Source organism: Typopeltis vanoorti, chromosome 18 (genome assembly GCF_054136105.1).
Source record: "Typopeltis vanoorti isolate ZY-2024b chromosome 18, IOZ_Tvanoo_1.0, whole genome shotgun sequence".
Taxonomy (NCBI): Eukaryota; Metazoa; Arthropoda; class Arachnida; order Uropygi; family Thelyphonidae; genus Typopeltis; species Typopeltis vanoorti.
In genome coordinates, this window is record NC_143566.1 from 90,997,913 (window position 1) to 91,142,091 (window position 144,179).

Consider the following 144,179-nt stretch of genomic DNA (forward strand, 5'->3'; position numbering starts at 1 on the left):
GTTGAATATCTTTATGATAGATAAATTTCAGTGCCTTGTGTATGACTACCATCCTGCTGCTTATTTGGAGGCAATGAAGTGAAAAAGGTTCAGGGTTGAACGTTGAAGGGTTTCTGGATAAAGTAATTTTTAATCCATGCATTGTACTAATACTGAAGGTTTACAACCTTTCATGAGAAGAATTCACACAAACAAATAAATATACTAGATTTCAGGTATCACAAATCATGTTCAATAGACTGATCAAAATAAATAAATAAATTGCAAAAACGGCATCAATTTCTTTATTTAAGCCAAAGCAACTTTGTACATAAGCATAGCAATGTATGCTAGTGCTATCCCAACTACTCTTGCTCCATTTTAGCCTACAAACTTATTCATTAGACTCTGAAAGAGAAAAAAAATGAATATATATATATATATATATATATATATATATATATATATAGTATATATATATATATATATTAAGCAACAGTATATTAAAAAGGACAGATATATTTAATATACTGTTGCTTAATATGTATATTAAGCAACAGTATATTAAAAAGCACAGATTCCACCTATTCTTCTATAAAGAGAAATTTTAATAGCTTAATCATAATAAATGACAAAGCAAGAACCAATCTGTAAAGACTTTATATGCTCCAACTTTTTATCTGTTGGGAATATAACTAGTCCATGAGAGGGAGGAAAAAAAAAAAAAAAAAAAGGATATATAGCAACATAATCTAACTGGCACTACCTCCTGACATTATCCAAAAGCAAAAAAAAATGTTGGCATTACAACATGAGGTTGCCTTCAATATCTATTGACTAGTTTACTTTCATCAATAAGCTTGAGTTCTTTTTAGTTTATAAGTTGTCAAATATTTTGATATTTACTTGCTTCTTGGAATTTCTTATATTTTACATACTTATCCTCTGCTGAAAAGCCAATGCCCATGGAACTTAAGCTTTCACTATAATGGCCAATACTCACAATAGATCCATATTATTAAGAAAAGAGGCAAAAAACTTTTGTGAGCATTGGGCATTATGGTGTTGTTTGGAAAAAGGCAAAGGAATAATCACATTTATGATTATTATGTGACATCTCCAGGGAGTCCAAAGGCTCATCGATGGAGAGTGTGCCAACAGTATTGAACGATTGGTCCCCTTCCAACTACTAACCGTGCTCAGACTTGCTTAACTTTTTGCATGAGCCATTAGTAACAGAGGCTCTATCAATCGACCAACCTCTGCTGGCTTTTTAGCTAGACTATATTCCATAAATGAGAAAGATAAAAAAAAAATGCTGCCTCACAAAATATACTAGTACTCCTGTTAAAATTTTTAAGAGAGAGAGAGAGTAAGCCAGAATGTTGTTGTATTTTTTTAATTCAGCAATTTAAATAGGACTTGATTTTGCTGGAATTCAATATCAATACCCCTGCCCAATCTTGATACTACATCCTCCAAATTTCACCAGAGGAACAATTCCCAACCTATGGTTTTAAAAATGTTATTATTACTTTAAAATATACAATTAGCCAATAAATAATAACTATAACAATAAATCATGGGCTTACTGCAACAAAAAAACCTATTAAATCGACATATGTATATATTGGGAAAAATGCTTTTTAAGTGTGTTTTGCTGTGAAGAGAGGGGGGAAAAAGGCAGGAAATCACAAGAAATTATTTGCAAATGCATTTCAGTATTACTTGTAAATTAAAGATGCCAAGAAAAGAAATTATATTCTTGGTTTAATCCATTTAATCCATTATCCGAGTGTAAGCAAACAATGTTTGCGTGTGAAGTATCATCATGATTAGGCTACTTGTATATAAACGCTAATGAACTTCAACATCAATTGCCTTAGTATCACATAATGTAAAGCACACACCTTTTCAGATGTGTATAATGCTATGCATTATGAGAAGGGCCACTACAAAATGGTTTCCACTGTGGAACCAGACTTAAAAGAGATACGAAGACTGAAGTAATGCAGAAGTTATATACAGAGTGATCAAAATTAAAGTATCTCTGTTTAAGGTTTTAAGGCCTTGTGGAGTGCCACCCAGTGATCCAAATGCTGTGAAACTTTGCAGGAATATATTGCGCATCATGGGGAAGAGATATCTGAGGGGAAGGGGGGGGGAGTTCCAAAAGCAACACTACAAGGCAGTGTTGTGTGATGTACCTAATGCAGATGTAGTAATTTTTCTGTGTGTGTAATAAGAAGGTGAAAAGTGACACAAGTATAAAAACACATTTTTATTCACTTTCATTATGCATTCACTGGATGTATACTGTTCAATATGCTTCCCTTTCTGGTATGCTGAAACCGCATCCTTTGCACAATGTGTTCAACAGCAGATGCAGCTGGTTAGGACTGATGTGCACATGCTACATTAAGTTATCTTTCAGCTGACAAGTTATCAGGATGAGATCACAATAAAACCCTGTTGTTGAAAAATCTCCAGAGCCAGAAGTCACAGGGGTTAGATCAGGTGAACAAGGTGGCCATGCAAGGCTGATCACTTAGTTTCCATGAAATGTTCTCAAAGAACCTCCTATATGGATAGACTGGTAGTTTCATGCAGGATGGAGGGGTCCCCTCCTGCATGAAAATAACCGAATCCATGCAAAGGCACTGATGTAGCCATGGTACAACAAAATTGTTTATCACATCGCAATACCTCTCAGCTCACAGGACCTAACTGGAGAAAGTCCTCAAAGAAGAATGGTCCAATGATAAATGAAGCTGTAAATCCAAACATCAGACAATAATTCTGGGTGAATGCAAAGGAATTCGTCGGACTGCATGTGAGGTTTTGAGTAGCCCATATCCAGAAATTGTGCCATGCAGTGCCCAACTCCTGTGTCAAGGTTATTTTGAATGGGTAGTAATGCAGAATTTTCCAGATAGTTGTGTAAGGCACATCTATGTGCCAAGACATATAGATGAACTGAATGGCTTGTGACCTCTGCCAGGTCTAACTTCCAATGATCCTATTTCTTCAAAACAACTAATCATTTGTCTTAGAGCATGTGGAGATAGTGGACATCATTTGCATTGGTTCAGGTGACAAAATTCAACAGCATTGATTTTGTTTAGGTAGTACAGCTTCACAAGCTGTACTACCTAAACAATGGTACTAACCTTGGTACTAACAAGGTTAGTACCATCACTGTGGACAGTATAAACAATCAGAATGAAGGAGAAAAATCCAATGTCCATCTTTCTAATCCTTCCTGGTACCTGCCGAGTTGTATGATATGTAAATTACATGCACTAGGTGTTTACAATGCACCTGCTGGTGAATTTTGGAACTACTGTATTTGTCCATGTATAAGACGATACTTTTTTCTAAAATTCTTAGGCCAAAAATTGGAGGGCGTCTTATACAAGGGGGGGGGGGGTACTGGTTGAGAGACCCACGGTTGCTGCAATGAAACTGCCGGTACCTTGTCTCCACGAATAGGCTTCCGCCAATCACTAGCCTTTATTAACTCTGTTGATTGACGTCATTAATGGCTGATTCTGAATAAACCAATCAGAACTCTGAAACCATTCATACGTCTACAACTCGTTAGAGGGGTAATTTAATGCATTAACAATATTTTGAGCACCAGCCCATAAAAATGTTCGAAAATAAAAAATGATTGTCATATTCTTCAAAATTAGAATTAAAAGTCATCAATTACACAAAAGAATATGGAAATAAAGCTTCAGAGAGACAGTTCGGACCTCCTCCCACTGAGTGTGAGACAGTGGAGAAAACAGGAAGAACTACTCAAGATGCTAAAAAAGAAGAGGAAGAGGGCCTTAAGAGGAAAACCCACAAAATGGCCAAACTTGAAGCAGAAGCTTAAGACTTGGATTATGGAGCAGTGCCAGAGTGGGATGTGTGTGTCAACCAAGCTTATTCGATATGAGGTAAAAAGGTTTGCAAGAGAAATGAACATTGTTGATTTCACAGGAAAGGCAAAATGGTGCTTCAACTTCATGAGGAGAAAAGGGTTGGCCATGAGAACATGAACCAAGTTAGCCCAGAAAATGCATCTTAGTATGTATCTTAAAAATATTACCTAATTACTAAATATACAGAGGGTCCTCAAGTTACGTCAGCGATCTGTTCCTACGGACCGACGTAAGGCGATTTTCGATGCAAGTCGGAATTACCACAGCCTAAGTTACTTACCTAACCTAAAACACCTAAAGTCATACATATATATCAAGAAACAGAACTAGGCCATAGGAAAACGAAAGGGAGAGCATAATTACTGTATAATACAAAAAAAAGTTCAAGGATGTGAACTTTATCCTTGATAATAGTCCCGACTGTGGTATGACTTAAGTTCAACGTGTGGCCAATGTTCATTGGCGTTTCTCCCTTTTTTGCCCTTTTAATAATGTCTAATTTCACTTCTAATGTAATGGCTTTCCTTTTCTTCAAGACACAAAATTCATCGGAAGAGTCTGCCTTATGTTTGGGAGCCATATTGAGGGGTAAAAAGTCACAAACACAAAAGTGAGAGAGCAGATGTAAACAAAGCACGCGGTACCCAAAGAGTGTATATGCTGGGACCCAAGCGACGCCACCTCTCCCAAATAAACAGCGCGTAATGGCATATTCTTCCGCTGATCTCACAAACAAGTTTGGCCACGTTTGAATTTTACATTGCGCTGCTTCAAGTCGAAATTTATTTTTTAAATTATTTATGGGATTACTGCCGTAAAGTGGAAATGACGCATGTCGAGGACTCCCTGTACTTTGAATATTTAAAAAAATATCAAATGTGTTCTGTTTAATGTTTAAAATATTGATTTCTTAATTTTTGGGTTAGAAAAAGTAGAGTTCGTCTTATACACAGAAAAATACAGTATTTTCTCTCTCTCAGATATCACTTCTGCATGACACACACAATGTATTCCTGCAAAGTTCTGAATTGAAGTATCTCCTTATAAGAACTGGCTTAAAGGGGGGAAGCAAGAATGCTTTTCATCTTCCCTGTTATCTGTAGAGGACAGTGTAGGGATAAGGTGTGCTCTGATCATGGCAGGAGGATAACAGCAACAGCCGAGCCTCAGTTAGGACTTCATTGGCTACAGCATTGCCATCCATTACCCTTCAAGGGTATTATTAATCACAGCCAGCAATTGAAGTATCTATACAGTCTATATTATATTATATATATAGTCAAAAGGTGTCACACATTATTATTAAAATGCTCTGCATTAGAGATAGGTGATGAAAGTTTTTCAATTGGTTATACTATAAATTAAAGATTCCAAGAAATTATATTCTTGGTTTAATCCATTATCCAAGTGTAAGCAAACACTGTTTGCACATAACATATCTTCATGACTAGGCTACTTGTATATCGAGTATATATACATATACTCTATGTACAAATAGAGTGTGTGCTTTGCATTGTGGGATACTAAGGCAAATGATGTGAAGTTATTAGCCTCTATATTGAGTTAGCTGGTCTCATACAGAGGTGGAGGGTTTAGTTCACCTGTAAACTCTGGTTTTTCATCCCCCAGAACAGGCAAACCATCGCGTGAACACACAAACACATGGATCTACGGTATCATATAATTATAATCATATAATCATAAAATACATATTTAATCCCTCATGTCCAACCAGTCCTAAGGGATGGGGAAGGAAAGGGGGAACCCATATGAAATAAATAAGCCTCTATATACAAGTAACCGAATCGTGAAGATGCTTCGCAAGTAAGCATTGTTTCCTTACACTTGGATAATGGATTTAACCAAGCCCATAATTTCTTGGCACCTTTATAGTATAAACAAGTGAAAAATCTTTCAACATCGGTATTTCTTGATTTTGAAAGTTTCGGAATTGGCAGTTACATTTTTTTTTTTTTTTTCATATAATACATTTAGGCTTTTGGCAGATGAAAGAAACACTAATGCCACTTAATTTCCTTTATTGATAATATATTGTTGTAACCATGTTTATATTAAAACTTATACTTAAATAAATTTTTTTTTCTGACTTGGTTTATTATTTTTTTTCAATTTCCTCACCTTTTTATACACTTGGAAGTGTATAAAAAGGTGAGGAATCTATAGCTGTTTTTGAGATAACTACATGTGCCACAATAAAAAAATTAAATTTATTATGCTTACATTTCTGCAGGTTTTAAGATTGGTAAAGACTTAACTAGACTTTGAATTCTATAGGAATAATTGTAACAAACTGTTTTTTTTTTTTCATAATAGTTATAGATTTTTGAATACAATTTCTTTTTTTTTTTTTTTTTTTAAATCACATCTTACAGGTTTATTGGATGGCCTTTGCCAAAAGTATGAATTTCTTTAAAATCAAATAAATGATCATGTACTTAGTTCTGTTGTTTCAGGCTTGCATTTTTGGTATCGAAAACATTTCACTACTTGACTTTCTGTATTTTTACTTTTATTCTTTGTTATATATTTTGATAAATCAGCTATTCTTGAAAAATATCATACACTCTATAAGGAAAGCATTTTGTATACTTTACTTTTCTTGATCTGACTATTATAAAAATATATTAGCCAATGTTGAACTGTATATGGGTATATATTACATTGCCATTTCAGTGACAGTGTACACGCTGTCAGCTTCCATTTATCTATATCCACTTTCCAAAATAATTGTGCTCTGTTGTGTCCAAATTGGTATTTTCAACCAAATATAAAAACAGGACAGCAACATTTTGATTGTGATTCTGAACTACTGCAGTATCAGAATATAAACAAAGATATTAGATTAAGTGACACTGTACATGCTGTCAGCTTCCATTTATCTATATCCACTTTCAAAAATAATTGTGCTCAGTGGTGTCCAAATTGGTATTTTCAACCAATCCTGTTTTCAACAAATCCAGTGTCATTTCATTTCAACAAAAACTTTGTTGAAATAACATGGAAGTTGAGAATGAAACAGCATTCATTCTCAACTTCCATGGATGCTCTCGCATCCTTTCCACATCCTCCATAAAATGAAAAACTACATCTACTGAAATTCTGTATAACCCTTTCAGAAGTTTATAAGTCTCAATCATATCACTCCTCTTTCTCCAGTTTGCTAGTGTCTGGCCTATAAATTCTCAATCTATTTTCATAATCTACATTCCACAATCCTGATATCATTTTTGACACTCTTCTTTGCACTCTCTTCATTGTATCAGAATCATCATGGAAACCAGGAGTCCAGACAACACACAATAGTCCAAGTGAGTTCTTATCAAGGCTTTGTAAAGAGGTAAAATGACTTCCTTATCTTTATATGTCAAGGTTTGTTTCAGCATTGCCATTATTCTCTGAGTTGTATTTACAATTTTTTCTATGTGATCCTTGAACTTTCTCTACTAAAACTCCAAGATCATTAGCCTCATCAGTTTAATCAATATAATACAACACTGAATATCTAATCACACCAAAAGTGCATGATTTTACATTTACTAACATTGAAATGACATCCGTTTTCACATGTCCACAATTCCAGCCTATTCAAATCATTCTGCAAGTACTGCATATCAGCAGCACTCCCAATTACCCTACCTATCTTTGCATCTTCAGCTATTTGCTGAAGATGCAGAGGCTATTCTTCTGATTCCTCCAAAGACTACGTTGTCCTTGAAATTCAACAAAATATCTTCGATTCTGAAGAAGCATCTATTAGTTGCGTTACCTTATAATCTTTCATCATTTTGTATAGTTTACTTAACAAGATTTGGTGAATTACCGTATCATAAGCAGCAGTTAAGTCTATTAAAACTACCCCTGTTATTTTCCGTATCTCAAAACTATCCTCAATATATTGTGTTAGTTAAAGAACTTGTGATGTACAACTTTTCCCAGCTCAAAAGCCAGTTTGTTCAAAGATTAGGAGTAGATCAATTATCCTCAGTTTTTTGAGGATCATTCGCTCAAGAATCTTATGGTTCTTGAGAGCAGATGCCAAACCTGGAGCTTGTTCTTGAGAGCAGATGCCAGAACTGGAGGGCAGCAGATACCAAACCTGGCTGGCCGAGTGGCCAGCCAGGTTTGGCATCTGCTCTCCAGTCAAAAGGCTGTGGGTTCGAATCCCACCGTGGGCATGGATGTTTGCGATTTTATGTAATAATAATAGTGGTAGTGGAGTGCGGCAGATGGCGTTGGTGTAGTTTGTTGTTACTTGGTGGATAGTAGGGGGGGCCCCCCTCCCTCGACGAGTTTTTGGACTCACTGGAGGTGTCACATAATAATAATAATATTGTTGGGAGAGATGGTGGTGGGAAAGTTTGTGAATGTATCTGCCTGTGTGAGTGGTTTTCTGTATACAGTTGAAGGAGGGGTTACCATTCAGAAGGCAAGTCACTAAGGTGTCTAGAAATGGTAAACTATTGTTATTTTCCATTTCCATCATAAACTGGATACCTGGATGTAGACTATTGAAATGACAGACGAAAGAATCTAATGTGTCTGGGCCATGAGGCCAAACAGAGAACACATCATTTACATTTCTTAGCTAGATAGAAGGTTTGAAGGGGCTGAGTCTATGGCTTGTTCTTCAAAGTTTTCCCATTCAAAAAAAACTGGCAAGTGGGGGACAGAGGGAGCCTCCTACAATGTTCATAGAGGGTGCACCACCTAGATAGGACTTTAGTCATCATAGCCATGTGTTTCATTGAATATTGAATTGCCTTTGTGTGTGTGTGTGTGTGTGGGTTATTACAAGTGTATTTGTACTCCCTGAAGATAGTGACAGATGAAATATTGGAAGCATTAAAATTAGTTTTTAATTCTTTCTTAGTGCTATTAATACTCCATTAAACCTCCAACATGATGTCAGTCATCTCTAATGCACAAATATACTCTGTTGTATAAATTTGATAACAGGAAAAAAAAATCCATTGGGTAGGGGGAAGACAAAGACCTCCTGAATGTAAATTTACTGCAGTTAATCACACAATTATCAAAAACTAATTTTTGTATCCATGTAATATCAATACATATCAATAACTTGGATATATAACAGATAAGAGTGAAGATGGTGCATAATCTTGTCATGCATAATGATTTAAAATCAGATTTCATATGTCCTTTAAAACTAATTGCTGATTTAGAACTAAGTAATATACTATATATATATATATATATATATATATATATATATATATATTCAATATTTATATATACTGACTATAACCGAGACTAGAATAACAATTAAATTTATTCAAAACGCAACATGTTTCATCGGATTGTCCGACTTCTTCAGGCATGGGAACATAGAAAGCAAGTAAACACTATAAGAAACATCATATCTCTATAAAATGACTATTATAAAATCAGTTAACTTTGAACTGTAGCTACAGTGCATGTTGAAGTTCTATTGTTAAGTAGCTGCGTGCGTCTGATTTCATGTGTGTGCCAATATCGGATAGCAGAGCTGAAAGAGTCCAGTAGATTATAGCTGAGGTTATTATTTATGTGATGAGGGTCCATAACAATTTCCTTAGACTCGACTATGCATCGCTCCACCTCGTCACAGCATATATGAAGGTTTGAGGTTGTTGTCCAGTTTATCTCATGTTGACGGCCTTCATCGTTTGTGTTAACCATTCACACGTATTTCTGTATATATATATATATATAAACAGTAAAATCCCTTTTTTACACTTTTCAGGGGACTGATGGAAAAAATTGTAAATAGCAGGAAATGTAAAAAAAGGCTAAAAGATGACTTACTGCTAGTATGCGAGTCTACATACTAGATTACCAAATTTAATAACTGAAAATAAATGAATTTACAATTACTCACATTTATCTATTTAAAAAAAATCTTTTAAGTGTTGATTGTTTTTGCTTTTCGTTTTTTTTGACATAGCCCCAGATTGCTTTGCATTGAGTTCAATGCTTGACCTGTTTTTTACTATCGTGTTCAAAGTGGACATGCAGAGTCCAAGATCTTTTGCTAAATGCACACGTTTTGACATGCCAATCTACACGTCGCAGAATTGCCATCTTTTCTTCTACCAAAATACATTTTCTATCTTTTTTCTCCATTGCGGTGGTGAATGATCCATGTTACTAACATGGATCATTCACCACCGCAACTTGAAAGCAACTTTCACACGCTAAATTAAGTAACAGAAATTCTGCAATATCAATTCGTACTGTGATTGAAAGATCATGGTATCGCACATCATTACATTACTGCTGCAAACATGCTAATCACCATGATTGCAGAAACGAAACTACAGCTGAAAGCAACACCAACTGGGAACAGAAATGCGCAGATTTCTGCAGAAATCGTTTCGAAAATCAGTATTGCCAACCAAGAAAAAAAACACAAATCACGGGAAATAACGTCCATGTCAGGTTGTTAATGGCGGGAAAACAATATATCGTAAGAATAGGCCTTAGAACGGGACCAATGGAAAATGACTTAAATTACAGGAAAACGTAAATTGCGAGAACGTAAAAACAGGGTTTTACTGTATATTGCTCTGTATAATGTTCCACAGAATTGTATAATTTTGAGCATATTTCCCATTGGTACCTTATATGCCTTTTCAAGCTCTACAAACAAATCCAGATTCTTTTAATACTTTCATAATTTCTCCTATTTGGTTCAAACCCAGCTCATTCTTTCCAAAGTTCTTCAAAAAATTTTTCTTTATCTCCTTGAAAGTATACTTACATAAATCTTACTGGAAACACTCAATACAGAAATCATAATTCTTATTCAAGTTTTATTCCCCCCCTACTTTATTAAATAATATATATCACTTTTATGTATAAATATATACATAAAACTATTTGACATTTTTACTATTGCTCATATTTGTTATTCTACAGAACATACTTGGATATGTACTGGAGGGTGGGGGGGATTAGCTGTTCTATCTCATAGAAGAGAATCAGTATCTATTCTCTCTGACTTGGTGAAAGCTAGTTGTATCAAACCTTAAGGCACTATTCTAAAATGTTGTTCAGTGAAGAATCCAAGATTCCTGTTTAGGATGAACAAATTTATTTTTTAAACATTCTTTTTACAAATGTGAGTTCTTAGATGAGTATGAAACCAAAACTTTTTTCTCTTTATTTAGATAGTCTGTTGCAATGAGATATTAAGATACAAGACTTGAATTTGGAACAAATATTTTGTTCATTTTATTTAAGAAAGTGACCAAAAATTTACAAGACTGTAAATTGTAAAAATTTATAAGTAAAAATCTACTGCTTTTATTAATACTTCTTCTAAATCTAGCCTACAAAGCACAGTATAACAATCTGTTATACAGTTGTAACGTAAAAATCCACCATTTTTACTTCTAAATCTAGCCTATACAGTACTATAACATTAGTACTATATAACAGCCCTGTTGAAAAGCCTCAGCCAAAAGTCTACACATCACTTCTATTCCCAAGAAATTCTCTACCACCTCTGTAGCTTTGTTGTAATCATTACAAATTTGAATGTAGTGAAATCATAATCAAATTCCTGATACATACCCTTGTGTGTGTGGGGGGGGGGGATACAGGATATTACAATAGTACTACATGAAAACATTACATTATTACTAACTTCCTATCAACAATGATCAGCATGTTATTTTCAACCACAAAATTAATTTAATAAGATAACTGAACTGGGTTTTATTGGTCAAAATTTGATACAACTAGTAACTGACTAGTTTCACCACATTAAATGGTGGCTTCATCTGGGTTTTGATGAACATACAAATATAAAATTAAAACAACAAGCTTTGATTATGAATTAATGCATAACTGAAAAAATACTAACTGCATAGGAACCATTACAAAATATAAATATGTGGAGCGTGGATATTAGCACATAGTCAGTCATTGTTCAGCAGGTGTGCCCTATAGTAAGCCGCAAAATTAAACTCTGATGTGTTGAGAGACCTTATAAGTGATTTCCAAATGCCACATAGGATCATCCCTTGGTTTACGTTCAGGGTACCTTGTGAACGGATTACCACTGTAGCTTTTTTTATGTTGCAGGAGCTGTAATCATCTATGTATGGCATAGAATTTTCATCCCATTCAATGTTGTGATGAGTGTTGGAAAAATAAAATGCCAATCCTGAACTATCCTCTCTGTTGTTGATGTCTCCAATGTGCTCCTTTTGTCTTATTTCTAGACTTCTTGAAGTTTTTCCTATATAATTAAGGCCACATTCATTACAAGACTTCCATTTCCATTCTTTTGCTGGTGTACTTTCACAAAAAATTGCCTAAGGTCTCACGACATCCGAGTAACCTTCAAACTGATTAGGACAGTATGGAATATGTTACACTCACCTAAAGACCACAACACCTTCAACAAAAACACCCTGGAGTTTACAACATCCTGTATTCTTGTGGCCTTAATTATATAGGACAAACTTCAAGAAGTCTAGAAATAAGACAAAAGGAGCACACTGGAGATGTCAACAACAGAGAGGACAGTTCAGGATTGGCATTCCATTTTTCCAACACTCATCACAACACTGAATGGGATAGAAGTTGTATGCCACACACCAGTGGCAGCCTGTGAAGTTTTAAGTGGGGGTGCTGCCTATACAAAATAATTAAAAAAAAATTATTTTTTTCCTAATTAGTAACCAATTTATTAATAAATACAGATTTATTAAACTAAATTTATTATAGTCTGACCAAGTGAAAAATAAACTTTCAATATCTTTCTCTAAATCCAGAGTAATTTAATAAAAAGGTGGCACACCGTTTGGCAGCTCCTATAGGAGGAGATGACCTTGCTAATGATTCTGCCTGGTATCTCCACTTGAGCCTGGCTCCCACTGAAGAGACCACAATAAAGGTCGAAACTAGTCTGGGTAGTGGCCCTTCCCTTAATGCATAACATTATACATATCCGCAAGGAGGTGTGTTTTGCATTATGGGAGATACTGAGATAGGAGTGTTGGTAGCTTGCTCCACCTTTGCAAGGAGTTGCCCGGTGTTGTACCACTTTACTCCAGTCCTGAAGATACTTTCAGGCGCAAACTTTGTTTGCACACACTTGGATAAAGGATTAAACTAAATTTATTATACTGTCACACACAGAAGATGATTAAAAGAAGCTACAGTGGTAATCCATTAACAAGGTATCCTGAACAGAAACCAGGGGATGATCCTATGTGATATTTGGAAATCACTTGTATGATCTCTCAACACATCAGAGTTTAATTTTGCAGGGTGTACCTGCTGAACAATGACTGACCATGTGCTAGCATCCACACTCCACGTATTTATATTGTGTAATGGTTCCTATGAATTCGGTATTTTTTTCAGTTATGCATTGATTCATAATCAAAGCTTGTTGTTTTAAGTTTATATCTGTATGTTCATCAAAATCCAGATGAAGCCACGAGTTACTTGGCAAAACTAGTCGGTTACTAGTTGCATCAAATTCTGACCAATAAAACCCCGTTCAGTTATCTTATTAAATTCCTATCAACAATTTTTCTCCAAATTAATCTGTTATCAGTCAGGACTCCAATATTATGAGATCTTATATTTCTGTCTTCTAAGGCACACATCTTATTGTATCAATCCACCAACAGCTTGGACTTCCCTTTGGGTGTTTTTTTCTTCCATCCTGAAAAAAAAAAAGACCATAAGGCCTGAGATTAGCTCTGCTAATCTCAGATGGAATCCTGTTAGCATTCCTGAATGCTAATAGCATCAAGTTCTTTCCTGATATCCTCATTTTTAATATGAAACTGCCATTGATGCCATCTGGTCACTCCCCCAATCTTTTTTTAGAAGAATCAAATCTAAGTCTTTGATCAAGTGTTTTATTTCTCACTCAGCTCTCAGAACCATAAGTTAAATTGATGTAGTTGACAAGCTTAGGTATTGGATGTTATTCAAAGAAAACTAAATTATAAAAGGATGTTTATAAATAGTCTTTATTTCAAACTAGATTTTCAGAGGCACAATGCCATATTACAGTTTACATGAATGGGTCTTTTTTACAGTTTACTGTTATCATGAATCAAGAGGTTTACAATAAAAAATGCAGCAGCTCCAATATGACAGTTCAACATACCAAATAGTAGATTATTTTTATTTATATGGGAACTCCATGGAGTCAAAAGACTCATCATGGGAGACATGTTATCCATTAACACAATACCTATCATACATCTCCTTAAATCTTTCACTGTTGAGGCACTCACAACCATCTCTGGCAATCCATTCTACTCATCCACCACAATCCCAAGAAAAGAACCTAGTCTGCATACCCTTATTAACCATATTCTTAGTTTCCAAGTGTGACTGCTTGTTTTCTCCCTACTCCTCATGTATTGAAAAATTTCTTCTGTGTCAATCTTATAGTATCACTTTAGTAATTTATTAGTTTCTATCATGCCCCTCTCCTCTGCCTGTCAGCTAATCTCTGCAACTCACATACCCTCAATCTATCCTCACAGGGAACATTTCACATACCTGTCACCAGCTTGGTCACTCTGAATCCTCTCTATCACCTTCCATTCCCCAAAAAATGCAAGTGACCAAATATGTGCACAGTAGTCAACATGTGGCTGAATCATAGCCTTATAAAGAGAGATAATAACCTTCCTCTCTTTACTTGTTAATGTGCTCCTCAGCATCCAAGTAATCCTCTGAGCTATTCTGCCAACTCTTGGAATATGTCTTCTGAACTGCAAATCTCTATCCACCATCACCCCAGATCCCTAGCCTCATCAATTTCCTGTAAACTAGTACCATCAATATGATATGAAGTGTGTGATCTTTTCATCCCAAAGTGAATTACCTTACATTTTACAACACTAAATTGACAACCATTGTTTTTTGCCCACAATATGAATTTATTTAAATCATCTTGTAAGATATCCACATTACCTTTATCAACTATTGCCCTCCTTAGTTTTGCAACATCAGCAAACAACTGAATTTCCCCTTCAAATCTTCTGCTATATCATTTAATATACAAATTAAAGAGTAGTGGTCCTAATACAGAGCCCTATGGCACTCCACTAGTCACCCTCATTTGGCTTGATTCCACTCCATTCCACCTTGTGATGTTTATCAGCTATCCCCCTATCCATTTCACCAGCTACATATTCATTCCTATTTGTTCCAACTTATGTAAATAGTTTTTCATGCAGTATTCTGCAAGTGCCTTTGTAAAGTCCAGCAGCATCAGGGTGTAGCAATTTCCTTTACCCAATCGTGCTGTCACCTTACTATAAAATGTGAATAAATTACTGAAAGCCATGCTGCCTCCTATAAAGTATCATATTCCTATCCGCCCATTTCTGAATTTTACTTTTAACTTTTCCAATACTTGAACCACCACTCCAGAGACACTAATCGGTCTGTAATTTGCTACTTCTGTCTTGGAGCCACCTTTACCTAATGGAACTATCCTATCGTCTTTCAACTCCCTTGGAATCTTGCCAGAGCTGAGACTTAGATTAAATAACTTCGCCAGAGGCACTGCCAGTTCACCTGCACATTCTTGTAGCACATAAGCAGACATCGTTCAGGCCCACTGCTGTATTCACATTGATATTTTTCAATATACTGAGTAACCTCCAGTTCACCTACCTAAATGCTCACATCAGTCTCTACAAAGTTACCACCTGAATATACCCTTGCAAAGTGATCACTTAGTAACTGAACTATTTCTTATGCTTCTGTCACTTTCCTGCTATCAGCACTTAATAAGGTTATCTTTCCATGATCATTCTTTCTCTTACTTGCTATGTAGCTAAAAAACTCTTTTGGGTTTACTTTGGCCTGCTTAGCTAATTTTCTCTTGAAATATGATTTAGCCTTCCTTACCATACTAGTTACCCTTCTTGGTTGTGCTTTATACTGCTCATGGGCATGCTCACCACTTGTTGTTTACATTTCTTTCACAATGCTGTCTTTTTTCAGCTCCTGCTTTATATTGCTAGTTATCCACTTAATCCCTATTCAGTTTATCCTGACTCTGATACTTCATTGCTCAAACAAACCTTGATCACTTCCCATGCACTAATGACATTCATTCCATGTAGTTTCTTATGTCATGGCACTGCTCCAAGTTGCTTCTAAGTTGTCATAATCAACAGCTTTGTAGTTCCACATAAACCCTTTCTTGAAATTTCCACATGTTGTGCAACCTCCTAGAACAAGACTGCATGGTCACTTTCTCTGACTGGACAAGAGTTGTAACTGCAGTTATACATAAATGTTCTGATGTTAGTACCATATCCAACACTTTCAAATCCCTGGTCCCTTCCATCATGTGCTGTTTCAGGTAATTATCCTTTAATAAATGTATAAATTCCATTTTGCCATGTGCCCTTTCCTCCTTCCAATCTATATCACCTTAGTCGAAGTTTCCCTTGATAACTGCTCAGCCTGCACTCATTGTGCTAATCTGCTGATGCATGTCGTCCACATTTTCTTCTGGACCCCCAGGTCTATAGTGAACCATTTCCATCAGATCTATTATCTTCCTTAACTTCTATTTTTGTTGGTTGAACTTCTTCAGCTATCATTAATAATACTCCCCCCCCCCCTATTTCTTCCATCTTCTCTGAAAATACAATATCCATTATATTCTAGCTCTGTAACTACATCAATCTCTGACAACCAGGTCTTGTTGATGACAATAATTTTTGGCCAAGTCGAGCTAACCAATGCTAAAAACTCCTCTCCTTTATTTCTGATATCTCAAAAGGAATAAAAGTTCATAAATTATTGAAGAGTTACTTTTTGGCCCAAAGAAGAAATCATTATCAAATTACAACCTGTTCATGTTAAACCACCCCATATTTATGGGGTACTTAAAATCTATAAGTCCAATACTCCCCTATGCCCTATAGTCGATAGTATTATTATTATTATGTGACACCTCCAAGGAGTCCAAATTGTAAACTTGCTCAATAGTTAGCTAAGTCACTTGCACCCTCTCACTGGTCCTCTACTTTTATAAAAAAATTCTGTACCACTAACAGACATTCTTGATTTAATAAAGCCCCCCCCCCCCAACATCTTTGAATTATTCAAATTTATAACTAAAAAATTCACACGTATTATATTCACACATATTATAACTAAAAAATTCACATGTATACCACAGCAATTAAATTTTAATAATGTGTAGCTATTTTGTCTTAAGACATCATTAGTACATTTATTACAAACAATACTAAGAATTACATACAAAGGAACAGTTAGTGTGCATGCTTACATTGGAATCCCTGTATGCATACAGTAGCATGTTTGAGGACTTAAAAATAAATAAAAATTAATTTGGCTGTAATTAAAATATATCTGATGAATTTATTTTATACAATTGAGGATAATAATTTCCCAGACTTTTAGGATAGTAAGACAGTTATTATGGCTTAGATTGGGTCTGTGATGTAAGGCTTAAGAACTTTCTTTATATAAATGCTTGTTTATATAAGGATCTATTTAGTAGCTTGGTGTTTTTCCATTGGATCCTATGGTTAGGGTTTTAAACTCCATGTTGTGTGAAGCCAGATTTGTGCGGTTTGATGTTCAGATATGCTTTTACTTATAAATCTTCCTGTTTGTCTGTAGTAAGACATCTTACAAGAACATGGAACTTCATATATGCCAGGTAGCATCATAGGTGAGAGTTCGTCTTTTTGGGTTAAGAACACAATTTAGTTGACTAAATCCCAAATTGCCAGCCCATCTTTATTTGTTCAGTACTCAGGTAATGGGATGCTTCCCAAGAAGGTAAGTATTGGACATCAGATCAGAAATCCTGGTTGGTTCTTCCTTAAAAGGCTATGTGGAGGTTTCCTAGTGATCCTTAAGCATCTCAAGTGTATAGTTGGAATAATATTGCTTTAGCAATATTATTCCATTTTCCCACCAGACATGGAGTCAAAAGGTGAAGTGAATCTACTTAACTGATTTCCTGTAGCTTCTATGAGTATCTTCATGTCATATTGTTCATACTGTCGCACCTTAACCCCCCCCTCCCTCTAGCTACAGAAAAATTAGCAATCTGCTTTACAACTTTATGCTTAATATTTCTAATCTTTACGTGTATATCCAACTGTTTTATTCCTCCTGCCTTTCACAAATATTTATATTTATTAACAATGAGGTCTAGAAAATACCTTTAAAGATAATACTTGCAAGACACTTCTGCATACACTAGAACCTTTAACTTGATATGAAATGTATAAGATAAAATGCTTTTGATCTATCTAGTATGTTATAGATACTTACTATTTTTTTTCATCTTGTGTTGGATTTTTATCACCTTGTAAAGGAATTTCTTGAATTGGCAAAGGATCAGCTCTATAATTAGGAAAAGTTTCCCAAGGTCCAACCAAATCAAACTTTCTGAATTCCTGAGTTAACTCTAAGGGCTCAACTACCACCCGTTTTACTTCATCATCATAGCGAACCTGAAAAGCAATACATATATTTATTCAAAAATTAAAAAAAAAAAAAAAAAAATTTTTTTTAACCTAAAGTACCTACATATCAGTTCAATAAAAATGCTAAATCAATGAGCCTAAAATTTTTAAACCATTATTTTGCAACTTTATTTGTATGCATTTACTAATCACACTCATACCAGTTGCATGTAACAGCTCAAATGTTTTTTCGTTACTAGCCATTTCATTAAGCCAGTGGTTCTTAACCGGTGTTCCCCGGAACACTTGTATTCCGCCAGTGGAAGATGTCACATGACACAGTTCTGAGTGTAATTGGCTAGTCTGAATAAAAATGTCGAGGGAATTATTTCCATTATAACAGAACAATTAACAACATTGGAAGAAAAAATTTCAAGTAACTTTCCTTCCTTAAATACACACAATTATTACTGGATACGAAATCCATTTGGCACAGTTAATACATCGAGTTGTGAATTTTCATTATAAGAACAACAATTAGTTACTTTGTCAATGGATGGTATCTAAAATTGAAATTCTCTGAAATAATTCTTGAGGAATTTTGGCTTTTTGTGCAAGCCAAATACCCAGCTCTCTCTCTACAAGGGCACTGAAAATTTTGTTACAGTTTTCAACATCATGTTTGTGTGAGCTCGGTTCCTTATTAACCCATGTAAAAACTAAAAAGCATGAAAGACTTACACAAAGAGATGAGGATAGCTTTTTAACACATACACTACTCAAAACAATTAGAGGATATTTTAGTCTCTGTCAGATAATTATAATTTCTGCAAATAATTATAACTATTGGGTACTTTATACATGAATAAATATTTCTTACTTATGAAGAGGGTGCAATTGATGAGATATTGTTCAAATAATCAATATTTATTACAAATTTAACAAATTACACATTTTAGCGTGAAATAATTTTAACAAGAATAACAACAAAAATATCCCCTAATTGTTTTGAGCAGTATATTAGACCTGATATTGCTGAAATCTGCAAAAGTCGACAAGCTCAAGTATCACATTAAAATAAGTTCCATTTTTATAAAAGGTAAGTCCATGCATATTTTTATTGTTAGTTTTATGACTTTAATGCTTTTGGTGTTACCCAAATTTTTCTTCTAATCAAAAGTGTTCCGCGACTTTGAAAAGGTTAAGAACCACTGCATTAAGCACACGCTAATATATATATATCTTTTTAACTGAATGAAAGTTTTGTAGATCTTAAGATTTAAATTAATGTTTAAACAAATAATTAGCATTACTGAATTATCTTTTCTCCTTCATCAAAATCTTTGTGTGACACATCTGTCAATGGGATCAATGCTATTCTAAATGAAATTCATCACTTCCTGAGAAGTGTCCTCAACAGCAGTACAGAATAACTAATATACCACACAATTAAGTTTATATTATTGTTAGTTTCCTAGTAATAAGTGTCAAAGATTCAAAGATGATTAGGGGGAGGAGTATAAAGGACTTCCCATTGAAAGTCTTCCAGAAATCTATTAATATTTATGAAAAGCTTTGGAAATTCTTTCATTAGCCAATCCAAAGCCTACTATGTTGCCAACATATTTTTATTGTCTGGAGCTGTGATATTTCTGATTTAAATAACTTTCCAATTTCACTTGACTCATGCCACACAAAAATTCAATCTATTTTGGAATTGCAGAATGAAGGTCGGTTACCATTTCTTGATACCTTTATTTCAAGAACAGCTGAGAATGGATTATCATTAGACTTTTAATGGGAAGTCCTTTATACTCCTCAATTACTATCTGTTATAACAACTAAGTATTATTTATGTATTAAGTAACAATTAAGTATTAAAAAAAAAAGTGGTCTCCATCTTTTAAGATGGAGACCACTCTTTTTTAAAGTAGAAAAAGTAACTCCAGTTTCTACACAGCCAGTTTGTCCTCAATGAGTATTCAAGAAAATTAGTCCACAAAATAGGATTTTATAATCCTCCCAAGCCAAGTCTTGATATTCATTATAGAGACCTCACTTCGATCCCTTACATTGGAAATCTGTCTATTAAAATCACTAACCACCCTAAAATTCATAACCTCAGAGTAGTCATCATATTCTTATCATATGAAGCTGTCAATCTCCAAAGGATAGTAATCCCTTCTGAAAATATCCATGAGGCTCAAGAATTCCATATTCTTATGATTTTCCCTACACAGGTCAGATTTGAATTTTCAAAATAAGAAAGAAGGAATATCTCAGCAATATAGCATATAACAGAAAGGGAAAAGTTAGAGCTATCTTACCACTCTTCTAACACACACACACACCACCACAAATGGGACAAAGCCTCTATGCCATATCTTGGAGGGAAAAAAAAAACCTGTTGCTTGTTCAGATTACAGAATCCAGTCAGTGCCCCCATCATTCATTCATATGGTTCTTCAAACTAAAACCAAGGACTTATCCTGAATGATGTCTGGAAATTCTTGAGTCTCACACTTAACATACCTAACTTCAAAAAATAACACTTGCCAAACTTCTAGATCCTAGTGTTTTGATTGTTAATACTATAATGCCTTCTCTCAGCTTTTTAAGATAATTTGTACTTCCCTTATCATCATTGTTTATTTTTCACCTGGAAACTTGGTTTTTTTGTCCCTCAGAACAGGCAAACCGGCCAACACATGAATTTACAGTCATAAAATACATACTTAATCCCTCACTAGAAGGGCTCAACCAGTCTTAAGGGACAGTCGAGGCATGGGGTGGGGGAACCCCATATGAATAAATAAATTATGTTACTTAAGTATAAAGAGCTAATAAGCTTCATTTCGGCAATGAAAACATTACTTAAAATTCCCCCACCTTTGCAACGAGTTGTCCGGTACTGTACTACGTACTAGGATCACTTGCATTGGCTAACGCTAGTGTCGCCGATACTTTATAGTTTACTATATTCGGCAAGAAACTCTCTGATTCCTATCTTTGAGTTTCTTATTCGGTTTTAAAACTATGTGGGATCTAATATCCCCTTATTTTAAGTAAAATAAATTATGTTTATTTACCCTGATGATGCCACTTGATCCCTGTGATGAAACTAGTCTGTGTTCTTTGTATGTTTTTTGTTTGTTAACCAATATAAAACTGAATTTGTTTAATAACTACTAGTGGTTGTAGTTATTAAACCGTCAAAACAACATTGGATATTTATTACCCTTTTTATTAATAGTTTTTGATGTTGAAATGAAACCTTTAGCCTCTTTTCTTTAGTACTTATGTTTTGCATAACTAAGATTTCATTTACAGCAAATACAACTGTCAGCCATTTGGCCCTCAAAAGATTTCTGCACTGTCTCCTGCAAAAAACAACCTTGAAAACAAGTCTGAAACAGCTGTCAGTTAAACTACAATCAAAAGCGATAAAAAAAAAAAAAAATGAGTTCCTTGGTAAAACAGTGCAATACCAAGGCAACTATCATACCAAAGGCTGTATTCTCATAATCACTTTGCCTCTTTTGAAACAAGTTTTGAGGTTAAAGGTTTTGTCATTTGGCAATAAAACAAAACTGCATATTTATCATTCTTTCTGTTAATAATGTATCGACAAACTAGTTTTTCTTCCAAATTAACCTGATATTTATCAAATCTAAAGGCATTATTAATTGCATCAGTCCATCTGAATCTTAGTTTTCCTTTACGTCTTGTTCTCCCCCCTCCCCCCTTCCACCTCCATTCTCTTTTAAGTAACCATATCTTATGAGAGTGGCCTGAAAAGTTCTCAGCCTAACAATGAAAAAACGAATTTATAATTTCAAAATTATTTTTATTTTTCAACATAATCTTCCTTAAGACTAATACATTTATTCCAGCGATGCTCCAGAGCCATTATCCCGTCCCTGTAGTGGTTCTCAGTAAGATCTGCAAAATACCCCTCTACAGATGCAATCACCTCTTGCTTCGAAGAAAAACGCTGACCAGCAAGGAAGAGTTTTAGTTTTGGGAAGAGATAGAAGTCAGAGGGAGCCAAATCTGGGGAATAGGGTGGATGTTCCAACAATTCATAGTGCAGATGCATTGTTCTGATGAAAGATGATTTTTTTCTTCTGCAAACCAGGCCTTTTCTCATGAATTTTTTCGTCTAGTCTGGTTAAATCAGAATAATATTTCCCGGTTATTGTTTTACCCTTTTCAAGATAATTAATAAACAAAATGCCTTTAGCATCCCAAAACACCGAATGCCATGACCTTTCCTGCTAATGGAACCAACTTTGTCTTCTTTGGCGCTGAACAACCAGCTTCAGTCCACTGCTTTGACTGCTGATTAGATACTGGTGTGTAATGGTGAATCCAAGTCTCTAAGCACTGTTCAGAGATTTTCATGCGAGTGCGTTTTTGATCTGCTGTGAGCAATCGTGGCACCCATCTTGAGCAAAGCTTTTTCATTTGCAATTCTTCATGCAAAATATATCCTACGCATTCTTTTGAAATGCCTATAGTCTCAGTAATTTCATGCACTTTGACTCGCCGGGCATCCAATACCATATTGTGCACTTGATCAACGAGTTCTGGTGTTGTTACATTTTTTGGACGTCCTTCCCGTGGATCATCTTCAAGGCTAGTGCAGCCAAGTTTAAACTCAGCAGCCCATTTCTTAATTGTCGAAAATGAAGGAGAAGAGCACCAATAAACTTTTATGAACTTCGAATGAATTTCTTTTGCCATTAAACCGTCTCATACAAAGAATTTTATAACCGCATGATACTCAATTTTATCCATTTCAAGGGATACAGACTTTTGCTTCAGACAGCTGTATAAAACAAACTACTTGATAGAATGACTTGCAATTTCACTCAGATGTTTATGATGTACAAACTTAGAAAAAAAAAATCTTTCCAATAGTGTTGCCATCTATGGTCGAGGCCGAGAACTTTTCAGACCATCCACATAGATTAACTCAGCTCACACATTTGTGAACGCTCACATTAAGTTCACTTCTAATATCTTTGTTACTAATAGGATTTTACCACTGATGCTATCTCTTCACTATCACAAATTAATAAATTTAGTCTATATTAGAATGCTACTAGAATTAGTCTATATTAATTTATTCAAATGGATCTTCATCATCCCATCTTTTCTTATTCTCTTTATCCATATTTAATTTATCTTCACTCAAAACTGTAAAATGATGAGGCAGAAACATTCTCAGTGGAGAGCCTATAGAGGCTTTCCAGTGAGAATGTTTCAGCCTCATTTTATTATTTTCATTTTCTATTGTTTTTTTTTTCATACTCAGTTCTTAATAGCAACTATTTAATTTAGTTAAAGAATGTCCTGAAGATTTGTGTTAATTTATTCAGGAGTATAAGACCCCTGCATAAAGTAAAAGCTGAATTTAATATAATTTCACTCAGAAAGTACTGTATATATAGCAATAATAGTAATAATTGAAGGCCATATAAAATGATGAATAAGTAAAGACAGCAGGCACCGTTGCCTTATACTTGATTTTACATTAAATCATATTGTCTCCAAAATCTCAACATCAAGGGCTCTTTTCTCTTGACACCTTATATGCTTTTTCCAGATTACAAAACCTACATAGATTTGCTTGTTACATCTCCATGATTTGAGTGTTTGTCTTAAAGTAAAAAATCCAGTCATACAATCCCTATTTGTCCTGAATCCAGCTTGTTCTTCCCTAATTTTCTCTTCAAAATTTTTTTGTAGTTCTCCAATATATTTGAATAAATTACTTTTGAACAATCAGTAGGGGAATTTTTGAAATTCATCCATTCAATTTCATCATCAAAAAGATTACTTACATGGAGAAAAATTTAATTCACAGAATTTCTCGAAGAAGAGGTAGCAGCAAGTGCAATGTTAAATACGTCAGTTTGAAAGATATTACAAAATGGGCACTCATTTGTTGAAGAACCTCTTTTATATCTGTCACCCTCACACACACACACCATCTGAATTCAGTAGAGTTATTCTTTCATATTCATTTTTTACTTTACTCGCAGTATAATGATAAACGCAAAACATACTTCAACATAGATTCTGACCACAGACTCCTCAGAGCCATTATAAGAATAGACCACACAAAAGAACAACATATCAGGGCAACATCAAACCATAAAAGACAACCCAAACAAATAGACTACCACAAGTTCAGGAAGTACATAGAAGAGACCGAATGGGCTATTAAAAACTGTTACATAAATGATGACTATATTGACTTTATTAACAAATTCAACGAGTGCAAGAAAAAAATCAGAAATTCCTCTGAAACAAAAGAAAAGACAATGACTCTCACCTCAAACTATAGAACTACTGCCAAAGAGAAAAGAACTGAAGAAATCTGAAGAAAATTTTCTAGAATACAAAATTATCTGTAAGTTACTAAGGAAAAGAATTCCAGAAGACTACAAAGTTTTCAGGATACAAAAATTAAGAGAAGCAGTGCAGGCAAAAACCAGCCTGAAAAAAATATAGAAAAACATACTAATAGAAAAAGGATAGAAGAAATGCAACTAAGCACCAAGTTTCAGAACCTATCATTCCAAAACTAAGCAATATATCAGATGTACTTCCAGAAGAAATAGAACATGCCCTTAAGAAAATGAGTAAAGGTAAAGCCTCAGGACTTGATCATGTTAAGGCTGAAGAAATCCAACAAGGTGGACCAATTATTTTCAAAGCCTTGGCTGCCAGATTCACGTGGTACTTCAAAGAAAGAAAGATTCCAGAGGAATGGAAAACAACCTCAAAAACCATACCTCTATTCAAAAAAGGGAACAAGGAAGACATAAAAACCTATCATCCAATCTGTCTACTCTTTCACATATATAAGATCATGAACAAAGTAATACTGAACAGAATCCAAAACACTCTAGAAGACAACTCCAGCAGAGAGCAGGCAGGATTCAGAAGAGGCTTCTCCACAATAGATCATATCCAGGTCATTTCACAACTAACAGAAAAATGCAGAGAATACCGAATCCCTCTATGTTTCCTCTTTATTGATTTTAAAAAAGCATTTGATACCATAGAACACAATGCAGTCATCAGTGTCTTACTGGAAATAAATGTGGACCCTACTTATATCTACATGATAAAAGAAATTAACAAAAATCACGACCACACAAATAACCCTATTTGATCAACCTATAAATATAGATATAAAGAGAGGGGTCCACCAAGGTGATGTGATCTCCCGAAATCTATTTACCAACACTTTAGAATGCATTCTGAAAAAAAAAATAGACCTAAACAGAGGAATAAGCAAAGATGGTGAAAAGCTACAAATTCTTATGTTTGCCGATGATCTAGTACTGATATCCAACAACCCAAAAGACCTAGAAGAAATGGGCAAAAAAGTATACACAAACAGCAGTAAGATAGGCTTAGAAATGAATCTAGAAAAAACAAAATGGATCAAAAACATCTACACAAGTGACAGTCACCTATGTATTGATAACATCCCTATAGAACAAGTTGACTCATACAGGTACTTAGGACAAACAATAAAAATGAATAACGATTTATCTGAAGAACTAGCAAAAAAGAAAGAAAGCTGAATGGCTATTATTCAACAGACTAAAAGAAACACTTAATCCAAATCCTGACATCTCTCCGAAGGCAAAACTATTTAATAGTGATATTCTACCATCACTCACATATGGATCAGAAACATGGAACACGACAAGAAAAGAAGAAGAGACTCTCAGAATAACTCAATGTGCAATAGAATGCAGGATTTGTATCAGCAGCAGAATGGAACATGTTAGAAACACGGAACTAAGAAAGAGATAAGCCATAAAAGATGTGGTAACTGCAGTACATGAAAGCAAGATGAGATGGGCAGGTCACATAGCCAGACTCAGCGATAACAGATGGACATATAGAATACTCAACTGGCAACCAAGAATAAAGAGAAAACCAGAAAGACCACCTAAAAGATGGGAAGATCCACTAGTGAAATCTATGGGTATAACATGGAAGAGAGAGGCTCAAGATAGAGATCGTTGGAGGTATCTTTGTGACCCACTCATGGAGAAATCCTGAGTGAAACATGGGTCCATCAAGATAATCATGATAAAATTCTCTGGGATTGTCTTTAGCTGGCAGAGCCAGTTTCTTTTTTATACTGTGACAATGTCCATACAACAGTTGTGACTCTTCTAGCCTGTTATAATTTACATAATCGACATCATCCTTATGAACATGGTATCCCTTCCACATTATCCTTTTCTTACAAATCTCTTGCTTGATAAGATTACACATCCATTTCACTCCTAGTCTATTTATTCTTCGAACTCTAGGAACACATTCTAACGTTGCACCATTTAAGTATTTTTTAAACACTGCCCATGTACTGTGGATATCCTTCCCATCCAACAATTGATACCATGACACAGAATCCAGCATATTTCTCAGCTGGTCATAACTTCCTGCTCTGTAGTTCAGCTTGTAACCTTTTCTTAATGGAATATTTATAAACTTAGCCACTTTCCAAGTGAGCATAGCATAGTTACTGTCACCAAACCAGCATGTCTCTAACTAAAACTCCCCTCTGACACTATAATCAACTCTAACACTCTTTGACCTTGAGTTCCTTCTGTCACATGCTGTTTGAAGAAGTCTTGCAACAGCTCAATAATTTCAGTTTCATTCTTCTCATAAGATTTTACTGCTACTCAATCAATGCTTGGATAATTATAGTCCCCATTATGATTACTCTTTTTGTACACATCGTCTTTATTTAATGATGCATTTTTCCTTGCTAGTAACTGATCCACTAAGTCTGTAACAACACCCAACTATGTATTTGATCTTGTTAACCTCCACCTCACACCAGATGGCGTCAAACTCACTGCCAGATGAAAAACTGTTACTAGTGTTACAATCATAGGTCTTAACACTAACTGGATTCAAGTCATTCAATATCATTATCAACATGCCCCCTCTCCTCCTATCCTGTCTATGCTTCCTAAAAATACTCTACCCTTAATACAGTTCATATGCTTCTGATGGCCATGTCTCATGCCTACAATCTGAGGTACTGATGTACTGACCAAGGCAACAAACTATATCCCTAGTATTCGTGTACGTACATCATAATAAGCTACCTGCATGTTTTTTTATATACTCTTGTCCATGTGACACAGTTGGACAACTTGCAGATCTCTGTTCTTATCTAGTGTTTTATTTGTGCAAACATCTTTGCATATGTTTAATGGGTCCAAACTGAATCTAAAGTCCAAGTCCAAACTGAATCTTGGGGTGCTTAAGGGTCAAAGCTGTATAACTGAGAGGAGACCTCCACGTAGCCTTTAAAGGAATGCGGAGAACCGACCAGGGCTTCTGACCTAATGTCCAATCCTCACCTTCTCGTGGTGCACCCTGTTGGGTATCTACTTTGATACTGAACGAACGAGGATGGGCTGGCAATTTGGGATTTAGCCGACCAAATTGTATTCTTATTGGTTAAACCAAAATAAAAAATGATGGTACAACATGACAAAATTTCATGCCGGCTGGGGCGTCGCCCGGTTAAACAAGGCCCCCGTTGTTTTCGCCAGGGAACCAGGGCGAACAGCGAAAAGTCAGCTACTGGAACAAATCTGAAAACAAACCCCAACTCAACATCACCAGAGTTAAAGATCGGTACTATCAACGTAAGAAGCCTGAATGGCAAAGAAATGGAGCTAGCTGAGGAATTAGATAAGTACCAGATCGACATAATAGGGGTGACTGAAACAAAAAAGACCAAAACTGGTGAGATCTTTCTGAGCAATAAATACAAAATGTTATATTCAGGCAATGACAATCAAGGAAAAGGAGGAGTAGCCATAGTATTCAACACAAAATACGAGGCTAATCTTCTTGAATGGCAGTCAGTCTCAAGTAGAGTAATGTGGGCAAATATGAGAATGGGGAACTGGACAATGAGACTTATTTGTGCCTATGGTCCCACAGAAGGTTCTACTAAGGTAGAAGTGGAGGAATTTTTTTTTGAGGCTTTAGAAAAAGCAACTGACACAATGAAAAAGGAAAAGTTGGTCCTTGTTGGGGATCTAAATAGCAGAGTAGGAAATGATTGTGAGACATACAAAAATATTTTGGGAAAATTTGGAGAAAAGAGCAAAGCTAATAATAATGGCAAATACCTGTTGGATTTCTGCTCAGGACATGGACTGGTTATTACTAACACCATGTTCCAACATAAAAATGTGCACAAATTCACATGGAGAGAAGAGGCTAGGAATAAGAAAAGTCTCATTGACTATGTTATTGTTGATAGTGATGTTTTCTCCCTGGTGCAGGACACCAGAGTGTACAGAGGATTTGAAATTGAAAGTGATCACTATTTAGTCTTGAGCAGGATAAAATTGAATTTCATATTGAAAAGAATAACATGTAAGAAAGTTTTAAAGCGAATGAAAGTTGAGCAGCTCTCAGATGTGAACTGTAGACTAAAATACAGAAATATTATTGAAAAGAAAATGAAAGAGTTTGAGAACAGGAATCAAACCTTGGAGATTCAGTGGCAAACTCTGAAGGAAACATTGATTGATTCTGCCAGAGAGGCATGTGGTGAGGTTGTGTGCAAGGATAAAAAAATCAGAACTCCCTGGTGGACACAGGAAGTTAAAGAGGCAGTGAAGGAAAAGAAGAAAGCATATCAAAAGTTCCTGGCAAATAAGTCAGCTTTTACTCTTACAGAATACAGAGACAAATGTAAGAAAGCTAAACAGTGTGTAAAACTAGCTAAACAAAAGTCATGGGAGGACTTTGGCGAGAATATAGAAAATAAATATCAAGAAGGTGGCAAAATATTCTGGAGGTTGTTGAAGAAGCTTAGGAATGGAGGAAAGAGTGCTGTAAAAGGAATTAGAGATGATAAAGGTGAAATGAAAACAGGAGAAAAAGATATCCTTGAAGTATGGAGTAATTACTTTGAAAAACTGCTAAATGAAACAAGCAGTGATGACAGCACAGTGATAAAAAACACTGACCAGGCATGCAGTCAGGAATACATATCCATACTTGAAGTAGAAAAAGCCATCAAAGGCTTGAAATGTGGAAAGGCAGCAGGAGTAGATGATATTCGACCAGAAATGCTGAAGTATGGTGGTATAAGAGTCTTACAGTGGTTGCACTGCATAGTTCAGAAAGCCTGGACAGAGGGACGAATTCCCGATGATTGGAGTAGAGCTCTCATAGTACCCATATATAAAAAGGGAAATAAAACTGAATGTGAGAATTACAGAGGTATTTCCCTACTGAGTGTTCCTGGCAAGATCTATGCAAGTATACTTGAGAAACGGTTGAGAAGAATTGTGGAAGAAAAGCTTGGTGAAGAACAAGCTGGATTCAGGCCAAATAGAGGCTGTCAGGATCAGATCTTCACTTTACGACAAATAGTCGAGAAAGCATGGGAATATAACAAAGATCTGTATTTAAGTTTTGTCGATTTGGAAAAGGCATATGACAAGGTGCCAAGAGAGAAGCTATTCAATATGCTGCAGTTATATGGTGTCAATGCGGCATTATATCAAGCAATACTTAGTCTTTATTTGAGTTGTGAGTCAGCAGTTAGAATTGAAGGAAGTACAGGAAGATGGTTTAATGTTAAATCTGGTGTGAGACAAGGATGTACATTATCCCCTCTGTTATTCATTATCTATATGGATCACATTATGAAGGAATGTGGTATTAAACCTGATATCAAAATTGGAGATGTTAATGTCAGCTCTTTGCTTTATGCGGATGATGTTATACTTCTAAATAAATCCGCTACAAGTCTGCAAGATTCTCTGACTAAATTGAATAGCTGTTGTAATAGATATGGTATGAAGGTCAGCAATAAAAAGACAAAGACAATGAAAATAGGCAGAATCATTGAAAATGTCAACTGTGTTGTGAATGGAGAACCTGTGGAACAAGTAAAACATTTCAGCTACTTAGGCACAATTTTTACTGAAGATGGTAAAATAAATATAGAAATAGACAACAGAATCAGCAAAGCTGGTATCGTGGGAAGTCAATTGAATAAATTCATATGGAATAAGAAAGAAATTAATCGGAACACTAAATTAGCTGTATACAAGACTGTGTTCAAACCAATTTTAACTTATGGATCTGAGAGCTGGGTCAGAAGTAAAACACTTGACCAAAGACTAGAGACCGCAGATATGAGAGTCCTGAGAAAGATTAGAGGCGTGAACAGATGGCATCAATGGCAATATCATATTAAAAATGAGGATATTAGGAAAGAACTTGACATTGTCAGCATCCAGGAATGCGTTAGCAGAGCTAATCTCAGATGGTATGGTCACTTAAATAGAATGGGAGAGGAAAGATTAGCAAAACAAGTGTTCTCTGCCAGGTTGGCAGGAAAACGACCCAGAGGAAGACCAAGATATAGGTGGATTGATACGGTACAAAGTGCCTTAGACGATAGAAATATAAGATCTGATAATGTTGGAGTCTTGACAAGTAACAGACTGATTTGGAGGAAAATTGTAGATAGGAAGTTAGTAATGATGTAATTTTTTCATGTAGTACTGTCATATCCTGTACACCCCTTGAGGGTACATAGCAGGAATTTGATGATGATGATGATGAACTGAATCTAAATCATTCTCTCCAATAATAATTTCCATTATTAACAGAGTTGCATAAGATCATCGCTCTTTCACACAGATTCTCACCATTCCTCCTATCATAATTTAGTTTTATTGACTCTCTGAGTTAAGAGTAAATGATTGTTATAATATAATGAATTATTAGATCACTAGATTATAACAATCATCTGGTGATCACAGCATTAAAATATAAGAAATTCAAACACAATTATAATAACTTTTAATGAGTAAAAAAATCTGGATTTGACTAAATATCAAAATCTTTATTCAAGTATTCCTTGAGTTTCAAATCATATAAGTTAAACAAATGATTATAAATGATTACAAATATTAAGAAATAAATTAAATTAATTCAAAATAAACTGAACAATTATCATGAATGACGAAAATGTATAAAATGTACATTTAAGATAAAAATCTTGCAACCTATTCACATAAATCTTGTTATTAAAAAATCTTAATTCTTACATATGCTATAACAATATATTTTGGGATAATTTACCTCTACATATCCACTAAGAGGAAAGTCTTTTCTAAATGGATGGCCCTCAAATCCATAATCTGTTAGAATTCTTCTAAGATCAGGATGATTAGCAAAGAAAACGCCAAACATATCCCATATCTTCGGAATAAAAAATTTCATAGGAAATTTTACTAGGCATATATGCTTGTTCATGTAATTTACAAAACTGTATTTTCTACAAAAAATTGACAACATATGACTGAACAATTTCAGTGAAATTATTTACACTGGGTCTGTATAATTCATTATAAAGTTTAATAGAATCAATACAGTACATAGAAATAATTAAGCAACACATTTAAATAATCCTATATTTCAATCTCAGTTACAGCCGTTGTCAGGGGAACAATATTAAAATTGCAAAATCACATAGAAAATTGCACAAAACAATAAGTGGAAAAGATTACTGAAAGCCTCAAGTCCTACAAGAGGCACCCTGTATAGATGCTGCTGGCTAGCCTTAGCTGTGGTTAGGCAGGAGATCTACGAATTAAACTTTTCCCAAATCTTGGGAAGTTTAATATAATCATATTTATTAATATTAGGTTGATTTTTTTAATACAGACTCAGTGTTATTTGTTGCAATGAAGCATAGTAGTTTTCTTTCATTTGATTCTGTGCAAAGTATCTAAGGCATGGTCAGCTATACCTGACTGATACCATACTATCGTGACATGTTCTTATGTTCTTCTAGGTATATATTAGTAGATCTCCGAGTCTGACCATAACATGATAAGTTGCAGGGACAAGGAACTTTGTAAACACATGGAACAGAGACAGGAGATAGAAGATCCTTGTGAGAGCAGAAGAGGGTAGCCAGCTTCAGACAAGGTTTGAACGCAGCATAGATATTGTACTTTTTTTTTTTTTAAATTTTATTTCAGAATTCTGGCTATTTTTTCCAAGATGCTCCAGATAGAAAGAACAATGATAACATTACTGTAGTCAGCATGTTGAAGGATGTGAGGAACAATTTGTTGATATTTTTGGCATTGCAACCATTGGACAAGAAAGTCTGGTAAATAAACGAGAGTTCAGCTGTAAGTTCAGCCTAGGTAGAACAGAGATTTGAATGAAACTTCATTCAATTTCTACATGTGTTGTGAGTGAAATTAATAGTGTTAAAAATTATAACTTTTCTCTTTGGCAAACTAGCAAGCAAACACATAAGCAATTATTAATTTTTGTTATTCAAAGGAACCATGAATTTAATTTTGAATTTATGGTTCCTTTGATTCTTTCAGTGAATAATTCCAATAAACACTTATTCATTTTTATATCATTAAAGATAATAATTTAAAAGATATATTTTATACATTAGTTCTTACACACACAGTATAAATAGAGATTTAGTAAGTATTACAAATGTTCAGCTACCAAGAGATCTATCTGCTGAAAGTACGATTTTTTACATTAATTACGACCACAAAATAGTATAAACCTAAAAACGTAAGGGCGGTGGATGGACTAAGGAGCTATTACATTCTCTTTGTTAGGAGAACAAAAACAGAAAATAATAAACACAAAGTGCGACTGAAAAACAAACAGAACTTATGCAGAACAGTTTGGTTTCAGTATGAAAGTATGAAAATATATATAATAAATGCTAAATACACTGGATGAAGACTTTAATTTCTCCAGAGGATCCTGTCATTAACACTTGGTGAATGATGTGGAATAAGAGCTAGACCTTTGTCTATTGCCTGAACTACATCACTATGCACTTATGTGCATAGTGATGTAGTTCAGGCAATAGACAAAAGTCATGAAAAAAATTAGTGAATGAATAATGTACAGATTTCTAATTAACTGTAGATGGATAGATTATCCCTGGACTTTGTTTAGAAAATTGACTCATGCATTCAATGTCAAAAGATGAAATTGGATGAAAGTGCTTTGTTAAAAAAAAAAAAGTTTTCTTTTACATTTGAATATATGCAATACTTGAAAACTCAAAAAGAGTATGTAGTTTTTGTTTCACTCAAGTTTCTAAGAAGTTTCTAAATATGAAAAAGTCAACTTTTCAATATCAACTCTTTGTTCGATTCCTCTTCAATTTCAGCTTGCAGTGGTTCTTTTGTGATGATCAAAACGAAAAGAGTTTTGTTCAATCAGAACTATATGCAGGAATAACAATCAAGTGATCAAACAAACAAGGTGCTTTACTTTAATTTTTTAAAAACATTAATATAAAAAAAAAAAAAAAAAAAAAATCAACTAACGCCTTTTTATTCCCGTATATACGGGAGTAGGCGAGGCCATTTAGCCCTATCTAACTTTTGGAGACTGAGTGGGCAGTTCAATCTCCACTGGTACCCAATCAGAGACAGATGGCCCAAGGCTATCACTAATTAAGCGGTACGCAGTGAAGAGAGACGGCTCAAATGTGCCGCCATCTCGTGGTCGCTAACCCTAACACAATATTAATATTAATACATTAATATTTGACTTTCATTTATATATATATATATATATATATATATATATATATATATATATAATTTAGTAATCAAGGATTACAACTAATAATCAAGGCTCAGCTTTCGAATCTTGCTTTATTTTTTTCAATATCACTCAACTCTTGCTATTTTATCGCCAGTTCCACATGCTTTTTCACCAGCAAGCCTGCTCATCACCTCGCCATTAATTGCATTCTGTTTTTCAACTTCCACTATATACGTATCACTTTCATCATTCTTACTACCATTCACTGTTTTGTCAGATCACTCGTTTGCTTTCTCTAAACTTTTTTTTTCTCTCTTTTGCTGCTCTTTAACAGTATCTCTCTTTGCTATTAGATGAGCACTCACCCTTCTCGCTGTTATCACCTTCAGCAACCACTATGTTGCAGTCCATCAAGTCTGCATTCAAATCACACTTCACACACACCCTCCTTCCACCAGCCTTAAAAATCCATAAAACATCGACATAACCTAATGAATGAATAAAGCACACCTCACATTTCACTAAAATCAAAATTTAACTCTTGTAAAGACAAAGCCACTGCTATCTTTCCTTTGCTGGTTACTATACTCTGCTCTAAGTTTAACAATTTTATAAATAAACAAGCACACTACAAACATACAGCTTCTACCACAACTCTTACACATAAATACACAATTATCCAAAATTAATTAGTCAAAAAAACTTATCTGAACTCAGAACTTATTTTCACAAATCTGCCATCCAAATGCCACCTGGCATGAAATGCATCACTGAATTAACTGGTCTGTGCAATCACACAAACAAATACTTCTAAAATATACTCATTTCACACTGCATTACAATTTGATGCAAAATAAAGTTCAGTTGGTATAAAAATATAGAACTGCTGGTAATGTAATTCACTGGTCTAAAAGATGCCAATGAAAACTTGTGTGATGATAATGAAACTGATGAATCACACACACCACATCAAAGAACATAATACCATGGTAGCTCCTGTGTCACAAGAAATAATTTCCAGGAACCAGCTAATGAATTAGTTCAAATATCTAACCGTCTCCACTTCCAAAGCTATTCAGATATTACACAAATACTTTTTCCAACAGGAGAGCTTTACTTTTATCATCAATTCCTGATATGTACACTCAAACTGTACACAAGATAGTAGTATTAGTTTACATTATTGCTTTAATTTTACTTCAACAAATGAATTATACTAATCAAATTTCTAAAATCCAAAGTTCTTAAATATACAGGCTCTAACTAGAACAAACTCGTATGGACAAAAGAAAGTTTATTAAAGTGATAAGTTTGCTATAGTGAATTTTCTTTTTAAGCATGATATTGATATTATGGGTCTTTGGTTGGGATTCCTTGGTAGTTATAGTAGTTTCACATGGTAAATTATTATCATTATATGGGAACCCTTCACTGAGTCTATTATTCACACAATACACATCTTTTCTTGAACTCATTTACTGACAAAGTGACTCAAACGTGCCTCTGGTAGTTGATTCTACCATTCCCAAAACAAAAAATTTAGTCTTCATGCTTTTACACCACTTCTAGGTACGACCTGTTGCTCTCTCTTTTTCTGTGATGTACTGGAGTATTTCACTAATCTACTCTATTATTATTAATCAGTGCCATGTCAGCTGTTCCAATTATGTTTATATCTCTGTAAAGGGACTGTTTTTTTTCCCACAATGGTTGTTAAGTAAATATACAAGAGTTAAATTTGACTGGTGCAATGACTTTTAACCATTATTTTTAGAATCCAAGAGACTAAATAAAAACAACAACAAAAAAAAAAAAAAAAAATATATATATATATATATATATATATATATATATATATATGCTGGCCTGGTTGGCTGAGTGGTTAGCATATCTGCTCTTCAACCAACAGGATGCAGGTTTGAATCCTGCCATGGGCATGGATGTTTGTGATTGTTTTGGTGGTGAAGATTTTGGAAAAATTGTTTAGGGCTTGCTTTCAGAAATGGGTTGACATTGAGTCTCTATTTTGCAATGAACAGCATGTATTAACAACTTTCTCACATGCTATAATAATGTTACCACTGAACTAGACAAGGGGGAATGGATACACCATGATACTTTTGGATTTTGCTAAGGCTTTTGGCAGAATACAGCATGGAAGACAGTTGCATAAATTAGAGAATATGGGTTTGGATTATAAAATATTAGCATGGATAAGAGGGTGGCTGACTTACAGATATCAAAAAGTGGTATAAAGAGGATGTGAGTTTGCAAGATTTACCACAAGATCTGTGCTTAGTCCATTGTTATTCAATCTGTACATTAATGATATTGGGAAGGATTTGACTGATGACATACAACTATTTGCTGATGATGTAAAGATAGGTAGGGTAATTAGGAATTCTGGTGATATGAAGTACTTGCACAATGATTTCAATAGGCTGTAATTGTGGGCATGGGAAAATGAACGTCAGTTCAATTTCAGTAAATCGCACCACAGTCAAGCACTTTGGTCTGATTAGATATCCAATGGCATGTTATATTGATGGGATTATGCTAGAAGAAGCTGATCAGGCCAGAGATCTTGGAGTAAATAGCAAGTTGAAGTTCAGGGGTCATGTAGTAAAGATTTAAATACAACTCAAAAGAAAATTGCAATGCTGAAATGAACTTTCAATTGTAAAGATAAGGATGTCATTTTGCCTCTTTACAAGGCCTTGATAAGACCTCACTTTAACTATTGTGCATAGGTCTGGTCTCCTGGTTTCCATTGTGATTCTTATACATTGGAGAGAGTGCAAAAGAGTGTTAGAAATGATATCAGGATTGTGGAATACAGATTATGAAGACAGGTTGAGACTTTGTAGAATGCATACACTAGCAAACAGGAGAAAGAGGGGTGATATGATTGAGACTTACAAACTTCTGAAAGGGTTATACAAGATTTCAGTTGATGGAATTTTTCATTTTATGGAGGATGGGGAAAGGACGAGATGGTATCCTTGGAAGCTAAGAATGAATGCAGCTAAGAAGGGGGGGTGTGGACTATATTTTTCTCTCAGAGTGGTGTGTGATTGGAATGGACTGCCAGTGGATGTTGTGAGTGCAAGCAGCATGAATGAATTCAAGAGCAGCTATGACAGCTGGTGAGAATAGTATGGCATCCCTCGATGAATTCCTGACTCCTGGAGGTCTTTCTTAATAATATATATTTAATGAAACTAAATAAACGTGACAAATGATAACTCACACTGTATGCAAACAAAACTAATACATTAGTAACAGAGAGAAACAACTGTAAAAGGATTCAGAATAGGTTTAATAGATCATGATAATATAGATAGTTAAACTAGTTTTGCCAAATAAGCCTGATTAGGAAAAACAAAAAAAAAAAAAGACAAGTGGTAAACATGAACCACTGCATACCTAAAACTGAGCATGTAGGAACCGTTACATAAAAGTAAAAACACACACACAAGTGGAGCATGGATGGTGCAGATCAGTCATTGTTCAGTAGGTAGGCATGATAGCTAGCAGAAAAAGTAGTCAGACAAGTGAAAAAATCTAATACGTGACTTCCAAATATCCCAAAATCATTCCTTGGTTTCTGTTGAATGTGCCCTGTGAGTATATAACCATTGTATGCACTTTATGGTTATCTGCTCACAAGGCACACTCAACAGAACCAAGGAATGATTTTATGTGATATTTGGAAGTCACTTATAAGATTTTTCCACATGTTAGACTAACTTTTTTGCCAACTATCACGCATACCTACTGAACAGCGACTGACCCATTTCCATGTTACACATGTTTCTATTTTTTTTTTTTTTTTTTTTTTACTTTTGTGTAACAGTTCCTATATGTTCAGTTTTAGTTATACAATGGTTCATGTTTATTGCTTATTGTATTTTTTTTTTGTTCAATAGGGTGCCAGTGATCTTAATTACTTTATCAAATAATTAATATCACTGGCACCCTTGAGACAGAAGACGAAATTTTCCATTTTGATCTTGAAATGTTGAAATAGAATGTCTACCCCAGTCCTGAAGATACTTTCAGGTGCAAACTTTGTTTGCTCACACTTGGATAAAGGATTAAACTAAATTTATTATAGTCTAACCAAGTGAAAGATGAACTTTCAACATCTTTCTCTAAATCCAGAGTAATTTAATAAAAAGGTGGCACGCCGTTTGGCAACTCCTATAGGTAGAGATGACCTTGCTAACGCTTCTGCCTGGTATCTCCACTCGGGCCTGGCTCCCACTGAAGAGACCTCAATACAGGTTGAAACTAGTCTGGGTAGTGGCCCTCTCCTTAATGCATAACATTATACATATCTGCAAGGAGATGTGTTTTGCATTATGGGAGATACTGAGATAGCAGTGTTGTGAGCTTGCTCCACCTTTGCAACGAGTTGCCCAGTGTTGTACCACCTTACCCCAGTCCTGAAGATACTTTCAGGTGCAAACTTTGTTTTCTCACACTTGGATAAAGGATTAAACTAAATTTATTATAATATTAGAATGTCTACTTAATATCTCATTTTATTTACTATTCATTTGTTGACTGTCTAACCTCTTCCAGTTTAAGGATTCCCATTAATAAGATTCATTTTTTGGAATCCTATATTAATTTATTGACTGCCAAGTTTCCTTGCAAAAAAAACTTCCTAAAACAAAATTCTCTGATCTGCATTCTCAAACTTCCATTCTCTCTTTTTTTGTTTTCTTCCATGATCCAAGTACCAAACTCTCTCTTTGTCAGCTGTCAATGCACACTTTTTCCACTAAGCAGTAATTGAGAAGCTAGTAATGGCAGACACTTGATTGTCATTAGCAAAAAGAGAATGCCTTAATGATGAGTGGCAGATATAGCAACACTTAACAATCATGAATTACAATAAAGAACATTGAAAGTACATTGATAGAAAGAACACTGATAGTATTACAGCTATCAAAACTAGCAAGTACAATTCATCTGAAATATTTTGCAATTCATTTTAACATAAATATCAATAGAGCACATCGTAAGTGCTGATCAGTCACTTTCAATGATATATTGCAACATATCATTGAAAGTAACTATATATAGTTTTCTGAATATATATATAGTTATGCAAACAAAACTAATACAATACCAACATAGAGAAACAACTGTAAAAGGATTCATAATTGCAAATTATGACTATTTTTACACTATAAATCCTCCCTTTAGTAACTTTTATCATATCCCCCCCCCCTTTTTTTCCTCCACTTATCAAATAAGCTTTGCAACCCACAAACCTTTAGTCTATTCATGTAAGGAGCACTCGAAACAGGGGCACCATTATGTTCGCTTGACACTGGATCTTTTCAAACACCATCACATCCCCAAGAAACCAGGCGACCAATTCTGTGTATAGTAGCCTACATGTGGCTATATCACAGCCTTATGATGTCTGCTATAGTGCAAGTTGAATGCATCCTATTAATAATTATCATCAATAATCTATTTTTTATAATGTTATTAAAGAATTTTTAAATAATTAAAACTAACCTCTCTTTCATACCAGTTGGCAGCTTTGAAGACTTCACATGCCGAATCAATTGGTGTTAATTCATCAGTATATGTTTTTACACGGATACGAGAATTATATCGTAAAGAAAGAAGGTTGTATACAATCTGAAACCAACAGATAATTATTACTTTTATAATATTAACTTAAGCATTAACATAAACTAATAGTCTGATTAAGATAACAAAGGCATTCTCTTTAAGAAATAGTAACCTGGATAAAAGAGATATTCCTTTGTAATCAAATTTTAGATTTATTTCTTTTAATATCTTAGATTTATAAATACTCTGTGCATAACTTCAATAAAAACTGAAGTGCAAATAGTCTATTGGTTCACTACGTGTGTAGAGGCTTAAGTAAAGAAAAAAGTATCGTCATCACCAGAGCGGATAAGGGTAATGCCACAGTCGTTCTTAATACCAGTGAATACAATCGTAAAATGAACATTATCCTCCGCGATCGCGCTACCTACATCCCGCTAGAACACGACCCCACAAAAACACAAGTTAAGAAACTAAAAATCTTACTCAAAAAAGTATCTTCCTGGCCCCCTGACATCACGAAAAAACTTAAACCTTTTCGCTTCCCCCCCCCCCCCCCCCCGCATATACGGTTTACCAAAAATCCACAAACCCAATTCCCCACTCAGGCCTATAGTAGATGCCACCAATGCACCTTGCTATAGACTATCTAAACAGCTGGCCAACTCTCTGATCCCCCTCACCGGAAGGTCCCCTTCCTATATAAAAAACTCGACCCACTTTAAAGCCCTCACAGAAAATTTAACCTTGAATAAGACAGACATATTGGTAAGCTTTGATATCTCCTCTTTGTTTACCAATATTCCCTTAATTGACACCTTATCTCTCTTAGAAAACGTTTTTCTCTCTGACATCTTAGATCTCTTTTCCTTTGCCATTAACTCTGGGTATTTCTCTTGGAACAACAAAATCTACAAGCAGATAGAGGGAACTGCCATGGGTTCCCCCCCCCCTTGCCAATTTCTATATGGAAGATTTCGAAAAACGAGCCATAGACTCAGCCCCACTCAAACCTTCTATCTGGCTAAGATATGTAGATGATATGTTCTCTATTTGGCCTCATGGCCCAGACACGTTAGACTCCTTCCTCAGTCATCTCAATAGTCTACATCCAAGAATCCAGTTCACTATGGAAAAGGAAAAGAACAATTGTTTACCCTTCCTAGACACCTTAGTCACACGCCTGCCTAATGATACACTTGCCTTCACTGTATCAGAAAACCCACACACACAGGCAGATACATTCACAAACTCTCCCACCACCACCCCTCTCAACAATATGGCATTATTAAAACTCTTACCAAGAGAGCCCACAATCTTTGTTCCAGTGGAACCGCCTTCGCTACTGAGCTTAACCACATACACAGCACTTTCCTCTCCAATGGCCAGAGCGATCACAGTATCAAAAAAAATCAACTCCTCCCCCATTCCCCGTCCTTCTCGTCAACAAGATTTTAAAAATGCCATCACCATACCCTACATCCGTAGCACATCCGAAAAAATAGCCAAGATACTAAAACAGTACAACCTACACACAGCATATAAGCCCCACCGCAAACTTGCTACCCTTATCCGTTCTACGAAAGATCAGCTCCCTCCTCTCTCTCTGCCTGGAGTTTACAAAGTACCCTGTTCCTGTAAGCTGGCGTACTTTGGACAGACAGGCAGATCAGCATCCATCCGTCTAGAGGAACACAAGTCTTACATCTTCAAACACAACTATGGCCATTCAGGCTTGGCTGACCATGTTTTGGACACCACCCACAGGGTATCATGGAAGAAAACCACCATGCTTCACCACAGCAAATTCAAGAAAGAGAGACTTTTCTTAGAAGCAGCAGCAGCTCTCAAAAACCAACCAAATCTCAATAAATACGGTTGCATTAAGCTTCCGAAGATTTGGGAAACACTCATCACCAGAGTTCCCACCTTACATTCCAGGCCACCTACTACTGCCCTTAGAGGGCGCTCTACCTAGATAGGACTTTAGTGTCACCCACGTGGTTGGGCTTAGTATTGTTTGTTATTTGTGTGTATGTTACATTAATTGTTTTTGTAATCCCCGTAGATGTCCTAGTGACTAGGACGAAATATAGGAAGTATTAAATTCTATTTTAATTCTTTTTGAGTGTTGTAAAAAATCCATTAAGTCTCCAACTATTGGTTCACTATTTGGATTACATAAAAGTAATTGAGGCAACTGTATTATATCTGCAAATTCAAAGTATTCTCTGGCTGGTTTGCATGTTATATGGGATGAAATATCAGTTTCCAGAAGGGAAACTACCATTTCTGTATGAGACTGCAGACACATCTACTGTGAAAAACTGAACAGCAGAGAGCATTCTGAAAATTTGGAGGAGCCCAGGAAAATTTTGATTTGGAACCTCTTCCACTTAGGCATCAAGTTGAAAAAGCAGTTAAGTATCTTAACAGCAATAAGGCCCTGGGTGCAGATAGAGTCCCAGCAGAGTTAAGGTCACTCTTATCCCTCCATCCCCTGTGAGAATGAACATAGATTGATTACAAGGATATTGGAGACAGTATCATGGCCTAACTGGAAGAAGTCAGTATTCAGACCACTACATAAGAAGGGAGATATGAAGGATTGCAAGAACTTTAGAATTATTAGTTTAATCTCTCATGCAAGCAAGATTTTATTAAAGATCATTCAAATTGAATTGAGGCCAAACTTGAAGCAGGTTTTCTGAAAGGTAAGGGTACCAGAGATCAGATCCTTTGCCTTAGAGAGATCACAGAAGAGTATAAAGAACTTAGATTCCCTACAGTAATGTGTTTCATAGACTACTCTAACACTTTTGGCTGTGTTTAACATGTGAAACTGTGGGAAGTAATGAAAATAACTGATTTTCCTCTACACATTATCATGTTGATAGATAACTTGTACAGGGAGCAAGAAGCCATGGTAAGAACAGGTGTTGGATTAATCGATTGGCTTCAGGTTGGAAATGAAAGTTAGGCAAGGATGGCTACTTTCTCCTCACTTGTTTAGTATCTATGCTGAGGACAACATGCATGTAGCATTGGATGAGCTTAAGACAGGAATTGGGATAGGTGGTAGTTGAATCAGTAGTCTGAGGTACACTGATGACACAGTATTTCTTTGTAATGACAAGGAAGAACTAGGACAAATTCTTGACAAAGTTAAAGAATAGCGCACTTCAGCTCACCTAACAAGACAAAGATTATGGTTCTCAAAGGAAATACAGACATGGAAGATCCTGAAAAACAAGTGAACCTTAATGGAAAAAGAAATGAGGAGGTCAGCAAGTTTGAGTACCTGGAGTTTGAGTATCCATTATTAATGTGAAGAATTGCTGTTCAGAAGAAGATTAGGAATGGCTAAAACAACAGTCATAGACCTGTCCAAAATCAGGAAGGATGGATCTATCTCTGCAGGAACAAAGTTCAAGATTGTGGATGCAGCTGTTTTTCCAATAGCGACTTATGGATGTAAGACTGGGAACCTAAAGAAGTCAGATAAGAAAAGGAGTGCTGCGTTTGAGATGTGGTGTTACAGAAGCTATTGAGGATATCATATAATGTTAAAGATGCCAAGCTATTTTAAACCTGGTTTTACTCCATTTCCCAAGTAAGCAAACAGACAATTAAGTCAAGTTTGCGCCTGCACATAGTGCAAGTCTAAGTGACCCGCAAAGTAGTACAAGTCTAGGCAACTCGTGGTAAAGGTGGAATAAGCTCTGATCACTATTCTTAATATTTACCCTTAATGCAAAGCCCATCTCCTTTAGGAGAGTATGACGCTATGCATTAAAGGAAAGGGGGCCACTACCAAGACCTGTTTCGACCTTTATTGAGGTTTCATCAGTGGGAGCCAGGCTTAGAAATACTAAGGTTAAGTAATACAGAGTTTAAGTATTTTACTAAAACAAGTTACCATAAGGTGCTTTGACCTTATTAAATAAAAATCTCAGGATGAGAGATAGATGTAGGAAGTTTTTTACCTTGGGTAAAATATATGTTAAAGCTGCCAAGCTCAATAATCTCCTAAAGGAGATGGGTTTTGCATTAAGGGTCAATATTAATAGTGATCAGAGCTTATTCCCTTTACCATGAGTTGCCTAGACTTGTACTACTTTACAGGTCACTTAGATTTGCACTATGTGCAGGTGTAAACTTGACTTAATTGTCTGTTTGCTTACTTGGGAAATGGAGTAAAACCAGGTTTAAAATAGCTTGGCATCTTTACATATATTATACCCAAGGCAAAAAACTTCCTACACACACATATATATATATACACTGAAAGGTAAACAAACAGATGGATGCTAGAAAGGATTAGCAGAACTTGAAGGATATTGACAGAAGAACGTTGGAATACTTTAGACACACTGAAAAGAGGACTTCTCAAAACAGTAACAGAAAGTAAAGTTGCTGGAAAAAGAGGAAGGAGTAAAAATGGTGTGGCACATTATTGAGCATCTGAGTGACCATATGATATCTGTTGATGTCCAATGAATGGATGGATGGAACCACACACATTTATGACATTTTTAAGCCACAGTCATAATGATGAGGGTCTAAAGCTTAACATTATTCGAATGCTATTGAGATGCTGATAATAGTCTGTTAATACAGCATAATTTCAGTTTACTTAATAAAAACTGTGCATGCAAAATGTTACATATAACTGTTCTCATATGTGGATTCCCCTTCACAACTTATTTCGATTTTATGTATTCTTTTTGTATGCTTTGTTTGTGATATTTTAATATCACATTTCCAATTAAAATAATTAATTGGATATGTGACTTATGTTGGTATAATTTTATTATTTTTTAATATCACTGGAATTTATTTTATACTGTATTTTGTTCAAGCATACTGTGCCGCTCTGACACCATACCATTACTATGTATAGTGTTGTGCATCTTGCTCTCTACATGCACACGCAAACACAGGTAATCTAGTCATTCTCATCAACTTATAGGAGTGGTAATCATACTCCATATCACTAAGAGATGGTATGTTTTAAAGGAATATGAAAACATCAGACTATTCTTCTTCTTCTTCTCATCCGTCTAAGACAGGTTGAGTCTTCTCTTGAGCAGGATCTTCCAGTCTTCTCTATTCCTTGCTGTTCGAAAAAGTTCCTTATATGTTCTGCATCCCGAGATGTTCTTTATTAATTTCAGCCAGGTAATTCTTGGTCTTCCAGGTCTTCTTTTTTCAGTTGGAAAAGTATTGATTAGGATGTTAGGAAGTCTGTCTGCATCAATGAGTACAGTGTGTCCAAACCATCTCAGTTGTTGTTTTCTAATTTTTTCTATTATTGTCTTTTTATACAATAGTTCTTGTCTGACTGTGATGTCTGTTTTCTTTTCTATCTAACTGGTTCTATTTCTTTTTCTTAAGCATTTCATTTCAAATGCCAGCAGTTTTTTCTCCTCTCTTTTTTTAACTGTCCATGCTTCTTCTCCACAGATGACTGTTAGTATAATTATTGCTTCATATAATTTGATTTTGGCTTGCTTAGATATCTTGTTTGTTTTCTAGATTTTCTGTAATTTTCCCATGGTGGTCCATCCTATCGCTATTCTGTGTTTGATTGTTTTGAGTTCATCTATTGTTTCTGTTAGTTTTGATCCAAAGTATATGAAGTTGTCTACTTGTTCTATTTGTTCTCTGTTTAGGGTGGGTGGCTGAGATGGTAGTTCTGTTCCTCCCTATTTTCATCACTTTTGTCTTTTGTATATTTATTGTCATGTCATATGTTTTACAGGTTTCGTTTAGCTTGTTGATCAACTTTTGTAGTTCATTTGGGGTTCTTGCAAGAAGGACGAGATCATCTGCATATTTGATATTATTTATGTTTAAACCGTTGACACTGATTCCAGGCTCATTGTCTATTGCCTTCTTTACAACTTCTTTTAGATATATGTTGAATAGGTATGGGGATAATGGGCATCCTTGCATTACTCCTTTTTGGATCTCTATGGGTTCTGTTGTGAGTGTGTCCTTTTTAATTATTGCATTTGTCTTAGAGTAATATTTTATCAGAAGCTGTATTATATATTCGTCTATTGCTTTTTCTAGTAGAATTTTAAGAAGGATTTCTCTGTTGATGTTATCGAAAGCTTGTTTAAAGTCCACAAAACAACAATATAGTTCTTTATGTATTCCCAGCTGAGCTCTGCCAGTCGGTGCAATGTGAAAATTTGGTCTATTGTTGAATAGTTTCCTTGGAAACCAGTTCTATGCCTATCATTTCTTCGTAGGTGTTTTTTAATCTATTTTGTATAATTCTTATGAATATTTTATAGGTGTGAGGGAGTAAATTGATTGGTCTGTAATTTCTGCAGTCTCTTTTGTCTCCTTTCTTGTATATTGGGATGATCTTTCCAGTTCTCCAGTCATCTGGGATCTCTGCTGTTTGTAGTTTTATTGAATAGGGTTGTTAAATATTCTATTGATATGTTGCCTCCATATGACCACAGTTCAGTAGGGATAGTATCAATGCCTGGTGCTTTATTGTTTTTCATCTGTTTTATTGCGTATCTAACTTCTTCTTGTAAAATTTTTGGGTGATCATTATTTTCTTCTATTGTTGGCATTGTAGTTTTGTGTTCTTGGTGGAAGACAGTCTTAAAATGGTTTGACCAGATTTTTCTTATATATTCAATATTCTCGGTTTCAGTCATCTTGTTGTTAATCATTGTTACTGCTTTTGCTGAGAATTCCTTTGTAATTTCTCTTACAGTATCATTGAAGACTTTTAGATTGTTTTGTTGGTATGCTTCTTGGCATTTCTTAGCTTTTTCTTCTAACCATTTTTCTTTGGTTTTTTTGCATAGGTTATCAACTTTATTTTTAGTGCTCTGTATTTTTCTCTATTCTCTTCATTGTTTTGTTGGTTTACAAGTATCTTGGCCTCTCTTTTCTTTTCTATGGTAGCTATGATTTCTTGGGTTATCCACTGTTTGTTTATTTTGGATTTGGAACCTAGAGTGTCTTTTGCAATTGATAACACTGTTTCTTTTCCTTCTTCCCAGTATTTTCCGCTGTTCTGGAAGATGGAGGGGTTTTTAATTTCAAGCACATCTGTTCTAAAAATCGACTTCTGCTTGAGCTATCTTTTAGTTTTGATAGGTTGATGTTTTCTTCTTTTCTGATATTATTTTTCCTGTTGAATTTTATTTTCACTTTGGCAGTTAATATTTCGTGGTCAGTGTCAAAATCAAAACTTCTTAATGTTCATACATTATTTACTGATCTTTTCCATTGTTTGTTTATGATGACATCAGACTATGGTAGTTGTTAATTATGGTTGATTATGTACCAATTAGGAATTAATACAGTGTAATAATGCGAGATTTTTTCACCTTCAGCTTCGAATATACAGCAGGTTTTGCATCATTACAGTTTATACACTGGAGTATGGAGTTTCCCTAACCAGAGAAGTTGCCTGCAAACAATCTGATCAAATGCACTTTGCATAAAGATGTTGTATTATCATATCAAAGTGTTTGCAGGTGTTGTTTTTATGTCAGCAACAAAATGCAAATTTTCTCTCATATTTATAACCAATGATTATGAGATACATGTGCCATAATGGTAAGAACAGATTACATGTGCATACAAATAAATTAAAGATGCCATGAAATTATATTCTTGATTTCATCCTTTATCAAAGTGTAAGCAAACAAAGCATACTAAGGTAATCAATGATTACCTTAGTATCCCATAATGCAATGCACACATCCTTATGGATATATATAATGCTATACATTATAGGAAGGGCCACTATCCAGACCGGTTTTGACACACTATTGAAGTCTCATCAGTGAGAGCCAGACCCAGAAGTAATACTAAGGTTGAAGTAATGCAGAAGTCATATTTCTATATACAAGTAGTCATAAAACAGTAAGGGTAGTGGCCTTTCCATTAATGCATAGCATTATACATGTCTATAAGGATATGTGCATTGCATTATGGGATACTAAGATAACTGATGCAAAGTCATTAGCCTCTATATACAAGTAGCCCAGTCATGAAGTTACTTCATGCACAAACTTTGTCTGCTTGCCTGGATAAGGATGAAACCAAGAATATAATTTCTTGGTATCATTAATTTATTGTATAACCAAGTGAAAAAATTTTCAACATGTGCATACAAAGATTATAAAATTTTCTTTTATAGTGAGACCTGTGGAGTTTTACCGATTTTTTTATTCACTGAATGTTTTGTATTTTATTTTTGGTTTTTTAATGAATAATGTTGTGACTTGCTAAAAATTTATCTATGTAAATACTGGCTTTTTGGAATCAATTTAAAAGAAGTTGCCAATCACACACTACTTTAATCCACAGTATAATTTTCAGTTAATATGACTGGCAATTCCTTTGTGATTTACTGCATCACAACAGAAATTACATATTTCATGAGACAATACATATTTCTGTGTATAAAACAGAATGGATATATTTTTGTGAAGTGATTTGGGCTTTTTTTTTTTTTATGTAGAGTAGACTGGTCCAGCAGGATACCAGGAGTTTTTCAGTGGGCCATTGGCCATTGTGCCAATGAGTTGAAATATCTTCTATAGTGTTTTTAAATCTCATTCAAGCATACTTTTTATTTTTATTTAGAAAATAGACTGTAAATAAAATTGCTTCCTCAAAAGCATTTTTATTTACAATTTATGAATGTGTTTGGAAAACAGCCCATGCAAAGAGAATGACATATCTTTCCCCCATTCAGATTTGTGCAATGCACTATCATGTAACATACATCAACTGTTCAGAGTTCTTTTCTTTACCAGTAACTAGATATATGTGCAGCTGCTTAATAATAACAATAATAATAATAATTTAAAAATACTATTTTTATATGACAGTGTTATAGCATGTTATATATTATACAGTGTTAGTTTAATAATATTTATTTATTTCATATACAGGGTTCTCCCCTTTCCTCTCCAGGCCCTTAGCTGGGTTGAGCCCTCCTAATGAGGGATTAATAAGTATGTATTTATGACTGTAGATCTGTGTGTGTGTTCACGGGGCCAGTTTGCCTGTTTTGAGGGACAAAAAAAAATCCTAAGTTTCCATGAGACCAGATAAAGGTTTTTCACATCATGGACGAGAATTGAACCCGGGGCTTTCTGACCAAAGGGCTTCGTCTATACTGACTGAGCTACAGAGGCTCAGTTTAATAATATGCCCATCAATATGCAAAAAAGTGCAAGTTGGTTGGACGAATTTAAAAAATGTTTGTTACAAGTAAAATCACAAGATTTAAGATATATATCACAAACTATTTCATACTTATTATTAGCAGTAGTAGTATTATATGGGAATTTCCATAAAGTCAGAAGATTTGTCATGGTAGACCCACGCTAACCTTACACACAATAACTATCATACAGGGTGATCAAAATTAAAGTATTCCTGTTTAGGGCCTTTTGGAGTGCCATTTAGTGATCCAAATATTGTGAAATTTTAAATCACAAGATTTAAGATATATATCACAAACTATTTCATACTTATTATTAGCAGTAGTAGTATTATATAGGAATTTCCATAAAGTCAGAAGATTTGTCATGGTAGACCCACGCTAACCTTACACACAATAACTATCATACAGGGTGATCAAAATTAAAGTATTCCTGTTTAGGGCCTTTTGGAGTGCCATTTAGTGATTCAAATACTGTGAAATTTTTGATTACCTGTTGTAATTATGGAGTTTTTATAAAGGTTTTATTTTTATTTTTCTTCTAATAACTTAAAATATAGAGCTGACCATTATTATTATATTATTTATTACTATAAAAATTTTAAATCTAATTTCTTAAATTTCAGTTTATTTTCAAAAATAAATTAAACAAATGAATATGAAGAAAAAGTTATCTGGTGCAAAAAATCAAAAATGAAAAGCTGCAAAAGAAGCACTGGCTCAAAAACAAGCTGGAGCTCTTAATACTTTCTTAAAAAAATTAAAAATTCTTCTGATGATACAGACTAGCAAAACAAACCAGAAATTGATGTTGACGAACCCAGGTCATCAACAAGCTCTTATAATGATGTAATTGGTGAAGAAGAAAGTCAAACACAGGAATTAAATGAGAAACACTTGGAACAAGTAACTGACAAGAGACGAGTCGTTAATTTCTGAAAATTTGGAAGATATAGGTAAATGGCCAAATGGTAAAATTAATGATAAATTACGAGTAGTTTTCACTCAAATGGGACCTACTCAAAAGAAAAATATTCAATATCCAAGAGATATCAATGAATGTAAATTTATTGATGTTTATTATAACAGAAGCATGGAAAAGGGAGAGACCGTTTCGAGAACATGGCTAATTTATTCTGAATCTTTAAATTCTGTTTTCTGCTTTTGTTGTAAGCTTTTTTCATCTATTGAACCTAGCAGTCTCGTAGAAGGGTACAATGATTGGGGAAATTTATCTAAAACTTTACATAGACATGAAACAAGTTCAATTCATATGAAAAACTTCTTAAAATGGAAAGAATTAAATAAAAATTTAAAAAACAAAAGTACTATTGACTGTCTATTGAAAATGATATATGTGAAAACTTAGACATTAAGAATATTATAGATAATTTTGTTAATATCAAAACTAGGAAATTTAAATTTTAATTAATAAAAATACTTCATTTCACTGATTGAACTTAAATCAGAATGACTGCCACTCTCTAAGATATAGGAAAGTCTTATTTTAATCATGTTTTTTTTTTTTTTTTTTTTTTTTTTGTAAATAGTTAATAAATTATGAATATTGCAATATTTCCTCAGTTATGCCACTGCATTGTTTTATGTATAACATAATGCAGCTCTGCAGCCTTGAAGCAATTAAGGCTATGAGGCTAGTGTATTACAGTAGTGAACAAATTAATCCAAACACTCACATTTTAAAGAAAAATTAATTTCACAATTGGTACAAAATTTAAATTCCAACTTTACCTAATAATTTATATGTGCCCCTCTATTAATAAGTTCGTTAATTCACTTAGGCATGAACTCTACCAACGTAGAACACATTCTTCTTATTTCTGCATCTCAAAATCATATTTTATAATGGATCGTACTAAGCTATCCTTTGCATTACAATTTAATTTTCAAAGTTTCATTTTCACTATGGCCCACAAATCTCTTGGGTTAATGCCAGAAGAGTTACTGGGCCACTGAAGCAATCAGATGTGATTTGTGAGGAATGCTTTCACTTTTTTTGAAGTGTGGCATAGAGCAAGATCCTGTTTGAAGATGAGTTCTTTTCTCCAATATTTTTGTCTTGGTTACTTTTTTATCATACCATCAACAGTGATCCTGGACTGTCACATGTAAAACAATCCCAGAACATCTTTTTTAGCTGGATGTTTAGGAACTTATTTAAGGTTGGTGGAAGAAGTCTTCTCAGCTGCATGAACAAATCAGCTGATTTGTGAACATAGAGTACTCGCTCTCCTTGGACAAATAAATGGCTCTCATCTGAGAATATGACCTTCTTCCACTTCTCAACAGTCTAATCCTTGTTCACTTTTTTTTTGTACTTCATACTCTTTTTCTCATATCCTTCATCAACAGTTTTTTTTAGTTTGTGGGCTCCCTGTTTCCAACAATCTTCGACAGACTGTCATGTCAGAAACATTAATCTCACTAGCTGCCAAGTCTCTAAGACTACAGCAGACATTCTGGGATTCATTTTGCTTTTCCTACCTAGTAAACAATCTTAAGTATAGATGAAAAGCCAAACGGCTATTTTTTCTGGCGCAGTTGATAAGTAAAGGGATAAAAATCCCTTATTGTTTTTCAGCCAGTATGCGAAACTAAGATTGAAACTAAGATCGAAAACTACGATCTAAACGTTTCATGCCGACGAACTGTCGGCGGATCCAAGCGTGACCACTTGGTAGTGCCACACCAAGGCAACTCGATGCAAAGGTGAAGCAAGCTCCCTTATTATCCTTGATATTTTCTCATAATGTAAAAACACACAGCTCCTAGGAGTTGTAGCACTGCATTACATTATGAGGAGAGGTCATTACCCAGACCGGTTTCAACCTTTTTTGAGGTCTCATCAGTGAGTAGCTAGACCTAGATAATATCAAAGTTTAAGTGAAAAGAACTTACATACCTTCGCTATACGAATGCCAGAAAGGTGTGCCACTATATTATATTATAACATATTATAACTAAGATGAAAAGCCAAATGGCTATTTTTTCTGGCGAGGTTGATAAGTAAAAGGAGCTGTATGTTTTTACATTATGAGAAAATATCAAGGATAATGAGGGAGCTTGCTCCACCTTTGCATCGAGTTGCCTTGGTGTGGCACTACCAAGTGGTCACTTACGCTTGGATCCACTGACAGTTCGTCGGCATGAAACGTTTAGATCGTAGTTTTCGATATTAGTTTCGCATACTGGCTGAAAAAACAATAAGGGATTTTTATCCCCTTTACTTATCAATCTCGCCAGAAAAAATAGCCGTTTGGCTTTTCATCTTAGTTATAATATATTATAATATAATATAGTGGCACACCTTTCTGGCATTCGTATAGCAAAGGTATGTAAGTTCTTTTCACTTAAACTTTGATATTATCTAGATCTAGCTACTCACTGATGAGACCTCAAAAAAGGTTGAAACCAGTCTGGGTAGTGACCTCTCCTCATAATGTAATGCAGTGCTACAACTCCTAGGAGCTGTGTGTTTTTACATTATGAGAAAATATCGAGGATAGTGAGGGAGCTTGCTTCACCTTTGCATCGAGTTGCCTTGGTGTGGCACTACCAAGTGGTCACTTACGCTTGGATCCGCCGACAATTCGTCAGCATGAAACATTTAGATCGTAGTTTTCGATCTTAGTTTTGCATACTGGCTGAAAAACAATAAGGGATTTTTATCCCCTTTACTAATCTTAAGTATAGTTTTCTTTTCTCACTCACATTTTCCTTTTCTGTCAGGAGAAATGATACCTGTCTCCCTCCCTAAGCCTCTTTAAAATCATATTAACAGTAACCAAAACAAAGTCACACTCATCAGCAATTTGTCTTTGAGTCATGGTTGTATGCTGAGAAAGAGTACATATTTTTGAATGCTTTCTTGGAGATGTATCCATTTTATAGCTACATAAAATGAATAAAACACTACAAATGCAAACTTGTTTACACTATTAAAATGCACAACACTATTAATAAACATTGTAGAGATAGTTAAAACATGCAGCACTCAACCAAAATAGTGAACTAAAAAAAACCTTGATGAAAATTCAGCTTGTTCGGATTAATTTCTTCACTACTGTATATTGCAAATAGCATGTGTTCTTCTGACTGGTTTGTCTGTTTTGTTAGATGAAAAAACCCTGTCACCTCTGTATGAGACCAGCTAACTCACCTTCGCTGAAAAGCCCTGATAAATGTTATTCACATCTTAGAACAGGAGTCATTGTGGAACTCATCACTGGCTAGTTAACTGTCTTGCATTAGCTACTAAGACAGTACTTTTTAGAATTTTCTGTTTGTGTACTGAAGAAGCCAATGAAACTTAGGTGAAAATTTTACAAATGAAGTAAGTTTTAACATAAGTTTTCTTCAATTTTATAGTTTGCTGTTATTATTATTATAAATGCATAAGCAGAGCTAATCTCAAGTGATACTGTCACTTCAATAGAATGAGAGAGAGAAAAGGTTAATAAAACGAGTGTCTGATGTCAGGATGGTAGAAAAAAGACCTTCCATCAAGCATCTAAGATCTAGATGGCTTGATGCAGTTAGAAGTGACTTATAAGATAAACATATCTGACAATATTGAAGTTCTGACAGATAAGTTGGAGGAAAATGCTGGCCTAGTTGGCTGAGTGGATAGCACACCATCTCTGAAACCAACAAGTCACAGGTTCAAATCATATTGTGGATATGGATGTTTGTAAAAGCCTGCTCTGGACAAGCTTGTATACCAGATTAACTTGAATATAACTTGCCCTTACATATAACTCACATCCCCTGATTTTACTTTACGAAAAAAAAATTAAAAAGTTTCGCATATACCTTGCACATGAAAAAAAGTTTAAACACATTCATGTCAGGGTGATAGTAACTCACTCCCTGCAGTAAACAACATGCCACCCCCCCCCAACAGCCACTATTGCAGATGCAAAAAAAGTAATTTTATTGTATCACTATTAAAGTACAGAGACCTTTGCAGTCTGTGTAATGTATTTTTCAACAAATAGTGCAATAACAGACATGAACATGTTAAAACTAAAAAATATATAGTGAATGTTGTTATGGCAGTTTCAGATATTATGGAATTCGGTTGAAGAGAATTAGTATTTCTAGTCAACAACTGTCAGCTTGCCTTCGTCGTTGGGTCACGCGATCTTCTGTTAATACTGCACCAATCATATGCAGGTTTTCGTAGCTGCTCTATCTCTACTTGACTGTTGCTGTCTGTTTTGCACTCTGCATTCACTTCTCATTAGTAAGTCATGAAGCATTATGTATCTCAAGTCTTGTAAATTACTGGTAATTTTTGCTTGAAATATGAAGAAACATTCAAGTTACAGTGCTGGTTTTAAACTCAAAGTTAATAATTTTGCAGAAAAACATAGCAATCGAGCGGCAGGCTGTGCATAAATTTAATGTGCAATATTGGCGTAAACAGGAACTCATGAAGAGGAAAAGTCTTTCCCTTCATCGAAAGACATCCCTTTGCCGAAGAATGCCGAAAGATTTCATGGATAAGCTGATGGATTTTCATTGCTATGTGATTCAACTTAGGAAGAGCGATAACTATACGTTATCACAAATAGCCAATGCTGATTAAACATCCCCTCAATTGCGACATGTTGCACCAAACAACAATAATAGAAAATGCGAAAACAGTGTGATAATACGCAGAATGGAAGTGAAAAACAGCGATTCATGATCATGCTCGCAATCACTGAAGATGGAAGAAAGTTGCCTCCTTACGTAATATTCAAAAGGAAAACAATGCCAAAGGGGAAATTTCCTCTTGGAATTCACATAAGAGTCCAAGAAAAAGGATGGATGGATACTACATTAGTTTGAGATTTAATTAGAACAGTTTGGGATATACAGCCATGGGCCTTATTTTGACGCCCCACTCTCCTCGTGTGGGATAACTTCTGTGGACACTTAGGACCTGAAATAAAACAACTTTCGGATATGAGGACTGATGTGGCCATTTTTTCTGGTGGTCTTACACCTATCTACAGTCCTTGGAGGTATCGGTCAACAAACCATTCAAGGACTACATACGAAAATTCTACAAGGAGTGGATGGCAGCTGCGACCTGACTCTGGCAGGGAAGATTAAGAGACCATCATTAGAACTGTTGTGCAATTGGATAGCTTCAGAAATGAATTCGTCAGAAATCATTTCTCAAGTGAACTGAAGAGTGTATAATATTATTCAGTGTAACAAGAAATGGGATCTACTATATATATATATATATATATATATATATATATAAATGCAAAATTAATAACAGGAATCAACAGGTTAGCTTACTTCACCTACCTCAAACCTAAACTGACGTGTAGGAACATCAACTCCTGCTATATCTATCAAAGAAACAAACTGTGCATTGTGGTGATCTTTCAAAAATGACAGCACAGGTACAACACCTTCCGGTGCAATCATAATCTCCAACTCATCCCCATAGGTTATTTGAACTTTCTGAACATATTTTGTTAAGTTTTCTGCTACATACTTGCCAAAATCAGAAAGATAGTTGTGAATAACAGTATCCGGTTTACGTATTGTAGCTAAAAAAAAAAGACAATTAGTCAATTATTCATGCAAAATAGGCAAACATTAAAAAGTTGAAAAATAAAGAACAATGAAACTTTTTAGATGGCAGATGATTTTCAACAGATGATGTGGATTATGTGCTTGCAACATTTTTCTCTTCGCAATATTTTTTTTTTTTTTTTGTAAATTTTTTTAATGATGCTACTTATCCATTTACCACCCACTGGATTTCCCCTTCTGACTATGGGTGTCAATTGAAACCTGCTTTCTTTAAATACTCTGACTATTTCTTATGCACTGCTAACATCCTTCCCTAGCAGTTTCTTATGTCATGGCACTAATCTAAACTGTCCTCCTGAGTTTTTCATAATCACCATATGTGTAGTTTCACATATTTCCTATTTTAATTGAAAATTCCACATACTTAGTCACTGCCTAGGTCGATACTGCATGACTGCTCTCCCCGAATCAGATTCACGATGTTACCTTAACTATGGACAAATTCTTTGAAGCCATTACCAGATTCATTTTTCAAACCCTGACTCTCCTTCCTCCCATAGTCTACAAAGAACCGTCAAACAGTATCAGGAAATACTATTAGGAAATAATCTTCCACTTAGTCCTTAATTCACACTTTTCTTTCAGCTCTGTAAGTGAAACAACTCTCCAGTCTATCCACTTTATTCTAATTCTGCCTTTGAGTTCTTGGAATAAGTCCTTCAAGAACTTGATATTGCAAGACCATTAGATCTGCTGAGATGACCCAAGCCAGATGAAGTGTTTCCTTTTTTTCTTAATTTATCTCTTGGATCAGCAAAAGAACTGATTCTTTGTCTTACTTGAAAAGTTGCAACATGATCAGTGTATAGTGTCTTTAGAAATTGTCTAGTCACCTTTAACGTTTTCATTTCAAATACCAGCAACATCTTTTTATCTTCTTTTAGGAGGATACAATTTTCACTTCCTTACAGAAGTACTGAATTAGCTAGTGCATCAATAAGGCATAATCTGTTTGTAATGGAGATCAATGGAGGTACTCAGTATAATAAAAAATATCAATGTGAATACAGCAGTGGGCCTGGATGGTATGTCAGCTAGTGTGATACGAGAGTATGGCAAGTGAGCTGGCGGTGCTACTGACGAAGTTGTTTAATCTAAGTCACACCTCCTGTTGGAGGTTTAATGGAATATTTACAGCACTGGGAGAGGATTAAAACTAATTTTAATCCTCTCCAATGTTTCCAATATTTCATATCAATCACTGAGACATCTTCAGAAATTACAAATAATTTTGGTAATAAAATACTCAAATACAACACAATACTAAGTGAAATACATAGGTGACTCTAAAGTCCTATCTAGGTGGTGCGCCCTCTATGAGCGTTTGTTAGGTGGCCTAGGATGTAAAGTGAGATCTCTGATAATTAATGTTTCCCAAATTTTGGGAAACATTAATTTGGTTTTATGCAACTGTATTTATTTAAATTTGGTTGATTTCTGAGTGCAGCCGAAGATTCTAAAAACGGTCTTTCTTTTTTGAATTTACAAAAAAGAAAAAGGTGCTAGTTTACAGGAAACTGATGGGGCTGGGAATCTGGGAGTGATAGTGGATAGAGATTTGAAATTCAGAGGACATATTGCAAGAGTCGGCAAAATAACTTAGAGGATTACTTGGATGCTGAAGAACACACTGATAAATAAAGATGAGGGATTATTGTCCCTCTTTATAAAGCTATGATTCAGCCACCTTGACTACTACACACAGATTTGGTCACCTGCATTTCTTAGGGAGCAACAGGTGGTGGAGAGGATTCAGAGACGAGTGATGAAGCTGGTGATAGGTCTGTGGAATGTTCCCTATGAGGATAGACTGAAGGTGTGTAGGTTACAGAGTTTAGTAGATGAGCAGAGAGGAGAGGATATGATAGAAACTAATAAGTTACTAAAGGGATTCTATAAGACTGACACAAAAGAAATTTCTCACTATGTGAGGAGTAGGAGAAGAAAAAAAAAAGGGGGGGGGGAGGTTCACACTTGAAAGTTGTCTAAGAATGTGGTTAGTAAGGGTATGCAGCCTAGGTTCTTTACTTAGAGGGTTATGAATGAGTGGAATGGATTGACAGAGATGGTTGTGAGCACCCCAATAGTAAATAAACTTATTTCTCCCACAATAAGTTTTTTGACTAAATGGAGTATCCATATAAATAATAATAATAATTGTAAGCATTATCTATCCATAGAGGTTTTAGCTTTTGGAGTTCTGTTGTCACTTTCACAATTTTTGTTCTAATACCATGTCTTGATCTTACATTGTTAATCAAGATAATGCCTAGGTATTTAAACTGATCAACTTCTTCTATGTGTATCCTTGACTAGGATTTTTTTCAGGTTTTGCCAAAGCACTTCCTTCTTGTTGAGAAGCATGGATATTTGTCATTGTTTTTGATTTTTGGGTACTTATGGGTAAGCCATATTTTATTTTGAGTATGAGCTACCTTTGTGATTTCCTGAAGATATGATTAATAAGATCAATATCATTAGCAAACTTTAGATGGTTTATTCTTCTTCCACCTACTGTCACTCCATATTGGCGATAATTTGCACCCCTGGCTCTCACCACGCTCCACTGGAAAGTATTATAATTCTCCTTGATTTCAACCATCATTTCAGAAGATAAGTACAGAGATTCAATCAGTTGTATTATTTTACTGATTATTCCATAATGTCACAGACTTCTCCAAAGGACATCATGCCAAACAGAATCAAGGCTTTCAATAAAATAGGCCAATAAAATTATGGAAGATTACTTTATTAATTTTTACGTATTCTTCTCTATGATATGGAGCATAAATATATGGTCAATTGTACTCCTGTTTTTTTTCTAAATCCAGCCTGGAAGTCTGAAAACTTGGATTTTATTTTTTACTTCAATACGGGAGAATAAGATGTCCTAAAATATTTTGCTTAGATGGCTGATGAGGCTATTTTTCCTAAAATTATTGTACTTTTTCATGTTCTTTTTTTTTTTTGGAATGGGAATAAGAATAACCACAGTCCAATCTTTTGGCCAGATCTCAATGTTCCACACCTGCTGGCATATTTTTTTGAAGTACAATAGGTTCTCTCCCTTCCTTAAAGTAGTTCTAATAGGATATTGTCAATTCTGGCTGTTTTTGATGTTAAAATGGCTTTTTCTACTCCTCCAAGTACAGGATAATCACTGTTCTATTATCAACGGGACAATTCCCTCCAAATTTTGTTGGTCCACATCATACTCAAAGAGTTTATTTGAATAAACTCTTTGAATATGATGTCTTTTCAACATTTTTTCATAATCAGCAATATTTGTTCCATCCTCATTGTCAATTATCCAGCCTTATGAACAAAAGGCTTTGTTGATTTCTTAATTATTTCGTATGCTGTTGTATGTTTTTTTTTTTTTTTTGCAAGCTGCACTTCCTTTTTTAATCTGTCTATTCAGATAATTATACTGTTCATTGTTGTTCCCAATGTACTGAATTTTCTATGATCTTCTCAGCTGATTATAAAGCTCTAATATTTCTTGGGAAATCCAAGGTTTGTTAATTCCATTCTCTTCCTAGTATATTTTCAACTGTTTCAATGACTGTCCTTGAAAAACTTGGTAAGAGGCATCAGGATCAAGAGTGTCAGCAGGAATTTCAGAAAGAGGAGAAACAAAAACTGTCCAAAAGACTAACAAAAGGAAGCATATTCTTTCCTGTATTTATTCCAATCCCCTTGTACTATTAGAAAGTCCTTCTTGGGTGTTTCATAGATTAGGTCATTGATTTGGTCGTAAAAGAGATCCACTTTCTGATCATCACATGAGGGAGGTGTTGGTGCACATATTTGTATAATAGATATACCGTATTTACTCAATAATAACTTGCCCTTGCATATAACTCGCACCTGATTTTATTTTACGAAAAAAGAAATTAAAAGGTTTTGCATATACCTCGCACATGAAAAAAAAGTTTAAACACATTCACATCGGGGTGATAGTAACTTGCTCCCTGCGGTAAACAACATGTCCTCCCCCATATTAAGTGATACAATAGTTTTATTGTATCACTTAATACGGTACAGAGACATTTGCAGTCCGTGTAATATATTTCTCAACAAATAGTGCAATTACAGACAACTGGGATAAAAACAGTACTAACTAGTGAATCACGTCCCCTCCCACAGAAACTATGCTTTATAGACTCGAGCAAAACTATATGTTGTACTGCCAAACTAAAACTAACTATTTAACTAAAAAACTATTGCCCAATTTTTCAATAAGTGTTTGTTTGATTAACTAACATTTGAAATGTTCGATGTCATAAGACAGATCACAAAGGCTAACTTCAAATAAAATTCTACCACGAATTGAAACATGCCATATAATGTGCGTGTGAGTCTGCCTGCCAGCTAGATGTGGAAGTAGCATGTAAACAAGCAACAATAAAATTCAAGCAACGGGTTGAAACTGTGTGCATTGAGCCTGCCCACGCAATGCAGAAGCAGACACAAATGGTAATGAGAAGTTCCGTCGGAACGGGCAAAACACCATGCCATCATGAACATGTTAAAACTAAAAAATATATAGTGAATGTTGTTATGGCAGTTTCAGATATTATGGAATTCGGTTGAAGAGAATTAGTATTTCTACTCAACAACTGTCAGCTTGCCTTTGTCGTTGGGTCACGCGATCTTTTATTAATACTGCACCAATCATATGCACGTTTTCATAGCTGCTCTATCTTTACTTGACCACTGCTGTCTGTTTCATGCTCTGCATTCAATTCTCATTAGTCATTTGTGAGGAACTGTTCATTATGTATCTGAAGTCTCACAAATTACTGGTAATTTTTGCATGAAATATGGAGAAACGTTCAAGTTACAGTGCTAATTTTAAAACTCAAAAATTGAAACCGCTCTCAAGGCTGGAAGTAGTGATAGCAAATAGGAGATTCTTGGTAAGTCATACTCATTTTCAGTTTTTTCCTGAAAACTTTAGTTTCTGAAAATCCCTGCATATATCTCGCACCACGATTTTTTAACTTTAATTTTGGAAAAAAAAAGTGCAAGTTATATTGGAGTAAATACGGTATTTAGTGGTTTATTCTTTAATCTTACTACTGCATGTCTACTGTTCACAGGTTTAAAGTCAATGACACAGCACTTAATATTCTTTTAGATCAAGAAAACTCCTTGTCCTCCTGGAGTACTTGAGTAAACAGATTCCCTTCCTGTGTTGCTAATTCTCCAGTTCTGGCAATCTTGTCTTCCATATACCAATGATGGACCATTCATTAGTGTTCTAGTTGCAGAATCTGGAATTGACTATAATTGATATAATGATCTAACATTCTATGTTCCAGTCATAAATCTGTTTCTCAGATGAAATCGATGTTTGAATATCTTACATTTATCGAAAGGTCATTGTCACCAGTAGCACATTTTTCATTAGGAGAAATGATTAAAAATATGATACTGGTGACAATGACAATACATCTCCAAAAGATGATGTGGTTCTTGTTTGTCCAGGAGATGACCAAGCTGATATGACATTCTAAGCTTTCCTTATATTACCTGGTATTACCAAGTAATACCAGCTTGGTATTACTCATGCCACAATCATTGAGCTAATTTGCTTATATATGTTATCCATACACCTTCTTTTTGCAACATACCTTATAGCAGCAATCAAATATATATTTGTCCTACTGGCTTTTATCTCATAAGAAGTTTCAGATATATGGTTATCCTCAAACTCTACCTTCCTTATGAACTTTTTTATTGCAATTCTTCTGCTATGATTAGCAATACCTCTCTCCTAGTTCCCCTAGTCTTGTTTCCTCTATCCTTCCTGCAAATACAGTATTCTTTTACATTCTTACCCTGTGACAATTTCATTCTATGTCAACCAAGTCTTACTAATGCCTAAAATTTTTGGCCATTTCAAGATAGCTTTCAGGCTAATTCATGCAAAAAAAAAAACTAATCACTCTTCTTCCTGATACTTCTGCATTAGTACACAAGCATCTCAATATCTTCTTTGGGTAAAGATATCCCTGAATCTTTTAAAGAGGGTTTCATTTATATTTGAGATCTGAGAAATTGTATTCAGAAGTTATCTTTCACATTTTTGCAATCTCATCAAAGGAACTTGCAAAATGCTCACCAGCATTCACAACCTCAGAGCTTTGGTTTTCCTGATTTTGCATGCCCATTGTTTTGCTGAATAAAACTTTCTCCAAGAACTCCAAATCAGAAGTATAAAAAGGTCCTTCTGCTCATCAAATTCATTCCAAGCATGACTCATTTGTCATAGCCCTTCTTTTCAGGAGACTTAACAGATTTTACAGTTTCACTTCTCCTGGTAACTAGATATGCTATTGCATTCTACACTTTTTTCATCTTTTCCAGCCAAAATTATTAATCAATTTACTTTCCCTTCTGTGAAAATTAACTCCAAATCAGGAGTGCAAAAAAGGTCTTTCTGCCCATCATATTAACTCCAAGCATGACTCATTTGTCATTGCCCTTCTTTGCGGGAGACTGAACAGATTTTACTGTTTCACTTCTCCCAGTTTTCCCTTCTCCTATTGTGAAAAAACACTTGGCATCACTAATATCTTTAATCTTCATGATAGACACGAATGACTGTCATGGAAGTATTTTTGGTCTTCATATTGGCAGGACATTAGCAGTCAACCTACTGAACTTTTCCTCACCCAAATGGAAACAATTCTTATCACCATCTCATCCCCTCGGCATTTTATACTATGGTAGATATGTCCATGTCATATATATATATATATATATATATAAGATTATATATTATAATATTATTATTATATTATAAATTATATAATTATAAATACATATTGGCAACAGGAATTCCATACAAAGACTAATCGTATCTTTAAACTTTAGCCATAAACTAATATTAGCCTCGTCATATTCAATAAACAAAGACGTATTTCCATGTTTAAATTTCTGTAGCTGTTGCTATTATTCATGTTGAAGTTTCTGGAAGATCAAACTATGTAGAAATGGAATGCAAATAAATAATTTACTAGCTCAAATTAATTATTTACAAGCTAACATTTTGTTAGCTTAAGCTAGTATTATCAAAGACAGTACACACACATTGAAGACAACAAACCAAAATGACATGGATAAATAACAAGGATAGCTATGCATGGAGAGTGACAGCAGTGCTCTTCATGGTGATTCCTGTTGCTAATGCTGATGGCTAGATAGGACAGTGTATCAAATCTATGTAAAATGCATCTGGTTCTGTAGAACTTGTTCTGTAGAATCAGGTTCTGTAGAACTTGTGCTACTTGCAGGAACAGTCTCTTCCTGATTTAAACCGAGATCTGTGAAGTAGTCTGGCTTTCTACCATCTTATGAAGTAGGCATATTGAGATAGTCCACTTTTTTGGTTCTCCATTCCAAATGTATTTTTTATATTATTTTTTCCTAACCAAAGTAGCTTGTCCTGTCTGTTCGAAACATTGGGTTACACACTAGCATAGGATGCTATAGGAAGGAGAGAAGATCCAGGAGACCCATGATTTGTCTTAGGCAGGTAGATACTTCGTTTAAAGGTTTGTATACTGTTCTGATTCTGTGTTATTTCAGGAAGAAGCCCAGTTTATGTGTTACACCTCTGATGCAACTCATGCATACACAAAGAGCCACTAACCTGCTTTCTATGCTGATCAGTATACCTTGATTTTATATGTAAACTCAAACAAATAAGTGCACAGAGTGCAAACACTTAAAGCCCCAAACTTTTACATATAAACACATAAAATTAGCAATTAATTAGCAAAAATAACTTACTTGCAACTGAAGCATCCTTGAACAAACCTGCCAGCAGACCAGCACCTACATCTATATGCACAAGCATATAATGATTATTATTATAACCTCCATGGAGTTGGCAGACTCACCTTGGGAGGTTCATTCAACTGACAACATATTTATCGTATAGAATCTTAAAATTCTTAAAACTCCTTCAATTAACAACACATTCTGGTAATGCATTCCATTCACTAACAATCCGCCATGTAAAAAATCTGCTCCTCACCACACTTTTACAGAACTTCCAGGAATGGCCTCTGGTTCTTCCATTCTCACCATCTACTCATTTTATAACCCCCTCTGGATTAATCTGATAAATTCCTCTTACTAACTTAAATGCCTCTATCATATCACCTCTCTTCCTCCTATCCAACAAACTCTGCAATCCACATTTCTTCAACCTCTCTCCATAGCCAGTATTCCAAAGCCTCGATATTGTCTTAGCCACTCATCTTCAGACCCTCTCTCCAATGTCTCCAGATCACACTGAAAACCAGGTGACCAGATCTGAGCACAATAGTGCAAGTGTGGTCTGACCAGTGCCTTATACCTTATCTTATCAACCACTTCCTTATCCTTACATGTTAGAGTACTTCTTATCATAGCAGCATTACAATGTGCAGCCTTTGCAACACTAGCAATATGCAACACTCCCAAATCTCAAATCTCATCCACTTCCTGCAGTACGGCATCATTGATATAGTACACAGCCCTATATTTCTGCACTCCAAAATGCAACACCTCACTTATTGATATTAAAACTACAACTCCACTCTTTTGTCTAAGTAAAAAGTCTATTCAAATCTTCCTGAAGGGAATTAACATCAGCAGAGTTATTTATAATTCTTCCCAATTTTGCATCATCTGAAGATCCCCAGTCAGTCCACATGATATATATCATTTACAAACAAGTTAAACAGCACGGGTCCAAGAACAAAACATTGGGGCATGCCACTGGTTACCCTCCCTCTTTGAGACACTGCTCCAATTAATGTACAAGTACTAGCAACCTCTCCAGTTGCTAGAGCTGGTATTAAGTAAGAGTGCTATTGCTTTAACTATGTTCTGCCACCATTTTCCTGATCTTCTCCCACTTCTTCCATGATATCGTTTAAACTTCATTCTCCTTTACTCACTTCTGTTGCTACACTAATTTCTGACATTCACATTTTATCACTTTTTGTCAGTATTTGCTATCTCATTTTCGATACTCCACACATCTAGTAGTCATTTTCAGCACTCTCTTCCTATTTTATTACTTATACTTGAATCATGTTAACTAATGCCATTTTGGCTGTAATTGAATGCACATTTTGTGTGCATTCAATTCATGCCATGTGACTGCATTAAGTTTGCAGAAATATATACAATAATAGGATTTATTAATACAACATGCTCACCAACTGCAGCAATTATTATAATTATTATTATTTACATTAGACCTTAAAAGAGACAAAAGAGATTATTATTATTATTTCGGGCAACTCCAAGGAGTTGACAGACTTATAGAAGGAGGTCCTAACATCATGTCAAGAACAACTATTCGACATTCACACAGTATCTATCATACCTCGCCTTGAAATCATTCACGGTCATAGCACCCACAACAGACTCTGGCAGCTTATTCCTCTCATTCACCACTCTCCAAGTAAAAAACCTAGCTCTAACACCCCTGCTAACCACATTCTTGCCCAGCTTCCATGTATGGCCCCTAGTCCTCCCACCACCAGTCCTATTCTCAAAAATATCTTCTGGATTAATCTTATACAAACAATTCAACGATTTGAATGTCTCAATCATATCACCCCTTTTCCACCTATCAAACAATTTTTGCAACCCACAAATCTTCAACCTGTTCTCATAAGGTTCATTCCACAGACCTGTTATCATCTTGGTCACTCGTCTCTGGATCCTCTCCACCTCTTCCCCATCAAGAAGAAACCCTGGCGCCCATATCTGGGCTCGTTATAGAGGAACAATAACTTGTTTGTCTTTGCTTGTTAAAGTATTTTTCAGCAACCAAGTGATTTGATGAGCTGATTTAGCCACTTTTGCAATGTGCCCCCTAAACTTCAACTCCCTATCCACCAACAATCCCTGGCCTCATCAATCTCCTGGAGTACGGTTCCACCAATGTGATATACTGCTGCTAATCTTTTCACTCCAAAATGCATAACCTTACACTATGCCACATTAAACTGAAATCCATTTTCCCTAGCCCAGTCCTCCAAACTATCCAAATCATCCTGTAAAATTTTGACATCCTGTGCACTCACAATTGCTCTACCTAACTTTGCATCATCAGCAAACAAGTGAACACTTCCTCTCAGATTCTTTCCTATATCATTGATGAACAAATTGAAAAGTAGTGGTCCTAGAACAGAGCCCTGCAGCACACCACTAGTCACAAGCCATCTCTTGGACTCCACTCCTGAATAAACCACTCTCTGGTATCTCTCCATCAACCACCCTCCTATCCAGCTCGCCAATCCAATATCCATCCCCATCTGCTCCAGTTTACTGATTAGAGTTCCATGTGGTATCCTGTCAAAGGTCTTGGCAAGGTACAGTAGAATCACTGTAAATCCATTACTCTTATCCAGTTAAACGTGAGCAAGTTACTGAGGCATGATCTACCCTTCACAAAACCATGTTGGCCCCCATACAGTATCCCATTTTCATCTATCCAATCCTGTATTCTTCTCTTGACTAATTTCTCCAAGACCTTGACAAAGATTCCTGATATGCTAATCAGTCGGTAATTTACAACAGCAGTCTTGGAACCTCCTTTATGCAGTGGAACTATTTTCCCCTCTTTCTGCCCCCTTGGGACTAACCCAGACCCAAGACTCAAATTAAACAAAATGGTCAAGGGTGCCGACAATTCTTTAGCCGCTTCACGTACGACACGAGCTGGTATACCATCCAATCCCACAGATGTATTGACATTGAGGTTTTGCAATAGACTATTCACCTCCACTTCATTCATCACAATTCCTGTATAATCTATTGGTTCATTCATTTCTGCAATGTCACCACCTGGAAGATATATTCTTGCAAAGTGCTCGCTCAGTAATTCAACTATATCAACTGATTCAGTTACCTCCCTACCATTGGCATTCTTTAAAATCATTCTGCCATATACATTTTTTCTTTTACTTGCAACATATCGAAAAAACTGTTTGGGATTCCCTTTAGCCTGCATGGCCAATGTTCTTTCATAATCCTGTTTTGCTTTTCTTACCACACTCGTTACCCTTCTGGCCTGAAATTTATACCGTTCATGTGCCTGCCGGTCACCTTTTTCCTTAAATTCCCTCATAGTTGTTTCTTTTTTTGCAGCTCAAGCTTAATATTGCTATTCATCCATTTAACCTCTACTTGATTTACTATTTGGACTCTAGATATACAGTCAGCCATTGCTTCATGCAAACACTTCTTAACCGCCTCCCATGCACTATCAACTTCTGGCCCTTGCAGTTGTACATGCGATGGCACTGAACCAATCAATCTCCCAAGCTTGTCATACTTGCCAGCCCGATAATTCCACATGTACCCTGTCTTAATTGTAAATTCCACTCCTTTAGCCACCTCCCAAGTGAAGACCCTATGATCACTCTCACCAATTGGTGGCAACGTGGTCATATTCGTTAGCCAAATTCTCAGATGCAATTACTAGGTCAAGCACTCTCTGACCCCTAGTATTTTCCATTACATGCTGTCGCAGATAGTTATCCCTTAATAACCGCATAAAATCCAATTCCTTCCTCCCATGTGTCCTCTCCTCCTTCCAATAAAGGTTACCATAGTTGAAATCTCCCATAATAATTACCCTCCTTCCACTCATTTCTTCTATTTGCTTATGCATACTATCGCCACCATCTATTCCATCACTTGGTCTACAGCAGCACTGAACTGTATATTTTGTTCTGCTAGTTTCAATCTCACACCAAATAGCCTCAAATGTGCTCTTTTCTCTATCCTGCAGTTCCACTTCTATTCTTCTTAGCTGTAGCTCATCAGCTATCATCAATAACACTCCTCCCCTCATTTTATTCTCCCTGTCACTCCTGAACACACCATACCCCACACATTCAATCCCACTAGCTGTGTCATCTTCTGTCAGCCATGTTTCACTAATTCCAATAACCTGTGGTCTGGAAGTGCTAAACAAGGCCAAAAATTCTTCCTTCTTGTTCCTAATACTTCTGGCATTTGTATACATGAATTGCAGAAGCCAATTTGTCCCATCCCTATTTTGATGCCTTATACTAACTATCCAATTATGATTCGTGGTCTTTCCTACTCGCTTGGGCATATTACACACATTCATATACTCAACTGTCTCCCTAAAATCTGCATATATACTCTCCCCCCCCCCTTAATAACTCTAGTTTCTCTGATTCTGCACATTCACTTCCACTACATTCAACAACACCTTTTCAAGTCTCTGTACACCAAATCCATTCAAATGTAAACCGTCCATTTTATATAAATCCTTTCGCCCATCGAACTCATTCCACACATCCACAAATTCCACAACACTCAAACATAATTCACGCATAAAGTCATTAGCAATTATGGCCATCCTTCTATACTCTTCACTGTCATACCGCAGCAATAGACTCACCATCCTAACTCTCCCACTCTTCTCTTTTGCTACCTCAAGCAATTCCTTCACATCCTCACTCATAGCCTTTTTGTTTCCTTTCAAATCATTTGTACCTGCTACCACTATCAATTCTTTCACCCGCTGCTTTTGCATTCTAATTGACTCGCTTACATTCTTAACGTTCGCACTGGGGTGGTACGATTTTTGACACACCACTTACTAAGGAATCTCCATACAATACACGCTCCTTTATTTTGTTTACACTCACTATCATACCCTTATTTTTTTTATCATACTTTTGCCGATTATTAGTCAGCACGCTTGGTAAACATTTTTGCCAACGCTCCAGCTGCCGATTTGCCCTATGTATCGCTTCGCATAATAAAGCAATCTCACTCATTGTGTCAGTGTCATCATTTTTATTCTCTGATGATTCATTCAATCGTTCTGTATGTTTACCTTCATTCTCACTTTCAACGCCACTCTCACAGCTATCAGGTACTACTTCGCAAATATCACCATTCATACCTCGACTATCACTGTTATCTAGATTCTCACTTTCATCAACGATATCACTCACACAACCTGAAGCACTCTTGAAATCCTCACATTCTTTACACTTTTTGCACACATTCACTCCACTATCGTTGTTTAACCAGACTCTAACCGCTCTCCTCAATGCATACATTTCGCAAACGGTACACTGAATCAAATCCTTTAAGTTAAGATTTTTAGACAAATATGGCGACCTGGATGCCATCTTTGTATTCCTCTTTATGGGAGCCATGTGCACAGATAATCATCCAGACTCGCTAAAATACTAAAAGTAAACAATACTATGTAAATACTATGCAAATTCATCAATTTTTAATCAAAATATCACTTATCTGTTCAGGAGCTATCCACAAACAGGACATACCATATAGCCCTCTAGTGGCTATCAATATCACGAGTTCCTCAACATCACATACAAAGCTCATGGATCCAAGCCAACCCCCCTGTCCAATGCATTTGTTACCTTGTTATAACAGGTATATACACTGCTAAACATGATCTCTAACAAACCTATACTAAACATCATTTTCCCAACCCAATTCTCGATCCTAACTCTCACTCCACAATTTCAGACAAACAGTTCAAGCCTCAGTCTTTATCACCTGCTTTGTGAAGTGGAACAATTTTATCCTCTTGACACTCCTTTAAGACTAATCTTGTGGTAAAACTCGTGTTAAACGGTGTATCAACACTACCGTTACCTCACTGAAACATTCTCTTAAGCCATGTCATCAAGTCCTACCACCTTATTAACATCAAGTTTACTTGATTCCTCATAGAACGTCTGCTCATTCACCATTCAGCCCTCCTCCACTATATGATATAAATCCAACCTCCTCACAATATGACACTTATGAGGATGAAATACACTGATGAATTGCTTATTAAATACCTTGACTATATCCTCTACAGTGGTTAACAACCCACCATTTTCATTTGCTAATACCCTCCCTAAATCACTCTTTCTTCTACTTGCTGTATGTTAGAAAAATTCTCTTGGATTTTTCTAGACCTGAGTGCCAAGCTGCCACATTTACCAAATCACCTTCCTAGCTTGGTCTTCATTAGTTCTCATGGAAGTGATTATTACCATTTACTATATGCTGCTACCAGAATGCATGTATAATCTCTATATTCATTCATTTTACACTTACCTTATTTAACATCCTGACCTTCAGAATACATTAAGATGCTGCTCTGTTAAATAGCTTTTGAGTGGTGCACAAGCAGTCTCCTTTATGCATAATTCCTCATTCATGCTTATCTCCAAGCTATGCATTTAAACAAAATAGTCTTATCTTTTTGAAGTTCTGCAGACATAACATTCTTACATAAGTCTTCTCAACAGTAAATTGTGTTGGGCTATCATAGTATCTGGTGCACCTTGAACACAAACAAGGGTGGTCTGAAAAGTTATTATTATTATTCTTGACGCCTCCAAGGAGTCCGAAGACTCATCGCGGGAGGACACCCAATGTACAACTCTCTGTCTTCGCCACTACTACCAATCAACTACATCAGCAGCATTCACCACCACAAGTATTTTTTGTCTGTAAATTGCATGTGTTCTGAAGGGCTGATTTGTCAGTATGTGGGATGAAAAACCCGAGTTTCCAGGAGAAAAAACCCTGCTACCTCCGTATGAGATCGGCTAACTCACCTTCAGTTGAAAAAATCCATATAAAGATTCCTCCCGTCACTACGAAAATCAAACTCAGGCCTTTCCCAATCAAAGGGTGCAATGTACCGTCGTTCTTGCAATTGCACTACGGAGGTGCTTAGTAAAAATTCTCGGCCTAACAATGAAAAAAGGAATTTATAATTTCAAAATTATTTTTATTTTACAACATAATCTCCCTTAAGACTAATACATTTCTTCCAGCGATGCTCCTGTGCCATTATCCCGTCCCTGTAGTGGTTCTCAGTAAGATCTGCAAAATACTCCTCTACAGCTACAATCACCTCTTGATTTGAAGAAAAACGCTGACCAGCAAGGAAGAGTTATAGTTTGGGGAAGAGATAGAAGTCAGAGGGAGCCAAATCTGGGGAATAGGGGGTGGATGTTCCAACAATTCATAGTGCAGATCCCTTAATTTTTCCATTGCCAAAACACCTTTGTGGGCAGGTGCATTGTCCTGATGAACGATGACTTTTTTCTTCTGCAAACCTGGTCTTTTCTCACGGATTTTTTTCATCTAGTCTGGTTAAAAGATTGGAATAATATTCCACGGTTATTGTTTTACCCTTTTCAAGATAATTAATAAACAAAATGCTTTTAGCATCCCCAAAACAACGATGTCATGACCTTTCCTGCTAATGGAACCAACTTTTCTTCTTTGGCACTGAACAACTGGCTTCTATCCACTGTTTTGACTGCTGTTTGGATTCTGGTATGTAATGGTAAATCCATGTCTCATCCTCAGTAATAAATCGGCACACAAAATCAGTTTTATTCTTGTTCTAACGCATGAAAATCTCTGAACAGTGCTACAAGCACTGTTCAGAGATTTTCATGCGATGTCGTTTTTGATCTGCTGTGAGCAAGTGCGGCAACCATCTTGCACGAAGCTTTTTCATTTGCAATTCTTCATGCAAAATATATCCTACACGTTCTTTTGAAATGTCTATAGTCTCAGCAATTTCATGCACTTTGACTTGCCAGTCATCCAATACCATATCGTGTACTTGATCAATGATTTCTGGTGTTGTTACACTTTTTGGAGTCCTTCACGTGGATCATCCTCAAGGCTAGTATGGCCATGTTTAAACTCGGCAGCCCATTTCTTAATTGTCAGAAACGAAGGAGAAGAGTGCCCATAAACTTTTATGAACTTCGAATGAATTTCTTTTGGCGTTAAACCTTCTTTTATAAAGAATTTCATAGCTGCATGATATTCAATTTTATCCATTTCAAGGGATACTGACAATACTTTTGCTTCAGACAGCTGTATAAAACAAACTACTTGATAGAATGACTTGCAATTTCAAATGGATGTTTATGACAGATGTACCAACTTAGAAAAAAAAAAAAAACTTGCTGATAGTGTTGCCATCAACTTTTCAGACCACTGTCATAGATAATAAAAGTTACATAAAAGAATTTCTTTTTACTCTAATATTACCTCTTGTTTCTTGTGAACTAGCTGCTGCTTGAGTACTCTCTGAACACTTTGTAAGAAGTGGTAAATACCGAGTCAGTGCTGTAAAGAAAAATAATATTGAATGATATAATCACGTAATCACAAGAAAGATATTTATTTAACCAAATATTTCGGTCTGGAAATAGCAGACCATCTTCAGTGGTATTACAAGAACAGTTTAAAAAAATATAAGCTAGAATACTAACAATAGATCATTAAAATTAGAACATGCCGCGTGATGTTATATCACTAAGTATGAAACGGAATATTTTGAAGTAGAAGCATGATTGAATTTGCTATTTAAAAAAAAAAAAATTAAATTAAAAAAAAATTAATTCATTAATTAATGAGTAATCTTGATTAGACTTTCCCAGATTTTTGATATAGATAAACAGCCATTACGATTCAGGTTGGGGCAATGGAGCAAGGCCTTCACACTTTCCTTGAACAAACGTTCGAACCTATAACAGGATCTATGTAAGAGGTGAGTCCTGGACCAAAAGATGCTGTGGTCAGTTTCAATCCCGTGTTGAGCCAATCCAGACTTTTCAGGTTTGTTGTGAAGAATGGAGGATTTGTGTTCTTGGATTCTTTTTTCAAGAGAACGTCCAGTCTGTCCAAAATAAGAGAGATGACAGTTGCATGGAATTTGATAAACTCCAGGAAGAGATAAAGTTGGGCGTTTATCTTTAGGAGAAGGAAAATGAGAAGACAATTTGTTAATAGGTGAATATGTAGTTGTTAAATCATTAATTAATCAATTTTTTTTTTTTTTTAAATAGCAAATTCAATCATGCTTCTACTTCAAAATATTCCGTTAGTGATGTAACTTCACGCGGCGTATTCTTATTTTAACGATCTATTGTTAAAATAAGAATACGCTTGTATTTTAAAATTAAAATACAAGCTAGTATTCTAGCTTGTATTTTTTAAACTGTTCTTGTAATACCACTGAAGATGATCTGCTATTTCCAGACCAAAATATTTGGTTAAATAAATATCTTTCTTGTGATTACGTGATTATATCATTCAGTCTTATGTCACAAGTATTCTTGAAACAACAAAGAAAAATAATATGTAATGAAAAGAAACCTTTTTAATTAGTCCTGTTAATAATTATTAATAACAGTGATTATAATCACTGTTAATGTGAACAAAGTTCTAAAAAATTTCCATAGCATTACCTTTCACTCCACATTCTGTTCAACTGAAGTTTTGTTAAATTCTAATGTGTCTCAATTGCCTGTCAAGTCAAACAACTTAGCTTGACAGAAACCTAATTAATATTTTGATAAGGTGGTTAATCAGCATAATCTGTTATGTCTGGAACCATAGTGTGCTTGTTTTGCAAAGATCAAAAAAAAAAAAAAAATCCTGAGTTTCTAGGAGGAAAAAATTAGTCTATTTCAGCAGAAAATTTATAAAAGGTTCTTTTCATCCTATAACCAGATTTTTCAACTGAAAGGGCACTATAAGTAAATTGAAATGATTTCTATTAACAGAACAAATTATTCTGTTAGCAAGAATTTCTGGTGATAATGTTGCATATACAGTATAGGATTTTGAACAAGAATTTTTATTGCTTAAAAATTGTAACCAGATTAATATTAAAACAAATATTTTACTTGAAATATTTTAAAGCTGCATGAAACAAGAGAGAGAGAGAGAGAGCACACAGAAGTTAATTAAAACAGCATACATAGAGGTTACAACATAACCGCTAACCACTCGGCCAGCCAGCCTGGCTGGCCGAGTGATTAGCGTATCTGCTCTCCAGCCTAAAGGCTGCGGGTTCGAATCCCGCCGTGGGCATGGATGTTTGTGATTGTGTTTGGAAATATTAGTGGTGGTCGGCAGTAGATGGCTTTGGTGTAGTTGTGGTCAGTTGGTGGATTGAGTGGCAGAGCAGGTGCCCTCCCTCGATGAGTCTTTGGACTCCCTGGAGGTGTCAAACAATAATAATAATGTACAACCACTGCATAACCCTGAGAGAAAGTAAATGATAATGTCACTACAATTAAACTAAACCCCTCTCGCAAAAACTAATTTCAACAAAAATGAAAAATTAACAAAATATATAAAACATTCCTATTCTTCATAGAAACCCAAAAGATGGCACATGTGACTCTAAGAGATTGGACATTGCTTTCAGCAACTCCAAATATCGTGTCCTTTGACACAAATTTCAACATTGCTTCCACTGTGGTGATCCAAACACTTCGGTAAGTCACAGAAATTATTCTCAATGGTATTTAAAGGCCTCCGTTCTCCATTCCATCCGAAATTCCTGCCCACCAAGGTTTAACAAAAGGTGTATCAAAGGAATTGGAGAGAAAATTAGCATCCTGCACATGGCTTGCAACAAAAGTCCGAACTTTGCACTCAGCCTATGCTGAAGTGTAGTAAATGTAAACAAACAACCTTCAATAAATTGAACTAAGTACACAAAGACCAATAGCAAAAAAACTCTTCTCCTGTTCAAATGGAAGTTATATGTTCACTGCAAAGAGACCTACCAGTTAATCAATGATTACCAGTATGGATCCTCACTCTCTCTAGATCCATGGCTGATCTGTAAGCTTACATCACCAGAGCATTTTTTTTTTTTATATTGATTCCATACATGAGAGGTCAAAGGACCTACAAGCACATCAGTGTGTGTGTAGAGTGCAGATAAAAACTGAGATGGAAAATTTGATTTTTTTTTTTTTGAAACATTGCAGATTGTATCTATTTGGAAATACTTTTTACTGTAGGCTATTCCAGAACATGGGGGGGGGGATAGGGAGTAGATGGAATACAAGCAGAAGAATAGAAGCAGGTTTGGTATGTTTGCAGTTGCATAGTAAAGGAATGCTGGGAAGTCGCTCTTTTATTAACAGGTGCAACAGAAAGTGGAGGAATGATGGTTGCCAATGGAGCAGCAACTATGGAAGAACCTATAGAATAGACATAGTGCTGAAACACTTCACCTGGGGGACAGATGGAAGTGTCTGTACGAGAGGGATCATCTATGAGCTAATTGCTTGCCTCTGGATGGAGTCAAGGATTTTAAAGGATGTTTTAGGTGCACCACCCCAAACATGCAAGCAGCATTCTAAACATGAGTGGATTTGGGATTTATACAGAGTTAAGAGTTTGTTGGGTGCAAAATAGGCTATTGAACAAAAGAAAATGCCAAGTTTCTTGGATGCTGGAAAAGCTATTGATGTGATGTGCTTATGCCAGGAAAGACTGGAGGTAAACATTAGTCCAAGCAAGGAGATTTGATCTTGTCTGGTGATTTATGTATTACCAAGGGTAAAGATAGATGAGATATGATCTCTTTTACACAAGAAAAGGCAAGACTGTTTTGGTGGTATTGAACATGACAAGGTTGTCATTTGTCTCATTGAAGGATAGCATGGATATCAATGCTTAAGGCACTAATTGTAGATGATCTTTTAGCCTGGGATGTCAGAGTACTGCATGCTTTGTTAAATGAGTAGGATGAGTAGAGAGTGCAAAGAGAGTCTGCAAAGCTGTACATAGGATTGGTAGTTATTGTGAATAGGTCATTTATGTACAGGAGAAAGAGAGTAGGTGATAGGAAAAGAACCTCGAGGCACTCCAAAATTGGTGGTGAAGCTTGAAAAGGGTGGGGGGGGGTGGCATCTACCACTATTTGCAGAGAATGACCAGAGAGAAAGCTGGCCACCCAATTATAGACGGTGGAAGGGAGAACAAAGGATTACAATTTATTTAGTGGGCCTCGATGCCACCCACACAGTAAAAAGTTTTGAAAATATTGAGGATGACAGCACAAGTTTCTCCAAACCTTTCCATGGTATGTGTCCAGAGGTGGGTGATATACACTACAAGATAAGATGTAGATCTTGAATGGCAGAATCTGTATTGGTGGTCGCTAATTAACTGGTATGTCTATAAGTAGTGGAGGTATTGCCTACTGATGATTTCCTCCATTATTTTGGAGAGGACAGAAGTTAGTAGTTTGAAGGTAGACTTTCATCACCCTATTTAGGAACAGGATGGATATGAGCTTGCTTCCATGTATTGGGATAAGTACCAGATATGTGTAATAAATTGTAGAGACAACACAGGATGGGTATTAGTTCTGGAGCACAATATTTGAGAACAATTGGAGAGATGCCATCAGGAACAGAAGACTTTAGTATGCAAGTTATTGCATAGTTTCCTGATGTATGTTTGTCAGAAAATTATAGGAAGCATACGGTGCTTGGAGGAGGTGATTTAACCTTGGTCATCTATGCAGGAGTTCGAGGAAAAGAGTGATGCCAGGAGGTCAGCTTTATCTTTACATTTTCAGTTGAACCAGGGCTTGCAAAGTGGATAGAGATTATGGATTGAATGGGGGATGAAGGTGTTTCATATATCAGTGAGATTATTTCTGTGACTCATTTGCAGCAGGTGTTAGGGTCAGGTGAGTGGAAGTAATACTTAGACCAAGAAAAGGAGGAGTAGAAATTCTGGAGGTCATCCCAGTTGGCTCCTTTGTAGTGCCAGAGGATGTGAGATAGGGAGTGGTTGGAGGAGGGAGTTCTGTGAGAGAGACTTGTGTAAGATTGTGGTCTCAGTTGCCAAGAGGAAAGGTGATCTCTACTGTGTATCTGGAAGGAGAACTGGTCAAAAAGAGATCCAGACTATTTAAGAGGTGAAGAGCATTATCAGGAATTCAAGTGAGTACATGTACGATCTGTGTTAGGTCATTACTTATAGAAAAAAATTTTGCTTCTCATCTTGCTAGGTCAGGGGAACCAGATGGAATTGTGGATGTTGAGCCACCTAGGAAGATGACCTCATTATCTGGATTGCAGGTGATCGTGTTTTATGGAAAGGAATGTGAAGATATCTGAGTGGTTATCAGTGTTGGAGAGACCAATAAATGCAACAATTAATGTCAGTAAATACCAGCCTGGTTGGCCAAGTGGTTAGTGTATCCACTCTCCAATCAAAAGGCTGCGAGTTCAAATCCCGCCACGGGCATGGATGTTTGTGATTGCCTGTGAAAAATACTAGTGGTGGCGGTTGGCGGTAGATGCCATTGGTATAGTTGCAGTTCACTGTAGTTGGTGGATTGAGTGGTGGAGATGGAAAGTAGAGTAGGTGCCCTCCCTCGATGAGTCCTTGGACTCCCTGGAGGTGTCACGTAACAATAATCATCATAATAATGATAATATAAATGGGGCAGGGAAACCGAGTTGGAAATGGTCAAAAGCAGGGAATTCTAAATTGGCATAAATCTGACATGGCCTGCCATTTTTTGGCAGGTTATGTCAGATTTCACCACTCTTGTGGTGAAAAGAACGATGAACTGTCTAATTTAGGCATTGCAAGTGGACAGCAGTAGATGTAGTCGCAATCTGGGTTTCTGTCAAGAATAAGATGCCTGGTCTGGAAGACTGCAAGTGGTGGTGAATATCATTTATTTTTATGTTAATGACACACGTTAGCAAAACGGATGTGAACGAGGTTTTAGTGAAGAGATTCTGGCATGGTTTGTATGTCGTGACTGGTTGTGATGAGACTTTTTTTTTTTGATGGAATTAATTTAGGAGAGAGATTTGCTTTTGTCACTGCTATTATTTTTGAGAGTCTTCATAAGTTTGATTAAAAAAAAGGATATAGTGGAGACATGCAGTGAGAGAATACTCTTGGACATGATATCCACATAAAGAGAAATCAGTCTCCATGCCATGATGTGGCATAGACAGTGCCCCCTACATACCACTACTCAGACTCCCTCTCCAGGTACAATCTGGCAAAGTTTGTAAGAGCAGGATTATGCACCAGTTGATCAGTGAATAATTGGTGCATCATTGCCTCCCGATGTTACTGATAGGTTTGGGTGCATGTGCTAACTGATGGCTGGCCTGCAGCATCATTTTAATTTATGTATCCTCAAAATTGGGAAGGTTATGGGTCTCTAAGTATGTTTGTCATGACAAACATACGTGGAGAAGTGGAAGGGGGGGGGGGGGAACTGGAATCCTTGCTCTGGAGACCAAATATGGCATTTGCCACTTCAGGACTCTAATAAGACTTCCAAGCAGTGGTATTTCACTGGGCAATGAAGAACATCCTCTGCCTATTATCTAGTAGGCATTCCTCTGACTAGGAAAGTATCCCTTTGTAGTAGGACATGTACTGTAGAAACGTCTAGAGAAACTATTGACATTTCCAAGCATTTGACCATGTCTGGCAATGAGAACTGCTCAGTAAATCGCCTTTCTTTGGTCTACCTGCCACTTTCTGTAATTGGGCAACCTTTCTTTCTAACCATTTGCTGTGTCATGGTGGATGGCTCCTATCTTTGAGCTCTTTTACCAATGTAAGAGTACCTAAAGAACCTATCTTCCATGCAGTGCTCAAGACATCTCACAAGCTCACCTGCAACCAGTAGCTGCTAAACCACTGATATCCCTGCCAGTGCAGTGGGGTGAGGATAACCAGGTTATCCTCGATGCTATAAAAATACAGTTTTGCCTTTTTTTTCTCACAAAAATTATCTCAGCTAACCTATTCTTACTAAATAACATAAAAATCACCAGACAGGATGAGATCCCACTCTTCAAACAATTACTTTCATCTTCTATAGGCATAAACATGTCATACCAGTAACTTCCTTGGCTGCTAAAATCTAGGTTTTTTTTTCTGCTCAAGACTCTACTTTTTACTTATCCAGCTATTACTAACTGTACAAAAAATCCAAAATCTGCTCATCCATAAAATACTGTTCACATGTTTGGGATGTTGCACCCAAAACATTCCTAAAAATTCTTGATGCTGTCCAAAGGAAAGCAATTCAGCCAATGACTGATCCCCTTCCTCACTGAATTCAGATCAACTGCACATCCTCGAATCACCCTTCTTGGGGACTTCAATGTCCATAACTCAGATTGGCACCCCCCTTCTCCAGTTTCACCAATTAAGCAGGCTCAAAATGTCTCTACCAAACCAACCTACCCTTTACATATGCTCTCTTTATCCTCTCTAAACTAAATCAACCACTCTGACCTCTTCAACTATCTCTCTGTAAACAGTGAGGACATCCTTCTTGGGGATTTCAATGTCCACAACTCAGATTGGTTCCCCTTCTCCAGTTTCACCGATCAAGCAGACAGGGATGCTGAGGTGTTTGCAATCAGCAATGACCTATCTCAGATCATCGATCTTACTACCAGAATAGCTGACAATCCCCTCCTATTTGCAAACCTACTTGACCTCTTCCTAACAAGCTCCCCTTCCAGGTATACTGTGGTTGTTGATTCTCCTCTTGGTAACTCAGACCTACAACCTTCACCCACCAGTTTAGTCTCATTCCTTTGGCACAATAAGGGTGCCAACTGGGAGGAAAACTGCAACTTTTATTCCCCCTCTCCACAATCCAACTACTGCTTCAGTTCTCCTGATCCAAACAATTGCTCAGACTGAATAACAGAAATCATTCTCACAAGAATGAAGGCTTTCATCCCCTATTCCAGTTCAAATTCTCAGCCATCATCCAAGCCTTGGTTCTCAAAAAAAGTGTGCCAATGCTGTAAAGGAAAAAAAAAAAAAAACCTCTGCTGACCACAAATGGCTCAAGACCAAAATTCCAGGTGCCCACTCTGCAGATCACAACCATTGTAAAAGAATCATCACCAAATCAGACTTTGAAAGGCTGAAAATTCACCTCCTGCCCACCCAAGTTTTTGCCACTCTCACAACCAGATGTGTTGTAATAGGTTTCACGGTAATAATAAGAACACAGATGGTTAAGAAAATAACTATTTATTAACTTAAAAGCTAATATTCCGCTGGTATTATATCCAGCATCTTCAGAGCACACAACACAAAGTTTGTTACAAAGGCAAGACAACCACAATCCAGCGTAACAGTGGGGCTAGTAAAAGTGATTGCAGTGTGCAACACAAGACTAAAGTCCTAACATGGCGCCATCTAGGTTAAAAAAAAAAAAAAAAAAAAAAAAAAAAAAAATTCAAAGTTTTGAAATAGTAGTCCAAATGATAGTCTTAAAAAGTTTGAAAAGTATAAATTAAAAAATAAAAGTAATAACTATTAATTTGGTCTTAGGATGACTGTCTCCCAAATCTTTGGTAGATTTATACAGCCATACTTGATAAGGTTTGGAGTATGTTTTAAGGCTTCTGTTGATTCCAGGAATAACCTCTCTGACTTGTAGAAGCTTCTGTGCATTACTTTTGTTTCTTTCCAATTGATCCTGTGTGCAGGGGTATCCAAAGCATGGTCTGCCAGACCCGACTTACCATAGCGAAAGTGTCGGATATATTTTTTGTGTTCACTGAGGCGGATGTCCACATTTCTTCCTGTCTGTCCGTAGTAGGCTTGATGGCAAGAACAGGGCACTTCATAGACACCTGGATGTGATAAAGGAGTGCATTTGTCCTTAGGTGAACGGATGAGAGTTGCTAATTTTATACAAGGTTTAAATACTGTGCGTAGTTGGTGTTTGTTAAGCACTCTAGATATCTTTTCAGATGTGCCTTTAATGTATGGGATGGTAATGGTTTTGTTGTAGTCTTCTGTGGTAGATGGAGGGGATTTATGGGTAGCATTTAGTATGTTATCTATTTTACAGGGATTATAACCATTGATTAAGAAGGTTTGACGTAGGTGAGAAAGTTCAGCAATGAGAGCAATGTCATTGGAACAGATTGCTCTAGCTCTATGGGTTAGTGTTTTTAAGATACCATATTGTTGAGAAGGGTCATGGTGTGATTGTTTGTGTAAGTATCTCCCTGTATGTGTGGGTTTTCCGTAAACCGAAAATGATAAGGAACCTTCTGGAAGACGTGTGATCAGTGTGTCCAAGAAGGGCAGGCAGTCATTGGCTTCTAGTTCCATTGTAAAGTGGATTTTAGGGTGCTGGCTATTTAGATGCACTAAAAATGTATTCGATGTGTCTGGGCCATGTGGCCAAATAGCAAACACATTGTCAACATAGAAGCCTATCCACGTGTCACAACCAGATGGTACTGTAGTTACCTCACCTAAAGACAAAGCCAACTTACTAGCATCTCTTCAAATTCCTGCACTAATGACCTGGGTAAAGTTCCCTCCACACTAAGAATGGCTCCCTTCATGTCACCCATAGTCTTCCAACAAAAAGAAATCCAAGAATCCTCAGTTCCCTTCATGTCACTCATAGTCTTCCAACAAAAAGAAATCCAAGAATCCTCAATAACCCAAACACAAACAAGACATCTGGTCTTGATAGTATCCCACTATTGTGTTAAAAAAATCCCAGAATTAACACCTATCCTGTATCACCTCTTCAATCTATCCTATTCAATTGGTATCTACCCTACATAGAAGCAGGTCCACATCCAGCCTATCGCAAAGAAATGATAAAAGTCATCCAACGAACTACTGTCCAATTGCTCTCCCTTCTGTTCTCTCTAAAATTATGAAGAAGGTTGTCAAAACCAGCTCCTGAATCACCCAGAGTCATACCAACTAATCAGTGACCAGCAGTATGGATTTCCCCACTTGCAACTACAGATGATCATCTTGATTTCAATACCCACCTATAGACTCAAGCCACGGAGAAATTTGGAAACTCACATGATTGCTCTCAACATTTCAAAGGCATTTGATCAAGTTTGGCACAGGGGCCTACTTAAATTGCCATCCTATGGTCTGGCTTCTTTATTCTACAACTGGATCGCCAAACTTCTCACTGGTCGCTCACTACATGTCATGGTGGATTTTCTACTCTCCTCAGATTTCCCCACCAATGCAGGAGTACTCTAGGGTTCTGTTCTTTCATCCACTCTCTTCCATATAAATGACCTGCTCTCTCAGACTCACAATCCTATCCATAGTTTTGATGACAGTATACTCAATTCCTCCTTTTCATTCAGGAAACCTGGTAGTGCTCAAGTAATAGAATCCTCAAGATCTTCCATGACTTTTCAACTATAGCTTCCGCAGCCATCAAAAACCTTGGTGTACTTTTTTTGTACAAGACACTACTTCACACCTTCACAGCTGCAAACTCTATACAAAGGCCAAATCTGCCTAGTCATGGAATATTGCTCCCATATTTGGAGCGGTGCACCAAAATCCTCTCTAAGATTGCTCAATTCTATCCAGAAGAGGGTAATCTAATCCAGAATGATCTCTCTCTCACATACATACCCACTTCACTCTCTCTCTCTCAGAGACATTCAGTTTTTGCCTTGTGCCTCTTGCACCTCTAAAACCACTAAAACAAGAGCCATTGCTAACCCACACCCTTTTACAGTCCATCTTGAAACTCACCAAACCAACTTCAATGCTACCTTCATCCTATCTACTTCTGTCTTGTGGAACAGTCTTCCCCAGCCTTCCTGAAAGATTACAACCCTCAGCTGTTCAAGCCTCTAGTCCACATGCCAGCACTAATGTGCTATAGGTCTTGTGGCCTTTTGTGTGTAATTATATATATCTTCTATTCCTCTAGTCCACATGCCAACACTAATGTGCTGTAGGTCTTGTGGCCTTTTGTTGAAAAACTGGGCATGTTTTTTACTTATCACTGAGTTTCAACAGCAACCTGTCTTTCAATTCATGTAGGCAGCAGACAAAAGCAAATGACTAGTAATGTGTGCCTCCCAAGATTAGTGTTAACTCCATGGATGTTCTGAAAAATAAGAAGTTAATCCATTAAACATACTCTAATTTCCAGAGTATGTTCTAATTTCTACACATTTAAGCCTACCTTTAGGTAGGTTTAAATGCTGATTGTAGTTTCACAGAATATCTTCATAGCTGTCATTCAGACCATAGTTACACTACAAAAAACATATTTCTCTTCCATTTCTATTTTTTTTCTAAATTTCTTGTTTTCTTATATTTGATTGTTCCTCAGTTTTCAAGACAAATTTAAAACCTGTTTCTCTGAAATTTAATATGGTTCTCTTTAGATAATGTAGATTATATTATTTGAAACTTGAATTATCACTGCATGATTTTTATCTAATTTCTAAATTTGAGAATTGTTGTGTGTTTTTACTTTATGCACATCCAAAATTCTATAAATTTTTTCTACTCTTCTGATTTACTCAAGGTTAAAGTTATGCTTTTCTATACATTTAAGAATCAAAACAAGCTAAAGCTGGTTTCAATAAGATTGGAATTGCTCATTATAGTACACTTGCTACTTTTTTTTTAATTTTTTTATGGTAGTGGTTTAGAGCATAATCCTAGAAGTTGGTAATGGTAGTAGTAAATAAATGAATTCTCATCTTTGTAGCCATGGAAAAAGAATGTTTCTGTTGAATAATTGCTTTTATCCTTTGTCATCATTACTACTGTCTCAGCATTGAACATTGTCTCTTACTGTATAATTTCTTCAAAAATCATTCTGAATAACTTACTCTGGTTCAGGAGATGACCTATCCATTTCCTCTTCTATTTTCTGCTGTCCTAATGATATTCCTTTTTCCTCTATTTCTCAGCTTACTTTCTAATTGGTCACTCTTTCTGCCCAATTAATTTTTTAGCACTCTTCACACCATGACTCAGCTCCGATCAAATCTTGGTTGGATAAAGTCTACATTTCATATGTAGAAAGAAAAATGCTCCAATATATGGTTTATGAATTTTTTTTTGTAGTGTTGTCTCATCTTTGTTAAAGTTTCTTTTCAACTGCAATTCCACATCTTATGCTTTTTTTTTGATTATATAAAAAAGATTCTGTGCTAGATTAAAAAATATATGTCTTAGGTATTTGCAACTTAACATACTGTTTTGCTACTGATTAAGATCTGCAAGTGCTGAGCAATTATTGGTGAGAGTCTACTTATAACAGGTATCTACCATACTGAATGAACTTATCCTTCAGAAGATGCCTTTACTCAGGACGTCACAATAACAGAATTAGAAACAAAAATTAGTCAAAGTGACCCTGATAAACTGCCTACAGGTCTCAACACAGTACAAAAGATCAATTATTTTATCTTTGCAAATCAGTCATAGATAGCTTTCAAGAAAAACCACCAAAGAAGACAACAGCAATATTCTTGAATCTCACAGCTGCTGCTTACAATCGTTTCTGGAGACAAAAATTAATAAAAATTGCATATGATACAGGAATAAGGGAGGGATGCATTAATTTGGATTTCAGATTTAATGAAAGGAAGAAAAATGAAAGTAAAAGTTAACGGAATTTATTCCAACATGCATCGAACTTGGGCTGGAGTGCCACAAGGTTCTGTTTTGCCCAATCCTATTTCTCATCTATATGAACAATATCCATCCTCACATAATAAATGACATAAAAATAGCATGCTATAGCAATCAGACACACAAGCAGTAATCCTCAAAAATCTGAAAAAGTCCTAAATAATTCAATAAAAGGTTTAGAAAAATGGACAAAGGAACTTAAACTACAGATAAACCAAGAAAAACAAAACTGAGCATCTTCTCCACTGATAGTAAATATAGACACAATTACAACCCAAAATCAAAATATGGGGTGCTTAAGGGTCAAAGCTACATAACTGAGAGGAGACCTCCACATAGCCTTTAAAGGAATGCGGAGAACCGACCAGGGCTTCTGACCTAATGCCCAATCCTCAAGTTCTCGTGGTGCACCCTGTTGGGTATCTACCTGGATACTGAACAAACGAGGATGGGTTGGCAATTTGGGATTTAGCCAACCAAATTGAATTCTTATTGGTTAAACCAAAATATAACATGCTGGTACAACATGACAAAATTTCATGCTGGCTGGGGCATCGCCTGCTTAAACAAGGCCCCCGCTGTTTTGGACAGGGAACCAGGGCGAACAGCGAAAAGTCAGCTACTGGAACAAATCTGAAAACACACCCCAATTCAACATCACCAGAGTTAAAGATCGGTACTATCAACATAAGAAGCCTGAATGGCAAAGAAATGGAGCTAGCTGAGGAATTAGATAAGTACCAGATCGACATAATAGGGGTGACTGAAACAAAAAAGACAAAATCTGGTAAAATTTTTCTGAGCAATAAATATAAAATGTTATATTCAGGCAATGACAATCAAGGAAAAGAAGGAGTAGCCATAGTATTCAACACAAAATATGAGGCTAATCTTCTTGCAAATATGAGAATGGGGAACTGGACAATGAGGTTTATTTGTGCCTATGGTCCCACACAAGATTCTACTAAGGTAGAAGTGGAGGAATTTTTTGATGCTTTAGAGAAAGCAGCTGACACAATGGAAAAGGAAAAGTTGGTCCTTGTTGGGGATCTAAATAGCAGAGTAGGAAATGATTGTCAGACATACAAAAATATTTTGGGAAAATTTGGAGAAAAGAGCAAAGCTAATAATAATGGCAAATATCTGTTGGATTTCTATTCAGGATATTAATTGGTTATTACTAACACCATGTTCCAACATAAAAATGTGCACAAATTCACATGGAGAGAAGAGGCAAGGAATAAGAAAAGTCTCACTGACTATGTTATTGTTGATAGTGATGTTTTCTCCCTGGTGCAGGACACCAGAGTGTACAGAGGATTTGAAATTGGAAGTCATCACAATTCAGTCTTGAGCAGGATAAAATTGAATATCATATTGAAAAGAATAACATGTAAGAAAATTTTAAAGCGAATAAAAGTTGAGCAGTTCTCAGATGTGAACTGTAGACTAAAATACACAAAGATTATTGAAGAAAAAATGAAAGAGTTTGAGAACAGCAACAAAACCTTGGAGGATTCAGCCAGAGAGGCATGTGGTTGTCTGAAGGATAGAAAAATCAGAACTCCATGGTAGACACAGGAAATTAAAGAGGCAGTAAAGGGAAAGAAGAAAGCATATCAAAAGTTTCTGGCAAATAAGTTAGCTTGTGTTCTAACAGAATACAGAGACAAATGGAAGAAAGCTAAACACTGTGTAAAACTAGCTAAACGAAGGTGGCAAAATATTCTGGAGGTTGTTGAAGAAGCTTAGAAATTGAGGAAAGAGTGCTAAAAAAGGAGTTAGAGATGATAAAGGTGACATTAAATTGGGAGGAAAAGATATCCTTGAAGTATGAAAAAAACTGCTAAACGAAACAAGCAATGATGACAGCAGAGTGATAAAAAACACTGACCAGGCATGCAGCCAGGAAAACATATCCATACTTGAAATAGAAAAAGCCAAAGGTTTGAAATGTGGAAAGGCAGCAGGAGTAGATGATATTTGACCAGAAATGCTGAAGAATGGTGGCATAAGAGTCTTACAGTGGCTGCACTGCATAGATCAGAAAGCCTGGACAGAGGGACGAATTCCTGATGACTGGAGTAGAGTTCTCATTGCACCCATATATAAAAAGGGAAATAAAACTGAATGTGAGAATTACAGGGGCATTTCATTACTGAGTGTTCCTGGTAAGATATATGAAAGTATACCTGAGAAACGGTTGAGAAGAATTGTGAAAGAAAAGCTTGGTGAAGAACAAGTTGGATTCAGGTCAAATAGAGGCTGTCAGGATCATATCTTCACTTTACGACAAATAGTCAAGAAAGCATGGGAATATAACAAAGATCTGTATTTAAGTTTTGTCGATTTGGAAAAGGCTTATGACAAAGTGCCAAGAGAGAAGCTATTCAATATGCTACAGTTATATGGTGTGAATGGGACATTATATCAAGCAATACTTAGTCTTTATTTGAGTTGTAAGTCAGCAGTTAGAATTCAAGGAAGTACAGGAAGATGGTTTAATGTTAAATCTGGTGTGAGACAAGGATGTACATTATCCCCTCTGTTATTCATTATTTATATGGATCACATCATGAAAGAAAGTGGTATTAAACATGATATCAAAATTGGAGATGTTAATGTCAGCTCTTTGCTTTATGCGGACGATGTTATACTTTTAAATAAATCTCCTACAAGTCTGCAGGATTCCCTGACTAAATTGAATAACTGTTGTAATAGATATGGTATGAAGGTCAGCAATAAAAAGACAATGACAATGAAAATAGGCAGAATCATTGAAAATGTCAACTGCGTTGTGAACGGAGAACCTGTGGAACAAGTAAAACATTTCAGCTACTTAGGCATGATTTTTAGTGAAGATGGTAAATTAAATATGGAAATAGACAACAGAATCAACAAAGCTGGTATGGTAGGAAGTCAATTGAATAAATTAATATGGAATAAAAGAGAAAGTAGTCAAAACACTAAATTAGCTGTATGCAAGACAGTGTTCAAACCAGTTTTAACTTATGAATCTGAGAGCTGGGTCAGAAGTAAAACTCTTGACCAAATACTAGAGACAGCAGATATGAGAGTCCTGAGAAAGATTAGAGGTGTGAACAGATGGCATCAATGGCAATATCATATTAAAAACGAGGATATTAGGAAAGAACTTGACATTGTCAGCATCCAGGAATGAGTTAGCAGAGCTAATTTCAGGTGGTATGGTCACTTAAATAGAATGGCGAGGGAAGATTAGCAAAACAAGTGTTCTCTGCCAAGTTGGCAGGAAAATGACCCATTGGAAGGCCAAGATATAGGTGGATTGATACTGCATAAAGTGCCTTAGATGATAGAAATATAAGATCTGATAATGTTGGAGGCTTGACAAGTAACAGACTGATTTGAAAGAAAATTGTAGATAGGAAGTTAGTAATGATGTAAATTTTTCATGTAGTACTATCATATCCTGTACACCCCTTGAGGGTACATGGCAGGAATTTGATGATGATGAAATGAAAATATATAATACCAAAATAGCAAAAACAGTCTCCAAAATACTTAGGCCTAACCCTAGATGCTGAACTGAGATTTACAACTCATATTACAAATATATCTAACAAAGCTCTTAAAAAGCTTAATACCATCAAAAGGCCTTTGTGGAACAAAGGTGTAAAGCCAAAGACACTCAAAACTACATATATGGCACTCATACAACCCACAATAGAATATGCCTCATCAACATGCGCCCCAGCTTCTATTGGCTCAAAAGAAAAACTTGACAGAGTACAATCAAGGGCCACAAAAGTTATCATAGATGCAGTCTCATCCACAAATAATTTAAAAGCTCAACAAGAGTGGGCTTCGTATACTAGAAGACAGAAGAAAGCTCTCCAAAGTTAAATAAAATAATGGAATCAGGAGCCACCAACCGGATCACATCTCACTCAGGACTTTCAATGCCTGGACAAGAAAATCTAGACTATCTACGTTACAATAGGATCGTGAAATTAGAAAAGAGATCGACTTAGAGCACCTTCCATTGAAATAAGCAAAGAGCTGTTCTTTTCCATTATTCTACCAAAAAACGTCAAAAAAGGATTCACAGCAAGAAATAAAAGAAAAGGACTTGACACTATACATCACTTAAACAATCTAAACCATGTCATTGCCTACACTGATGGATCATCTGATGAAGCATTCAACCAAGGAGGTTCAGGAGTTTTTCTAACTCTACCTGGAGGCAAAGAAATGCAAATCAAAACCACAGCTAGCAAAATAGCTTCAAACTTCACTTGTGAATTAACAGAGACACAGACAGCTCTCAAATTCTACCTCTTAAATCCAGTAATAAACATTACAGAAGAATAATTATCTACAGTGACTCAAAATCTGCACTTCAGGCATTAAAAAATGGAAAAACAAATCTCACACAGGAAATTCATGAACTACTAACTACCTTAAATTTGAAAACTAAGAACTGCACACTGCAATGGATACCAGCCCATATAAATATTGAAGGCAATGAAAAAGTAGACAGACTAACCAAAGAAGCAAGATACTTACCTCAAAAATTACGTCCACTATCACTAACTGATGATAACTCGGTTGCCAAAATAAGATTGGTAAAACAAACTATCAAGAAGAAGAATGAAATCAGTGAAATTAATGAAAATAGAGAAATAACTAAAGTCATCACCAGACTAAGGACGGAACATTTTAAATGAAAATTCAGCCAGCCGGTAGTACGAGCTATGAAACATCCTCCTACAGTCCAGGAGTTGAACTAACTCTTGTCCATATTTGTTATTGTCCAGCAATTGTTGCTGCTCTACAGAAAATTGACAATAACCCTAGAGAAAAGCTCTACTCCAAAGTTCAACAGATTGCCAAAGAAGTTCTACAGATCCACGGTCATATCTAGAAGCTATTCAGTGGACTCAACAACAACAATAACAACAACTGAACGAACAAGGATGGGCTGTCAATTTGGGATTTAGCCGACCAGATTGTATTCTTATTGGCTTAAATCACAAAATAAAATGATGGTACAACAGAACAGAATTTCATGCCGGATGGGGCGTCATCAGGTTAAGGCCACCCATTGCTTTTGCCAGGGAACCAGGGTAAACAGTGAAAAGTCAGCTACAGATCCAGTCAGGAACAAATCCTAAAACAAACCCCAATTCAACATCACCAGATTTCAAGATCAGTAATATCAACATAAGAAGCCTGAATGGCAAAGAAATGGAGACAGCTGAGGAATTGGATAAGTACTAGATCGACATAATAGCGGTAACTGAAACAAAAAAAGACAAAAACTGGTGAGATCTTTCTGGGCAATAAATACAAAATGTTATATTCAGGCAATGACAATCAAGGAAAAGAAGGAGTATTCATAGTATTCAACACAAAATACGAGGCTAATCTTCTTGAATGGCAGGCAGTCTCAAGTAGAGTGATGTGGGCAAATATGAGAATGGGGATGTTGAAAGTTTATTTTTCACTTGGTTAGAGTATAATAAATTTAGTTTAATCCTTTATCCAAGTGTGAGCAAACAAAGTTTGCGCCTGAAAGTATCTTCAGGACTGGGGTAAGGTGGTACAACACCAGGGAAACTCGCTGCAAAGGTGGAGCAAGCTACCAACACTCCTGTCTCAGTATCTCCTATAATGCAAAACACATCTCCTTGCAGATATGTCTAATGTTATGCATTAAGGGAAGAGCCACTACCCAGCCTAGTTTCGACCTTTATTGAGGTCTCTTCAGTGGGAGCCAGGCCCAAGCTGAGATACCAGGCAGAAGCATTCGCAGGTCATCTCTACCTATAGGAGTTGCCAAATGGTGTGCCACCCTTTTTTAATAAATTACTCTGGATTTAGAGAAAGATGTTGAAAGTTTATTTTTCACTTGGTTAGAGTATAATAAATTTGGTTTAATCCTTTATCCAAGTGTGAGCAAACAAAGTTTGCGCCTGAAAGTATCTTCAGGACTGGGGTAAGGTGGTATAACACCAGGGCAACTCGTTGCAAAGGTGCTGTACTGGTGTTTCCCTGGTGTTGTACCACCTTACCCCAGTCCTGAAGATACTTTCAGGCGCAAACTTTGTTTGCTCACACTTGGATAAAGGATTAAACTAAATTTATTATGAGAATGGGGAACTAGACAATGAGACTTATTTGTGCCTATGGTCCCACAGAAGGTTCTACTAAGGTAGAAGTGGAGGAATTTTTTGATGCTTTAGAAAAAGCAACTGACACAATGAAAAATTGGTCCTTGTTGGGGGATCTAAATAGCAGAGTAGGAAAAGATTATCAGACATACAAAAATATTTTGTAAAAATTTGGAGAAAAGAACAAAGCCAATAATAATGGCAAAAACATGTTGGAATTCTGCTCGGGACATGGACTGGTTGTTGTCATCATCATCAAATTCCTGACATGTACCCTCAAGGGGTAACTGGATATGATAGTACTACGTGAAAAATTTAGATCATTACTAACATCCTATCTACAAGAGACTGGTTATTACTAATACAATATTCAATCATAAAAATGTGCATTCACAAATTCACATGGAGAGAAGAGGCAAGGAATAAGAAAAGTTTCATTGTTTATGTTATTGTTGATAGTGATGTTTTCTCCCTGGTACAGGACACTAAAGCGTACATAGGATTTGAAATTGGAAGTGATCACCATTTAGTCTTGAGCAGGATAAAATAGAATTTCATATTGAAAACATGAACATGTAAGAAAGTCAATAAAAGCTGATCAGCTCTCAGATGTGAACTGTAGACTAAAATACACTAACTTTATTGAAGAAAAATTCAGAGTTTGAGAACAGGAATCAAACCTTGGAAAAATTCAGTGGCAAGCCCTGAAGAAAATATTCATTGATTCAGCCAGAGAGGCTGAGGTTGTCTGCAAGGATAGAAAAATCAGAAAGTTAAAGAGACAGTGAAGGTAAAAAAAAAAGACATATCAACAGTTCCTGGCAAAATAAGTCAGCTTGTGCCCTTAGAGAATACAGAGACAAATGTAAGAAAGCTAAACATTGTGCAAAATTAGCTAAACAAAAGTCACGGGAAGAATATAGAAAATGAATATCAGGAAGGTGGCAAGATATTCTGGAGGTTGTTGATGAAGCTCAAGAAATGGAGGAAAGAGTGCTGTAAAAGGAATTAGAGATGATAAAGGTGACATGAAAACTGGAGAAAAAGATATCCTTGATATATGGAGTTATTACTTCAAATAATTGCTAAATGTAACAATCAGTGACAGCAGTGGTAAAAAAACTGACCAGGCAAGCAATCAGGAATACATATCCATACTTGTAGAAAAAGCCATCAATAGCCTGAAGAGTGGGAAGCAGCTGGAGTAGATGACATTCGACCAGAAATGATCAATTATAGAGGTATAAAAGTCTTACAGTGGCTGCACTGCATAGTTCAGAAGGCCAGGATAGAGGGACAAATTCCAGATGACTGGAGTACCCATAGTACCCATATATAAAAAGGGAAATAAGGCTGAATGTGAGAAATACAGGTGTTTCTCTACTGAGTGTTCCTGGTAAGATTTATGCAAGTATACTTGAGAAACAGTTGAGAAGGATTGTGGAAGGAAAACTTGGTGAAGAACAAGCTGAATTCAGACCAAATAGAGGCTGTCAGGATCAGATTTTTACTTTACGACTAATTGTTGAGAAATCATGGGAATATAACAAAGATCTGTATTTAAGTTTTGCAGATCTGAAAAAAGCATACGACAAGGTGCCAACAGAGAAGCTGTTCAAAATGCTACAGTTATATGGTGTCAGTGGGGCATTATATCAAGCAATACTTAGTCTTTATTTGAGCTCTAAGTCAGCAGTTAGAAATGAAGTAAAGGAAGATTGTCTAATGTTAAATCTGGTGTCAGACAAATAATAAACATTATCCTCTCTGTTATTCATTATCTATATGGATCACATGTTGGAGGAAAGTGGTATTAAAACTGATATCAAAATTGGAGATGTTAATGTCAGTTCTATGCTTTATGCAGATGATGTTATACTTCTAAATAAATCCGCTACAAGTCTGCAAGATTCCTTGACCAAATTGAATAACTGTTGTAATAGAGATGGTATGAAGGTCAGCAATAACAAGACAAAGACAATGAAAATAGGCAGAAGCACTGAATATATATCAACTGCATTCTAAATAGAGAACCTATAGAACTAGTAAAACATTTCAGCTACTTAGGCACAATTTTTAGTGTAGATGGTAAATTAAATATGGAAATAGATAATAGAATCAACAAAGCTGTTATGATAGGAAATCAACTGAATACATTTTTATGGAATAAGAGAGAAATTTGTGAAAACACTAAATTAGCTGTATACAAGACAGTGTTCAAACCAGTTTTAACTTATGGATCTGAGAGCTGGGTCAGAAGTAAAACACTTGACCAAAGACTAGAGACAGCAGATATGAGAGTCCTGAGAAAGATTATAGGCATGAACAGATGGCATCAATGGCAATATCATATTAAAAACGAGGATATTAGGAAAGAACTTGACATTGTTAGCATCCAGGAATGGGTTAGTAGAGCTAATTTCAGGTGGTATGGTCACTTAAATAGAATGGGCAAGGAAAGATTAGCAAAACAAGTGTTCTCTACCAAGTTGGCAGGAAAACAACCTATTGGAAGGCCAAGATATAGGTGGATTGTTACGGTAAAAAGTGCCTTAGAAGATAGAAATATAAGATCTGATAATGTTGGAGTTTTGATAGGTAACAGATTGATTTGGAGGAAAGTTGTAGATAGGAAGTTAGCAAAGATGTAAATTTTTCATGTAGTACCATCACATCCTGTATACCCCTTGAGGATACATGTCAGGAATTAGATGATGATCATGAAGTGTTGAACAATTATCGGTGAATGTCTACTTATAACTAAGACTTTGTTTTTAGTGGTATTTATAATTATTATTATTATTTGACACCTCCATGAAGTCCTAAAACTCACTGAGGGAGGGCACCTACTCTACAACTCTCTGTCTCCACCACTGATCCTCATCCACAAACCACCTAATCTAAACCAACGCCATCTAATGTCCACCATTACCACTATTATTTTCACAGACTATCACTAAAATCTATGCCCACGATGAGATTTGAACCTGCAGCCTTTTGGCTGGACAGCAGATATGCTAACCACTCGACCAACCAGGCCAGCAGTTCATAATCATATAACATTTTCTAAAAATTCTTCCATAACCTCCAAAACAAATGTCATTATTGTAATTATCAGATCCATAGTGTCAAATAAAAAAACTCATTGTGGGAGGTCCCATTGCCATATACAGAACTCATTATACTATGCCTTAAAATGCTTTTAGTCTCTGAACCCATCAAACATTCTCAGGTAAAACATTCCAATGACCCACTCTTTTCTGGAAAAAACACCCTACTCCTCACTCTCCTTTTGCAGTTGTTTCAGAATCAGCAATTTTTAATTATTGCAAATATAACCCAAAGTACACTATGGCCATTTATGATTATACACTGAATTAGCTTTACATTAGGAATACCCACCTAATAACATGTTGGTCCATCTCTCTGTGCTGTCACGGCTTACAGATGCCTAGGAACAGATTTCACAAGGTGTCAAACATCCTCCATGTGTAACTCAACCCATTTCCACTGCAGCAATGCCATCAATTTTCAGACCCTGTTCTAGCATATCCCACACATGTTCAATTGGGTTAGAGTCAGGTAAGTTTGGGGTCCAAAGCAGTGTGAAAAATTCATTGTCATGTTCCTCCAACCACTCAGTAGTTGTACAAGCCTGATGACAAGGTGTGTTGTTCTGTTGAAAGATGGCACTGCGGTTGGGGTAGACCTCCTGCACATATGGATGGATGGAGATAGTCAGCTAACAGGTCCCTGTAGCGTTCACCATTCAGTGTTTGTGGAATGATAACCAACAGACCTAGGGTGTGCCAGGAAAAAGCTTCACAGACCACAACACCACCTCCACCGGCCTGTTGAATCCCAACTGTGCAACCAAGGGAGAGGGCTTCATACTGTTTACGCCAAATGCAAATCTGGCCATCTGCATGGTGCAGCAGGAGGAAACGGGACTCTTCACTCCAGGAGACCTTTCATCTGTTGAGGGTCCATTGCTAACATCTGTTGGCCCATGCAAAGCATTGTTTGCATTGCCTGGCCGTCATCATGGGTACTCTTGTGTTGGTCTCCAGCTGTGAAACCCCAGGAGAAGTAAGGTACGACACATGATGCATGTGGAAATGAGTTGAGCTGCCTCGCTATTGTAATGGTAAGTGAGCTCTAAGACTGTTGCCCATCATTGCTGAGATACCAGTTCACGTGTGACACTCACCTCTAGGATCAACCATGTGTGACTGACCAATGTGAGCCCTTCTCCTGGATGTCTATTCATGGTTAATTCAGCACATCTCATACAGTAGCATGAGAGCAACCAAGTACAGCTGTTTCCAAAATACTGGCACCTGCCTTCTGGCCTCCAACTATCTGCCTGTGGTCAAAGTGGATTATGTTTCCTGTTCCCCATTACTGGCAAACGTTTACTGATTATGTGCAGAGGATTGGTGTGCCCATTTATAGTAGCCGCATGTGATGTTGACATTACGTACTTCATTATCATGCCGAATATGTAAATCAGGGAGGGAGGTTCCCTAATGCAAAACTAATTCAGTGTATAGGTACTATTTCCACTTTTATTTCATTTATAGCTTCTTCAATGTATAAGTTAAAAAGAAGTGGGGATAAATGGCATCCCTCTGTCTGATTTCTGCAATTTCAGAATTCTCATCTCTTCCAAATCTAGGTCTGTCATGTATAAATCTTTCCTGATGATAAGGTTCTTTTCATACTCTTAATTTTTCCCAATCCACTCAAGTCAAATAAATTGCTTTCTCTAAATCTATGAAAGCAATTTTATGTCCTTCTCTGTCTGCAGTCTCTTTTTTCTATTTTCTGGTCAAAATTCTGGTTTCATTTTTTTTCTGGTAAAAATTATGAAACTTTCATAGTCTCTACAAATATTTGGATTTGAAATAATGTTAAATCATTATTATCTATATGTAATTTATAGGAGCCATTTGGCTTCATCAAAATCACCTCTTGTATTAAGAGGTGGAACTGAAAGTAAAGGAATGATAATTGCATAATTCAATGAGTCTAACTGCTTACCTCTGGACAGCATCAGGGACTTTAAGGGAAGTTTAAAACACACCACCCCAAACGTGAGCTTTCTAAGCATGGGTGAATTTGGGATTTGAATATAGTTAGAAGTTGGTTGAGTATAAGAAGACTGCCAGAATTTTCTGTTAAGGTATATATTAGCAGCACATCATAGATGGTCAAGAGGTGTTTGAAGATAGTAGTATAAATCATGTAGAAGAACAAATAGCATTATTTAGCAGTAGCTACAGTAAAACAAAATTGTGTCTCTATCATATCACCCCTTTTCCTCCTATCCACTAGACTGTGTAAATTACATAAAGAACCAGAGAAACTAGAACTACCAAGGAGGGGGAGGGTGGATATGAGGACATCAGAGACAGTTGAGTGTAAGAATGTATATAATGTACCTCAGCCAGCACTAAGGACAAAAAATGGGAATGGGACATTTAGAATAACGCATCAAGATAGGGCTGGGAGAAAGGGATCACTGCATTTCATGTATACTAATGCCAGGAGTATTAGGAACAAGCAAGAAAAATTTTTGGCACTGATTGGCTCTTCCTGGCCACAGGTTATTGGCATTAGTGAAACATGGCTGACGGAAGATGATTTAGTTAGTGGGATAGAATGTGTAGGTTATAATGTGTTTAGGAGGGACAAAGAGAATAAAATGGGGGAGGGGTATTATTGATGATAGCTGATGAATTGCAGCCAAGGAGAATTGAAGTTGTATCGCAGGATAGTGAAAGGCGCTCATTTGAGGCTATTTGGTGTGAGACTGAGACTGGCAGAATAAAATATAGAGTTGGGTGCTGCTATAGATGGTGGAGATAGTATGCATAAACAAATTGATGAAATGAGTGAAAGTAGGGTAATTATTATTGGGGATTTCAACTATGGTAACATTGATTGGAAGGAAGAGAGGACACATGTGAGGAAGGAAATGGATTTTATTCAATTATTAAGGGATAACTATCTGAGACAGCATGTAGTTGAAAATACTAGGGGTGTGAGAGTGCTTGACCTGGTAATAGCATCTCAGAATTTGACTGTAATGAATATGACCATGTTGCCACCTACTGGTGAGAGTGATCATAAGGTCAAAAAGTCATCATGACCTGGGAGGTGGCTAAAGGTGTGGAATTTTAGATTAAGACAGGATATATGTGGAATTACCGTGCTGGCAAGTATGACAAGCTTAGGAGATTGCTTGGATCAGTGCCATGGCATGTACAACTGCAAGGGCTGGACGTCGATAGAGCATGGGAAGTGGTCAAGGAGCACTTACAGGAGGTTATGGCTGATTGTATACCTAGGGTCCGAATAGTAAAACAAGTAGGGGTTAAATGGATGAATAACACCATTAAGCTTGAGCTGCAAAAAAAGAAACAACTGTGAGGAAATTTAAAGAAAGGGACGACCTGCAGGCACACGAACGGTATAAAGTGCAGGCCAGAAGGGTAATGAGTGTGGTAAAAAAAGCAAAAGCAGATTATGAAAGGAAACTAGCTACGCAAGCAAAAGAGAATCCCAAACAATTCTTTCAATATGCTGCAAGAAAGAAAAAAACTGTACACGGCAAAATGATTTTAAGGAATGACGATGGTAAGGAGGTTACTGAATCAGCCGATATAGTGGAGTTACTGCGCGCGCACTTTGCAAGAGTATATTATCCAGGTGGTGACATTGAAAAATAAAGGAACCATTAATTTATACAGGAATTGTGATGAATGAAGTGGAGGTGAATAGTCTATTACAGAACCTTAATGTGAATACATCTGTGGGATTGGATGGTACACCGGCATAGGTCTTGCGTGAAGCGGCTAAGGAATTATCAGTGACCTTGACCATGTTATTTAATTTGAGTCTCGGGTCTCGTTTAGTCCCGAAGGTGTGGAAAGAGGGGAAAATAGTTTCACTGCATAAAGGAGGATCCAAGACTACGGTTGCAAATTACCGACTGATCAGCATATCAGGAGTCGTTGTCAAGGTCTTGGAGAAAGTAGTCAAGGGAAAAATACAGGAATGGATTGATGAAAATGAGATACTGTACAGGGGACAGCATGACTTTGTGAAGGGTTGATCATGCCTCAGCAACCTGCTCAAGTTTTATAACAAGGTGACAGCTGAAATGGATAAGGGTAATGAGTTTACAGTGATACTGCTGGACCTGGCAAAGGAGTTTGACAGGATACCATATGGAATTCTAATCCATAAACTACAACATATGGAAATGGATATAGGGTTGGTGAGATGGATAGGTGGGTGGTTGATGGAGAGATATCAAAGAGTAGTTTATTCAGGAGTAGAGTCCAAAAGACGGCCTGTGACTAGTGGTGTTCCGCAGGGTTCTGTTCTTGGACCACTGCTGTTTAATGTGTTCATTAACGATATAGGGAAGGATCTAAGTGGAATAGTTCATTTGTTTGCTGATGATGCAAAGTTGGGTAGGGTGATAGTGAATGCAGAAGATGTCAAAATCTTGCAGGATGACTTGGATAGATTGGAGTTCTGGGCTAAGGAGAATGGATGTCAATTTAATGTGACAAAATGTAAGGTTATGCATTTTGGGGTTAAAAGATTAGCAGCAGTATACCACATTGGTGGAACTGTACTCCAGGAGATTGATGAAGTCAGGGACGTGGGAGTGTTGGTGGATAGGGAGATGAAGTTTCGGGGGCACATTGCAAAAGTGGCAAAATCAGCTCATCGACTCACTTGGTTGTTGAAAAATACTTTGACGAGCAGAGACATGCAAGTTGTTGTACCTCTGTACCAAGCCTTGATAAGACCTCATGTCGACTACTGTGCCCAGATTTAGTCACCTAGGTTTCTTCTTGATGGGGAGGAGGTGGAGAGGATCCAGAGGCGAGTGAGCAAGATGATAGCAGGTCTATGGAATGAATCTTATGAGAACAGGTTGAAGATTTGTGGGTTGCAGAAATTAGTTGATAGGCGGAAAAGGAGAGATATGATTGAGACATTCAAACTGCTAAAGGGTTTCTATAGGATTAATTCAGAGGATATTTTTGAGATCAGGACTGGTGGTGGGAGAACTCAGGGACACCTATGGAAGCTGGGAAAGAGTGTGGTTAACAAGGGTGTTAGAGCTGGGTTCTTTACTTTTAGAGTGGTAAATGAGTGGAATAAGCTGCCAGAGTTTGTTGTGGGTGCTATGACGGTGAGCGATTTCAAGGCAAGGTATGATAGATACCGTGAGAATGTCGTATATTTGTGTGGACATGATGTTTAGGGCCTCCCTCGATGAGTCTAAGGACTCCATAGAGTCGCCCAAAATAATAATAATATCTTCTCAACCTTTCCTCATATTCAACATTCCAGAGATCAGAAACTATCATAGTCATCTCTGAACCCTTCCCAACATCTGTCCTTTTGAAAACCAGGTGACCAAATCTATGTGCAGTAGTTCATGTATGGCCTAATCAGAGCCTTATAAGATTGAACAAGAATTTCCTTACTTCTACAAGTCCTCTGCATCATTCCCAGAATTTGATGTGTTGTCCTCACAATTTTGGCAATGTGTCCCCTAAATTTCAGATCGTTATTCACTATCACCCCAAGAACTCTTATTTCCTCCATCCCCAACAATATATTCCCACCAAGCATAAATTTTACATCCCATCTTTCATTTCCAAATTTTGAAACCTTACATTTTGGAACATTGAACTGGCATCCCCATTCACTCAATCTATTCAAGTCTTTTTGTAAGGCTGCAATATCTTCTCTATTCTTCATAGTTCATCGCAACTTTGCATCGTCTGCAAAAAACTGATATCCCCATCCAAATCTTTGCCAATATCATTTACAATTAGGTTAAACAGCAATGGCCCTTAAACAGACCCCTGAAGCATACCACTAGTGAATTTCCTCTTTCAAGCTATTGTTTCCCCATACATAACTTGCTGATACCTACCTATCAAACAGTCAGTCTCCAATCCAATGTGCACTAATCTAACATCCAACTCCATCTGCTCTAGTTTAATTATCAACTTATCATGCTGTAATTTATCAAAAGTATTTGCAAAATCTAAGTATACTACTGTGTATTCCTCTGCTCTGTCTAATGAAGCTGTCACCTTATTGTAATAAGTAAGTGGCTTACTAAAAGATGACATCCCTTTAGCAAATTCATGTTGTCCATCAAAGATAATACTATTGTTGTCGACCCATTCTGGATCCTGGTTCTCACCAGCCTTTCCAACACACAGCTGGGCCTATAATTTTATGTTTGAGTTTTGTCATCTCCCTTATGAAGCAGCACAATCTTGTCTTCCTTCCACTCCTTTGGAACTTGACCAATTGCAAGACTCATATTAAACAAATATGTCAAGGCAGATGCCAACCCCTGGCACATTCCTTAAAAATAAATGGTGATATATTATCTAGTCCCACAGCCTTATTAACATCAGGTTTGCTCAACTCCCTCATACATTTCTTGCTCACTTACAGTCAGTCTCTCTTCCCCATCATCAAATGCTCTCAAACTCTCCATGATACCACATTCACAAGAATGAAAGACCATTATGAACTACTCATTAAGTACCACCACTAAATCTTCTGCAGCAGTTGTTCTTATACCATTTTCATCAATTAATTGTCATCCTTCCATAATCATTCCTTTTTTTTTTTTTTTGCTGGCTACATATTGAAAGAACTCCCAAGGATTTTTTTTGGCTTCACTGCTGCTCATATTTTCCTCTGTATCGAGCCTTGATAAGACCCCACCTGGACTGTGCCCAGTTATGGGCACCAGGGTTTCTTCGTGATGGGGAGGAAGTGGAGAGGATCCAGAGACGAGTGACCAAGATGATAGCAGGTCTGTGGAATGAACCTTATGAGAACAGGTTGAAGATTTGTGGGTTGCAGAAATTGGTCAATAGGCGAAGGAGGGGTGATATGATTGAGACATTCAAATTACTGAAGGGTTTCTATAAGATTGATCCAGAAGATATTTTTGAAAATATGACTGGTGGTGGGAGGACTAGGGGCCATGAATGGAAGCTGGGCAAGAGCGTGGTTGACAAGGGTGTTAGAGCTAGGTTTTTTACTTGGAGAGTAGTGAATGACTGGAATAAGCTTCCAGAGTCTGTTGTGGGTGCTACGACCGTGAATGAGTTCAAGGCAAGGTATGATAGATACTGTGTGAATGTCGAATAGTTGTTCTTGACATGATGTTAGGGCATCCCTAACATCATGTCAAGAACAACTCCAAGAACAACTCTATTATTATTATTGTTCCGGGCAACTCCAAGGAGTCGACAGACTCCTTGGAGTTGCCCGGAACAACAATAATAATAATAATAATATTTCACTTTTGCTACCATTACCAACCAAGTCACCCATGTCACCTGTTCTTTGTAATCCTCGTGAAATTGATTATTACCACTCCTCTTATGCTGCCTCCATAGAGGGTGCTATTCTAATCACACATCATTAATACAGTTAATTAATAACTAATAATACAATGTTTCCTCAGTTATACCTTTGCACTGTTTATGTATAACATCATGTGACTATCACTGTTTGAAATCAATCCATTGTTCGCTTTCTACTTCGTAATTAACTAACCTTACAACTGATAATTGCCTGTAATTATATATGGTCTTGAATAAATGTTAACTTATTTTATTGTGTGAATTGAAGAAATAGTATGGCAGAAGTATCTCTTAAAGAACATTGTGCTAATTTGTCAATTCACATTCAACCTTGTATTCCCTGACCTACAGCAGCTATCACCTATATTTCATTCTTTTGGCTTCTAACTCACACCAGATAGCCTCATTAAATGAACTGCTCTCTGCATCTCTATCCTCCTGATATACATCTACTCTGGTTGGTTTTAATTCTTCTGCTGACATTAGCAAACCCACCCCCACCCATACTGTTTTCTCTCTCTCCTCTCTGAAAATAATATACTCCTTGCATTTTATCTCTATATCATCCTCCATCAAGCAAGTCTCACTAATGCCTATAAGTTCTGACAAGGTTGAACTAACCAATGTTAAATTTCCTCTCCTTTATTCCTAGTACTTCTGGTATTAGTATGCATAAACTGGAGTATGTCTATCTGCATTATATAAGTTGTTTCATTCATGCATCCACAAACTCCACCCAATTCTTCTTATAAAGCTTAAGCATTGACTTATTTGCAATCAACATCCTTCTTCTCAACTTGACTCCCTTCTTGTAGAAGTGACTCGTGGTCTTACTCTCTCACCCTTCATATACCAACAGTGCTTTTAATATTCTCTTTGCATCTGCCAAAATAATCATTTCTTTAGCTTTCCTTCTCTCCATTCTTAATCTAAACCTCAGGAAAGCATGATTTTCACACTCAAGCACTCCTAGTATCATGGAGTCTCCATATAAAATGCTATATTATCTTTTTTTTTCACTCTTTCATACTCTGCTTTCTCTTCCCTCACATATATCCCTTCTCTATCATACCCTCCAAGGCATTTCTTCAACCATTCTATCTCACATTTTAACCTATGACAGAGTAAGCTCTCTTTCTCATTACCATTTGGTCATTAATTCACTTTCCAGTGAATTAATATTTTTGTCTTTGACTCATGGAGTCAAAGACTCATCTGGGAGGTCCTTTTATCACACACACACATCTCATCATACCGTGTCTTAAACACACTCAAACTTCTTGCAGACACCACACTCTCAGGCAAGGCATTCCAATCATCCACAACTCTGCACGAAAAAAAACCTGCCTCTCACTCCCCTACTCACACCCTCTTTATACAGTTTCCAGGGATGACCTCTGGTTCTCCCACTATTCTCTGTAGAACTTCTCCACCATTGATCCTATAACAACCCCTTACCAACTTGTAGGTCTCTATCATATCTCCCCTCTTCCTTCTCTCCACCAGACTCTGCAAATTACATCTTCTCAATCTTTCCTCATACTCAACATTCCAGAGGTCAGAAACTACCTTAGTCAGTCGCCTTTGGACCCTTTCCAACATCTCTTCATCCTTCTGAAAACCCGGTGACCAAATCTGGGCACAATAGTCCATGTGTGGCCTAATCAAAGCCTTATACAACGGAACAAGAATCTCCCTACTTCTACACGTCAGTGTCCTCTGCATCATTCCCAGAAGCCTTTGTGTTGCCTTCACAATTTTGGCAAAGTGTCTCCTAAATTTTAGATCCTTATCCACTATCACCCCCAGATCTTTTATTTCCTCTACCTCCAACAATATATTCTCACCAAGCATAAATTCTGCATCCCATCTTTGTTTTCCAAATTTTGAAACCTTACATTTTACAACATTAAACTCGCATCCCCATTTCCGTGCCCAATCACTCAATTTATTCAAGTCTTCTTGCAAGGCCACAACATCTTCACTACTCTTTATGGTTCGTCCCAACTTTGCATCATCTGCAAACAACTGAATATCTCCATCCAAATCTTCGCCAATATCATTAATATACAAGTTAAATAGTAATGGCCCTAAAACAGGCCCCTGAGGCACTCCACTAGTGACATTCCTTTTCCTCGATATTGCACCCCCATACACAACTTGTTGAAACCTATCAGATAGCCAGTCTCCGATCCAATGCACTAATCTAATATCCAACCCCATCTGCTCTAGTTTGACTGTCAACTTATCATGAGGTATCTATCAAAAGCTTTTGTGAAATCCAAGTATATTACTGTGTATCCTTCTCCTCTGTCCAAGGAAGCAGTCACTTTATTGTAATAAGTAAGTAGATTACTAGAGTTACTCAAAGGATGTTAAAGTTACTCAGAAAACTGCTGTCATAATGCAATTGACACTGACACATACGAATGAAGTTATATAAGGCACTGAGTTGGTCACCTGGATATCTAAATGATAAAACATAAAAAAAAAAATAATAAGCTGAGTAACTAAGACTCTCATCATTTTCTAATAGAGACGAGGACATATTGAAGGAACATACTCTGTAGAGCTCAAATTTGCTGGCATGGTTGGGTGAGTGATTAATATTCCTGCCTTCCAGCCAAAGACAGTTCAGATCCTGTGGGCAGGATATTTATGAATGCCTTTTGAATTTCACTGATTGCAATGAAATCACTACCCCCCCCCCCCCAATTACTGGAGGCTTAAAGTGTCTTGAAACAGTTCCATGTTTGCTCTCTAGGCCAGGTTTCCAGATTGTGTAAAAAATAAAGAATAACATTAAAACAAATAATAAAATTCTTAGCCCACTCATATTATTATTGTACTGATAGAGATTCACAATCTTTTATATAGGTGGAAGTTCTATAAAAAATAAAAAAAAAATAGAAGTGATGATATGATTGAGATATAAGCTGAAGAAAAGCCTCAGATATAGTGTATAAAGTAATAGGCAACAGGGAAAACAGGTCATCCCTAGAAACTATAAGGATCAAGGAAGTGAAAGTTTTTTTTTTTTTTTTGCATGGTGAATAGAGTGGAATATATTGCTCTTAGGGGAGAGGTTAATGTCCTAATACTCACTTTTTTCAAGGTAAGATACATATTGGTGTCTGGAAAGAGTTTGGTCTTCGGTGATGAGTCTTCCAACATATTGAAGATTTGGAAACAATGCTATTAATATGCATCAAACTCCCCAAGGTATGATGAACAGTGATAAGATCTCATCTCATCTAACAGCCAAGGCTTCTGAAAGCACCTATAAAGAATATTCACTCAAAGACATGAGGGTGTCTTGCTGTTTCCTCCACTTATATGCTGTCTACATGTTTATGATAGTCCTAGCATATCTTAAAGTGTCTGTTTGACAAACAAAAAATATTAGAATCAGTAAGTTTACTTGAAAAGATACTGAATTTTCATTGCCATGATATGTGAATCTGAAATAAGACAGGAAGGAAATGAAGATTTTTGAAGTCTGTAATATAATACAATTTATTATATTACATTATTGTTTGGGATTTTGATTGGGACATTTGTGAAGAAAGCAGAGACGTTAAAACTGACTAATAAATCATCTTTTTCCAGTGTGATGTCTTTGATTTTGTTTACAAACACTAACTAAGAGTAAATTATCTAATCTAAGAGATAATTATAAATAGGACCATAGATAATCCAGGATCCTAAATCTAATATAACAATTGTCATGTTAAATTAGGACATCATTTTTATTATAACAAAACTATCTATATGAAAGAATGTTTCTCTGATGTTGTCTTAAATAGAATATAACTTTGATGTAGTTAATTTATTTCATTTCATTTCATTCCATTTATTTATTGTACAATAATTTTATTTTATTTTCACTAGAGGTGTCAGGCCAGTAGAATAACTGTTGATCAAATCATTTATATATTTGGTTTAATCTTTTATCCAAGTGTAAGCAAACAAAGTTTGCACCTGAAGTTTTCAGGACTGGGGCAACTTGTGGCAAAGATGGTATATGTTCTCATCACTTGCCTTGGTATCCTATATTGCTAAGCACATCTCCTTGAGGACATGTATAATGCTATGCATTAAAGGAAGGGTCACTACCATGACTGGTTTCGACCTTTATTGAGGTCTCATCAGTGGGAGCCAGACCCAGAGGTGGTGATACTAAGGTGGAAGTAATGGAGAAGTCATATTTCCATATGCCAGTTGGAAAAAGGTGTCACATCTTATTATTAAAACTCTCTGGATTAGAGATAAGTTGATGGAAGTTTTTTTACTTGGCTATGCTACCAATTATATATTTGGTTTAATCCTTTATCCAAGTATAAGAAAACAAGTTTGTGCCTGAAGTATTTTCAGGATTGGAGCAACTCGTGGCAAAGGTGGTATAAGTTCTCATCACTTGCAAGTGATGAGAACTTATACCACCAAGAAAATAAAGGTGATCATTATGGGCGATTTTAATTATGACAATAAAGACTGGGATGATTGAGATAGTAACTAAAAGTAAAGAAAATGAGTTTCTCGAGTATTTGAGGGACAACCACTTCAGGCAGTATGTAACAGAGGTCACACGAGGATTGAGGGTCTTGGTTTTGATCATCTCATCAGAATATGTAGTTATAAATGAAGTGTCAAATCTCCCTCCAGTTGGTAAGAGTGACCATGAAGTGATGGTGGCAACCAGGGTGGTTGCCAGCAACATGAGGATCTCTGTGAGAAACTACAAGGCTGATGTTTATGAGAAGCTGAGGAGACAGCATGCAGATATAGCATGGAATGAGGAGTTGGGTGGAAAGGAGATCAATGTTGCTTGGATGATATTCAAGAACTATCTATTAGAAGCAATGTTTAAATGTATTCCAAGGGTCAGAAGGTTAAAATAAGGTAGGTGTGAAATGGATGAATGAAGAGATTAAGCATGCAATACAAAAAAAAAAAAAGAGGCATTATGGAGCAACATAATAGGAGTGATAATAATCAATTCAATAAGGAATACAAAGAACAGGCAAGGAGGGTGAATCGATTATTAAAGGTAACAAAAGTGAAATATGACAGTAATTAGCTAATGAAGCCAAAAAAAAAATCCTAGCAAGTTCTTTCAACATGTAGTTAGCAAAAAAAAAAAAAAAAAAAATGATTATGGAAGGATGACACTGATTGGAGAAAATGGTATAAAAACAACTGCTGCAGAGGATATAGTTGAGATATTTAATGAGCAGTTCATAAAGGTCTTTCATTCTTGTGACATAAAGTTTGAGAGCAGCTGTTGATGATGATGAGGAGGAGAGACCAACTGTAAGTGAGCAAGAAGTATACCGAGAATCAAGCAAACCTGATGTTACTAAGGCTGTGGGACTCGATAATATATCACCATGCATTTTGAAGGAATGTGCCAGGGAGTTGGCATCTGCCTTGACATATTTAATATATGAGTCTTGCAATTGGTCAAGCTCCAAAGGAGTAGAAGGCAAGATTGCACCACTTCATAAGGGAAGATTCAGAACTCAAGCATCAAATTATAGGTGTATCTGTGTCAGTTGTAGTTAAAGTGTTAGAAAGGGTAGTTAGAACCAGGATACAGAATGGGTTGATAACAATGGTATTATCTTTGATGGACAGCATGGATTTGCTAAAGGGAAGTCATGTTTTAGTAATCCGCTTCATTGAACAAAGAAGGCCGATCTCCAATGAGCCCACAAATGCATCATGGGAAGTCTTACTTAACTAGCAACTTGGCTATAATATTGAACTTGCAATTTCTTCCCACTTGGCATTCACAGTAGATACAAGCAATGCATTCCATTGACCTATCATTCTCCATGTAAATAATTACGCTTCACCCCTTCTTCACACTATTATACAACTTCTAATACAACAACTATTCAAATCTAATTATTATTACATGGCAACTCCATGGAATCCCACTGACATCACTCTACCTTACATGGTTCGCCATTTACTACACAATATTTCTAACTATATTCATTCTCTAGCCAGTTTGCTTATTTCTTGAGTGAAAGAAACTTGAGTGTCCAGGAGAGAAAACCTGCTATCTTCATATGAGACTGGCTAACTCACTTTCGATTGAAAAAAATCCATACAAAGACTCTTCATACCATGGCAAGGATCAAATCCAGGTTTTTTTCCAATTAAAGGGTGCACATCCTAGTTCTTCCACCTATACAACGGAGGTGCTAAAAACACATCTTTTGAGACTGAAAATGAAACCCAGGACTTCGGGATGATGGCCAGATAACTTAGCCACTAGATTGTGTGTGTGTGAGAATACATTATTATGGAACAAAATCTAATGTTAATAAAGTTTTTCTTTTTTCATAACTTTCCAGATTGATGTGTTGAAAGTTTAAAAACTTCTGCTTTAGAATTCCATTAAAAAAATATTGTAAATATTTATGTTCAGAGGAGGGAAGTCTTTTTCTTTCCTCTTCCGTCGTTTCTTTTTGATTTTAAACCACAACTGATTGATTCGTTTATGTTATTAATTTGCAAAAAATAATAAAAAATAATCTGCAAAGCTTATGATTTGCCTCAACAAATTAATAATCTGAAGCAGGTGAATGGGAGGTCATTTGCAAAAATGCGGCTCAACGAGCTTGAAGATGAAAGCAATTTCTGGGTACATTTCACCCCGCAAATATCCAATGTTTGTTGTTGTTGATCAACCAGATTTCGCTGAAAATCTCATATTTTTCAAGCTTCCATGGTACGATGATTTGTAATAGTTGAATATATATATATATATATATATATAGAGAGAGAGAGAGAGAGAGAGAGAGAGAGAATATTACTTAATACTTGTATTTTTTGAATAGCTCAATGTCACATTCCATTTTAAATGGCGATTTATGTTATCACAAACTTAAAACATGAATAAGTTATCGGGATATTGTTATATATCAATAAAAACAGGGTTTTATTTTGAATTATTACACGAGTGCCACATTTTCTTACCAGTCCTATTTGATAACGCCGACCTTGCAAGTGGCACAAATTTATTCCAGAGAGCAGCAGCCATGTTGCCTTTTCTCAAATGTCAGATCAACAGTTAAATGTGAAGAACAATATCACAATACACTCAGTTATATTTTTACAACCATCAGAAACGAGGCTCAGCGTTATAATTAAACCTCCATTCACAGATCAGTAAAGAACGGTGTAGTTTATTTCGATTAAGCCAATATATCCAGGGGGCGCAAATGTGCATCAGACTGTTCCATGTGCATGTAAGGTATGAAATGACACAATGTTTATAAGATTAGCCTCATAGAAATAAAGGAAGGTACGAAAAATGAAAAACTTAAATCTCTCGTTGCTTGGTTATTTTTCATTATTTTAATTTTGCCATTTTAAACACTGGTAAGCAGTTTACTAAAACGATGTATAGTTCAAGCAACAAGAAACGTTATTTTCTCGTTTTTCACACGTAGGACTAAATAGCAGAGCTTATGTAACACTGCTATTAATCCTACTGGCCTGTTCCCAGCCTCACATTCTAAGGATTAGAACCTTGATCGATACTAAATTAGACATCCTCCTTTGATTTTGTATTACAGCATATACTAACATGGTCGAAACTGCCTTGTGAGAAAATGTGTAAACTGTGCATATTCTTGCTTGTATGGTGGTGGTATTGTTTCAGTCATTTGCCTTGGAAGCACCATATGTTTCTCTTATTCCTTACCATTCCACTCCTTTCAAATGTTTTATGTTAGTAATTAAGCAGCATAACTGCTTGCTTTTATAATACACCTAAGACAAGCTTTTAGACTGAAATTTGAAGCCCTTATCTGGTTCATGGCAGGCTGTCCTGCAAGTCAAAATTTTTAAATCTTTAAAAATTTTAAATAATTTTTCTCCTTAGAAACAAACAAACAAAGGGGAGTAAGTTAATCTACATTATTGTTTTGGTTGTCCATGCAGCAATATTTAAACTTAGCTGCTGTTTACAATAATGTTAATGGTACTGTGGCTGTTTTATTATTATTATTATTACCCGTGACACCTCCAAGGAGTCCGAAGACTCATCGCGGGAGGACACCCACTATACAACTGTCTCAACCACTATGCCGAACCTCTACTACCAATCATCTCCATCAACGCCATCTACTGCCCACCACCACCACAACTAGTAATTTTTGTCTGTAAATTGCGTGTGTTCTGAAGGGCTGATTTATCTGTATGCAGGATGAAAAACCCGAGTTTCCGGGAGAAAAAACCCTGCTACCTCTGTATGAAATCGGCTATTTTTAATGACACTCCACTTCGTATCTTTATAAAATATTTTTGCTGAAGTTAATTAGTCCTTATATAATCTTGATATTGATCTCATATCATTAAGAAGAAGAATAGGTGAAAATTTTTTATTAAAATTGATAGTTCATTATATAAAGATGACTTCAAGACAGCAGTAGCAAATTAGAGACCAATTAGTATCTCCAGAGTGGTGGTTAAAGTACAGTATTTGAAAATTTGGTTAAAGGTAAAATTGAAGAATGTGTGGATATGAATATGATGTGTAGGTAGCAAAGCTTGGTAAAAGGTGTGTCTTACCTTAGTAATTTATTCACAATTGATAAAAAAAAGTCACAGCAGAATTGGATAAAGGAAATGGTAACACCATGATATGCTGGACTATGTAAAGGCATTTGACAGAATATTGCATAGAAAACTATTACATAAATTAGAGTAAATGGAATGGATATGAAGCTGGTGGCATGGATAGCCAGGCAGTTGACAGACATCTGGAATCAAGGTGAATAAGGGTGACTAGTTGAATGCCTCAGGGCTCTATACTAGGGCCACTCTTCTTTAATTTGTATATTTGACATAGGGAATGGTTTAAGGAAGGAGGATATTTAGTTATTAGCTGAATGATGCAAAACTTGGGAGGGCAATAGTTGATAAAGGATGTAGATATCCTGCAAGATGAGTGAAATAAATTGGCAGTGTAGGCAAAGTTTAAATTAAGCAAAATTAAACTGACAGTGATTGTCAATTTAATGTTGCAAAATATAAGATAATGCACTTCACGATGAAAAGATCACATACTTTGTATCATATGAATGATACTGGGTTGCAGGAAATTGACATGACAAGGGATTTCAGGTGATTATTATTATTGTTAACATCTGACCTCCATGGAGTCAGAGACTCATCATAGGAAGTACACACTATCACACACAAATCTCATCCAACCATACCTTAAACTGATTCAGTGTGTCTACATTCACAACACACTCAGGCAATCCATTCCAATCACCAACCACTCTCCAGGAGGAGTGAAGAACCTGCTCTTCACTCCTCTGCTCACACCCTTCTTATACAGTTTCTAGGGATGGCCTTTGTTCTACCCTGACCTTACTATTCTATGAAAAATCTTCCATGTCAACCTGATAACAATCCCTGACTAACTTACATTTCTCATAGCCCCCTCCTCCTCCAATTCAAAAGGCTTTGCAATATACACTTTCTCATTCTATCCTTGAACTCAACATTCCAAAGACAACTGATCACCTTTGTGAATCTTCCCTGAACTCTTTCCAATATATCCTCATTACCAGGAAAACCTGGTAATCAAATCTGTGCACAGTAATCCTGATCAAGGCCTCATACAATGGCATCATAATATCTTTTTAATTCTGCATATCAAGGTCCTTTGCATCATTGCCATTATCTGATGTGACATCTTCACAACTTATGCAATGTTGCCCCAGAATTTTAGGTATTTGTCCATCACCACTCCTCTACCTCCTTTAAGGTTTCCTCACTAAGCGTATGCTTTGCATCCCATCATTGATTATCAAATTTCAAAACCTTACACTTTTCAATGTTAAACTAATAGTTCCACTTATCTGTCCATTCATGCAATCTATTCAAGTCCTCTTGTAAGGTCATAAAATATGCTTGACACTGCATTGCTCTCCCCAATTTTGCATCATCTACAAACAGCTGCCTAACACCAGTTAAACCCATCCCGGTATCCATAAAAGATATAAATAGACGAATCAGTCAAGCATCCCAAACTTTTGGATGACTTAATAAAATATGGAAGTCAAGAGACATCAAACAAGTAACAAAAGTAAGAATCTATGAAACAATAGTCCTCCCAATACTCTTCTATGGAAGTGAATGCTGGAATCTCAAAAAGGCTGAAGAGAAAAAATTATTAGTTACTGAAATGAGTTGGCTAAGAAGATTACTTGGAGTATCTCTGCTGGATCGACTAAGAAATGAAGACATAAGGAAGCGACTAAAACAAGAAATAACAATAATAGACAAAATCCAAGAAAGAAGACTGCGATGGTTTGGTCATGTGACCAGAATGGGAACAGAAAGACTACCATCTAAAGTTCTGAATACAACGATGGAAGGTAACAGATCCAAAGGACGGCCCAGAATTAGATGGATAGAAAAAATAAAATAGGACCTGAAAACCAAATCACGACAAGTGACACCAAACTGGACAGAATTGTTCAGACTCTCCCAGGACAGACAGAAGTGGAAAGAGTTCATTCGGCCTCATCATCATCCACATAGATGATGGTGAGATGATGAAGAGAGAAGAAGAAGAGTATCATTAATATAAAAATCAAGTAACAATGTTTCCAAAATGTACTCCTGCTGCACACCACTAGTGACCTTCCTCTTTTGTAATACTGCACCCCTCATATACAACTTTCTGATACCTATCTTACACCTAGTCACCAATCCAACTCCGAAGTCTTTTATCCACTCCATCCTTTTCAGGTTATTTAACAGCTTGTCATGTGGCAGTCTATCAAAAGCTTTTGCAAAATCTAACTGTATCACTGTATATGCATTTCCCGGAAATGCATATAGTGATACATTTTCCAGGAAATTTATCACCTTGTTAAAGTAATAAGTTAGTAAAACATGATCTTCCTTTAACAAATTAATGTTGACATCACAGAGAATGCTGATATTATAAACTCATTTCTTTATCCTAATTCTTGTCGATCTCTCTCTCTCTCTAGTACCTTCACCACAGTGTCAGGATATAGAGATTATCCTACAATTTGTTGCCACAGCCTTATTTTACTTTCACAGGAACAATTTTACCTTCTTTCCACTCTCTTGGAACCACTGCTGTTGTAAGACTTATTAAACAGGCATGTCAGTGCTACTCACAATTCACTGGAACATTCCCTTAAGATGAGGGAGGTGGTGATACAAATCCTATTGCCTTATTGGCATCAAGTTTTTTTATTTTCTCAAATACCCCCTATTCACTCAAAATTCAACTATCTTCTCCTTGTCCTCTATGTTTGAGTTTGTTATGATTTTACTCTGATCACTGAATACCTGAACAGTGTCTTCTGCAGCAGTTGTTGCCATTCTACCATTTTCATCTATTCACATCATATTATCATAACCATTCTTCCTTCTACTTGCTACATATCTAAAAAACTCTCTAGAGTTTTTCATCACCTGATTTACCGATTTCTGCTCATACTGCACTTTTGTTATCTTGGAGAGTATCAAGCCAGGAGAGTGACCAACTAAGTCACTCTCCTGGCTTGTTCTTTATACTCTTCATGTAATTGATTATTACCATTTATTCATCTTGTACTGCCTGCAAAGTGCCTTATTCTTCCACATATCATGCTTAATCTCCTTACTGGAGGAAGGTCAAAAGGCTGAATGGATGAACCTACTTTATTGCCTTTTGACCTTTGGAATACATTTACACATTAATACTGTTATATATTTCTTTGTCAGTTCCCATGCAGCATTTATTTCCTTACTGCTCTACTTCTCATTCCATGGTATAGCTCCAGTCTGTCTCCTGAGCTTGTGACAATCACCAGCCTTGTACTTCCACATATATCCTTTCCTCACAGAAGTATGCATATGGCTAGCCACAACCCAGGTGATCACTTCATAATCACTCTCACCAGCTGGAGGAAAGTGCAAAACCCCACTCACAATTACATCCCATAATGAAATAATGAGATCTAAAACTCTTGTTCCTCACATGCCCTCCTTTACATGCTGCCTAAGATAGTTGTCTCTCAAGAATTTCATTTTCCTTATTCTCAAATGCTATCTTTTCACTCCAATCTATAATGCTATAATTGAAATTGCCCTTCCTTTGTTCACTAACCCAAGGTGTTTATACATTTCTTTATTACCATCCTCCACATTCCCTAGCATATAGCAACATCCAGCTAAATGTCTTCGTGTCAACCTTTACCTTATACCACATTGCTTCATAATCATTGCCATTATTTCCCTCTTTCATGTCTACCTTATGTGGTCATAATTTCCCTGGTATCATCAGCAGCATTCTCCCCCCCCCCCTTCTTCTTGTCTTTTCCATCCTCGTGAAAAACACTACTCTGCTAATTCTATTCGTGTTAGAATATCTTCTTAATATTTCCGCCACTGCCGATCAACAGGGGATCTGCTCACATACGTCACCCATCTTTGGATAAATGCAATGGAAAGGTTTGGCAAATCTCAAGTGGTTGACTAGATATCTCCAAAGCCTTTGACCAGGTTTGACACAAAGGCTTACTAGGCAAATACCATCATTCAGCCTGACCCAGGACTTCTGTAGGTGGATTGCCAGTTTTCTGTCTGGATGCACCCTGTGTGTGATGGTGGACAGCTCCCTATCCTCTCACCACCCAAGTAATCCTGGGGTCCCACAAGGTTCTGTTCTCTCACCAACCCTCTTCCTGCTATATATCAATGACCTACTGCAATTGACCTCCAACCCAATACACAGTTTTGCAGATGATAGCACACTACACTACTCGCATTTGATAAACCTTACCCTACACAACTCACTTCAACCTACAGAACATCAACCACCACCACCTTCAACTCCGATCTTGAAGCCATCCTACAGTGAGGTTTAGATAACCTCATAAATTCCAATGCCAATAAAACCCAGTTCTGTACTATTTCCCATAAAAAAAGAACCATTTTTTCCCAGTATCCTTTTTTGATGGTACCCAAATTTCCAGACAGTTTGAGATCTCTCTCTTTGAAATCACCCTCACATCAAACCTCTCCTGGCACAAACATATCTCAAACATTTCATCCTCAGCCTAAAAAAAAAAAAAAAAAAAAAACTAGGATTTCTCTTTCGCTCAAGACGTTACTTCACACCCGAACAGCTATTAACATTATACAAGTCACAAATCTGTCCAACTATTGAATACTGCTCCCACATATGGGGTAGGGCCCCCAAAAGCTCTCTCAAAATGCTTGACTCAATACAGAGGAGAGCAATTAGACTTATCAATGATCCATCCCTTAGCAACTCTCTCCCCCCACTTTTACACAGACGTATGGTCCCTGCAGTATGTATATTATACAAATATTTCCATGGGAAATGCTCATCCAAAATAATATCAATAATTCCTCTGCTCAGTACTAAACTCATTGGAACACGTGCAGCTGCTGTACAACATCCCTTCACAGTATACACCTAGAAACAAACAGAACAAATTTCTTTTCCTCTTCCTTCATCCCTGCAACTGCTGCACTGTGGAACAGTCTCCCACCTGCTGTTTTTCCAAGGAATACAATTTAAAGTCATTCAAATCGAATGTAAACAAATTCCTCCTTTCTCAACCCACTACCCATACACGGTACTAATGTACTTTAGGTTGACCAACCAACTCCCCTCCAATGCATGGGCCCAACATAAAAAAAAAAAAAAAAAAGTAGGGAGAGAAGAAGGAATCATTTGCAGGTCACTTAGAACTTAGCGCAAACTTGACTTATTTGTCTGTTTGCTTACTTGGGAAATGGAGTAAAACCAGATTTAAAATAGCTTGGCATCTTTAACATATATTATACCCAAGGTAAATAACTTTCCACATCTATCTCTCATCCTGAGATTTTTATTTAATAAGGTCAAAGCACCTTATGGTAACTTGTTGATAAAATACTTATATGCTCTGTATTAGTAAATAATAATATTTAGTTAACCGATCAAGTGTTGATCAATTTTATTAATTAACTGAACCAACTAGTTTCGCCACACTTATCTGTTGGCTTCTTCAGGGCACTTACATATAGGTTTAAACACTCTCACAATTATGCGTAACTGCAAAACTGACAAGAATAAAAACTGACTAGAATAATACAAATAAAATAGTATCGAACGTGAGTGAAACACGTATCGCGTGTACAAGATCAGCTAGCTGTTGCTGAGGAACCTTCTGTAGTTTGTATTAAAGTTCATTTCTTCCATTTTTAAGGTTCTGATTAGGGTTTTCCATATCTCTGGGAGTATTAGGCCTTGATTTCTGTTAAGGTTCACAATAGAACGGGCGACTGTGGCTGCTTCTTTGAACATTCTTGAACGGTAATCTTCCTCTAAGTAAGGGGAACAGCTTTTGTCCCACTCGATGACATGGTTAGTTGTGGAGAAATGAGATGATAGGCCAGAAATGTCCTGTCTGTTGTTTTTGACATAGCCAGTGTGCTCCTTTTGCCTGATTTCGAGGCTTCTCGAAGTCTGTCCGATGTAATTAGAGCCACATGAGCATGGAATATTATAGACTCCAGCATATTTGTAGAAAGGATGGTTGTCTTTTGGAGATCTTAGTAGTTTATGAATAGTATCTATAGGCTTAAATGCTACTCTTATTTTGTGTTGTTTGAGGAGATTGGCGAGCTTGTTGGAGATGCCACTTACATACGGAATTGCAATCGTTTTTATATATTGAATCTCTTCTTGTTCTCTTTGTGGTGGTTCAGAGAAAAGGATTTTATTGACTAGTCTTCTTGGATAGCTGTTCAAGTAAAAACAACAGACAGGACATTTCTGGCCTATCGTCTCATTTCTCCACAACTAACCATGTCATCGAGTGGGACAAAAGCTGTTCCCCTTACTTAGAGGAAGATTACCATTCAAGAATGTTCAAAGAAGCAGCCACAGTCGCCCGTTCTACTGTGAACCTTAACAGAAATCAAGGCCTAATACTCCCAGAGATATGGAAAACCCTAATCAGAACCTTAAAAATGGAAGAAATGAACTTTAATACAAACTACAGAAGGTTCCTCAGCAACAGCTAGCTGATCTTGTACACGCGATACGTGTTTCACTCACGTTCGATACTATTTTATTTGTATTATTCTAGTCAGTTTTTATTCTTGTCAGTTTCGCAGTTACGCATAATTGTGAGAGTGTTTAAACCTATATGTAAGTGCCCTGAAGAAGCCAACAGATAAGTGTGGCGAAACTAGTTGGTTTAGTTAATTAATAAAATTGATCAACACTTGATCGGTTAACCAAATATTATTATTTACTAATTTATGATCAAGAAAACAACCTTCATGATGCTCTGTATTACTTAACCTTGGTATTTCTAAGCCTGGCTCTCACTGTTGAGACCTCAATAAAGGTCAAAACCGGTCTGGGTAGTGGCTCTTTGCCTTTAATGCATAGCATCATACATCTCCTCAAGGAGATGGGTTTTGCATTAAGGGTAAATATTAAGAATAGTGATCAGAGCTTATTCCACCTTTACCACGAGTTACCTAGATTTGCACTACTTTGCGGGCCACTTAGACTTGCTCTACGTGCAGGCTCAAACTTGACTTATTTGTCTGTTTGCTTACTTGGGAAATGGAGTAAAAACAGGTTTAAAATAGCTTGGCATCTTTAACATATATATTGTGATAGGCTGTTGTTTATATGTTTATACATATGTGTGTGTGTTTTAGGATTAAATGACTGGGAAACTGAGATGAGAGATGAAAAATAGATTTTAATTGCAAGACTAGTTTTGTCTTTTAACAGACTTCTTCAGGTGCAAGAAAAAATAGAAATAACCAACAAAACCGTAAAGGAATTAACTCTAAATAGCACAAAAAGTTAATGAATACATTTCAACGTTAATGCGTTGATGTTTGTGTATTTAAAAGCATTCTCTCTCTCTGACTTCATTATTGGGTGTGCGTGTATGCTCAAAATCTCGTTTATGCCAATATTGGATAGCATCACAGTGACAGTCTGATAAGTTGTAACTCAAGTTGCTGTTGAGATGTATAGGATTCAGAAGGATTTCTTTAGATTCCACTATCTATCTTTCTTTCAACTTCATCATAACAACGGAAAATATTATTAGACTTGTCCCATAGTACTGAATGAGTGTGGTTCTCTTCATTAGAATTCGCAGAAAACAGAACATGGCTAGACAGAGCACTGGCTCATGTTCTTCAGTAGCTTATGTCTCTCTGATGCTCCTCGATACGTAGCTCAATGGATTTCTCTGTTTGGCCAAATTATGGTTTCTCACAGTTGCACCAAATCTGGTAGACTCCGGGATATTTTAGGTTGTTATGTCTAGCTTTAGGTCTGCTCAGTAAAGAGCGGAGTTTTGGTAGAGGTGTGAATAAAGTCCGTATGTTATATTTCCTGAGAACCTTTACCAGTTTGGGAGGAATGCAGCTGATGTAGGGAAGAGAAATGTTTCCTTTAACACTTGTGGTATCCTCATTATGGTGAGTGACTGGATGAAACAGGAATTTGTTAATAGTTTTCTGGGAATAACCATTCAGTTGAATGGGTAGTCCAGAGGAAATTGAAAAGGGAGCGAGCCCGATGTCCAAGTGTAAAAATGATTCCAAACCTTTGTGGGGATAATGATGGGATTGAGCATGGAGATATCTGTTTGTGTGGATAGGTTTTCTGTAAATCGAAATTTTTAATTTCTCTGCTGAACAGGTCAGTTTAACATCCAAAAAAGGAAGAGAACCATTAACTTCTAACTCAGCTGTAAATTTTATGTTTGGATGTTGATTATTTAGGTGATGTAGGAAGTTCTGAAAAGATTCATAGCTGTGTTCCCAAATTAAAAAATGTCATCTATTTATCTTTGGTCGATTGGTAGAGCCTCTGCTACTAATGGCTCAAGCAAAAAGTTAAGCAAGTTTGAGTGTGGTTAGTAGTTGGAAGGGATCAATCATTCGATGCTGTTGGCACACTCATGTCCCCCCCCCCGGATATGCGGAAGGTCCTCGGGGGGTAAGTGGCAATTTTCGGCTATGCATCATTAACACATGGAATCATTATATTTCTCAACAATATAGTGCAGTTAGAAACAACTGGGATAAAAACGGCACTAACTAATGAATCACATCTCCCCTTCAACAGAAACTGCTGTATAGATTTGAGCAAAACCATATGTTGCCGATGCAACATATGTTTTTGCTTGACACCACCCCATCATGAACGTGTTAAAATTAAGAAATATATAGTGAATGTGTTTCAGGTATTATGGAATTCGGTTGAAAAGAATTTGTCTTTGGTTCGTGCGATTGTTTGTTAATACTGCACTAATCATATGCACCTCTTCATAGCTGCTCTACGTATCTCAAGTCTTGTAAATTACTGGTAATTTTTGCTTGAAATAATGGGAAAAAAGATGTAGCTATTTGGGTAGATGACTTTGATGATGCACACATGGAAACTATTCTCGATGCCTAAAGTAGTGATAGCGAGTAGGAGCTTCTTGGTAAGTCACACCATTTGCAATTTTTTTCTGAAAACTTTAGTTTCCAAAAATTCCTGCATATATTTCACACCACGATTTTTTAGCTTTAATTTTGGGAAAAAAGTGCGAGTTATATTCGAGTAAATACAGTAATATTTTAGTTTTTCAGATTCTTAAGTATGGATCATTGGTTAAAGATTGGATTTAGAAAACCCACAAAAGAGAGCAATATAGCAAATACAATTAGCTGTAAGCAACAAGAAAATGTTGATATTGCATCTGGATGAAATGAAATTGATAAGGTTGTGTCGTCTGACATCTCTAGAGAACCAACTAGGAAGAAGATGAAAAATCTTCGTACGTATGATATGAATTACTTGAAATGTGGATTTTCATGGACGGGAAATGAAGAGGAACCTATTCCAAATTTTGTTCTATTAAAAATAAATCATATTTTTATGTTTACATGAACATATAAATTCAAATAAAATAGACATTTTCAATGAAATATACTTTATTTATTTGTTATTTGATAAAGGGGTACTTGGTAATGAAAATTTAAGAAGGGGTATGTGGATATCTGAAGTTTGAGAAACGCTGATCTAACATATATATATATATACACACACACACACACACACTGGTATACAGCCAAATCTTCTCTTCCTCTACGCATTTATCCCGCTTCCAATGCAGGGTCCGCGTGTTACATTTTGATGCGACTTTTTGTTAGTACAATCCCCAACTGGCCTGCCGCTTGGGGGGGGGGGGCGGTGGAGATGTATTTTTTGACTGTAGCAGCATGTGTTCACGGGGCTGGTTTGCCTGCTTGCAGGATGAAAAACCCCAGATAAACTGGGGAGGAAACCCTGCTGTCCATGCCCAAGACCGGTTAACTTGGCTATGGCTGAGAAAGATCCTTAAGCTCCTCATATCGTAGACGGGAATCGAACTTAGGACACGCCTTCCCCAGGCATATTTTAATGTGCACTATGTGCTTCGCAACCAGGGGAAGGTTGCTACGCACATAGCCACTAGGCTAACCGCGTGGACACTACGGCCAAATATGGACATTAATTTATTGTGATCATACTAATTAATTATGCTACACAAAAAATGTGTTATAAATTTCATACAAATTAAATTGCGAAATGTTTATGGCAAAAGTTTCAAATTTCATAAGGACGTAGTACATTAGAGAATTAATGTACAATGCTTACAAAAAACTATGCAGAGAGACATTTCAGTATGGAATGTGTTCACCCTGAACTGCAGTGTAGTGCAGCTCTCACAATGTACCATGCTTAGCACCAAGTAATTCAGGAGTTCTTGAGGCAAACTGGCCCACTCCTCCTTCAAAATTCTCCTCCACTTCTCTCTAGAGGCGAATTTTGAAGGAGTCTCCCTATTGCATCCCAAATGTGTTCTGTGTGGAGTTGAGATCTGGAGATCATGCTTTCCACTCGATTTGATTAATATCCTCAGTCTCCAGAAGTATCTCCACAGCTTGTGTATGATGTGGTGTGGAATTGTCGTGGTGCTGTAGGTGAAGAATTCACCTACAGCCAGTGGTGAGCTATAAGGGGCTCGTGCAAGCCCTTTGTTAAATTTTTCTCAAATTTGCGAGTCTCTTGTTCTTGTTGTTTACTTTTTTATTTTTTTAAAAAAAAATTTTTTCTTTGAAACATTAAGCGACAAACTCATACGGTAACCTAACAAAAATTAGTCTATTCAGCAGTATATAGATTATTTGGAATTATTGTTTCGACTCCTCTATAACGAATGCACCCAAGTTTGAAAATAAAATAAGCCCATGCGCTATCTTTACCTTTCTCCCTTCTGGTAGCCAATCAAATGTTTTATAAAAGATTATAAAATATTTCATTCTTATTATATTTTGATAGTTAAAAAATGTTTTTCTTATGTAAGATAAATGAACACAGTTGATTGTGTGCAAATATTTCATGTTTAGATAATGAAATATTTGTTTAAAAATGATATCCTTTGCAGGTTGATTGTCCCCTCATACTTTTTGATTGGAATTTGTACACACGCTGTATTAATAAAAGTTTTTGTGTGAAATATGGCTTTTTTTTCCCTTGATGATGCGAGCCCTTTGTTAAAATTTCCATAGCTCACCACTGCCTACAGCACCAAGGAACAATCCAACATGATGTTGAATAACTTTGTTACAATATCACTCACCAGTGTCTGCGCAGTTAGCCTAGTGGCCATGCGCTTTGCAACCATATGCCTGGGTAAGGAGTGTCCTAGGTTCGATTCCCGTAGATGATGTGAGGAGCTTAAGGATCTTCCTCAGCCATAGCCAAGTTAGCCAGTCTGGGCATGGACAGCAGGGATTTTTCCCCCAGTTTATCTGGGTTTTTTCATCCCGCAAGCAGGCAAACCGGCCCCCGTGAACGCACACACAGATACCATACCTCCCTGTAAAAAGAGACTCACGGCCGTTGAATCACCATACGAAATGAATGAAAAACTCGCCAGTCATAGTCCCAGTAGCTACTTGTAACTTGGTACATCCATTAAGCATAATGCTTTGTGACCCTATAGTACATAACCAAAAATCTGTCTTCATGGTAGAATGAGGGCAACCTCTTAGGAAATGTCTGGAACACACTCCATTGGTTTGAAATGCTGACCAGAGCATGGATATAAATGCTATGTGATTCCAAACTCTCTTGCATATCAGTAATTCTGCATCCTTCTTCAAGCTTTCCAGTAATTCTTCCCTGCATGAAATCATCTAGACCAGGGGTTCTCAACCTTTTCCAGTGGCATACCACTATATTTAATTCAAGATATTAGATGTATCAGTAAGGCAGTGGCTCATGTACCACCAGTGGTACGCGTACCATAGGTTGAGAATCCCTAATCTAGACGATGTCTTTGAGGCATTACACGACATCCAAGTTTGCAACTTTATTCCTTCACAGAAAGATCTTGAGCTTCTTTCAAACACAATTCGCTGTGTGTGTGTGTGTGTGTGTGTGTGTGTGTGCGCGCGTGCGCATGTTCGTTTTATTCATTTTTCATCTAGTCCAGAAACCAAATTTTTATATTTGGTTTCTGGACTAGAAGTTCTATATTTGCTCTAGAGACCAAATATAGAACTTTTTCAAGCCTTTTCAGGACTCCACCTGGCAATGAAATTCATTTCTATCCATGCCTATGGTGTGATTCAAACAGCAGCCTGTTGGTTGGTGAACAACATGCTAACATGTTTTTTTTTTTTTTCTTAAAAATTTTTGAGCTTGAATAAGACTAATTTTACTATATATATATATCAAAATTTCTGTTGACTGGTATAGAGAGGCTGTCCTATTAACATTTTTAAATCCATCAATTTTTATTACTATTCTTGTATTTTTAAAACTGTATGAATGATATTTTGATAGTAAGGCATATTTCATATAGAGGGTGGTCTGTAAGTCATGAAGGAGTTTAAAATGTGAATAACTTTTTTATTATTAATTTTTTCATTTTATTAATTATTTTTTTCAGTTATTCTAAGGAACATTTGGGAAATAAATCATGGAAAAGTGCACAATCCCAACAATGAACCAAAATCATGCAATTTTATTTTGAAAATCAACTTTTGATTATTCTAATGAAAAGGGCATATTGCCACTGTTTTAATGTCAGAAATGCCCCCTCGGAAAAACAATGATTCATTGCTTGAATGAATTTTTCCAGCAAGAGGGTTCCTTAAGTGACTTGTCATGATCTGGGAGACCCCATTCAGCCAGGAGAAAGGAAAACATTCAACTTGTGTGGGACAGTGTTGAAGAAGAACCAAGAAAGTTGATTCAAAGATGCATTTTTGAAAATTATGGAGACAACTACCGTGTTTGAATAAAAGCTTTAGTTTAATATAACTAAAATCTACATTCGAAGTTTCGACCTTTATGTCAAGGTCATCTTCTGGAGCATATAACTATACGCAGAAAACAAGCTACACTACAATCAAATTGGTTTGTTAAAGTTACCGACCAACTGCTACAACAATTGTTGGCCTGATCTCTTGTGAAAAAAAAAAAAAAAAAATTATACATCAACGCTGGAGTTGATGTATAATTCCAGCCAGTTGGTATGGAATGGTTTCTAATACTAGCTGAAGATTGGCTAGAGGCCTGACTTATGCTGGATCTTATATATAGATGGGCTGAATGTGTGCCATCCAAATCCTTGGAATTTTCATGCCATCTTTGTTGTTGATATTTGGGTAGTTTATCAGGATTTTGCAGGCTTCCTTAAATTTCCTTTCATACCAGGTTTTTGTGTGGTGTAAAGAGTGGGTGCTTTTCCAGTTGATTTGGTGTAAGGTGTTGAGCACGTGATCTGAGAGGCCTGCTTCACCATAATGGTTCTATTTAATGTGTCTAACATGTTCTTTCTTGCGTTTCACCAATGTATGGTAAGTTACAGGTGCAGCGGATGCAATAGACTCCAGGATGTACCAATGGGAGGAGAGGCTCCTTAGAGGAGCTGAATATGGTTTTAAGTTTAGTGGGTGGTTTAAAGGTGGCATTGAGGTTATAATGTTGTAGGATTCTGTTGATTTTTTCTGATAACCCTTTAATGTATGGGATGGCTATGGTTTTACTATAATCTAGATTCGTTTTTGTTGTTGTTTTATGGAGTATTTTATTAATAGTATTTTTGTTATAGCCATTATTTATGAACGTGTCACTGATGATTTGTAGTTCTTGTTTCAGAGCTTGCTGGTTAGAGAAAATTGTTGTAGCTCTATTTTTAAGGGTGTTAATGACTCCATATTTTTGTGATTGGTGGTGGTATGAATTAGCATGTATGTATTGGCCAGTGTATGTCAGTTTTCGGTAGACCTTGAAGGATAGACTGCCTGAAGGAAGACGTGTGACTAGTGTGTCTAGGAACGGGAGTGAGTTTTGATTTTCGATTTATTCAAACATTTATTTATTTTATTTTTATTCAAACACGGTTGTTGTATCCATAATTTTCAAAAATGCATTCAGATCACCGTGTAAGCTTAAAAGAAATTGATTCAAAGATGTTCTGGACAGCTGGTTGTGTAAAAAATTATTGGAAAACTGAATTTTTCATTCAGTTTTACAATAGTTGTTTAAAGCACATCAAGTCATCCTTGCATAATTCACTTTGAGTTCTATAGAGAATTGTGAGCATTAATATCAATATGGGATGTAGTGTTTTCATTCTGGTTTTTCTGATTAGAAAAAGTAGCTATTTCAACACTGATTAAATCTGAATTGCATATTCATTTTCTTTGTTTTAACATATTACCTTTCTAACTTTGGCTATTGCTAAAATTTTAAACAAAGGGTATCTAGTAGGTTTAGATACACTTCTCAGACTAGTTGATAAGAGAAAAAAAAAAAAAAAAAAAAAAAAAAAATATATATATATATATATATGTTGAATCTCTGAACCTCTTTTCCACAGAATTATAGGAACTGGAGATGGAGAACACATTGTATTTCTAGATTCGTAGATTTTGCAAAGGCCTAGGAAACCTCCAACATTAAAAGTTAATATTTAAATTAAGACAGCACATATTATTATTATTATTACCCCAAGACCTCATGGAGTCAAAGACTCATCTGGGAGGTCCTTTTATCACACACACAGCTCATCATACCGTGTCTTAAACACACTCAAACTTTTTGCAGACACCACACTCTCAGACAAGGCATTCCAATCATTTACAACTCTGTACGAAAAAACCTGCTTCTCACACCCTCTTTATACAGTTTCCAGGGATGACCTCTGGTTCTCCCCCGATCTCCCACTATTTTCTATAGAACCTCTCCATCATTGACCCATTAACAACCTATAACACCCCATTATTAACTTGTAGGTTGCTATTATATCTCCCCTCTTCCTCCTGTCCACCAGACTCTGCAAATATCATTAGTGGATAACTGCAACTTGGGTATGGGGAGGAAATGATGACAGAGAAGAAAAAAGTGACTCAATGGTGTGCATCAGTGATCTATTATTATTATTATTATTATTATGAGCACCTCTGTGAAGTTGGAAGATTTCTAATGAGGTTTATACTATTACTCACATAATAACACATACAACTGAAATTGAAAGTCAGAACACCCTTTCTAGATACACTTGTCACACATCTTCCTTCTGGCAGTTTTTCCTTCACTGTGTACTGTAAGCCTACACATACTGGCCAATATACTGTATATACACATAAACTCTTATCACCACTCAACACAAAAATGAGGTGTCATTAACACATAAAAAACAGGGTGTTAAAGATTTGCCCTAATAAGCAAGTACTTAAGCATGAATTAAAAATTATCAGCAATACTTTCCTATAAAATGGTTATAGCAAAAATACTATCAACAAAATTCTTCACAAGACTGTACCTAATAATAAAAATAAACTAGATTACAATAAAATTGTAACTATTCCATACATTTAAAGGATATCAAATAAAATAAACAGAATACCACAGAAATACAGCCTTAATGCCACCTTTAGACCTCCTGCAAAATTAAAGAACAACTCCTTCAAACATCAACTGGCCCACCCTGGATATACCATATTCATTGCACTGTAATTTGCTTTATATAAATGAAACAGGATGCACAATTCCTATCTGAAAAAATAAGAACAAACATTATATTAAATTTAATAACTATGGTAAACCTAGCCTTTCTGATCATGCTCTGAATACTGTACCTGGAATTGACTGGAAAAAGCACTTGTTCTTTACATCTCCAAAATGTAGTATGAATGCAAATTTAAACAGGCCTGTGCAATTCTTGATCAACCACCCTAATCTTAACAATAATTGTGGTCTAAAATTCCCAAGAATATGAATAGTACATATTCTATCCACATAACCTTTTGTTCTAAGAGTTCATTATAAATTATAATTTGATTGTAATACTCCAGGATCTTAGCCTTAATACAGCAAACACTTATGTTAAATTATTGATTAGGCCACCACTATTGTTCTATTAAAAGATAGTATGAATTTGCTCTCTGACCATTTTATAAAAAATTGGATTTAGCTTTTCTGTAGGTTCTTCCCTAACGAAATTATTCTTCAGATCATTGTTGCTTTGCCATGCTGTTTGAAATGTAATGTACCCTGTGTATGTGTGCATGCATACTCCACATGATGACTTTAACATGTAGGTCAAAACATTGGGATATTAAAGTAATTATCCTTAACACGGTCATAGTCCCCATAATTTATCACTATGGATATGTTACTTTGGTTAAAACTGTTGGGCTGAAAATAAAATTATATAATTTGAGTTTAAAAATTAAACTTAAGAATACAAATTTATTTAATACAGTCAATAATGACAATTTTCCACACTTTAGGAATAGTAAGGCAGTCATTAAAATTGAGGATAGATGCCTTTCTTTTAGTGTTGCACAGTGATCAGCATTCATTTTAGAAATTATGGACTTTACAACCGTGCTATAAATTACTATTTTAATTTCCAAACTTTTCGACTTCATATTAAGGTCATTATCTCCCTATTTTTGGGGGTGAGGCAATGAGAGCTTAGTTGTTCATTTGGACAGGGAGATATAGTAAATTCAGTTTTTATTAAATATTCATGAGCAAACTGAACATTTGTTGTATTTACTGAGATATTTGCATACATATAAGCTCCATAATGAACTTGTTATAAAATATGTATTGGTAGTGTGAAGAACTTAAATTATTTGCCATCTGGAGTCTTAAGAATTTATGTAATATGTAAATTATTTTTAATTCAAAGAATTTGGTCTTTGAATTATATTCAAAGAATTTTAATTATTTAAAATTCCACTTGTTTTTCATCCAAAATGTTCAATTTTATGAGCATTGTAGCCTTAAAAATTAAAAATTGAAAACATTCAAGATTAGTATTCTTGCAAAAGATTAAAATCATATCATCAAATTCCTGACATGTACCCTCAAGGGGTGTACAGGATATGATAGTACTACATGAAAAATTTACATCATTACTAACTTCCTATCTACAATTTTACTTCAAATCAGTCTGTTACTTGTCATGACTCCAACATTATCAGATCTTATATTTCTATCGTCTAAGGCACTTTTTACCGTAACAATCCACCTATATCTTGGTCTTCCTTTCGGTCGTTTTCCTGCCAACCTGGCAGAGAACACTTGTTTTGCTAATCTTTCTTCTCCCATTCTGTTTAAGTGACCATACCATCTGAGATTAGCTCTGCTGATATATTCCTGGATGCTGACAATGCCAAGTTCTTTCCTAATATCTTCCTTTTTAATATGATAATGCCATTGATGCCATCTGTTTGTGACTGACCCTAATCTTTCTCAAGACTCTTGTATCTGCAGTCTCTAGTCTTTGATCAAGTGTTTTCCTTCTGACCCAGCTCTCAGATCCATGAGTTAATATTGGTTTGAACACTGTCCTGTATAGAGCTAATTTAGTGTTCTGACTAATTTCTCTTCTATTCCGTATGAATTTATTCAACTGACTTCCTACCATACCAGCTTTGTTGATTCTGTTGTCTATTTCCATATTTAATTTACCATCTTTGCTAAAAATCGTGCCTAAGTAGCTGAAATGTTTTACTTTTAGGTTTGTAGGTTCTATATTTAGAATGCAGTTGATATATATTCAATGCTTCTGCCTATTTTCATTGTCTTTGTTTTGTTATTGCTGACCTTCATACCATCTCTATTACAACAGTTATTCAATTTGGTCAGGGAATCTTGCAGACTTGTAGCAGATTTATTTAGAAGTATAACATCATCCGCATAAAGCATAGCGCTGACATTAACATTTCCAATGTTGATACCAGTTTTATTACCCCTTTCCTCCATCATGTGATCCATATAGATAATGAATAACAGAGAGGATAATGTTTATTATTTGTCTGACACCAGATTTAACATTAAACAATCTTCCTTTACTTCATTTCTAACTGCTGACTTACAGCTGAAATAAAGACTAAGTATTGCTTGATATAATGCCCCATTGACACCATATAACTGTAGCATTTTGAACAGCTTCTCTGTTGGCACCTTGTCATATGCCTTTTCCAGATCTGCAAAACTTAAATACAGATCTTTGTTATGTTCCCATGATTTCTCAACAATTAGTCGTAAAGTGAAAATCTGATCCTGCCAGCCTCTATTTGGCCTGAATCCAGCTTGTTCTTCACCAGGCTTCTCTTCCACAATCCTTCTCAACTGTTTCTCAAGTATACTTGCATAAATCTTACCAGGAACACTCAGTAGAGAAACACCTCTGTATTTCTCACATTCAGCGTTATTTCCCTTTTTATATATGGGTACTATGAGCTATACTCCAGTCATCTGGAATTTGTCCCTCTGTCCTGGCCTTCTGAACTATGCAGTGCAGCCACTGTAAGACTTTTATACCTCTATAATTGATCATTTCTGGTCAAATATCTTTTTCTTCACTGTCTCTTTAGCTTCTTGTATCCACCATGGAGTTCTGATTTTTTCTATTCTTGCAGACAACTGTAGGACTCGATGTAGCTTGGAAATACCAAAGTGCTTTACATCGATTTTTACAGATGTCAAGTCTCATGAGATTGTTATAAAAATAACAAGGTTATTTATATATATATTAATAACCTTCTCTATATATTTTATGCAAAATATTAATGTAAATAACCCTATGGGAATTGACTGTACTTACTGCTTTAACAGAAATTTCTAGAATGTAAAAAAAAACAAAGGCAATGCTTTGCCACCCGAACTTTGTATAATAGCTATGTATAAGGGCACAAGAAAGTTGTTTATGATTTAAGTGTATGAGAAAGTTGTTTGCAAGTTCTGCGTATAAACACCTTCAATGGTTAGTGTGAAAGAGATCGGCAAGTTTCAGACAAGTTTCTGCTGCCCAACAATATAGCATTAAAAGAGTGCATGGAGGAGAAGAAAGAATGGGTCGGTCTTAACAAAAGATCAAGGGGGGGGGGTCATGCTGAATTCTTTGGGGGTTACAACCTTTGGTGCACGGTCCCGGAGAACGCGAAATAAAAAGGGACTGAGCCAAACATCGTGAGGAGAGGCGCAGTTATCAGAGTGGGCAGTCATAGGCAGTCCACAGAGAACCAGAGGACAGGTGCATTTATCAGAGTGGGAAATTTTCAGAGTCGGCAGAGAACCAGAGGCAGTCGGATTCAGAGGACCAGACGTTACGGTGAACCCACGCCAGAGGAGAAGAATGGGAATGACAAGAGAACAGCCGATGTAGGTACTTGAGACAGTGTCGGTCGGGTGTCTTTTTGCTGTGGGAGATCAACTGAAGTCAAAAGCCACAGAGTGGTCTTCAAGCCCGTATGCTGAAACCTCTTGCCTGAGCTTTTCGAGTACTGGGAAAATAGCAGTCCAAAGCCTGCCAATATCCTGACGAGATGCCCCTGAAGCAAGACTCTCCAGGCGAAGCCTAAGGCCCGAGATGAAAGAAAATGCATAGAGACTTTAGTGCAGGCCCCTTTGCATGAGTGTGCGACACAGAGCCTCTTTAAGTTTATTCCATCTTTTGTTGTACATTCCTTTTGTAATCTAGGAGATATGTTATAGAAGGACTGATAAGAAATAGTAATAAGAAGTATCTATAAGAGAGTCCTCTGATTTGTTATTAATTGGAATATAATTTATGAGATAACTTTGCATAGCTAGCAAACCTCTTTGTGAGTAAACTAATTTCTGTAATTTGATTTAATAAGCAGAGAAGTAATTGAGTAATTATATTGTATAGTCATTTAGAGTTGAAAAGGGAAAGTTCCTTTCTTTATACTAAACGTCTAACGGATAGGTAGAGAGTAACCTCTCTATCGTTTAATTAATGTACTTTGTTATTAATTAAATTAAGGGAATATTAGATCCCACATCGTTTTAAAACTGAATAAGAAACTCAAAGATTGGATTCAGAGAGTTTCATGTCAAATATAGTATAAAAAACTATAAAAGTATCAGCGAATACTAGTGTGAGCTAAGTGCAAGTAGTCCTAGAACGTAGTACAAACATGGGCAACTTGTTGCAAAGGTGGGGAAAGTTCTGATCGCTATTCTTGGTATTTTCCATAATGTAAAAACACATTCCCTAGGAAATGTATGCTGTTATTACATTATGGTGGGAGGTCACTACCCAGACCGGTTTCAGTCTTTATTGAGGCTTCATCAGTGAGTAGCTAGACCAGTTAATACCAAAGGGTATAGCGAAAAGAACTTATATACTCTGCTATATGAGTTGTCCAAAAGGTGCACCCATTAAGTTACTTAAATATAAAGAGCCAACAGGCTTCATTTCGGCTATATAAACATTAATTAAATTAAGGGGATGTTAGATCTGGAGCCTGTGTAGCTCAGTGGATGTGGCGTTTGCCAACCACGGCGCTTGGCCGCACGAAGGAAGACTTGGTTTCGAGTCTAGTCGGCGACTAGAGGAAATTTTTCTAAGCCTTTTTTCGACCGGTTCCCGAGTTAGTCGATCTCTGGCATGGGTAAGCAGGTTTTTCCTCCCGGAAACTCGGGTTTTTCGTCCTGTAAACTCAAGAAAATCGACCGTAGAACCCACATTATTTCAGACATTAAATATATTGTGTTAGGGACCACGAGATGGCGGCACATTTGAGCCGTCTCTCTTCACTGAGTACCACTTAATTAGTGATAGCCTTGGGCCATTGGTACCAGTGGAGATTGAACTGCCCACTCAGTCTCCAAAAGTTAGATAAGGCTAAATGGCCTCGCCTACTCCCCGTATACGGGAATAAAAAGGCATTAGCTGATTTTTTTTCTGATTGGATATTAGATCCCACATCATTTTAAAACTGAATAAGAAACTCAAAGATTGGATTCAGAGAATTTCATGCCGAATATAGTATAAAAAACTATAAAGGTATTGGCGAATACTAGCGTGAGCTAAATGCAAGTAGTCCTAGAACGTACTACAAACAGTTTTTTATACTATATTCGGCATGAAGCTCTCTGAATCCAATCTTTGAGTTTCTTATTCGGTTTTAAAACAATGTGGGATCTAATCTCCCCTTAATTTAATTAATGTTTATATTGCCGAAATGAAGCCTGTTGGCTCTTTTTATTTAAGTACTTTGTTATTATTGTAAATAAATGTGTTTTAATTATATGTCAATAGAGTGCTGCCTGATTTTTTATTTTACAATGCACTGTTCCTAAAATGAACTCGGATCTGTGAGCAGGAAATAACTGAGGCATTAAATGCACAGTTTAAGTACTTAAGAACCACGACTGTTTATGTAAACTTTGTTGAAGGAATTTTTGCTAGTAAGTGAGAGAGAGAGAGAGCACTCTACCAGATGTATTACTATTATTTTATTACTATTATTACGGGCAACTCCAGGGAGTCATTGGACTCATCGAGGGAGGCCCCAAATCATATTCATCACAACTATTTGACATTCATACAGTATCTATCATACCTCGCCTTAAACTCATTCACTGTCACAGCACCCACCACAGACTCAGGGAGCACATTCCACTCATTCACTACTCTAAAAGTAAAGAACCCAGATCTAACACCTTTACTAACCACACTTTTGCCCAGTTTCCATGGATGTCCCCTAGTCCTCCCACAACCAGCCCTGTTCTCAAAAATATCTTCTGAATTAATTTTATAGAAACCCTTCAGTAATTTGAATGTCTCAATCATATCTCCCCTCCTCCGCCTATCAACCAATTTTTGCAACCCACAAATCCTCAACCTGTTCTCATACGGTTCATTCCACAGACCTGCTATCATCTTGGTCACTCGCCTCTGGATCCTCTCCACCTCCTCCCCATCAAGAAGAAACCTAGGTGACCAAATCTGAGCACAGTAGTCTAGATGGGGTCTTATCAAGGCTCGATACAGAGGAACAATAACCTGCTTGTCTCTGCTTGTCATCGTATTCTTCAGCAACCAAGTGATTTGATGAGCTGTTTTGGTCACTTTTGCAAGGTGTCCCCTAAATTTCAATTCCTTATCTACCAACACTCCTAAATCTCGTGCCTCATCAATTTCCTGGAGCACGGTTCCACCAATGCAGTAAACTGCCGCCAATCTTTTCACCCCAAAATGCATAACCTTACATTTTGCCACATTAAACTGACATCCATTCTTCTTAGCCCAGACCTCCAATCTATCCAAATCATCCTGCAAAATTTTGACGTCATCTGCATTCACTATTGCCCTACCCAACTTCGCATCATCCGCAAACAAATGAATTGTTCCTCTCAGATCATTTCCTATATCATTTATGAACAAATTAAACAGCAGTGGTCCAAGAACAGATCCTTGTGGCACACCACTAGTCACAGGCCGTCTTGTGGGCTCTACTCCCGAGTAAACCACTCTCTGATATCTCTCCGTCAACCACCCTCCTATCCATCTCGCCAACCCTATGTCCATTCCTATATGCTGCAATTTACTGATTAGAATTCCATGTGGAATCCTGTCAAAGGCCTTGGCAAGGTCCAGTAGAATCACCGTAAACCCATTACCCTTATCCAGTTCAGCCGTCACTGTGTTATAATACGTGAGCAAGTTACTGAGGCATGACCTACTCTTCACAAAACCATGCTGTCCCCGATACAGTATCCCATTTTCATCTATCCAATCTTGTATTTTCCTCTTGACTATTTTCTCTAAGACCTTGACAATGATTCCTGATATGCTAATCGGTCGGTAATTTACTACAGCAGTCTTGGAACCACCTTTATGCAGTGGAACTATTTTCCCCTCTTTCCACCCCCTCAGGACTAGCCCAGACCCGAGACTCAAATTAAACAAAATGGTCAAGGGTACTGACAATTCTTTAGCTGCTTCTCGTACAACACGAGCTGGTATGCCATCCAATCCCACAGATGTATTGACATTGAGGTTATGCAATAGACTACTCACCTCCACTTCATTAACCACAATTCCCGTATAATCTACTGGTTTATTCGTTTCTGCAATGTCACCACCTGGATGATATACTTTTGCAAAGTGCTCACTCAGTAACTCAACTATCTCAACTGATTCAGTTACCTCCCTACCATCGGCATTCTTTAAAATCAATCTGCCATGTACATTTTTCCTTTTACTTGCTACATATCTAAAAAACTGTTTAGGATTCTCTTTAGCCTGCATGGCCAATGTTCTTTCGTAATCCTTTTTTGCTTTTCTTACCACACTCGTCACCCTTCTGGCCTGTGCTTTATACCGTTCATGTGCCTGCCGGTCACCTTTCTCCTTAAATTCCCTCCATAGTTGTTTCTTTTTTTGCAACTCAATCTTAATGGTGTTATTCATCCATTTAACCCCTACTTGATTTATTATTCGGACTCTAGGTATACAGTCAGCCATTGCTTCATGCAAGCACTTCTTAACTACCTCCCATGCACTATCAACTTCTAGTCCTTGCAGTTGTACATGCCATGGCACTGAACCAATCAAACTCCTAAGCTTGTCATACTTTCCAGCCCGATAATTCCACATGTACCCTGTCTTAATTGAAAATTCTACACCTTTAGCCACCTCCCAAGTTAAGACCCTATGATCACTCTCACCGATTGGTGGCAATGTGGTCATATTTGTTACAGCCAAATCCTCAGATGTAATTACTAGGTCAAGCACTCTCTGACCCCTAGTATTTTCCATTACATGCTGTTGCAGATAGTTATCCCTTAATAACTGCATAAAATCCAGTTCCTTCCTCCCGTGTGTCCTCTCCTCACTCCAATCAATGCGACCATAGTTGAAATCTCCCATAATAATCACCCTCCTTCCACCCATTTCTTCTATTTGCTTGTGCATACTGTCACCACCATCTTTTCCATCACCTGGTCTATAGCAGCACCCAATTGTATATTTAGTTCTGCTAGCCACAATCTCACACCAAATGGCCTCAAATGTGCTCTTTTCTCTATCCTGCAATTCAACTTCTATTCTCCTTGGCTGGAGCTCATCAGCTATCATCAACAATACTCCTCCTCCCATTTTATTCTCTCTGTCATTCCTGAACACACTATACCCATCACATTCAATCCCACTAGTTATATCATCTACAGTCAGCCATGTTTCACTAATACATATAACCTGTGGTCTGGAAGTGCTAACCATGGCCAAAAACTCTTCCTTCTTGTTCCTAATACTCCTAGTATTAGTGTACATGAATTTAAGACCCCCATTATCCCCAACCATACCTTGACGCCTTATATTAACTATCCCACTCAGATTTGTTGTCCTTATTTGCTCTGGCATATTATATTCATTCTTACATTCAACTGCCTCTATAAGGACTGTATCTCTACTCCCCCCCCCCTAACAAATCTAGTTTCCCTGAATTTGCACATCCACTACATTCAGCAACACTTTCTCAAGTCTTCTGACACCGTAACCATTCAAATGCAAGCCATCCATCTTATATAGATCCTTTCGCCCATCAAACTCACTCCACACATCAACAAATTCCACACCACTCGTCATACATAACCCACGCATAAAGTCATTTGCAATTATAGCCCTCCTTTTAAACATTTCACTGTCATACCGTGGCAAAAGACTAATCATTCTAACTCTCTCACTCTTTTCTTTTGCTACCTCAAATAATTCATTCAGGTCTTCTATCATTTCCATTTTATCTCCTTTCAAATCATTCGTACCTGCCACAACAATCATTTCTTTCACCCTTTCCTTTTGCTCTCTAATAGACGCAGTTACGTCCTTTATGGTCACACCAGGTTGGTACGATTTTGTCAAATCCTCTACTAACACACCTCGTAATAACGAGTCTCCATACAGCACTCTATCCTTCATTCTGTTCATGTTCACATTCATACGTCTATTTTTCCTGTCATACCTTTTATTGTTGGTTGGTTCATTCAGTCTACTTTTGTTCATGCACTCTAGCTGCTGTTTTGCTCTTTCTATCGCACTATTCAACAACGCGATCTCACTCAATGCATCTATCTCATCGTTTTTGTTCTCTGAGAAACCATTTATACTATCATTCACACTTTCTACATTCACACTCTCACAATTTTCATGTACAACCTTGCCGTTTCCTGTCATATCCCTGTTTCCTTCATTCTGAAGGTTGACAAAAATAGCACACTCACGATCCGAAATACACTTCAATTCCGCATTCTCCCTACATTTTCTACACACATTCAATCCTTTATTATCATCTAACCACACTCCGACCGCACTCCGCAAAGCGTACATTTCACAGCTAGTACACTGTTACTAAGTCATATGCTGATATAGAAATACTGGTGACACAATCTCAACAAATAAATTTTCCAGTCTTCATAGGCATAGGGCTAGTAAATACGAAAGGTGGATAAACATAGTACGCAATAGAATAAGTAAGAAAGATTACAAGAGAAAAAGCACGCACTGCTAAATAGAATTAGAATAAAGATATTAAAATAACATGAGATATTACAAAGGCGCAGCTAACTTCAGATGATACTCAACCTCACCACATGCCTCTCTGGCTGAATCAATCAGGGTTTTCTTCAAGGCTCAATCTCCAGAGTTTGGTTCCTGTTCTCAAACTCTTTCATTTTTTCTTCAATCATGTTTGTGTATTTTAGTCCACAGTTCACATCTGAGAGCTGCTCAACTTTTATTCACTTTAAAACTTTCTTACATGTTCTTCTTTTCAATATCAAATTCAATTTTATTCTGCTCAAGACCAAATAGTGATCACTTCCAATTTCAAATCCTCTGTACACTGGTGTTCTGCACAAGGGAGAAAACATCACTATCAACAATAACATAGTCAATGAGACATTTCTTATTCCTTGCTTCATCTCTCCATGTGAATTTGCGCACATTTTTATGTTGAAACATGGTGTTAGTAATAACCAGTCCATGTCCTGAGCAGAAATCCAACAGGTATTTGCCATTATTATTAACTTTGCTCTTTTCTCCAAATTTTCCCAAAATATTTTTGTATGTCTGACAATCATTTCCTATTCTGCTATTTAGATCCTCAACAAGGACCAACTTTTCCTTTTTTATTGTGTCAGTTGCTTTCTCTAAAGTCTCAAAAAATTCCTCCACTTCTACCTTAGTAGAACCTTCTGTGGGACCATAATCACAAATAATTCTCATTGTGCAGTTCTCCATTCTGATATTTGCCCACATCACTCTACTTGAGACTGCCTGCCATTCAAGAAGATTAGCCTCTTATTTAGTGTTTACTATGACTACTCTTTCTTTTCCTTGATTGTCATTGCCTGAGTATAACATTTTATATCTATTGCTCAGAAAGATCTCACCAGTTTTTGTCTTTTTTGTTTCAGTCACCTCTCTTATATCGATCTGGTACTTATCCAATTCCTCAGCCAGTTCCATTTCTTTGCCATTCATGCTTCTTATGTTGATAGTACCGATCTTTGACTTTTGTGATGTTGAGTTGGGGTGTGTTTTCAGATTTGTTCCAGTAGCTGACTTTTTGCTGTTTGCCCTGGTTCCCTGGCAAAAACAACTAGGACCTTGTTTAATTGGGTGATGCCCCAGCCGGCATGAAATTCTGTCATGTTGTACCATCATTTTGTATTTTGGTTTAAGCCAATAAAAATACAATTTGGTTTGTATTCTTATTGGCTTAAAATCTTATCAGCTAAGTCCCAAATTGCCAGCCCATCCTTGTTCGTTCAGTATCCAGGTAGATACCTAACAGGGTGCACCACGAGAAGGTGAGGATTGGACATTAGGTCAGAAGCCCTGGTCAGTTCTCTGCATTCCTTTAAAGGCTATTTGGAGGTCTCCTCTCAGTTATACAGCTTTGACCCTTAAGCACCCCTAGGAACTACATCAAAGCTAAATTCTATTTAATATAACATGTGACAAACATTCTTTCATATAGATAGTTTTCATACAGTAACAATGATGACCTATTTTTAACATGACAATTGTTATATTAGATTTAGAATTCTGAATTATCTACAGTTTCCCATGGAACCTTTCTCCCTAACTCTTAGGGAGAAAGGTTCTGTGGGAAGAATATGTACCTTCCATATGCCTAGAATTTTTAGACCATCATTATTGTTCAGATTGGGGTGGTTGATAAGAATCTCACAGGCTTGCTTAAATTTGTTTTCATACCATGTTTTGGTGTGGTGTAAACAACTGGTGCTTTTCCAGTGAATTCTATGTAAAGTGTTCAGGGCATGATCATAATGATTGAGGATAGATGTGTTCATGAAGAATGGCCAGCGCACTTTCTTTGCATAAATGTTCATGTTTATACATAAATATGTATGATAAGATTATTATTCATTGGTTTTAATTCACAACACAAGAATTATAAGAAAATAACTCTCATTTATTTACTTATTTGCTAATATTTCACTTGTGTTATACTTAGCATCTTGAGAGCTCAAAACAGTTTGTCACTGTATGTTATCAGCAACAATGAATTAATATGGGAACAGTTGAAAATTGTAATGGACAGTACAAAGAACTAAAGACCTGATTGGTGCCATCTGTTATTGGATAAAGAGAGTTAACAAATATCAATCTAATCTTAAAATGACTGTCCAGATTTTGGTAAATTGAGATTTGGGAAATGTTTTATAACTATACAAAAACAATCTTTCTTACAAAAAAATAAATAAAAATAAATATATAAATAAAAGATTTTTGTGTTGCACTTTTGTTTTCTTCCATCTGATCCTGTGTGAAGGAGTATCCAAGGAATGGTCTGCTAGTCCCAACTTGTTGTGTAGAGGCTTAAGTGCTGTGAGGACATTATGTTGGAGGTTTAATGGATTTTTTACAACACTCAGAAAGAATTAAATTAGAATTTAATACTCCTATATTTCGTCCTAGTCACTAGGACATCTACGGGGATTACAAAAACAATTAATGTAACATGCACACAAAAATTTACAATACTAAGCCCAACCACGTGGGTGACACTAAAGTCCTATCTAGGTGGAGCGCCCTCTATGGGCGGTAGTAGGTGGCCTGGAATGTAAGGTGGGACCTCTGGTGATGAGTGTTTCCCAAATCTTCGGAAGCTTAATGCAACTGTATTTGTTAAGATTTGGTTGGTTTCTGAGAGCTGCTGCTTCTAAGAATAGTCTCTCTTTCTTGAATTTGCTGTGGTGGAGCATGGTGGTTTTCTTCCATGATACTCTGTGGGTGGTGTCCAAAACATGGTCAGCCAAGCCTGAATGGCCATAGTTGTGTTTAACGATGTACGACTTGTGTTCCTCTAGGTGGATGGATGCTGATCTGCCTGTCTGTCCAAAGTACACAAGCTTACAGGAACAGGGTACTTTGTAAACTCCAGGCAGAGAGAGAGGGGGGAGCTGATCTTTCGTAGAACGGATAAGGGTAGCAAGTTTGCGGTAGGGCTTATATGCTGTGTGTAGGTTATGCTTTTTTAGTATCTTGGCTATTTTTTCCGAAGTGCCTCGGATGTAGGGTATGGTGATGGCATTTTTAAATTCTTGTTGACGAGAGGGACGGGGAATGGGGGAGGAATTAATTATTTTTTTGATACTGTGTTCACTGTAGCCATTGGAGAGGAAAATTCTGTGTATGTGGTTAAGCTCAGTAGTGAGGGCGGTTCCACTGGAACAAAGATTGTGGACTCTCTTGGTAAGGGTTTTAATGATGCCATATTGTTGTGAGGGGTGGTGGTGGGAGAGTTTGTGAATGTATCTGCCTGTGTGTGTGGGTTTTCTGTATACAGTGAAGGCAAGTGTATCATTGGGCAGGCGCGTGACTAAGGTGTCTAGGAAGGGTAAACAATTGTTCTTTTCCTTTTCCATAGTAAACTGGATTCTTGGATGTAGGCTATTGAGATGACAGAGGAAGGAGTCTAACGTGTCTGGGCCATGAGGCCAAATGGAGAACACATCATCTACATTCTTGGGACATTCTTGGCTGTGTGAAGTTAGACGTAATGGTGAAGAATCTTTAGTTAAAAAATGGGGACAAGATAAGGAAAGAATCAGTGGAGTTGGATTCATACTTAATAGAAAATTGAAGAACAATATAATAGAATTTGATAGTATATCTTATTGAATATTAATTATTGTCCAAATCTCAAAAAGATATACTCTCAAGATCATCCAAGTGTATGCACTAACAAATTCATACTGATAAAAAAATGAATACGCTTATCATGATGTACCCCAACTTTATAACAAAGGAAAATGTCATTTCAAAATTGTAATGAGAGACTTTAATACTTCTAGAGTTCGAAGAATAAAGCAGGGCAAGATTGAAACGCAATAAGCAAATTCAACAAATGATGTAAAAGGAACATTGTATGCATAAGGACCATGGCAGTTATTAAAATCATAAGGCACACAACTATTGTATGGAAAGCATAGCACAAGCATGAAAAGAAACTGGATCTGCAAGCTAAAGACAACCCAAAAAAATTCTACCAGTGTGTTGCAATTAAAGAAAGAATTATTATTAGGAGAGTCCTGAGTCACTATGAGTTTAAATTCTGGTGTATAGATCAGTGGATGTGGTGTTTGCACACCACAGAGCTTGACCGCACGAAGGAAGACTTGGTTTCAAATCTGGTCGGCGACTTAGAGGAAATATTTCTAACCTTTTTTTCGACCGGTTCCCGAAATAGTCGCTATCTGGTATGGGCAACTGGGTTTTTTGCCCCATAAACTTTAAAAAATTGACCTTAGAACCCACACTATTTTAGACATTAAATATATTGGGTTAGGGACCACAATATGGCAGTACTTGTTGAGCCGTTTCTTCACTACGTCCCGCTTAATTAGTGATAGCCTTGGACCAGCTATCTCTGATTGACTGCCAGTGGTGATTGAACTGCTCACTCAGTCTCCAAAAGTTAGGGCTAAAACAGCCTCACCTACTCCCTATACGGGAATAAAAAGGCATTAGCGGATTTTTATTTTTAAATTGACTAATGCCAGAACTGGTATACAACAATCAGATGAAAGCTCAATAGGAAATTTTGGATATGCCATGAGAGATGATAAAGGGGCAAGGCCAATAGAATGTGCAGAAAAAGAAAACTTGTACATAATGAATTATTTTTTTAAGAAAAAAAAAACAACAGGAAGTGGACATGGAAAAACGAAATAGACTTAATCCTCATCAACAACTAACATCATCAGATTTTAACTTCTCAGTTAATTTTGTTATCTCGTTATTTATTTACTATTTTATTTTATTTTATCCTCATTATTAAATTCCCTTCGACTGGGGGAGTATCTCTTTAATTTTTGCATGCCTATATGCAAAACATTTTATGTGTAAATTTCCACTCTGACTCAGTATGCATGCGATAACCTGTGCTCAGAATAGTGAAACTTACAAGCCACAAACCATTAACATACACCTAAAATTGGTGACATCTTTGTTAAAAAATCTTATACATTGTATGCCAGCCTAGTTGGTTGAGTGGTTAGCGTATCTGCTCTTCAGCCAAAAGGCTGCAGGTTTGAATCACGCCGTGGGCATGGATGTATGTGAATGTCTCTGAAAATACTAGTGGTGGAGATGGGCTGTAGATGATGATGGTAGTTGCGGTTCGTTGTAGTTGGTGGATTGAATGGGAGACAGAGTGTTGTAGAGTGGGTGCCCTCCCTTGATAAGTGCTTGGACTCCTTGGAGGTGTCATGTAATAATAATAATAATAATAATAAATGCTAAATATAAGGAATGTTTATGTCTTCACCTACTTAATTACTGCAAATGCATGCAGGTTACAACAAATTCTGTCACATTTGTCCAACCACTAAAATTTAGACAAATTTTAATTTCTTTTCCGCTTTAATTTTGACAGTGATATTTTGATGGTTTCAATGTACTGAAACAGCTAAATCTACTATTTTTCATATAAATTCCCCTTTAAAATTGATCACTAAATTTCGTTAAAATCCTATGCTGTAAAAATCCACTGTTTTGCATTAAAATGATTATACAGCCTAGCGAGTAGACACTAAACAAATATGGCTCTCCAACCTGTGACACCAGTGTCAGTTTGCCAACCTGTCGCAGGCTGAAAGTAACATTATTATTATCAACAGATCTCCATGGAGTTAAGAGACTACTCGTGGTAGGTCCCACTCTCACCTGCACAGCTCATCGTACCTCAACTTAAATGCATTCATTCTCCCTGCACTGACCACACTCTTAGGCAGTGCATTCCAATTGTCCACCATTCTCTATGAAAAAAAATCTCCTCATTCCCCTGCTCACACTCACCTTATACAGCTTCCAGGGATGACCTCTCGTCCCCCTGTCTCCAGATATTCTATGAAAAATCTCATCCATGCTAATCTTGTAATTATCCCTTTATGATTCGATCATGTCTCCCCTCTTCCTTCTATCCAGTAGGCTCTGTAATTTGCATTCTCTCAATCTCTCATATTCTAGAGACCAGAAACCAATTAGTCAATCGTCTCTGGACCCTCTCCAACATTTTTTCAGACTTTTGAAAACCTGGCGACTAAGTCTGTGTACAGTAAATCTCATGTGGCATGATCAAAGTCTTGTACAATGGAATCAAAACATCCTTCATGTCAGTGTTCTCCACATCATTGCATAATCTGCTTTGTCCTCATCAAAATTTTCACAAAAAGTTCATTTCTCTATTCACCACATCCAAATCCTTGAATCTCCTCTACCTCCTCTAAAACATCCTCACCAATCTTATACTGCATCCCATCTTTGTTCCCATATTTTAAAGCCTTACACTTTATAACATTATATTGCCATCCCCAAACACTTGTCCATTCAGTCTATTTAGGTCCTCTTACAAAGCTACAACATCTGTTCTACTTCTCACTCTCCCCAACTCTGCATCATATGCATACAACTGTATATCACCATTTTAGCCTGTTCCAATGTCATTTAAATACAAACAACAGTGGCCCCAAAACAGACCCCCTTGGGACACATCACTAGTGACTCCTCTTCTGGAATATCACTTTCCCAAATCTCCAATCCAATTCACTAATCTATCCAATTCCCCATGTGTTCTAATATTAACTACTAGCTTGTCATATGGTAATATGACAAGCTAGTAGTAATCTATCGAAACCCTTTGCAAAATTAAATACTGTATATGCATCCCCATTGACCAATGTATTTGTCACTTTGTTACAGATTGCTAAAACACGATCTTCCTTTAGCAAAACCATGCTGTCCATTAAAGAGAATTCTATTGCTCTCCATCCAGTTCTGAATCCTTTTCCTCGATAGCTTCTCCAACACCTTGATCACAGCTCAAGGCAATCAGATTGGCATACAATTTGAAGCCTTAGTCTTTCACCTCCTTCCTGAAGTGGAACAATTTTGCCATCTTCCTATTCCTTTGGGACCTGGGCTAATCTAAGATTCATGTTAAAGGTGTGAACTCCCTGGAATATTCCCTCAGGACGTGCGGTGATATACCATCTACTCCCATAGCTCTTGTTGACATCAAGTTTAGTCAATTCCAAATATATCTCCTGCTCACTCAAATCAGTGGTTCCTTCCCCCATTCTACTGCTCTCAAATTCTACATTATATTACAATCACAAGGATAGAATACTTTAATGAACTGCTCATTTAACATCCCTATTATGTCCTCAGTGTTTATCACTCTCCTATTATCACTAACCAACATCATCCTCCCATAATCATTCTTCCTTCTACTGGCCAGATATCGAAAAAACTTACTAGGATTTCTTTTAGCATCATTTGCTAATTGTTGTTCACACTCCACTTTTGCTACCCCTTACTGAGTCATCCTCCTTGTAGTCCTCGTGTAACTGATTATCTCCTCTCATCTTGTGCTACCTCCACATTCCTTTTTTTCCCCTTCCAGATTGCATGGTTTAGTCATCCATTTTACACCTACTTTATTTAATCTTCTGACCTTTGGAAATCACTCAGTCATTGCCTCTGTCAGATAATTCTTGAGTAGAGACCAAGTAGTATTGATTTCCTTCCCATGCAATTCCTCATTCCATGATATCGCTTCAAACTGCCTCCTAAGTTTCCCATAATCACCTGCTTTATAGTTCAATATATAACTCTTTCTCACTAAAGTCCTCTTATGGCTGGCCACCACCCAAGTGATCGCTTCCTAGTCACTTTCAGCAACTGGAGGATGATGCAACACTTCATTTATTTCATTTATCTTCTAATGAGATAATCAAATCCAAGACCCTCGATCCACATGTTGCCTCCATTACGTATTGGTTAAAGTAGCTATCGCTTAAAAAACTCGAGAAATTCGTTTTCTTTGGTTCCTGATTGTCTCTTCATTCCAGTCTATGTTATCATAATTGAAATTGCCCATTAAGATCACCCTTATTAGCCAGATCAATTTGCCTAAACATTTCCTTCTCACTGCTTTTACATTACCACGTCTATAGCAGCACCCTAATAAACATTTTTATCCAGTCCACCTCCACTTCACATCAGACTTCTTCAAACCACTCAGTATTTTCTCCTGGCATGCCCACCCTGAATGGGCACAATTCCTCTACCATCACTAATAACACTCCTCTTCCCTTTTTGCTTTGTATGTCTTCGTGAAAGACATATCCCTCCATCTCTATTCCTATCAGATCATCCTCGTTCAACCATGTCTCATTTATACCAGCATTTACAAGGTATTAAGTTGGAATGAGTTTGAGTAATATTGAAGTGGATACATTGTAGAAATTACTAAATAAAACAAGTGGCAAGTACCATTTAGTTTATTTTTATAGTATGTTTAAATTTAAAAAAAAAATCAGCTAATGCCTTTTATTCCCTTATAAGAAGTAGGCGAGGCCTCTATACCCTATCTAGCTTTTGGAGACTGAGTGGGCAGTTCAGTCTCCACCAGTAGCCAATCAGAGATAGCTTGCCCATGTCTATCACTAATTATAGCAGCCACCAATGAAGAGGCTGGCAAATAAGTGCTGCCATCTCTTGGTACCTAACCCTAACAAGATATGTTACTGTCTGAAATAATGTGGGTACTATTGTCGATTTTCTTGAGTTTACGGGATGAAAAAGCAGTTTCCAGGAGGAAAAAACCCGCTTGCCCATGCAAGAGATCGACGAACTTTGAAATCAGTCGAAGAAAGGCTTAGAAAAAGTTCCTCCAGTCGTCGACTAGACTTAAACTTAAGACTGACTTCAAGCGACCAAGTGCAGAGGACAAATGACTGAAAATTAGAGCAAAAATTTTGTGGGTGCTGTTAACACGTGTGTGCGGTTACAGCGTTGTTAAATGCAATTATCGGTGTGTGGGGGGATGCATACATGCCTTCATGAAAAAGTAAACATTAGTGACTTCCTGTCAACAAGTTTCCTCGAAATAAATCTGCTATCTGTCAAGACTCCATATCCATTTTTTTTTGGCTTCTAAAGCACTTACTGTATCAGTCCTCCGAGATATCGGTCGTTCTCTGAATATTTTCACTGCCAGCCTGGAAACGAAATCTTGTTTTCCTAACAATCTTAATATATTGTTAGCATTCTGTTTAAGTGACCATACTATCTGAGATTAGCACTGCTGATCGCATTCTTGAATGTTAAAAGAGTCTGGCTCCTTCGTAATTTCTTCATTTTTAATATGAATCTGTCATTGATTCCATCTATTCACACCACCAATTTTTATCCTAACTTTCACATTTGTGGCCTACAGTTTTTGACCAAGTGTTATTTCTAACTGATCTCTTGGATCCATAAGTTAAAATTGCTGTTAACGCGGTCTTGTTATGCAGGTAATTTAGCATTTTGACTAATTTCTCTCTTATTCCATATGCATTTATTCAGTTGATTTTCTATCACAATCTGCTCATTCTGTTGTCTATTTTAATATCTAAATGTCGTCGTCTTCACTAAAATTGTGTGTAAATAGCTGAAATATTTCACTTGTAAAGTTTCTGATTCAGAATTAATTGATGCTTTCAGTGTTTCTTTTTTCTGTACTCCCAAATACTAGATGCATTTGGGAGTATAACATCTGCATAAAATAAAGATCCGAGATAAATATATGCAATTTTGTTATGAAGTTGAATTTCACTTTCATAATGTGATCCGTATAGATAAGGACTCATTGGAAATAAGGTGGACCCTCGTCTCACCCTGATTTCAAATCAAAACATCTTGTTCTTTCCTGTAATTCTGAGTGCTTATTTATTGCAATTCAAATATAGACTAAGTAGCTCAGTAGAATTGGTGCTTGCATCTTCTGCACTAGGCCGCCCAAAGATAGACTTCAGTTCAAGTCTAGTCGCC

General features: G+C 36.5%; 1 protein-coding gene across 4 annotated transcripts; it reads right to left on the reverse strand.

Annotated features, from left to right (window-relative positions):
• Positions 1-268: 268 nt before the first annotated feature.
• Positions 269-107,584, reverse strand: ND-30 (NADH:ubiquinone oxidoreductase core subunit S3). Of its 4 annotated transcripts, none has more exons than XM_090408322.1 (7): positions 107,389-107,584; positions 71,583-71,660; positions 55,176-55,423; positions 39,572-39,697; positions 31,568-31,687; positions 18,252-18,433; positions 269-387 (listed from the first exon to the last, which is right to left on the reverse strand). In XM_090408322.1, coding segments are annotated over exons 1-7 (819 nt in total). In that variant the 5' UTR covers positions 107,453-107,584; the 3' UTR covers positions 269-386. The 4 variants fall into 4 exon arrangements, with proteins under 4 accessions (XP_090264448.1, XP_090264450.1, XP_090264449.1 ...); XM_090408324.1 differs by lacking the exon at positions 269-387 and adding an exon at positions 10,900-11,005; XM_090408323.1 differs by lacking the exon at positions 269-387 and adding an exon at positions 12,186-12,576.
• Between the last annotated feature and the right edge of the window lie 36,595 nt (positions 107,585-144,179).

Excerpts from the sequence above, each read along its gene's own strand:
- ND-30 (XM_090408322.1), bottom strand. The coding sequence starts at position 107,452 with ATGGCTGCTGCTCTCTGGAATAAATTTGTGCCACTTGCAAGGTCGGCG. Across the intron at positions 71,661-107,388 it reads GGCGTTATCAAATAGGACTG|CACTGACTCGGTATTTACCA; the intron begins GTAAGAAAATGT and ends TTTTCTTTACAG. Across the intron at positions 18,434-31,567 it reads CTCTTAGTGGATATGTAGAG|GTTCGCTATGATGATGAAGT; the intron begins GTAAATTATCCC and ends ATTGCTTTTCAG.